This window comes from Anguilla anguilla, chromosome 14 (genome assembly GCF_013347855.1).
Source record: "Anguilla anguilla isolate fAngAng1 chromosome 14, fAngAng1.pri, whole genome shotgun sequence".
Taxonomy (NCBI): domain Eukaryota; kingdom Metazoa; phylum Chordata; class Actinopteri; order Anguilliformes; family Anguillidae; genus Anguilla; species Anguilla anguilla.
In genome coordinates this window covers 31,658,049-31,788,249 of record NC_049214.1, presented here as the reverse complement: position 1 = coordinate 31,788,249, position 130,201 = coordinate 31,658,049, and the positions used below count along the sequence as shown (strand labels likewise).

Here is a 130,201-nt window from a genome sequence, read left to right as displayed (position 1 = left end):
TTATTGTGACTTAAATGAAGGCCAGACCACATTTGATGAGTAATTACTGCATAAATCCAGGTAAATCCAAAGGGTTCACAAACTTTTTCTTACAACTGTAGTTACAACTGAAGATGAGAATAAATGTTTTTAAAAAATAATTAGGTAAAATACACACAACCTCTGGAGTCACAATGTCACTGTACAAGCTGCTTTGGAGTTACCTGATTAATTTGCATACAAAAAACATCTGGACTTGCTGAAAACTCACTAAACTGCATTAACTATCCCAAACTGTTTAGGGTCACATACAAAAATGCTTGGTGGGCCTGGTTGCCTATAATTATGCCTAGCATCGTTAGAAGACGAGACCTCAGAGAGTTTGAAAGAGGGGTGATTTGTTGGGGCACATCTGGCAGGAGCTTCAGTGATGAAGACAACTTGATTTGCTGATGTTTCATGAGGAACAGTATAAGGCGGTGTTGGCATGGAACTGTGAGGGAAAGACAAGGAAAAAGTCAAGGAAGTCAAAACAGTTGACTGAAAATTTGGATAGAGGATTTGAGCAGGCAGGCCATCATCAAGGTAATAGTTGATTGACTTTTTATAGAATAAAGGAGCTGGAAGATTCTGTGCCACATTGGATACCTACTGTTCTGGTAGCATGTGATGCCCAACTCCCTAATAAGTGACTTCACATCAGTGTTTTGGCCTTATTGGCCACAAACTGCATATGTCTGCTTTGTGTAATGGTCATTAAGATGCATACAAGATAAGATCCAGACAACACAACAAACTGAAGGCATACAGAGAGATAGGTGATGAAGTAGAATTAGAAACTGTGGCACAGAACATCTCACAATACAGACAGGAACTGTACAGGATCACACATAATAGGATAGAACAAAATACAATCATCTACTTACATTGAACTTAGCATACAACAGTATAGACCTCACCACTCTCTGTTAAGGGCTGTAAGGCTTCTTTTTTTGTGCAGCATGTAGAGATCTCTACACTTAGGAGTGCAAAGGGTGGCATTGTACTATAATGGGTAAGTAACTGGTCTTGTAACCTAAAGGTCACAGGTTTGATTCCCGGGTAGGACACTGCCGTTGTACCTTTGAGCAAGGTACTTAACCTGCATTGGTTCAGTATATATCCAGCGGTATATATTGATGCAATGTAAATGCGTTGTGTATAAGAATATCTGGTAAATGCCTGTAATGTAATGTAATGCAAAGGAAATACAAGCCCTTTATGTAGTGCTTCTTAAGGCTGTCAAAAGTGCCATGAAACTGAGTTTGAATATTAGCTTTTGTACTTAGTTAGCGTTCGAATATATTCGAATATCATTTGCCTATAATTCACAAAAATAAGCTGCTTATTATCGGGCGCAATATGCACATGACGCTCCCTCTAAACTGGCCTGCGCGTTATTTTCCACAAGTGGGCAGTAGAATAGAGGACATGGGTGAACTTTCATACTAGGTTACTACATCTGGGGCCTCATTTATAAAACGTATTTTAGATCAACTGTGTGACGCGTACGTAGAAATGCACGTCAAAGTAGTGATTTATAAAATTTCAACATGACTCGATTTGACCGTGGGAACGGTTGTGGCTCCACGTCAGGTCTTCACTTGACGTATGCACCCAAGTTCATTTTATAAATGAGCCCCCGCAGTTTCCATAGCCTAATGCGCAAATGAATAAAGCATTTTCTCGTGGATGTAATTTGCCACAACTCGGCATTTATTAATCGCAATAATAGGGAAATGATTGTTTATAGGAAATCCCTGTTTATTTATTAAATAAACAGGAATTATTGAACTTATCATACAACAGTATAGACATCATCACTCTCTGTTAAGGGCTGTAAGGCTTCTTTATTTGTGCAGCATGGAGAGATCTCTACACTTAGGAGTGCAAAGGGTGGCATTGCACCCTTAGGGGAACGCCCCTATAATAGGGAAGGTCCCTATTATAGGGGCGACATAGCTCAGGAGGTAAGAGCGATTGTCGGGCAGTCGGAGGGTTGCCGGTTCAAACCCTGCCCTGGGCATGTCGAAGTGTCCTTGAGCAAGATACCTAACCCCCAACTGCTCTGGCGAATGAGAGGCATCAATTGTAAAGCGCTTTGGATAAAAGCGCTATATAAATGCAGTCCATTTACCATTTATTCAAACGGATACATCAGACTTGCTCTGCAAAGCTTGCACGAAACTCCTTTCTTGTCCTTGACCTCGCCATTTATGGCCAAGAAGCCGAAAAATTCCCAAACAGGGCTTCTACTACCAGCTAGTGGGACCAACTCCTCCGATGCTGCTCTGCTGCCATTTTCACCGTTAGTTTTCAATATTTTTGATGTGACAGAGGAAGTAACGTTAGCACAGGAAATTAACTTTGCGTGCATGAACATGATTCGCCGCATGAAGTTAAAGCCTGTATATTTATGTGAATTACAAAACGCGGAATCAAAAACGCGGGATCCAAAACTAATATTCGAATGCTCAAGTTTAGGTTCGAACTTAAAATAAGAAAAAGATTTCCGAATGGTTTTCGAACTTAAAATATTTTTTGACAGCCCTAGTGCTTCTGCATGTGAAAAAAAAAAATCCTCATGAGTGGAGAGAGTAGAATGGTGACAAAAAAAGGTTCAAAAGGGCACTTGCGGTTAGTGCATTCAGATAAACCACAGTTGTTCCGTTTCTCAGCAAAAACACAACTTGTACACAGATGTCTTTTGTCACGTACGCTCTAGTTCATCTAAGGACAGTGCCTTTTCTCTTCCTCTTTCTCTTTTCACTAAGTTATGCGATCAGGAAAAGCATATATTTTATATTAAACTTCCACACAGTATAGACAGTATAGACAAAGACCAGACGTAGTGTAAACAATATATTAAAAACTGCAGTGTATGCAAAATTGAAGTAAAGAATGTCAAAGTGCCTTGGTTTTCCAGCAGTGCAGCTGGAAAACAATAATTTATGGGGCTATATCTCAGTTGTTGTGAGGGGATGTGTTTCTGAAAGACCCGATGTAGTGTGGCATTGATGGAATGTACTCTGTCCAAAACCTGCTTGTTCAGCAGCTGTTTCAATCCTGTTTGCTGTACCCCAGTGGCTGTGCTGCAGATATTGATCATGCTGTTGATCCGAGGATACATTTCCATGCCATGGGCGGTATGTCAAAGCACCTGATTTCTCAGAATTACTCCAGGCAGGACTAATCTTATACAAGTGAGCAGGAACATTCAAATTGAATGGAACTCTAAAATGAATCGTAAAATGGAATTGCAAACAACTATTAAAGACAAGTGGGGAGAATCTGGTCTTAAAAGACTGTCCTTGTTAAGACAGCAAAGGATCTTTCCCACCCCACTGGAGACCATCATCTGTTCCCTGTAAAACCACAGAGATAGAAATAAGAATTAATAGCACAAAACCTTAGATGATGAAAATATATGATGTATATAAGCAGGATGACAGCATGCGAGTGTGACTTAATATTATTCAAACTGCAGTGAGTTTAGAGTTCAGTCTGATGTGAACCAGACCTATTGAGCTATAGTTTACTGGACAGTCAAATGTTCAATGTCAATTCAACATGGTTCATTTCATTCTACACAATAAAAAATTTTTTTTTTAAACTCTCAGAGTTGGTTTAACAGTGTCAATTTTTGTGTGTGTATATAATAAGGCTTTATTTGGGATGAAATGATAATATTCCCTCACAGTAATTCTGCTGTTTATGAATATGTGTGTGGTATACAGTGCACTACAAAATAATTCACAACCTCAATAAAGATGAACAAAAAAGTATATATAAAATACAAGTACTGAGACTTAAAAAAATGATTTCTCAAACATGGAAAATATTCAGCTTTTAGTGGTTCAGTAGAATCCGCTGACACTTCCGTCAAATTATACATTTATTTCCCAAAAGATAAGTGCTGCAAATATTAACACCTTTGTTCTCAGTACTTTGTGCACCATGGCTTTGACATAATAACACTACTGAGTCTTCCACATTTTATGCAAAATTTTAATTAATGTGAATACAGTGTTGTGAAAAAGTATTTGCCCCCTTCATGATTTCTTCTGTTATTACATATTTGTCACACTGAAGGGTTTCAGATCTTTCGACAAAATGTAATATTATACAAAGGGAACACAAGACACTTAAAAAAATGTTTTAACAGAACATGACGAGGACAGGCCATTCAGCCCAACAAAGCTTGCCATTTTCCTGAGTAAATTAGTGCTCTGATTACTTACAGACTAGACAGTATCTAACACTGCATGAAGCCTAGTCTTGAAAATCCTGAGTTTATGCCTCTACTATGTGACCTGGCAGGCTATTCCACACATTGACTACTCTCTGCGTGAAAAAAATGTCTATGGAAATGTCTGTACGGAATTTACCTTTTGCTAATTTCCATTTATGTTCCCTCGTTTTACTAACAGAACTTGTAGTTCTCTTTGTTGATCCCCTTTTTGAATTTAAAAGCCTCAATCAAATCACCATTGCCTCAATCGAATCTCCTTATAATGAGCTTGAAGAAATTAAGCATCTTAAGTCTTTCCTCATAGCTTCTATCTCTCATACCAGGAATTAATTTGGTTGCTCTTCTTTGAAACTTTTCCACTGCCTCTATATCTTTCTTGTAGTATGGTCCCCATAACTGTGCACAATACTCCAAGTGTGGTCTAACAAATGTATTATGTAAGAAAAGTATAACTTCCTTGGATTTATACTCAATACTTCTGTCTATATATCCCAGCATCCTATTACTGCTACAGTACAGCGCCTAGAACCTGAAAGGCTTTGATCAACTATTACTCCCGAATGTATTTCACACTGAGCACATTCCAGTTGTGTTCCTCCCATAGAGTAATCCTGCCTAATGTGTTTATTTCCCACATGCAGAACTTTACATTTGGCTATATTAAATTTCATTTGCCAGGTTTCCGCCAACTTCTGTATTTTATTGAAGAGCATTGAGTTTACAATACTGTCTGAATCTGGCTGCTGGTGACACATACCTACTGTAGGGCCCTTTTCATGTTCCCTTACTACAACTTTGCTTTAAAAAGACTTCATTAGTTTTCACAGTTCACACTATTATTGGAAGCCCTGACAGCTTCCATCCAGGCGGTCTGTACTTCCCTACCCTTTTCGCTTTCTGACCTCCCTGCCCCCCAAGTCCCTAGTTTAAATAATCCTGTGATACCTGAAGCACATGCTAGCCCAGTGCAGCTGTACCCCTCCAGTTCAGGTGCAGCCCGTCGCACTTGTACTGGTCACCTCTGTCCCAGAAGTAGTCCCAGTGCCCCATAAACCTGTAATCCTCTTTCCTACACCAGGTTTGTAGTCATGTGTTAAACCTCCAAATAAAACTTTGCTTCCCTCTGCTAGCACGTGGTACAGGCAATATTCCAGAAAAAACTACCGTGGAGTTAATTTCACAAAAAAAGTTACCAAACACCCATGTCACCTATGTGAAAAAGTAATTTCTCCCTTAAAACTAATAACTGGTTGCACCACCAGTTAGTAGCAATAACTGCAACCAAATGCTTCCTATATTTTGATATCAGTCTTTCACATTGCTGTCGAGGAATTTTAGCCCACTCTTCTTTCCAGAACTGCTTTAATTAGTAGGTTTTCAAGCATGAACTGCTTGTTTCAGGTCCTGCCACAGAATCTCTATTCGGTTCAAGTCAGGACTTTGACTAGGCCGCTCCACTGTTGTTTTATGTCAGCCATTCAGTCATAGAATTGCTTTTGTGTTTTGGATCATTGTTTTACTGCATAACCCAATTACGCTTCAGCTTACAGACAGATTACCAGACATTCCCCTTAAGAATTTTCTGGTATAGAAAATAATTAATAGTTCCTTCAATAATAGCATGTCATCCAGGTCCCGAGGCAGCTAAGCATCTCTTCACAGTCACCCTACCTGGGTCATCCAAAAAGTTCCCCTTTTGACTCATCTGCCCATAGAACATTATCCCAACAGATATGTGAGATGAGCATTGGTGTTTCTCTTGGTTAGCAGTGGTTTCTGCCTCTCTACCCCCCACCCCCCATGAATCCTGTTTATTCCCAGTCTCTTTCTTATTGTGGATTCATGGACACTGATCTTAGCTGAGGCCACAGAAGTCTGCAGTTCTTTGGATGTTCTTCTGGGATCTTTTGTGACTTCCCGGTTGAGTTGTTGCTGCGTGCTTGGAGAAAATTTGGCAGACCGGGGAAGATTCACCACTGTTCCAGTGTTCTCCATTTGGAGGTAATGACTCTCACTGTGGATCAGTGATCCCAGGGCCTTAGAAATTGTTTTGTAAGCATTTTGAGACTGACATATTTCAACAAGTCCATGTTTTTCTTTTTTAATTGAAGTTTTCTTAAATGCAAGCAGTGGTAAAGTTTTGCAAACAATGCAAACAATGAATGAAACAAACATGGTATCCTCCCCTATGTTTTTTTTATAACCACCCGACCACCCCCTCTTGTCCCCTCTCCCACCACCACCATCCCCCTCCCCCACCAACCCATCACCCCCTCCTCCCACCCCCCACACCTACCCCGTGTGTGGCCCATACCTCAACAGACAGGACAAGACAGGACATTATAATTAGCCTATGGTTTTACGACTCGTAAAGGTAACTTGTGGATTTTAGGTGATAACAGTGGAAAATTCAAACTATGGGTTAAAGGAGGCTGTGGTGTGGGGATGGCTGGTTTAAGCAGCCACATCTGTCCTGAGTCAAGCTAATTAGACCTGGCTAATTAGATAATTGGCTAGGAATTAGATAATTGGCCAGGCTAATTGGGTCCAGGAACAGGGGTGGCTGCACCTGTGTGTAGTGAGGCAATCAGTGCGCACAGGTTAAATCTGCCATCCGCACTTACACAAAGGAAGAGCCTCTCGGTCATGACAGGGTTAACATCTGCTCTTTGGCTGTACCATCTTGCCACCCTTGTAAATAAACGTGGACTGTTTGAACATCATCTCCCTGTGTCTCTGTGCTGGAGGACCCCTTGGAAAGCCACTTCGGTGGTCTGTGGCAGGCTTGTTTGCCACAGTAGTTGCCCGTGCGGGGGGAGAGCAACAGGTATTGGAAGCCTCTCGTAGCGCTGGCGCGGATGCTGGAGGGGATGGCTCAAATGCAGGAAAGGCAGGCGGCGGTGCACGCTGAGCAGATGGAGGCGCTGCGACAGCTGGCCGCCGCCGGCGAAGCCAGCTCCCGGGACCACCAGTCCCGTCCTCAACTCCGGATCCATCTCCCAAAAATGACCACCGAGAATGATGTCCAGATGTTCGTGGAGAGCTTTGAGGTGGCAGCGGAGGCTTGCCAGTGGCCCTTGGAGGAGTGGGTGGTACGTCTCCTGCCCCTCTTAATGGGCAAAGCTCAACTGGCAGTGCATGGGCTGCCGCTTGGCGCCCGGGCTGATTACAACTCGGTGAAGAGGGCGGTTCTGGACCGGCTGGGCTGCAGCCGGAGAACCGGTCTGCAGGGGGTGTCATCGAGCAGGTGGTCCTGGAGCGGTTCGTGGATGGGCTGCCGGAGGGGACGGCCGACTGGGTTCGGTGCCATCGACGGACTAATTTAGATGGGGCCGTCACTCTGGCGGAGGACCACCTGGTGCTCTACCCAGGCCCCCAGCAGCAAGAGCGGCCGGAACCGGCGCCCAGGAGTAGACCCCCTCCTCGTGCTGGCCCTAATCCTTTTCTCCGTGCCACGCCCCCTCTCCTCCCTCGACCTAATCTCCCCTCTACTTTTCCCTCTCCAGACCCAGGCTCAGTGGCGGGGGGTGTTAGCGGTGCGGACAGCCGGGTCATCTGCGCCGCGACTGTCCTATCATGGAAGTGGGGCAGCTGGTCCGGGTGGTCGGGCCGCCCACTTCTGCTCCCGATCCGGGAGCGTACTGCATCCCGGTAAGGGTGCAAGGGAGTTAACACCGGGCGCTGTTGGACTCAGGGGCTATGCAGTCCATGATACAGCAAAGCCTGGTTCGAACCGAGGCATTGGTAAAGGCATCCTGGGTTTCCGTTGGGTGTGTGCATGGGGATGTGCTTGAGTATCCTGTGGTGGCCGTGGAAATTCATTACCAGGGAAAAACGCATATTCTGAAGGCTGCGGTTAGCTCCCGGCTCTCGCATCCCCTAATTTTGGGCACTGATTGGGCGCGGGTTTCGACAGATTTCTAGGGACCTGTTTGGGGTGCGATCATGACCGATAGGGACGTGTGACGTCTGTGCTGGTGACGGAGGACGTGCTGCACGGAGGAAGTGCGGCATAAGAAAAAACCATGTTGTGAAATACATTGTCGAAAAAGCCGGGTGCGGCTAAAAATACAAAGACGTGCACCATACGAACTCGTCTCTCTCTCTCTTTATATCCCGAGCGGTGGCACTCACATTGCCACAAAGGTGTTTCTTGTGAAGAAGAAGAAATGTAGAATCAGAAACAGAAGTCTGTCATTGCAAAACATCTTATTTTACAGTGTTTATTTTCAGTCAATTTGAATGATACATCATACTGTATATGCAAACTAACATTAAATGAACAAATTTAAAGTAGATAACAATAAAGGAATATGTAAAATTAGCCAAAAAAATAATATGCATGAATTACATAAAATATAATACTAACAATAATAAGAATGTAGTCATAGGGTATGTAATGTATATGGGAGTGTGTAGACTGTGTAGGCATGTGTGCTTATGAACTAATTGGGGTGCGTGCATTGTGTGTTTTTGAACTAACCAGTGTTTGTGTGTTGTGTATATGAATGTGTGTTTGAGGAGTAATCATTGTGAGAGTGTGTGTTGGTATGTGTGTTTCTGAGCTACCGTGTGTGTGTGTATGTGTTGTGTATGTGAATTCATGTGTTAACAAGTGTGTTTGTGTGTACTGGGAGTGTGTGTGTGTGCGTGAAGGCACTGGTTAAAAGGCAAGTTTTGGTGGTGTTTCAAAATGTTGATAGATTTAGTCTTCATATATGGTTCCCGTGGGTAGCACTGTCGCCTCACAGCAAGAAGGTCGTGGGTTCGGCTTGGGGCCATTCTGTGTGGAGTTTGCATGTTCTCCCCATGTCCAGGTGGGTTTCCTGCGGGTACTCCGGTTTCCTCCCACAGTACAAAGACACTGAGAACATAGGTATGAGTGTGTGAGTGAATGGTGTGTGTGCCCTGCAATAGATTGGTGGCCTGTCCAGGGTGTATTCCTGCCTCTCGCCCAATGCACACTGGGATAGGCTCCAGCACCCCCTGCGACCCTGCTCAGGATAAGCGGGTATACATATTGGATGGATATATGGTTCCCAGTTTTCTTTGAATTGTAGTATTGCATTGTCGAGAGAGGCAGTTATTTTTTCAACAATATGTGTTCTATGAAAAGGTTGATGCAATGTGACATATTTAATCAGTTTCTAGTTTTCCAGATGAGTATAAGATGAAAAAATTCCACCCCAAAACCATGATAAAAAAATAAAATAAATCTACACTAATAATCATTGCTGAGAATTAGCTACATTTTTGTTATAAATACTGTCATATAAACATATTTCCAACATGAATGAATAGCTAGACTTTTCCCCTATTTACTTTGACCCAGTAGTGCAATTTCACCTAGTTTTTACAAGTCTATATTTTTTGGCAATATCTTAAAAACTATGCACATCCATGGTTGATAATTTTAATTAAGGCGGCTGTAGGCAACTTGCTCAATGGTCACAATGTTGTCAAAACATTTTAAAAATCTGGCTCCGTGTCTGCTCAACCCCACTCGCTCCCGAAGCTCTCACCACCTTCTGAATTGTGCTCTTCGGTTTATTTCAGTTTTAGAGCAAGTTCTATTCAATTTTCTGTTTTGTCATTAGATAGTGCTGGTGATGCAGAAGCAGGTTGTTTTCTCCGCCATTGCTGAAACTCTCTCAACATTTGCACTGAATTACGTTATTGAGCTATGTGCACTGTTATATCAACACGCAAGATCAATCTCATTGTTGGTCAGTTCAGGATGTGAACCGACCGATCTCTTTGATTCGTTCATGTTGTGAACCACTTTGTTTTGAAAACAAGAACCTGGGCTGAATCTCAGGTTTTAGAACGCAAAATTTGAGGGTATAAACACAGTGTAAAAAAGTTACCGAGTGCAGCTTTAAAGAAATGCCTTGTGCCACTCAGAAATTTGCAACAGAATAAATTTATGGCATAATGATCACAAAAGGTTTACATAACAGACATAAAAATCCAAAAAAGTACAGGTGTCAGGTGAGGGCGAGGTGTCTTCAATGTCATTCCTGAAAAAGACAAATTCAAGTGCATGACTTAGTAGAATCACTAAAAATAACACCAATTATCTCAAAGGAATATAGGGCAAGTACATATTACAATTAAATGTAATACTATGTATATGTATAAGTACATATAAGAATTTATATAAAAATAAAAAACTTCTAAATATTACATCCACAGTTGTGTGTCTGATATTAGCTACACCATAACAGGCTAGCATTTTCAGTTGCAATGTTAGCTAACTAGGATTTATGGCTTTGTTTTAGATAGCCAGCGGGCACTAACTATATTACATCATTATAATACTATAATGTATTGACTTGGAACAGTGAAATAAAGAACTTAAAGTGGAAATAATTCAATGGTGTTATGCATAAATTTAACAGCTAGCCCATGAGTTGGTTGCAACGCAAAAAATGGACTGAAAATAAATGCTGTAAAAAAAGACTTTTTGCAATGACAGACTTTTGTTTCTGCTTCTACATTTCTTCCTTTCGTCAATAAACCCCTCCTCTACCCCATAGCAGGTCATGTGCTCCTCTCTCCCATTTGTTACAATATAGAAGCTAAATAGCGAACTTCTGTGACAATTCATTGATCATGAAGCTACAAATACTCTCGATAACAGTGCTCCATAGCTGTGGCAAGGGGGAGGTTGTAAACAATGGTTTGGTCTGTTAGCACTCTGCTGTTATTTCCCTGCAGTGCAACTGAGAGGCTAAGGATGTAAACTAATGTTTTTGCAAGCGGTGAGACTTTTTAATGCTTTTTAACAATGCTGCATCAGAATTTTTGGGTTTGTCTGTAACTCTTCCTGCTGCCCCCTGTCTGTACCCCTCTCTGCTGCCCCCTGTCTGTACCCCTCTCTGCTGCCCCCTGTATGTAACCCTCTCTGCTGCCCCTTGTATGTACCCCTCTCTACTGCCCCCTGTCTATACCCCTCTCCGCTGCCCCCTGTCTATAATCCTCTCTGCTGCCCCCTGTCTGTACCCCTCTCTACTGCCCCCTGTCTGTAACCCTCTCTGCTGCCCCCTGTCTGTACTCCTCTCTACTGCCCCCTGTCTGTACCCACTCTGCTGCCCCCTGTCTGTAACCCTCTCTGCTGCCCCCTGTCTGTACCCCTCTCTGCTGCCCCCTGTCTGTAACCCTCTCTGTTGCCCCCTGTCTCAATAGACTGAAGAAAAAGGAGGGTGGACTGACCTCAATCCTTAAAAATTTTTTTTGAACAGTGTTATTTATCCTGTTTGGCAGGGCCAATTGGCTGGTTAGAAAATTAAACCATGTTCACAAAAGTACAGATGTACTGCACTACAAGCAGTACTGGTCAGTCAGAAGCTTTGTTGTGCTTTGTTCACAGCTACAGGCAGGAATAGCTGGTAGCACTTAAGTACAGCGCAATGGCAGCCTCAACATTAGGAGATTGCACAGCCATTTTGAGAAAGAAAAACACTCTCTAACTGGCTCAGCAATTCTCTCATCACTACACACCTGATTTTGCTGAGATGATGTTGAAGATTGGGCTTGTGTTTTGCAGCTCCGGAACATGAGCTCCAGTTGTTCTTTCATTCTAAGTAAAAATGAAATGACAGTGTTGAATAAACAGGGAAATGAATTTAGAGATTGAGACACAATACCACTAATTTAGGAAGTTTTACATTATACTGTAATTTTATACATCTAGGCTTAAAAATAAACTAAGTGCGCTTAACAAAAACACTTCCAATCTTCAAGCACAGTATATTCTGAAATATTGTAATAACCAAAAATAAAAAAGGGGAAAAATCTAAGAATATGCTTAAACAAATTTACTCATAATTCATGCAAATGCATTTACTACAGGTAGGTTGTACTTACTTTTTATTCTGTGTACCTGCATTTCAGAAAGTAACAAAGGTCAACATTTATCTAATATGACAATATTCCATTTACACATGCATAATGTTCTTGTCAATTTGAAGGAATTAGAGTAATATACAGTATATTAGCCATATTTGAAATGTACCAAAAGTAATATTTCCAAAGGATACTTACAGTATGCATACACCTGTAAGCCTAGCCAACAGGCCAAAAAGAAAGATTCAAGGGGGAAGACAATCACCCGAAGATCTTCCACAGTTCTCTCCCCTTTTCCTGAAAATAAATATATATTTACAGAAATCCTTACAGAGAATCCCACAGTTTGGCCTTGCGATTTCCAGAGTTAAAACAAGTGCAATCACATTTCTCAGAGATGGCCGCATTTATAATAGGTATTTAAGACATATGAACGCACTGGTAGTACAAAATATGACATAAAAAGCAGTAGGCTTAAATTTTAGATCAGAATACTTGACTTCTCACATAAAGGGAACAATCACCAGAGATTTTTTCATTGAGATGTACAACTTTGTTTACGATTACAATTACTGTACTCACTTGCTTTCAGAAAGAGTTCTGTTGCTAGAGCAACTGAATTGAGGACACTTAGGACAGTAGAACCAAACACATATACTAGGATATGAAGTACACCTGAAAAACAATGATGGCTGTTTTAGTAAATACATAAGAATTAGGCAAAAAATACTCACTATGCTTGATTTTCAGAGGAAAATTGATTTTTAAAAGTAATTTTTTTCTTGCATGAAAACAGCACACATTGAATTATAAAATTTAGATATAATTTTGATTAATTTGTCATTTACCAGTCTTCCCCTTTTATAATTCTGGTCCAACAGTTACTCTAGTCCTGATACATATTTTTTTTTCTTAAGTCATATTTCTTAATGTAAGTTAAATTATAAAAACAAGGGGAAAGACTGTTAAATGACAAATAACAAAACCAGTTCATAGTGTATGTGGCCCCATAATTACTAGGTGAAATAATAAGTGATACTGTACCAGGTAAATTACTCCTGTGGTCAAAAGTCAGTATTGCAGTCAGGATGCAGAGGAATACAAAGAAGCACATCAGTGCAGGGTGTTCTGCAGAAACACACATATCAGTTCACTGAAGCTGTGAGCAAAATATTTTATCAGTAACAAAAGAAAAAATGTATAACAAAATGATTCCATAATTCTAATTTAGAAAAATGTGAGAAAATGTATTGAATTACAATGATTCTCCCAGGATGTCAGTTTGGGCTGTGCAGTCTGTGCAGTGATTAGTAATGCAATAATGGGGGCGATACGTGTGGTGAAGTCTGTAGGACAGTCTGGTCTTGAGCCATGTACGAATCCCCCTGTGTGGGCGGGGCTTAATCCCCTGTCATGACACCTACTGATGTTCACCCCCAGCCCCCCCAAACCCCCCCCCCCCCCTCTACTTTCTCCCTGCCTGAATCATGAAAAATATATGAAAAAAACAATTAATGGGACTGTTCTCATGTGTGGATGGGTCCCACAGTCTGGTATCTGTTAAGACACTGTGCTAGTGCATGGATGGGCTTTGATGTGCATTGATGGATACCAAACACACAGTTTGGTATCCTTTAAGGCTCTGTTCTAGTGCATGGATGGGCCTCACAGTCTGGTGTCTGTTAAGCCTCTGTTCTATTGCATTGATGGGCTTTGATGTGCATTGATGGATTCCAAACACACAGTTTGGTATCCTTTAAGGCTCTGTTCTAGTGCATGGATGGGCCTCACAGTCTGGTATCTGGTAAGGCATTATATTTAATCGCCTTGTCATTTATTTATTCCCTAGCAGTTTAATCAATCTGATGCACTGCAATTCTAACCACCACCGCTTTTATGAGTTTATTGCTGCTTTCACTACCATGTTTATCAATTCAAGGGCAGTTACACAGTTTCACCAATTACAAAAAAATTATCCCACCCACACTGTAGTCTATATCTATACACTCGACTATTGACAGCTGTGTTTGGACTATCCAGCCATGGGATGTTGCTCTTATGGAAAATATGTTTTGTGTGTCATTTCAGTGTGTCTGCCATTTAGCTCAAAGAGGCTTTACATTTCATTATTATCATATCATTATTCTTATTCATATAAAAACAACTAGAACAGGTAAGTTTGCTGCATCAACATATAGATCGATTGTTGTTCTGGTTAGCTAATTAATCGCAAATAGCAGTTAGGTAGCCCCAATATGTGACAGTAATTGACAGAGTTGCTGTAGCCTATTATGTCAATTGCAGTCATATAATGGGACTAAACGGTTAGGGTACTGCCTGTTAGGTAACATTAGTGCTACGGGTGCAGAAGTAGCTAACTAGTGTCAACTGCAGCTGGGAATGTTAGGTAGTTTGTGATTTTCACTTGCATAAGGACCCCTTTTAACCAGGGCTTGGCAGAAAATTGGAACAGGGGGAATCACCTAGCAGCACAGCCAATATTGACATAGTTGCACCTGCATATTCAAGGTTGACCAGAACCAGGGTGGTTACTTCCCTGTATTTTGAACAGTGACTAAATTAATTGTAAAGAAAAAAAAAAAAGATTCACAACTAGGTGTGGGAGTTTTAGCCAAGATAAATGGTTGGGCCAGCCCTGGATGCTATTAAGTGCAACAGTGACTGACTGAGATGCAAATCTGACTGAGACTAAAATTGCAAGCTAGCTAACATCACAGCTAGGCTTGAAACTAGCTACTACTGTAAGCGTAGGCTGGAAACATACTTGCATTTTCTTGCGTTACGTGCACATAAAATGGTTGAGTCCCAGGCAATATTCATCTGCTTACTTTTTGTCTGACTGGAGCTTTAAAAGGTATATCCACTAGGGAGAAGATTGGGGCTTCTCTTTAAATGATTCTTCCATCCTTTCTGGCTTCCTGGCATTTTTCATGTCCCTAGATTTAAAATGTATACTGCCCCCGCGGTTTACATGGGTAATGCATCTTGCATACGCATAGTGTTAATTTTTGAGGATGTGCACAAAGAATGCTCTGAATGACTGAATCAATCTTACTTATGCGTTCATGTAATTTAAATCAAGCAGATTTCCAGCCTTAGGCTACCTATATGGTGCTAACATAAGCTAACATATGGTACTCCAACTGCTTAGTCCCATTTGTGACAGCAAGGGACATCCAGCAATTCTGTCAATTGTTGTCACATATGGGGCAGCCTAACTGCAAACTGAGTTAGCTAACCAGCACAACAATATCAATAATAGTAATAATAATGATAAGGAAATGTAAAGCCTCTTAGAGCAAAATGTCAGACACACTGAAATCACACACCAAACATCTTCCCCATAATGGACACTATTCATTAAGGAAACAAGTTAAGTAAATAAATTAAGCAAATACCACATTCCATACCTTTATCCTTTTCTGAGAAGATGTCCAGAAATAGAAGATAGCATGTTCTGTATAAAATGTAATGAAGCACAAGACGGACGCCCTCACCTAAATCTGAAAGAAATGTGTTGTCATTAAATCTGCTTTGTTACATGCACAGTTATCGCCACACACCTGCAATCCCTAAAGGAGAGGTTTGAGCGCTACTTTCCCATGACAAATGTCAAAGATCACGACTGGATCCGTGACCCGTTCAATCCACTGTCTTCCACACACAGAAGAGAGAGAAAGAGGAGTGCACCGAGCACATGGAAGCAGAGGTTTGGAGAGGTACCCCTTGATGAATTCTGGCTATCTGCAGCACCGGCGTACCCCATCATCTCCGGGCATGCTATTACAGAACTTTTACATTATCCCGCCACCCATCTGTGGGAACTTGCATTCTCCGCTCTTGCCTTCATAAAAAACAACAGAGGACTTGCCTTTCAGTGGAGGAAGACTTGCGACTGGCCCTCTCTTCAATATCACCAAGGATAAAAAAAGAATTTGTGCATGTATCCAGGTACATGTCCCATTAACCCGGTAAGTCAACATTTCTAAGACTAACAATTTACAGTAATATGTTTTCTTGTAACATTTTTGTTGGCAAATTGTTTTCTCTTTTATTTAGAAATGATGGATTTATTTCTTGGGAATTGTTGAGGGTACAGAAGTGCGAGATTCTTAGGCTATGTTTATAATTATAATATTTATTATTTATATTTCATTGAGCTATTTGAGTCGTTCACTATTAAATCCCTCATAGTTTACCCTTTGGAGGTACTCCCCTGGTGGAGTGTTGACATGCGGAATTGATGGATCTGACCGAGTCATTTAGACTTTCTGAGGTTATCATTTTTTTGGCTGTTGATTTTTTTTAACCTGATCCAGGTTATGTTTAGTTGCACATATTTTAACACTGATGCTGATTGTATGTTGTGCAATTTCATGCTACAATCCATTTCAGTATATCATAAATGACGTGTTTGTGTGTGAGTGTGTATATACCTGTTCCCTGTGAAAAGACTGTTGTGTTATTGTGCTATTAATGAAGTAATGTTTTGTTTTAGCATCAAATATGTTAACACTGATGCTGGTTCCATGTTGAGTTCTTGCTCCAATACATTTCAATGCATATTTTTGATAAATAATGAGATTGTCTGTGATTTAAATGAGCCTATACCTGTTTTATAATCATTTGACAGTCTTGTGATTTGGCCCATTAAAACATAATGTGTGTGACATTACTATGGCTTTAAGTTGGTGTACCTTGAGGTTGTGGTTTTATCTTGTTGTGGTAAACGCCTAGCGCCCATGACGCCGGCGTCCTGAGATTGCTCAACTCAGACATTCTGCACTCCTGCAACCAAATTATGAGTTGAAAACACAAACTCTGTGTTCTAGCTTTATTAGTAGATGATTCAGGACAACTATGCCAAATACAGAGTTTCGCGGCACCACCATTGTCGTGCTGGTTGTCCATTTACCAAGAACCCCCACCCTGCAGTCTCATCTATAACTACACCCCCCACGCATGACACACTGGACAATAGTGTCTATCTATCTGGGCATACATGAAGACATTCTTTTACTACTAAAAATTTGTATTCCGTCGTAGCAACAAGATAAAGCCAACAATAGCTGAAGGTATGCCAGTAAAGCTGTGAAAAACGCTGCTCACTGAACACTGAAATAAACAAGAGGAATTTTTAAAAAAATTATGTCATTCTACTGTCAATATCTGGAACTAAATATTGAATAAATATACACCCCTACCATTGGTTTTACGCATAAAGATGTCCCTTTCGAGACTGAGTGGTCATATATTGTCTTGGACAATCTGTTTGTGAAATATACGCTCATTTGTGACACCTGGATACCTTCCAAAATAGCTGTGCGTAATACCACACATGTTACACATGTTGATAACTGTGTTGTTGTCCTTTGTGGTACAATCTGGCTTGATCGACAATGAATCTATCCAACAGGTGACAGAATAACATTTCTAACGATGCATAATATGTCTAATTTTACTTTTGGAATAGCATTTTATAGCTCAGCGTAACCGAAAGTTCTGTCTCATTATCTCATCATTACGCATTCAGTCTGTGGTAGGAGTAAAAGACCCTGCACCTGGTGAAATTTTATCAATGACTTTCACCATTTCTTGGAAAATATTATTATTCTTGAGAACTTCTGAGCATGGCTAAGGCATATGTTTGCTGACAGACCTAGCTGATATACTGTTTTTTGGACTACGTCAGAACAGGGAACGACTCCATTGATTCTGTCTCTGTCTCTCTGAACAGATAAGATTTCATCACCCAAATGTAAGTGTTACTGCTGAAAATATTTCAGTTCTATACATTATTTTTGAAACTGAGTGTATTTAAATAGGTTAGTGGTATTTTATAATGAGGATATTTCACACTGTAAAGTAAGTGTTCGTTGGTAGCTAAGTAGCGTTTTCTTAATGCACCAGATGTGGCATGAAGCTGGAACATTGCCAAAATGTGGTGGACGGTTGAATATTGTTTTAATGTCGTCCGATCCCCATACAAGAAAACATTACATACTGTATAGCACAGAAAAACATATAAGAGTTAATGAGTACACATTTGGGTACTGTACCACATTGTGTGATTATGTTTTTGCATTATTTTTAAATCTGATATCAAGGTTTCATCTTAAACCTTCATAAGAGGCACATTTATGTGCTTTATAATAGACAAAAAGCATTTTATTCATTTTTGGAGAGATTTTGGATATGTTTCTGGACCCCAAGATATTTTAGACCACTGTACTGATGGAAAGCCTGTAACTCCCACTTGAAAATGATGCAAAAGTGAGTTTCTTGAGTCAAAACAGTTGATTTGTACTGAAAGACATGATTGTTGTGCTTTACAGACATTTTGGATAGATTTGGAGACACTGGGTACACTGCTTACTTTTTTGCTGCATAGATGTTTAATAGTTCTGCATATCCACCATTTTACGCACTTGTGGTCAAGGAGTTTTTGATCCAGAACATGTATAGTTTAACCTGTTTTATAATTGGGATCTCTCAGTATTTCACTGCAAACTAATCCATTTTTGATTTTTTGCCACAACAGTTGCATTTGTGGCACTTTATTTTTTTTCCAAAAATATGAATATAAACTAATCTAATGGTACAAATCTAATGGTCCTGCTTCATTTAAGCCACATTTCAAGTCTCTGTGATGCTCACATCTGGAGTTTGTTACGACCCAAGCTATAGTCATGACAAAAGCTTTAAATAAGGTACCCCCTAAATGGGCAAAGATTGGGCAGATTTGGCATGTGTGCAAAGGGCTTAAAGTGTGCTCTTTTTCCAGTAAGGGGCTGTGACAGGGGAACTCCCAAGTCGAGAAGGAGCTGCACCGACTGTAAGGAGCTGGAAAGCTGCTGTGGGGCTATTTGGCTGTTTTGATTATTTTTTCTTTGATATTTTAGTTTGTTGTGTTAATTTATTAATTAATTTTTTGTACCTCGATCCCATGAGGGTGAATGGCGAAGACGTTTTGTTTAATTTCTGTAGAATCATGCACTCTCTCTCTCTAGACATTTAAATAAAGACCGGTAAATTCCGGAATTCAAGTATCTACCGGTGTATAACTCTTCTGTTCACCAAAGTAGTGTGTCGCGGCGTGTGACACTGCTTTACAGAATCTGCTTTATATGCATTGGTGAATATCTGCGTTCTTCTAATGAAATATTTAATTCAAAATAGGAGTAAACTTCCATTTGGTTTCTAATGAGATATTCAAAAGCTGATCTAGTTTACCTCCTAATATATTCATTTTTGGTCTCTTTGGAAAGACTGTAAGACAATGAATCTTTTCATAATAATATCATAGAGCTTTGCCCTGCCTCCAGTAACACAAGGCAACTTTAATATGCAAATTTGTCAGTTTTCAGATCAAGTTCCTTCCCGCAACCACACCCCAACACCAAATCAGTGCAGCCAGACAGAGCCCCTCTCTCTGAACCATGCCCCCTCCCTCATAGAACCACTTAAAATTGTAGACATTTCTTTTGCTAGTTAGTCAGAGAAAGGAGAAAGAAAGTGGTTCTGCGATGCTTGTTTGTTGCAGTGGACATTCTGGATTGAATATCTGCTGTTGCCATCTTTGTATCTGGGCCTGGTTTTGTGTGGTGTTTGGTGTGCGCAGGATCTGACATTTTTGTCGTACAGCTCACCTGGCATTTTTACATTTTCATCCCTGGCCTTTTGGTTTTTGGACTTTGGATTTTGGGAGAAAGCTGCGGTTTGGAATTTTCTTTCATTCATTTCTTGTGTTACTGCATCCATGTCAATAACATTTATTTTTTTAAGGTCGTTGAACCTTGTCTTTAGATTAGATGTGAATATTTCTTGTAATTTAATAAAGTTCTTAATTTTAATCTGGTTGTGAGTAGTATATTTGATAAAGCCGATCCAACAGGTTGCTCTGCCTATCAATGAATTTGGCGATTTAATTAATAATTAATATCTTTGATACATGTTGGATAACCTTTTTCCAGAACTCTGCAGGCACTTTTAGGTACTTCTTACTAAACTGTAACAGTGGCTGTATATTGCAGTGTAGCCTCTGCACTTCTGTTCTGTGGACAGTAGTCACTGGCACATCCAAGCCTGCCTCCTGAAGTGTGTTTCTGATTTGTCAGACAGGTCTTTGTCAGCTTTTCTTCATTATAGTGGAGAAAGTCTTTGGTCATCAATTATAGAGGTCTTTTTGGCCTACCAGGCCCTTTGTGATTACTGAGATCACCAGAGCTCTCTTTCTTCTTATTGATGTTCCAAACTGTTTTTGGTATGCCTAAGGTTTTGCCTATGTCTCTGGCTCTTTTTCCTCTTATTTCTCAGCCTCATAATGGCTACCTTGACTTTCGTTGGCACAACTCTGTTCCTCATGTTGACAAATGCCAATAACAGACCCCAAAGGCAATCAAAAGCCTGGAATCAAAACAGCCCTTTATCAATCACAATATAAGAAGCAAGTTATACTTACATGCGTATCTTTCACTGCACCAGTCTGATTCCCAATTTTCCAACAAATTCTTCAAACAAGGCATAACAAACCACAATAAAAACACTGAAAAACAGAAAGATAGATAATAAAGATGTTTTGTTCTAAACAGACACTTGTGAATCCCTTTGATATAAAAGATACATATATTTTAAATATATGTAATATAGTAAAACACCTTAATGATTAGTAGTGTTTCAAATGAAAAATCCCAAAATACACAAATAATTAATTCCCATATACCAAACTTAATGTTTATTTTAAAAGGCTAAAATTTCAGGCATGGAATATAGCTGAAATATTTTGAATAGACAATGGTATTGATATTAATGGAAACCACAACTAACAATGCACCACCAATCACAAATATTTAAAAATAATTTGTGTTTAGATTCTCAGCAGAACAGAGTGCTTTTAATGAATGTACAGCTCGCATGCAATGAAGGCAGCTTATGTTCTCAGACTTGTTTGTGTAAAAAATGTAAGCCAATTCATAAGGTATTGGGCCACAGCTTGTGGCCAGTATGTCCTATCTGCTCCAGAAAGTTTCTTCCATGAAAGCCAATCAGCTGGTGCCCGCTTCTTAAGTGGACAATGTTGTCTCTAGCCTTCTTCCAGAATATGCCATAAATACTCAATTGGATTTAAATCTGTTGCCTGAGAAGGCCAGGACATGTGGATAATGCCAGTGCCATGCTCCTCAATCGTCTGACTATGGTGGATTGTCTTCCTATGATAATTTAATTGCACATAACCCTGAGGACATATGACATAAAACTACTCATGATCTGTTTTCAGGGGTATTTGTCAGCTTCAGAGACAGCTGTGATGTAGCATGGAAGTAGTTTGCCCATTGGGAAAATGTCACGGCTATGTTGTTTACCGTGAAATGAAATTTGTGCCAAAAGTATCAAAGAAAAAAATCATACGCTTGACACAGATTTGTGTCAAAATCATCAAACAAAGAAATAAAAAAAGAAAAATATTGGTTTCAAGAGTAAAACTTAAGGCTTTTGAGTTTGGAACAACTATGCCTGTGCAAACTATCAGTTTTGCTTGATACTTGATACTTGATACAACGTTTTGTTTGATCATTTTGACACAAATCTGATTCCGTAGCAAAGCAGTGGTATGCAACATGGCCACATCTTTCCAATGGGCAAACTACCTCCACGCGATGTAGCGACTAGCCTCCACAGATGGAAAGTGACAGATCGCCAATGTTAGCCCCATGTACTGTAGCAGTTCTCTGTGTGCTGTCTGGGTAGCGATGTCTTTCCCTCAGAAATCCATCACAGTAGACCTGGGGGTGGACTATGAGGTGAGATTACAGGTTTAGCAAGGTAACTTAAGCTTTATCTCTGGGTTTTCTGTATCACAAAGCTGGCTCTTTTAATCAGCGTATATTGCCATGGTAACTTGTGCTGCACAGCTGGTCTTGGTCTGGGACAGGTTATGTTCGGGCTATTGGATTGAAACACACAAAAGCACCACTCTTTGACCAATCAGCTCCTTTGAAAAAGGTCTCTCCATTCCTGCAGGATCCCATAGAGCTCGCTGGTCTCTTCGCAGGGCAAAAATTTGCTGGCTTTCTCTGAAAGATCTCTTTGAAAGATATACAGAACTGGCACAAATTATGGAAACACTATGCTTAAAGAAGATGTTTAGTACTGTTAACTTTTATCTGTGCCCTTGCTTCCATTGTTGTTTCTCAAGAGACATTTTCATCTGTAAAAATGTATTTGATATAGCTATCTTCTTGATCACAAGTGGTAAGGACATAAGGTGACCATCAGTAATTTGAAATGAAGTATACAAGCCAAAAAAGGAAAAAAATTGTTTTCTTCACATGAATATAAAAATTTTCTGCAAAAACGTGCAGGACAAAAAAGTACTGTACATGTTCAAACTGATGATAAACTTTCCAACAGTAAGATAGCTTAGACTGCCGAGTTATGTAGGTATGAACTGATACATGAAGATGTAATGATTATTGATTGTCTAACACAAATGTTAATAATTTCATTTTTGATTTATGTTGATATTACATTTATTACATATTACATTTATTATGCCAAAAAGCGAAACTGTTGCAATATATTGCATTAATCATCAAGCCGTGTTCATAAATGCAGTGTTTCCTATTATTTGTGCCAGTACTGTAAATTTGCAGTGGAGGTAATACAGCACATGTGCAAGCTTCTTCAACCCTAAACATCATATCTGCTTCCCTCAGATATAGGCCAATGGTGTTGAGTTTATGAATAAACTTTGGTGTGATTGCTTCAGGCAATATTTAAAATATTCTGTATCAAGTTTAAGGTTTAGAAGCTCTAGAATGTGCAGTTGGCACTTTAGAAATAAACTGTAGGACAACTGGTGAGTGTGAAGAATTTATTTGTTATCAGTGGTAAGGTAAATAAGGTATTAACAAATTTACACTATGAGCTATTTTTTGCCAACCCTCATCCCTGGCTTTTTTGGCAGCAACGGTGTTACTTTTTGCCATCATGACTATTTTATGCTCTTCATATCCGTCCATTATATCAGTCCATATCAGTCTTTTTTCCTCAGGTGAATAACGGGCTGCTCGAGTACGGCCCATGCTGTAACACTATAGGCTCATTTTTACCGACACCGCTACTTTTTTTAAATTAAAAAAGCCCATGTTTACTTTGAAAGTTAATAACCACCTTTGCAATACCTGTTATGCCAGAGTGCAGTTGTTAGGTCAGCTGAACAAAAGAAACCCTGGGTATGTTAACCTGCCCAGGGGTGTCAAACTCAAGTTGTGGAGGGCCGCAGTGTCTGCAGGTATTTGTGGTTTCCTTTCAGTCAATAGTCAAAGCAGGCCTTGAGAACAAGGCGTATAGATGATGTAGATTTATAAATGAAAATGACAGCACTTCTAGTGTTAATTAATTGATTAGCATGCATGGAGGCATTTCAGCAGTCAAGGCGTCTTCAGCATGTGTCTGGCATCTTAAATCACACGTGGGTAATTAATTCATTAACAATGTACAGGTTGTTTCAATCTTGGTACAATAAACCTCAATAACCACAAGGGCAAGTTACCAAGACAATGGGGGTTGACATGGTTGAACAAAATGAAGACCAGAAAACTAAAAAAGCTGAATCAGATATAGCCACATTTTGTTGTTTCCATTTCATACTTTAAAATGATCTCATGTAGCCAACAAACAACTTAAAAGAATTACTGGTGGAGAAACACACTGAAGAAAAGCAGACACTGCAGCCCTTCGGGACTGCATTTTGACACTAACACTATGAATACTGGGATGTTATTTGCTTGATTTTATTAGCCACATGGGTGCGACTTACATTTCCGTGCACTAGCCTACCTGTATATGTTTGGTATTGTTCAGTATGAATTGTTTTAAAGGCCAACTTACCTGCTGTAAAACCATATGCAGAACGTGTGAAAATAATAAAAAATACTTCCAAAGAAAACACATAACTTAGGTATTCATAGGAATATCCTGAGGAAAACTTTAACCCTGTAAGCACAGAAAATGACACTGTTTCAGACATTTGGTTACCAATGCATGAAGACACACATTTCAGTCTTGCCTTTTTACAGTATGACAAAGCCACTAGTGTCAGATGTCCATTTTGACATGCTGTACGAGGACACCAGTAAGGTTAAATGGTTATGTGCAGGAGCTTAAACATGAGAAACAGATGGACATCAATGAGAAACACAGGAATGCACTAATAAGCAGGCAGAGAGAAATCTTAGATCTAGAAAACTGGATCTCTACCTATCAATCAATCAAGTTAATCACCTGCCAAACTAAAAAAATGCATATGAAAAACTATAGGAACTGAATTCATTAAGCAGAAAACTGACTGACTGACTGACATTTTCAATTTAAACAAAATTTACCTAATAACAAATACCATTTTTTGCATTACCTATTCTATTGCCATACCATGCTTACCATAATTACATTACATTACAGGCATTTAGCAGACGCTCTTATCCAGAGCGACTTACACAACTTTTACTTAGCACTTTACATTGTATCCATTTATACAGCTGGATATATACTGAAGCAATGCAGGTTAAGTACCTTGCTCAAGGGTACAACGGCAGTGTCCTTACGCGGGATTCGAACCGGCGACCTTTCGGTTACAAGCGCAGTTCCTTACCCACTGTGCCACACTCCGTCCCGCATAATAATGCTTGAATCACCATGCCTGCACTATAAACCTTCACCTTACCTATCCTGTTTACCCATGCCATAGCAAGTCGGCTGTATTGCTAAATAATTCTGCACTAGGTATGCTATTTATTAAAATAACTTATAAGGCTACATAATAATAGCATGAGACATTACCTGTGCATTGACATTTCAGTGAAACTTTCATTTTTAAATGTTTTTTTTTTTCTGAAAGAGAGGCAGGCTACACTTATATTTATAAATCAAAAATTATTTAAGGTACGTTCTCCACAGTTACATAATGCTGCAATATATCTCACTGGACATCTGCAGCCAAGCACTGATTATGTGTATGTGCAATGTTTATTTTACTATATTGTAAAATATAGTCTTACCTGAAAAAACTGCCGATAAACTGAACAATATCACAACAGCGAACATGAATCCAGAAAATAGTTTTTGTGCTGCATCTGGGGCTTGGTATGTCAAAAGATTATGGAGGACAGCTGATTTGAAGAGAAATGAAAGACAATTAAATTGTGCACAGGACACTGATGGAAAATTAAAACAAAGAAGGAAAATGTTGAAATGGTTTAAATCAAGTACATTACTGACAAATAATGGAAATACTGTGCTTAGAAAAATAAGTTTATCATAACAATGTCCAGTATTTATAAATTCACAATGTTTATTGAAACAATATGCATATTTGATAACTTGTGTTATGCAAAGTAGCAATCAGCATGACTGATTTTATCGAAAAAATATCAACAATATATTAAGCATTATATGCACCATATGTATGGATCATGCTATTAACGTGTATGAAGAGATTAATGTACAGTACGTGATTCATTGCAAAGCATTAATTATGTTATAAATGTGGGCCTGCTGGGGTGCACAGTGAGTAAATGCATTCTCCATAAGCACATTCTGCACTAATTCATTAGCCAGTCTAGGTGGGTCTAAAGAGGTCACAGGGGGTCGACATAGCTCAGGAGGTAAGAGTGGTTGTCTGGCAGTCGGAGGGTTGCCGGTCGATCCCCGCCCTGGGCATGTCAAAGTGTCCCTGAGCAAGACACCTAACCCCTAACTGCTCTGGTGAATGACAGGCATTGTAAAGCGCTTTGGATAAAAGCACTATATAAATGCAGTCCATTTACCATTTACCAAGGGCAGTGCAGGATTCTACTGCAACCTCAAATTACATCTCTAAACCTTTACTGTCAAAATGCACATCTGGCCTACTTCAGCAGATCCTTATACAACTACACAAATAATAAATCACAATTCTGCCTCAGAACCACCAGAGGCTCATAATATCTGTTCATAATGTTGTCCTGCAGTGCTGGGGGTCGGCCACTTCAGGGTTAACAAGACCCTGCACCGGCTCCACCAACACTTATACTGGGGCCGGTACAGGAGGGACGTTGGGAGCCACTGCTGGAACTTATACTGGGGCCGGTACAGGAGGGACGTTGGGGGCCACTGCTGGAACTTATACTGGGGCCGGTGCAGGAGGTACGTTGGGAGCCACTGCTGGAACTTATACTGGGGCCGGTACAGGAGGGACGTTGGGAGCCACTGCTGGCACTTATACTAGGGCCGGTACAGGAGGGACGTTGGGAGCCACTGCTGGCACTTATACTGGGGCCGGTGCAGGAGGTACGTTGGGAGCCACTGCTGGCACTTATACTGGGGCCAGTGCAGGAGGGACGTTGGGAGCCACTGCTGGCACTTATACTGGGGCCGATGCAGGAGGGACGTTGGGAGCCACTGCCACCGCTGTGGGGCCTGCTCAGCAAAGAAAGGGCCAGGGGGCCAGGAGAGGGCGCTGCTCCCGCAGTCGTGAAGCGGGGTTCTGATGGAGAGGGTGGCGGTGGACATCCTGGGGCCGTTTCCTGTTACCGACGGGGGGAATCGATACATGTTGGTGGCCATGGACTACTTTACTAAGTGGCCAGCGGCGCACGTGATTCCTTCATAGGAAGCCTCAGTGGTGGCGGAGTGCCTGGTTGCTGGCATGTTCTTGAGGGTTCGGGACGTCCCAAGAGCTATACTCTGACCAGGGGAGGGTCTTCGAGAGCCAGCTCTTTCATGAAGTGTGCCGCCTCCTCTCTATAAGGAAGACCCGAACCACCTTGTCACACCCCCAGAGCGACCGGCTGGTGGAGCGGATTAACCGCATGCTAGCCACCCAGTTAGCGCTGGTCACCTCACGCCACCACCGCGACTGGGAACTGCACCTGCCCCCAGTCCTCCAGTCTTACGGCTGTGTAGGAGGCTGCTGTCTACTGGCTGCACCCCAGTATGTTTGGGAGGGAGCTGTGGACACCTGTGGGATTAGTGTTTGGCCGGCCCCCTGGCTACGACCTTCCCACCTGCCTGGGGTGCAGAGTACGAGCACCAGCTGCAGGACCACCTGGACCTTGTCCACCAGCTGACCAGGGATCATTTGAGCAGTGCTGGCACTGCGCAGAAGCACAATTAAGACCTGTACTGATCAGGATGCGTGTAACTTCACAAAAGGCAACCACCCACATTGCCATCCCTGCATGGCAGCAGGATTTTGAAAGGGCATGGACTGCTGTGAAGAGGGCTTTCATCAGGGTTGTAGCCCATTTCTTTACGAGGGAGGGGGGGAATGTGTTTTAGTGACTAGTTAGTTATCTGGCTGCCGCAGTCTGTTCATAGTGTTCTGCATCATAATGTTAACCTCTGGGTGTGTTTTCCATTGCAGTATCTAACTAGCTACTGAGAGTCTGTAGCTAGTTGCCGATTGGTTTGTTTGAAAGCGTACATGTATTTGCATAACAGCCACAAGCGACCTATAAAAACAGTGTGCAGCCTAAATTTGTGGCCAGTCTTACAAATGTGTTGTTTATTTGCCTTCTCCGCTGTTTAATAAATCGCCATGGATCTGCAGAGATCAGCCTGGTCTCATAACAAAAGTGCCACAATAATATCAATACCCTGTTTACCTTTTAAGCCATATGATATAATAAGAAAAATGCAAGCAATGGTGTTAAGCCACCAAGAATTTTAACAAAGCGTATATTGCTCTGTTTGAATGGTGTAGAGCTGGTCTCCCACACTCATTGTGTCTCTCATGCAAGTAGCTCACATTGACTAACTCCATATAGGTGCAATGCCTAAATAGACAACATTGCACTGCATAACCGAACATAGCTTGCATATCAGATAGTCAAATTGAAATTGAACAATTTCTTGCATCTGTGTTATGTGTACATGCATTAATATTTGTGGCACATTCATAACACCACCAAAATGGCACAATGCAGCAGTGTTAAACCTGGTTTAGTTTGGACTAAAACACATTCTTGAACACCTAATTTGCACAGCGTCGAATGTTTCTATTAATATGCCCTTAATTAGCAGTGCCAAACCCATGTTTACACAAACAGGTTGACTGCAGACCACAAAACTACCAAGCCTGGTGCTAGCAAAAAAAATATTCAGTTTGCGGGAGACTAAACTAGCAACTCCGCTTACGCCCAGACACGTTGGTGCTTACGTTGTCATGAAACAGGGCCATTGTCTACTTCAGCAAAGCCATACACAGCCAAACTATTAATAATATCTAAAATGCTAAAAGCATAGCAACAAATTGATTGTTTTTAAACCATGTGATATAGAAAGGAAATGCAACCTAATGTATGTTAAGCCACTAAAACTACTGTATGCTGTTCGTACACTTACCAGAATTTACCCCTGTTGTAATGACAAAACTTTCCAAAGGCAGAGCCACGCTTTTCAATCTCTCGTAACATGTACCTGTAAAAAGAAACCAGTTATTTTAACATTTTTACTGCAGCAATACTCATGATGTCCTAATATTTCTGTTAGGAGACATCCAGTGCCTGTATTATTTTTCTGTTTCTAGTTCGGATAATTTTCATGGCCACACCACTACATCTCCGTCTCTGTCTCTGGATACAGCCTGTGGCTTATGCTCCGCCTCCAGGAAGGGTTTAGCCACAGAAAACTGGCCAGTCACCCAACTGGACAAACTCAAATCACAGCATCAATCTGGATGACAAGTGAGGCTCCTGTTTGACTAACTATTGTGCTTCAAAAACAGATAGTGAAGTCTTACTTCCCCAGCAGTAACCACTACAATTTATAATTTATTCATTTGCCACACACTTGTAGCCAGAGACGTTCCATGGCCCATGGGGGCCTGTTTCAAAATTCTATCATAAGACCCTCTCCTCTTCATTTAGAGGGAAAAAGAGCATAACCCAGCCTAACCCCTGACCCCCACCCCACCTCACCTCATCCCACCCCTGCTGAGTCTCTTGACCTCTGTACTTTTAGGTCCTGGTTACACCCCTGCTTTTACCCCCAGATGAATGCCCTGCTGAAATTACCCGCATAATGAGTAAAAATATAATAAATAAATTCCATATCACACTACATACAATGATTTTATTTGGGCAGCCCACCCAAACAGATTTGCCCCTGCCCAAAAAGATTTTTCAGCAACACACTATACTGTACTTTGTATTTATTATTTTTTCCTTCAAATGTCAAAGTGACATACAACTGACTCATTTTGCTGTGCACACTTCCCCTCCCCACTTCCTCTCATAGCTCATAGCTGATGCAAGTAGAGTTAAGCAGCCACACATCAGTGTGTGAATGTGAAGGTAATGTGGAATGCACCCATATCTGTGCCAGATAACAAAGTGCCAATTCTGTGACTAGGTCGTAACATAACTCTGTGAAAAGAAACCAGTCATTTTGACAGCAGTATGCAGCGCTCATGATGTTCTTGCATTTCCCTGTTCGGAGACATCCAGTGCCAGATACAGTGATACCACCAGAGAGCTTACTAAAGTTATTTTTTCTGTTGCTAGTTATGATCATTGTCATAACCATGACGCTACGGTTCCATCTGTCTCTGGATACAGCCTCTGGCTTATGCTCCGCCTCCAGGAAGGGTTTAGCCACAGAAAAATGGCCTGTCACCCAACCCTGAACATTCAAGGTTACTGCTTCTTTGACTCTTGACAACTAAGCCTTATGACTGTTTCTTAACCAAATCATCAGCAAAACACTATGCCATTATAGTATGAATTCAATAGGCCTATTCATTTTTTTCATGAAATGACCAGATTTATTTGCAAAGCACATCACTGAGACCTAGACAAACTTGTCTCAAATCAGAGTATAAATCAAGTAGACAAGCGAGGCTACTGTTTGGCTAACTACTGTGTTCTTGAAAGCTTCAAAACAACAGTTAATGAAGTGTTAATTCTCCAGCAGTAACCACTTATAGCAACAGTTGTAATGTTAACAGTTACTACTTTAATTGAAATTGATGAAAACCACTGTGTTCTCTTTAGGGCATTTTGGATATCAGGCACCAATGACTTTAAAGCCTTTTAACAAATGTTTGGAATTTTTATGAGATTATATTATCATCCTAAGCATTCTGATAGCATAATGGCTTATCTTTAACCAAGACCATTACTGCAAAAAAAATGATTTAGTCTGTTGGTTGCGTTTTTATTCTGTTCATTCTCTGTGTCCCTGGTACAATTTTAAATGTGCCATACAGATTTCATTTTCATCTGGCCACATGGCCAAAGTGAAATGAATAACAATTCTGGGCAGCAAAATTGAATTAACCTGTCAGTGGTTACAGTACAATTTAATAAACAGTGCATTTTTTATAAATAACCCCCCCCCCCCCCCAACACACAGAGTCGAACACTATAAATACATTTTTAACCTGTGGGAAACACTGTTTCAACATAAAAGCTTGTAATATTGGAGGCAATAAATAATGTATTATGTACATATGTTCACAATATACTGCATTATAAAATGAAAACATACCAGGAAGTACATATGGAGCCACCTTAAATATCACCAGGATCCTCATGAGATTTATAGTACTGCAAACATAAGCCTCTCCAACAGAGCCTAAAAAACAAAAAGAACATCAAAAAATACGCAGTGAGAAATGTGTAACTATTTTTTTTTGCTTTTCTCCCCAATTTAGAATGGCAAATAAACAATGTTAATAAACTTTTTTAAAACTGAGTTAAATAATAATCCATCCAAAGGAACACGATAAAATGATTTATTACTTGATTTATTAATTTATGATTTTTAAAATACTATCAAGTATATCAAAGGTCATCTAACAATGGCATGACACACCTAGAGAGATGCTATGTGTGCCAATGTACAATAAAGAAAAAAAATATATATATAATGTAAGGGCTGCTGGGTGGCTCAACATGTTAAGGCACCATTCTAGAGCATGGCTGAGCTCCATGGTCAAGGAAGGCATCTGCAGTGCGAGACAAAATTGCCGATTATGTTGGTTAAGGGTATCTGTTCCCTGTTCATTGCTTTCTGTAGGGTTAGATATTGACACCCGTTTCCGAATTGGAACCAGTTCCAAATCTCCAAGAACCAGAAATTCATTAAGAAAAGTTAGTTTCAGATTTGCTTATCGAATTCTGCTAATTTATTTTCAGTCGCATTCTCGCTGAATGAGTGAAATGCATTTAGCATCAAAAAAGTCTATAAAAATGTTCAACTGCCAGGACCAGTTACTCTAGCATCCACCTTTCTGATTAAGGCATGCATCATCACAGAATGTAGATGGCTGACCACAGTTCACAGGGCAGTATCACTTCCTCCAGTTTATCCCCAGCAAGCACCAGTTCTTATTTTTTCTTTATTTTGCTCTGTTTTACCAAAATGTAGGAAAAGACACTTTATCTTCATTACTGACAATTTACAATTTTTGTAGCACCCGCAATCTGCTAAGATTTAAGGGTAGTTTTTGCTTTAGAAACATTTTGGTTTCTTCCTCAAAAAATATGATATAAATCGGAATGAGGATTCAATAAGAACTGTATTCAAGAAGTAGAATCAGAATCGATAAAATCCAAATGATACCCAACCCTACTCAGCCCTAACCCTATTATGACCCCTAGTTAATTGGGTGATGACACCACATGTTGCGGAGGAAACCGTTTAAGTCTACACTCTCTAAAATCAGCCACAGGAATTGCAACATGAACATGACTGAAAATAGCTAATGGGACATTCAAAATTAGGGAGGGAATTAGGCACAGAAAACTTAAATAAATAAAAAACAAAGTAAAACAAAGCAGGCAGACTTACTTTCAATATAACCCCATATGGCGAATGCAATGGACATCAGGATGCATGGAACGGAGACTTGAAGGCAATATAGCAACACAGCTCTGTTGTTTTTACCTAAGCAAATAAAAATGCAGTATTCACAAACATATTGTCATGTTTTGGGCGTTTGTATAATTTGCTACATTATGTGTACTCCTGGTTGCTGTAGTTTGAATGGGAATGACCTCAGCGAGCATCAGTCATGTAGTTCAGTTAGACTGCTGTGTGAAAAAATATCCTGTAATGGCAGCCTGGTTTTTATGACTATTTGATTTACTTCCATAATAAAGGTAAGTAACAATATATGTATTTAGATGGACCCTAGGTCCCTGGGCTGGGTTTAGGTTTTTGGTGGCCCTAAACAAGACTTTGCATGTAGTCCCTAAAAGTTCTCATCACAACCACTAAATTACTATGGAGGTATTTTTTAGCAAAAGTCACAAATCTGTAGAATGGTTTCACATTTGTAAATGGAGTTTCACAAATCTGTATAACTGATTCATAACTTTGTAAATTAATGTGAGAATACACGCAACAACAGTTTCACAACTTCAGTAAAGACAACTTGGTAATTACATCCTCTCAACATTTTCACCAAATTTTGCAGTGTGCCTTGATTTGAAAACTTGTAAAATGGGATTTGTAGTTGTGCTAATACTAACGCTCTGAAGGAGAGTGACAATGTCTGTTCTTCCAACCAATTCGATGAGTGGATTTGGGATGACGCTATACTGCCATCATTTTCCATCACTGACAAGACTTTGTGGGTATAATGATTCGACCTGCACAAACATGAAGGATACTATCCGTACCTCCAGCCGTACTGACAGTCTGAGAGGTAAGAAGTAGAACTGACTGCAACACCTGGTGCTTCATGCATTATTTTCCTATCTCTTCGTTGAGAATGCTCTGAATGGTAAACTACATGCTTTGTTACATGTTTATACTATCAAATTGCACCATAAGCCAATGAATGCTAGGCTACTGGCTATCTTGTCTAGCTAACTCAATGCAAGGCATGGTGCTTCATGCATTATTTTCCTATTGCTCTGTTGAGAATAGTATCAGTTGGTGAAGGCAATTGTGGTTAATCCAGGTTAATGGGACCCAATTCTCTTTTAACTTGTGTAAATGAATTACATTTAATGTACATAATTTCAAGTTAATGTGTTTTGGGAGAATATAGTATATTGCAGAATTGGTATTTCTTATTGGAACACAGTCCATTGAAAACAATACACAGTGTAATACTGGCAGTTCATTAATGATTCTGCACATTCTGTGTAGCCTGGTTTTCTGAGCCCACTCTTCAGACTGAACTGTTACTGCTCAGGTCATCATCCTCCCATTGCTCATGTGATTCTCACCCGCTGCATCATCTTCATTAGCGACGGGGTCACTGGGTGGAGAACTCTCTTGGAAAAAAGAGAAAAAGAGAAGGGTTCGTATGAACTTGAGTGCACTCATATAAATCCAAAAGAGAAACTAACACTTATGGAGGCCTGCATTCATTCTGACTGCATCTGTTTTCTGGACCCTTAAATTATGATACATTTTTCCAAGTATTTTTGAGATCTCAGATTTGTTTTTGTTTTGTTTTGTTTTGTTTGGAAATTTAGTTCCTGTTGGACCCAACAACAAAGGAGAAAGTGGAACGCAGGGCTGGAACTGATAGTCACCACACCCTGTTAAAAATTCCAGCTTAAACCAGCCTAAGCTGATCAAGCTGGTTTAAGCTGTGTTCTCATCTCTTTTAGCTGGTTGGCCAGCTGTTGACCAGCTGACCAGCCTATATAGTCAACTAGTCCACCAGTTTGACCGCCAGCTTACTCTACCAGCTAAACCAGCTTTGTCCAGCGAGAACCAGCTTTAACCAGCCACAGATCAGCTATGACCAGATAGAAATGTCGAACACACATCTTAAACCATCTTAAACCAGTTTACAATCCCAGCTGGTCTTAGCTGGAATTTTCAGCAGGGCAGCTCTTCATATGGCATATTTGTGGGGTTTCTCCAGCTACATCGGGCATATAATGACCTAATGCCTGCTTCCTTATCATTCAGCTGGTATGACATAACTTGTCCAGCTTACTTATTGTTCACCAGTTGTGGATGGCAATTTCGTTCCGTGCCCTGGAACGGTGTATTGCTGAAATTTTGATTGAAGTGTGGTAAACTAGACGTTACAGTATGCATACAAAACACAAGACAGAAAAATGTAATCATCTTTCTGTCAGAATCGTGTTCTGATACATTTGAAAAGAAAGTGCAGGCTAATGCGGCTAGAGCAGGTGGGCGCTCACAGGGTTTAGGCGCGTAACTGATAACAGCGAGCTAGCTAAGCCACAGGGTTGCTGAGAGCCGAGAAACAGCTGGTGAAATCCTGTGACAGGTAGAGCACTGCTAGGGAATCCGAGCAGTCACCATGGCCAGAACACGGAACGCCATTCGGAACATTTAGCTAGACGAAGGATAAACAGAAAAACTTGCTGTCTCCAAAATGACTTAGCAGCAGACTCTCCAGAGCAGCAGCACATTGTCTTTTAAATATTTTTACAGGATGTGAAATATTAAATTTAAAGCATATTAGTTTATTTACAGTAGTTTTGTGTCAGCTGGAGACAAAGATGAAAAAAAATTGCTCTCCAGAAGTAGTGGCTCTAAAGGACCTCATAGACCATTTATGCTAGCAGCTGGCTATGCTAGGTGTTGTCTATTTTTCCATGGAATCCCCTTCCAAGTCAATTTGTGCATATTTAAAAAAAAAACTATTCATGAATAAATTTATGCAAAATACAGCAACAGCTGTATTTTATCATACATTCAGTGTCCAACTGTGTGCAGTGTGTTATCATTCCTGTATAAGGAAAAGACCCAAGAAATGGTGTGAAATACAGTGTTAAATAGTTGTACAGTAAATTGAAAAAATGTAAACACTCCTACCTTTTTTGATTTTTTCTTTCTTGATTTTTTCTTGTCTTTCTTTGTTTATATACCAAAGAGCAGGAATGCAGCTTGTAACTGCAAAAGCCGCTGCAGCAATGGTTAAGCCCAGGACACATAGATGTAAGGTGCTAAAACCTATAACAGAGATTTCAATGAATCAAAAGCTGAACATAAGAACTTGTGGTAGCACCGCTGGAACAAGCATGATGTTTCTTCCTCCTCTGTAAGGGAAAGGTGTCTTTTTTACAACGTATTTATTGCTAAACCTGCAATACAAGATCCAAACCAACAACAGCAAAACAGGCCCTGTCACACTTATACTGGGGGGCATCTCTATCCCTGTTCCCCAAGCATTAGGACACTGTTAAAAATAAATACTATTATTAAGCATTAACTAATTACTAATTGATAATAAATAATGGTTACGGTGCATAAAAGATACAATAATTTAGAAGAGGTTCGTTCATTTAGCAGATTCTCTTGTCCAGAGTGACTTCCAGTGTAGGAGAAACAGACCTGCGTTTACCTGATTAATATGAACAAAAGCGTCAGACAAGGCCAAAAACATAAGTGAGTAAAAATATAACAGTGAGTAACAATACACCACCGCGTAAAGATACAACAGCGAGTAAAGACAGAACAGTGAGTAAAGACACAACAGTAAGTAAAGATACACCACCAAGTAAAAATACACCAGTGAATAAAGATACAAAAAAAACTAAAGTAGCAGTGCAAGTTAACAATACTAACCAAGAGCCAAAATACAAATCCTGAATACAAGCAGATTACATCCATAACAAGTCCTAAAAAGAAACACAAAACCATAAAATACTGTAAATTAAATTATTGTAAAAGGTTAGCACTGAGCTGGAACTAATTTTCTGAGTAATATTAAACTGTAAGGTGGTAAATTAACATTTTGGAGTGCATTTGTGAGTAAGAGTCAAACCATTTACTGTGAGAAAAGTACATACAGTATGTGGTCATGTTCATACTTACCCTGTTCTTGTAACCATGCCGTTGCATTGACTGAATCCCTGTCTGTATGGACTTTGCACATGAATTCCCCTCTGTCTTCACTTTTTACATCCCTCAGTTTCAGAGAGAAGTTTCCTTTGGGAATCTCCTCACTGAAGAACTCAGCACGCCCCCTGAATCTCTCTTGTTGTGACTCTGGTCTGTCCTCCCCCTCAGAAAACAGCAGCACCAGGATTTCCCCGTTTGTCTTTATCCACTCTACTTCTAACTCGTTGAGAGGAACATGGGTGTCCACTGAGCAGTTCAGAATCACATCCTCACCAGCATATGCAAATGCAGGCACGTCTGCACCTGTCACAACCAGCCGTTCTGAAAAATCAAGTTACATTTTTCATTTGTATTTCATTTTTACAGGGTGTGGCATATTCTACCTTCACGCTCCTCTGTGCATGTAAGCAAATACTTTCTGTTCATTTTATCATAACAACTATTTTTCATAGAAATTGAAAATTCAGCTGGTTTTCCAACAAATTTCATGCAATAAAGACGCTTACTTTTCAAATATGTAACCACAACAAACAACAAAGCTGTCTAAACCTGCATCGGGACAAGTGGGCTGGGGGTACTTACCAATATCTATTGTCACCTCTGTTTCATGGGACTCGTGTTCAGTGTGAACTACACACTTGTACAGCCCTTTGTCTTCAGTAGTGACATTCCTAAGCAGCAGAGAGAAGTTTCCTTTGGAGATTTCTTCAGAGAAAAAATCGGCCCTGCCACTGTAAGCTGGGCTCTGTGATTCTGGCCTACTCTCTTCTTCCTGGAACAGATGCACCAGGGTCCCAGAATCCCCTCTCGTCCACTCCACCTCCAGCTCGTGCAGAGGTAGTGGGGTATCCACAGAGCAGGGTAACGTTACAGACGCCCCCAACTGGACAACTAGGGGCATAGCAGGACCCAGAACTGCAAATCCTGGAACGGAAGACACGTTTGAAAGTCCTCCACAATACGTGCAAAACGTATAAAAATTCCGTGGCATCCGTTTTATTTAATGAATAAATTATCATACCAAATCTAAACTAGAATGCAAATGGAGTCAAAATCATACAGCAATAAAATCAGTATATTGGTAAACACAAACATAATTAAAAACGAAACTGAGTTATTACGGTAATAATTATATAGCAATCAAAATGATTTTAATTCTATAGGCTAATATTGAAACTATACGCACAGATGGTTCATGCGGAAATCCGAAAAATTGCTTTTAAATGTCATATATGACTTTTTCCGTTTAAACACCAGCTGTTGGCGTAGGCTACTACTGAGAAAAGTCAATTTACCTTCAGTCCTGGTAGCGCAGAACAACGACAGAAACCAACAGAAAACTCTCATCTTGCTTTTCATCATGAGGTCTACGAAAGTCTGTACAAACTTTGTGTGACTATGCTAATACTCGAAAAACGTAAAGTGGGCTACTGAAAAGGAATTATGAAACGCTGCTTACTCATACACGTTCTAACAACGCACGATAAAAAATATGTTCTTACTTTTACTTTCACTTCCATGGCTACCGCGCCTTTACCACATTTATCGAAACAGCGCCCTCTAAAAGTGCATAAAAATACTTGCATGTAAAATTATTAACTGTCTCAAGACGTTTTAATGCATGATGTAAATAGATGCGTCCTCCTGTGGTTGAGAACGAGGCGGACACTTCGTACAACATCACGCGACGAAGCCACGAATTAAGTACATGACGTGACTCAGGTCTATTGAACCTGTGACACACAACAGCAGCTGAGCTTTTGTTATTTGATCATGACACAACGCCTCACTGCTATATGTGTATATGGGTTACATCTTAATCTGATTAACTTCATTAAGTAATGATTAATTCATTTCTTGTTACCACAAAAAAGCCAGCTGATAGAATGTGATCCTCTAGTTACACAAAAGTTACTCTAGTTTGACAAAAAAGATCTGATGCATCAGCAAAACCATGCATGCATAATATTACCATTACACTATCAGGGTACTGCAAGTTGGGTACTGCAAGTTACTGAGGTGCTGAGTTTTTCAACTGTTTTCTGACTTAAAATGTTTTGAATGACATAAATAAAAACAGTACTTATCCTTTCCCCATTTCACCCATTACATTACATTACATTACAGGCATTTAGCAGACGCTCTTATCCAGAGCGACTTACACAACTTTTACATAGCATTTTTACATTGTATCCATTTATACAGCTGGATATATACTGAAGCAATGCAGGTTAAGTACCTTGCTCAAGGGTACAACGGCAGTGTCCTTACCCGGGAATCGAACCTGCGACCTTTCGGTTACAAGTCTAGTTCCTTAGCCACTGTGCTACACTCCGTCCATGCCGTCACCCCAGTTCAGAATCCCTAAATGCATCTGTAAGCATGCCCCATTACTGCTAAATCCCAATTCTGGTCACTTTAAAAAATAAAATAAAAAATGTAAAAAAAAGGAAAAAGTTAAATCAAAATATATTCTGCTTGACCCCGCAACCCTGCTCAGGATAAGCAGGTAAAGATAATGGTTGGATGGATCTTCTGCTTGAAGTTATGTTTTAATCCTTTTGAAGAGTAGATTTTTTGGTCTACTTTTGGTCTAGTCAGTGTTCTAGAACTCCATTGCTTTCAAATAATAGTAGTCATTGCTACATCAGCATTTGAATGTTCAGTTAAGAATCACATATTTGTCATCTCACACCTCAAAGGGTTAAAGGAGAGCCTGAAACCGGGGGAGTGCCGTGAGGGTTACAGATGGAGATGGGGTCACAGTACAGAGGGTGCCACAGGGGGAGTCGAACCCCCAGCTGCATGATCGGTAAAGGGGTTAAATTAGGTTCACTAGTACAAGAAAGATATAGAGGCTCTGGAAAAATTTCAAAGAAAAGCAACACAATTAATTCTTGGTATGAAAGATAAAATCTATGAGGAAAGACATAAGATGCTTCACCTCTTCAAGAGAATTATTTCACACAGAGAGTAGTCAATATGTGGAATAGCCTGCCAGGTCATGTAGTAGAGGCAGAAACTCTGGGGATTTTCAAGACTAGAATACAGTGTGATCATCTTGCCCCTTGAGCCTTATTTTTTGGCCTGTTGGCTAGGTTTACAGGTGTATGCATACTGTAAGTATCCTTTGGAATTGTTGCTAACATTTGGTACACTTCCTACACGCCTGATACTTTCATATTACTCAATATTATTCAAATTCCTTCAAATCCAAGAGAATGTTATGCATGCGTTAATGCAATGTTGTCATATTTAGCTAAATGTTGAACATCTTTGTTAATTTCTGTAACATAGGTGTGCGGAAAAAAGAAAAGTAAGTACAAACTACCTGTAGTAAATACATTAGCCTAAATGATGAGTACATTTATCTGTTATAAATACTTTTTAACATATTCTATGATTTTTTCCACAATTTTTATTTATTTATTTATTTATTTTGTTATTGCAGTATTTCAGATTATACTATGTGAAAACGTTCATGTTTAAAAATGGGAACAATGTTCTGCTCTTTATGGAGTTGGCTGCCAAAATGTTTTGTGATTGTAAATTGAGATTTGCAAATAGAAGTCAAACTGAAAATATAAAATGTAAATTTGTGACTAGAATGTATTGAGGTGTAAATGTAAAACTTGACTTGTGTATGTAATTATTTAATCTGTACATGTTTCATGCACTTTTTGTGCATGTGGAACTAATTTCACGAGTGTGCGCTCTATTCTTACACTTTGGCAGTGTGGTTGCACTTACACTGAACCCTAACTATAATTTGGAATTTGGAATCACAATGATGCAAATCTAAGTCAGGAAGTCGGACGGAGTGTAGCACAGTGGGTAAGGAACTGGGCTTGTAACTGAAAGGTCGCAGGTTCGATTCCCGGGTAGGACACTGCCGTTGTACCCTTGAGCAAGGTACTTAACCGAAATTGCTTCAGTATATATCCAGCTGTATAAATGGATACAATGTAAAATGCTATGTAAAAGTTGTGTAAGTCGATCTGGATAAGAGCGTCTGCTAAATGCCTATAATGTAATGTAATGTAATGGAAGTAACAATTAAATCTGGAATTCTCAGAGACAATGTTTTCAAATTAAAAGTTCACATGTGCTTCCAATCAACGGCAAGCATACATTGGTGTTCTTTAGCAGCATCCATCTGTGGGTGTTACCTTTGATTAAACAGAAACACCAAACTAATTAATTTATTACATTTTGAACATGTTACATTGTTCATATGAACGCAAAGTTAATGTTTTTGGCGAAAATGGAAATCTGTATTTCAAAAAATAAATTACCTTCTCTGAAATTATCCAAAACATTTTATGAAATATGTGCAGATCAAAAAATGACATATACAATCCAGCTTTTACATTAACGTCTCTCCAAATATATGTGCAAACTGCAGTAATGACAAAATGTTTTGGCAGTTATCTAACTCCATAGCTCCCCATAGTGTATTTTTAAGCTGAGCTGAATAAAATTAAGTGATAATGTAAAACCTTCTAAATTAGTGGTATTAATTGTGACCCAATCTCTAAATTCCTTTCACTGTTTGTTGTAACATTGACATATGATTTTTACTTACAAGGGGAGAGTTGATGTGCGTTGGCCAGAGGTGCCAAACACAAGGCCAATCTCCAACATCATCTCAGCAAAAGCAGGTGTGTTAAAGTGTGCTGAGGCACTTAAAAGAGGATTTTTCTTTCTTAAAATGACCATGCAAACTCCTAATGTTGTTTTAGCTGCTACCAGATATTCTTGTTTGAAGCTTTGAAAGAAGAGCAATGAAGATTCTGACTGACCAGGACTGCTTGTAGTGCAGTACTTCTGTAGGTTTGTGAATATGGTTTAGCCACTAGCCTCTTGGCGCTGCCAAAAAGAATAAATGACAGTATTTTTTACATTTATTTTTAAGGAGAGCAGTCAGTTCACCCTCTTTTGTCACTTTATTCAGACAGTGTGGCAGCAGAGTGGGGTACAGACAGATATCAAATTTCAATTGATTTATGGATTCACATGAAAACAAATCCTGTGACACTGACTCGAATCAAAGTGTACATGCGTGCATCTCTTTCAGTATTTCAACTCTTCTATAAAGTTCTTGTGTAGGTTTCCAACATTCCAACAGTTATCACATGTAATTGATGTATTTCACGTATAATTTCACTGTTGTTTCTTTTTGTACACGACACAGGATGCTGAAGAGATGGTACCTCTCTCTCCACCTGAGCAGAATACAGCACACAGACAGGAGGTATTTTCTGTGAGTCAGTCTGTCCACGAGGGAAGATTTCTGCAGTCCTCAAGATGACAAATTGCACAGCATCTAGTGTAGAAACATACAGAAGAAGTTAAATTTGTAAAGCATTCTGGGAGATATGGTACATAGACCAGATGTTATTTTTTCCATACAGCAGTGTCGGCCATTTTAGGTCATTTAGTATTTTTAGAATGGGACAGAGGGGTGAAAAAACAAGAAGCTCAATGTGGACCATGAATAGGTCTCTCAAACGAGAGAATGATCCCAAGCAAACTTCAAAATCAACCAAGAAGCAATTAACAGACTGAAAAATGTAACTAACTGCCTAACTGAACAAACTGAAATTTAACTAACAGACTAAATGTCTCCAGGCTTGAACTCGATTGAAAAATTCAAATCAGTTTGAATTGAAGAAGGCAGTCCATAGGAGCAGAAGAAAGGTGTGAATGTTTTTTTTTTGGAAATAAATTAGAGATGTGAGAAAGGTGTTGGTGGATACTATTGTATCCACTACAGTTGGGATTTGAGTTAGCACCAGACTTTCATACTGTCATCCTGTTTATCCACATCACAGTTTCATCATCTGAGTTCTTGTGTAATGATACTCATTTTTATCTCTGTGGTTTTACAGGAAACAGATGACGGTCTCAGTGAGGTGTAGAGGATCCTTGTTGTCTACATAAGTCTTTCAAGGCCAGATTCTGCTGTCTGGTTTAGCAGTGCTCTTTTTGGAACTCAATTTTGGAATGTTCCTGCTCACTTATATGAGATTCGTCCAGAATCTTTGAAAGAATGTCGGAGAGAAGCCAGCAAACAGGACCAAGACAGCTGCTCGACAAGCAGGTTTCGGACAAAGTACATTTTGTCATGGATAACCATCGACACTGTCCCACATCGGGAGTTACATCGGGAGTAACAGTGTTGACAAAGACCAGACATAATGAAAACTTTATATTAAAAAGTATATTCAAAATTTTAATTGTGTATATCAAAGGGGTGCTGAAGGTAATTTTAGGATATACTGGAGGATTGTGCAAATAAAATGCATCTTAATGGCAACTGCACAAACATCTGTACAGAACGTTCAGCAGAATAGCTGAAACTCTTCTGTTTCACAGTCAGACATAATCATAGCTGCAATTTCAATTTGTAAGCAGCTTGGCTAACATTAGGCCTGCAGGAACAGGCAGTGTGGTAACAGTCAGACTTGCGCCTGAATGACAGCAGCTCCCAGAATGCACCGAGGCCTGTCAGACTCGCACCTAGAAGACTGCAGCTCCCAGCATGTACCAAGGCCTGTCAGACTTGCACCTGAAGAACTGCAGCTCCCAGCATGCACTGAGGCTCAGTCCATTCTCATATCCCTTCAGTTCTAATCCATGAACATAAAGGAGTGGCCTTTACATGAAAGGGGAAATGATATAGACAACTGTATCCGTCAGCCTACCCCACCCTATTCCCTCTCTCTCACCATCTCTCTCTTCTCTTTCCCTTCCTCCATTCTCCCTCCCTTCCTCTCTTTCTCTCTCTGTCTCCCTCTATCTTTCTCCTGCTCTCCTTCTCTCTGTCCTGAACTGTAGCCTTCATTAAAAAGGTGAGTGGAGGTTATTGAGGGGAATATGCTGCACGTGAGAGACATTATTCCTCCTTATCTCACAAATACAATCACAGTACCAGCACAGGATGCAGGCTGCCTCTGTGCCCAGCATGTTAAAAGCTTAAAACTAATAATACTTCTTTAGCCATCAGGCTCCAAGCATGAAATGTCTCTCCCAATTCACACAAACAGCAGAAACGTTTGGTCCGTAAAGCCGAATTGCGTCAAAAAGCACTCCCTTTGCTCTCCTTTGAGTAACTCTATTTCTGAACGTAGGATTCTTTTCTTTTCTTTTCTTTTTTTTCATGCAGGGGAGACTTGTGACTCTCAAATATATCGAATCTACGAACATTAAAGCCAGAGCTGGGTTTGAAAACCACGCCTACCTTTCGTTATGTTTACAGTGTTTCATTACCAAGAGTAATAGTTCATACCTTAATTTATATGCTTGGCTAGCTAACACTATCTAACCATCCCCCGTTTGTTTGTAGAACACAAGGCTCATCATCATTGATGTTTTAAAATAAATGCTGACAAAAAATTTTTAGTTGCACATAATATAAATGAAAGATGCTAAATATTTAATTGATGAGTAGTTAATACAGTACATAACTTAAGGCATGATCTTACCCAAAAATCCAACATACCTGACACAAAATGACAACCGCAAATTCACGTTTTGGTGCCTGGATTCCAGTTGTTTCTGCGAATTGCAGCGATCCATTTGCTCCTCTTTTCTTTAGCTTTCGGCAGTCTGTAAAAAGACAGCTCCAATTTATTGTTGAATCTATTTGTACAGTCAGTTGCACAACAGTTCTTTCCCATTTTAGATGTGTTTTTTGTGTTTTTGCAGCATTCATGCTGAACGATAACGCTGCCACTCAGTAGTCTTTCTGCCTCTCGATGGGTATAACCGCAGTGACTTCCACTTGCTGTGACGTCATGTGCATACCCTCTATAATGGCCACTCCCACAATATACAGGAAGACTGCAGGCTCCTGACCCACCAGAGGGGTCTCTCTAGAGCAGTGATCTTCATCTCTGGTCTTGGTGGGCCGCAGGGTCTGCTGCCTTCTGTTTTCACCAATACCAGAAACTGATTCAGACCCAAGAAACCAGGACCATGCTCAAATCAGTTTACTTGCCTACTACTGAACATATACGTTGCATACAATTTGTATGCAACTTATATATTCAATAGTAGGCAAGTGAGCTGATTCGACTGACAGCACAGCGAGTTAACTGTTATCGACTGCTTTATCAATCAATTAACTGCTGAGTAAGAACAAAAACCAGCGAATCCTGCGGCACTCCAGGATGAGGAATGAAGATCACCGCCCTGGAGAGATTGATCCCCGTTGACTTACGCCAAAGTCATTTATAACGCACTGAACTTGAACCAGATATCACCCCTGACTGAGCCATTGGGAATGAATGGACCTTGTCTGCCTTGGATCATTTTCAAACCTTTGAAGCATAAAAACCAGTTCTTCCTTTTACAAATTCATTTCTTATTCAAATGATTTTGCTCGAAGGTACCACTGGTTTCCACTGGTTGTACCAACCGTTATGAGATATGGTTTGAATAAGAAATTAACACTTGTCAAAGGCAGAACTTTGTGTTCTAAACTATGTTGTACTTGCTGTGTTTTGTTGAAAATCAGCAACACTCTCATCCATTTTAATGGAGAATCTGTTTTAATGGTTTAAATACATGAATACTAGTCTGATGAGCTCCATCCATTCCCAGTGGCTCAGTCAGACAATGGTACAGTTTGGATTTGACTGGAACATATCTGGAGACCCCTTTGGTCTGGGGCTGTTATACATGGTTTGAACAAGGCCCCTTAGTTCCAGTGAAGGCAAATATTGATGCTACAGCATACGATCACATTCTAGATGATTCTGTGCTTCCCCAACAGTTTGTTTCAGCATGACAATGGCCCCTGGGCACACAGCGAGGTCAATGCAGAAATGGTTTTATTGAGAAAGGTGTCGAAAAACTTGACTGGCCTGCACAGAGCACTGACCTCAACCCCATCCAACACCTTTGGGATCAACTGGCAAGCCAACTGCAAGCCAGGCCTAATCACCCAATCAGTGCTCGACTGCACTAATGATCTTCTGGTTGAACGGAAGCAAATCCCTGCAGCAATGCTCCAACATCTAGCATAAAGCTAGAAGAGTGGAGGTTGTTATAGCAGCAAAGGGTGAACCAAATCCATATTAATGCTCATAACTTTGGATCACATGTTGGATGTCAAATGTTGGAATGTGACATGGACAGAATTTCAAACACAAAAAAGTATTTGAGCTAGAGGTGCACGGGTGTGCCTGAAATGTGCACTGTATAGGTGTGTCCGAGGCTGTTTTAGGTGGCTAGAAGTACAGGGCAATCCTGGCTGCAATCACAGTAAATGTTTGCATCTCTCGTTCTTGGATTCTGAATAATCACATTTTTATAATATAAAATTAGCTTTTTTTTTTTTAATAAGTGTTTGCCCTGAATTGTTCCCAATATTCAGATAATAAAATTAACACTTCACTATACGTTTATAAAATTATGGTTTTTAATACACTAGGTTTGCTCAGACTCATTAAAACAAACACGAAATGTCTAGTTTGTCATTTAATTATGAATTCTACATTGGGGTAGGCCAGTTATTGATTGTGCAAAGTTTAAAACTTGGGTGCTTGTGAGTTTCATGAAAAAGCTGAATTCCTGAAAAATAGGCAACTACATCTACGATTAGTTCCCGAACTGCATTTTTGCGTCCCGTCTGTGTACTTTAACGTATCACACCAAAGTTTCAGTGGGTAGACAATACAACTTTGAAGCCTTTGTCGTGCCGTCTGTACCGTATTGTAGCTCAGTACGTGACGAAGCCGCGGCTTCGCCGTGCTGTGCAGCTGTGCTTGGCGCAGGCGCGCTCCCTCCTCTCGCAGCTCCACATTGAGTGTTTGCATTGTGTCTGAACTGCCGGCGAGCTTTAAAGAAATATTATACCAACAGCAGCAATGTCGGGCAGGTCGGTCCGCGCGGAGACCCGGAGCAGAGCGAAAGATGACATCAAGCGGGTTATGGCCGCTATTGAGAAAGTACGGAAATGGTAAGAGAGTAGAAAAAGGCGTGAATCGTTACCTAATAGCAGAAAGACCCGCTTGTGGGGGAGGAGAGACGGAGCGAGAGAGAACGAGAAGAAAGAATCAAACGAAAGAAGGGTCATCTTGAATTGAATTTGGTCGGATTGTACCGTCTGCACAGGTGTGCTGAAGCGCTCGCGCGTCGTGTACCGCGCATCCTGAACGATTCCAAACCGAACGGTTTCCGTAGTTTTATTATGGATTTTTCCATTAAGATTTAATGTGGGTTGAACCCCAGAAGCCATTTCGTTGCAGTCGCACGAAGCCTTTGCTGTCTTCAGCCTGGTGAAATGCCGGGTGGACTGCCGAGTCTTTCCGGATACTAGCAGGGCAAAAATCGCAATATAATCTACACTTCGTAACTATATGACGAACGCGCTCTTGAGTCGTTGAGCTCTTATAGTTTTATACAGTCTCGGGGTTTTAAATTTAGCGCTTAGAGTCGCTCTTTAGTTCACATAGATGTAGTGTGCGGAGGGGGCTGGGAGAGGGAAGTAGGCTCGTGCATGGCTGAGCATGCAATACGACTCGGACTGAAAAATATACGCTATTGCATTGGTTTAGTTACGAAGCAGCGCCGAAAATGATTGGTATTTTCGGTGGTTATTTTAATTGGAATCTCAACTATTGCTCGTGTAGGCTAGCTACTAGGCGTTTGTGAATATTAGTGTTTTTTTTTTTTGTGTGTACTTGAAAAATAAGCCATGCATCAAATCCGGGGTTGCCGTATGAATTCACTAAGCTTTACTGTGCGTGTATGCATTTTAAACATTTATTTTAATGTATGATAATATTCCTATATTATATTTAATGTGTTATTGACGTTTCTGAATTTGGTCGATCAGCACCGTATAATCTAGCCAGAAAGGCGAAACTATCTACACCTTTAAATAACCTTCGAAATTAAAAAAACCCCTGCACTTTGTTACGCTGGGTTTATTTCTGTTTTTGAAACAATACAATAACATGGAACACCCATAAAGCTATAACCTCGGAGAAGTTCTGTTGCACGTGTTTGAGAGACCCATGCTGAAAGTTTGCCGAAGCAAATAGAACTTTGTCCTCGTTCATCCATTTTTGTTGCTTTTTCAAACGTATTCCTTCCTAGTAGAGTTTTCATCGGCGTAGCTTACAGTTATACCGCCCCTACAAACGGGAATGCACATCTAGTGTTTATGTACAGTAAACCTACTCCCAAGTGTTTCTATCGAAGTCACTTAAACATGTATCCTTTGATGTAATCGTTTGGACACAATTCCAACCAATTTTATAGGAGTTGCCATCAAAGCTGATTAGCATATTTCCTGCAATCGAGTGTCCCCATTGGTCGCAGCATAATGACACTTACCTGTGCACGGAAAACATTTACGTATTACACGCAATAAACACCACGTCAAGGCCCTTCAAGTAACACTGCCAGTGTGCTCTGCATCGCATGACAGGACATATTTTTTTCCAAAATCCAATTTGGGGTCACATCGTGTAATTGAGAATATAAATAGAATGACAGTTTTGAAATACATAATGAGGTTGATGGGAAACTATGTAAGGTTACACAGATAATTGGGGTGACAGAAATGGATTTGGTTTGGAGTTCAGGTGAGGGGGTGGTGTGGAATAGTCACAGTCAATAGCACGTATGTACTTATGTGCATGAGCAGCTGTGCTTATTGGTTAAAAACACCGTTATTGAGGCCTTCGGACGCGGTTCGTCTATGACCGCTGTCAGCGGGAAGGCTGGAGGGATATTTGTCAAATGGTTACAGATTCTCGCTGCTTGTGTGGCTGATTTGTCTTTCTTTTATCCCTTAAGCTTTTTAGTACTGTATGCTGTATTTCAGGAGTTCCCAAACTGGGCCGCGAGTACAATGGCAGAGCGTTATTATATTACATTTATTTGGCAGACGCTTTTATCCAAAGCGAAGTACAATAATTGCATACCGAATGTCACTGGAACAACTACTGTGTGGTCGAGAGGGTTGGTGGGTGCTTACATACACAACTGGTCCTGGAAACCCCTATTGTAAACGGCATAAATTACCTGCTGGTGATTACTTAGCAACTTAATAATAATAATAATAATAATAATAATGATATAATGCCATGGGAGACCTCTGTAGCACGTAGGTTATATCTAATAAAAGCTACATATTTGTGGGTAACTCCCTACTTTTTATACTTGCTATTCAAATGCATTAATTAGGGGGAAAGAAATTAAGAGTAATGTGAACCGCGCACGCGGCACGCGCTCGGCTGCACTTGCCGTTAATTCAGGAGCGGACACGAATTGTCCGGTAACGCCTGCTGAGTTCATCGTGTGAACATGGCAGCCGCGGCTTTTTGTAATAACCAAATTTTTTAGAAAACAATGCGTCTATATTTTGCTTTCGTAATTGCAATAGATAAAATTAAATCCCATTTTTGGCAGGGTCTAGTGTCGATCCAACAAGCGATAGATTAATTTCGGTGACATATTTTGTTGTTAGGCTTTTGAATCAAAACACTTTAACCCCTGATCATTTGTCATTGCTATTTACAGTTGTTTCTCTTAGAATTTCCCTCTGGGACAATGATTTTATTGATATAGCTGGGTGAAAACAGGTTAGCTGTGTAGTGGTATTAATTGTTTGTGATACTAATTGTTATTAACTCTTTTTTAATTTTAAATGGGTCTTCTGTACCTTATTGGTGATTCCTGGTTTTACTCAATTTAATTGCTGTCCACTCTGCTGAGTGGCTCTGGATAAGAGCATCCAAGTAATTGTGTAATATAATGAAGCCAAAAACTTGCAATATTTCACTACTAAATGGATGAGATCAGCCTTGCTACTTGGTTAAACACTGTGATATTTGTGCCAAAACTGTTAAGCCGTTCTACTTTAAATGTAATTGTATTTTGAGGTAATTGCTGAACAACATGTTGTAATGTGTTTATGGGCTTTGCGAATATACTTGGGCCTGTGGGACTGAACATAGTTGGAATTGGTCATGTCCTGGTAATACCCTGTGTAGCTGGGTGTACTGTATCTATGTTTGTATAGCTGGCTTTATTGTAAACGGTGCATAATAAAGGCAGAGTAACTCTCCAATGTATTACATTACAGGCATTTAGCTCTTATCCAGACCAACTTACACTACATTTTTTGTAGCATCCATTTATACAGCTGGATATATACTGAAGCAATGCAAGTTAAACTCAAGGGTACAACGGCAGTGTCCAACCCCCGGGGTCGAACGTATGAACTTTAGATTACAAGAGCAGTTTTTTACCCATTATACTACACTGCCACCACTATACCACAATGTAGGTCAGTAGCCAGGACCATGATGGTGGCTGCAAGTCTTATGTGCTGGCTGTATTTAAAATGTAGGCCCATGCATTTGAGACTTAATGCACATGTAAATATAAAATACATTGGGGGCATGTTCAGGATTCATAAAGTGGTTTGATTGACACACTTTGTTCGGGATGGAACTAATTTCTCAGTGGTGTTCATGGTTCTGGAAACTCATGGAAAAAAATGCAATATATGTACATGTAATATAAAATGAAGTCAACAGTTATTTACGCAACATGTCGCAGTACTTGACAGACACAAAACTGCAACCGATAAGTTTGTTTTTAATCTTCGGGAAGACGTTCTGTATTGGACGCTAATATTGGAAGCCGTAGGCTGTGTTAGCTGAGCTGACCGTTTAATATGAGTTTTAATATAATATTTAGTATAAGCGCCCGTCTGCCCCACTGTACTCCAGTGATGCCATGCGCCAGGGTCGGTTTTGTCACGGGCATCTGCTTTGGCACGGCTCGGGCACCACCGGGGTGCATGCAGTGCCAGGCTGAACCGCTGTGCCAGGCTGGATTGTTGCCCGGCACAAACAATAGAATGCACCCTCTGTGTCTAGACTGCCCGGCCGGGCTGCCCGATGCCCTCTCTGCCCCGTGGGTTGATTTTGGCTGGGCGGGTGAGGTGTGGGGCGTGGAGTGGGTTGGGTTGGTGGGGGTTGATGTCTGTCGAAAAAAGCTTTTGTGCTTCTCCAGAATTAGTGTGACCTGCTGGTTTATAGTTGGAGAAATGGAGCACTTTTGACTTTGAGTTTTTGGATTTTTGGATTGTAGTTTGTGCCACTGTACAAGTATAACAACATGGGCTGTGTGTGCATGTGCATGCAATGAAACAATTTTACTAGAGAAATTTCTTACATATTTCTTTGCTCTTTGGCTGTTAATTAAATTCAAAGGGAAGTAATTAATGCTATTTGCATCTCTGAAGACAGGTATTTAAAAACAGGTCAAATCCAAACGATAAATAACATCAAGTTTTGTGTTATAATATTTAGGTGTTGTAATATACATAAATAATTACTTTGAGATCCTGAGATGATGATGACTAAATAAATTCAGTCTATTATTATTTATGTCTATTTCTGCTGTTTATTGTGCAGTTGCCTGTTGTAAAATGTGTGGCAATATGCAAATAAAAATAATGATGAATACGTACATTGTATATAAGAAAATATTTTTCGTGGGAAGGGCTTCAGAGTGAGAGGGTAAGAAAAAGATGCTGTTTTTTAAAGTTTATGTAGATTCAAAAAAATGTGGAAGCTTTCCTGCAGTACGTACAAACTGAAACAGTTTGGTAACGGAAAAGGGCTATTATTGCCGTCTTGCAGCAAAAATCTGACTGCTTCTCAAAGTAACTGTGTGAATTATGGTTTACATTTACACTTAGACATTTTGCAGATACTTTTATCCAGAGCGTCCTGCTCTCTGGAATATAAAGATATTCTAATGTGCATTTACACTCTTCCTCTTGGTGTTTTTTGGGTACGTTTTCACAGGGAGAAAAAATGGGTGACAGTGGGGGACACGTCCCTACGGATTTACAAGTGGGTCCCCATGACCGAGCCCAAGTCCGATGATGTGAGTTTCCCTAAGTTTTCCCTCCTTTTTCCTCAGTTATGCTTTTTGCATTATTTATTATGATATTTCCAAATCATTTTGAGGTGATGTTACCTTCTTGGCATTCTTCTGGCTGTGGGTTTAGATAATGGTGGTGTTCTTTAGCTCTCTCTCTCTTTCTCTCTCTATGTCTGTGGGTTGACTTGATGTTGCTGTTCTTTGTCTCTCTCCGTGGGTTGAGTTAAGGTGTTCCTTATCTATTGCAGAAGAACAAGAACAAGAAAAAAGGAAAGGATGAGAAGTATGGGTCAGAGGTCACGACCCCAGAGAACAGCTCCTCCCCCGGAATGATGGACATGCATGGTGAGCCCATTTGATTGGCTCCTTTGTTTCTATGCCAACTCTCAAGCTCATGGAAATGGCCTCATTTGTAACCGTTCATATGTGATGTTTATTAGTAAGTTCATTCATTCAGGGAGGTGGTTATTGTCAGTTGTACTGAACCTTTCTTGGGGAAAAGTTTCAGTTTCACTAGCTCCGTTTTTTGTCCGCTGTTTTATCTGGCCTGCGTCTCCCCGTCTCTCTCAGATGACAACAGCAACCAGAGCTCCATCGCCGACTCCTCGCCGGTCAAACAGGAGACCAGCCGCAGCACCAGCCCCGCCCCCGAGCCCATGGCCGTCTCCCAGAGCGACAGTAGCGAGGCCAAGAGTGACCACAGCCAGTCCCCTAGTAAGGATCAGCAGGGCACAGACAGCAAGGGAGGTCAGTCGAAATTCAGCCAGGCTGAAAATGACGTCATCCACGGGTGGCATCGTTCGCTACAGGGGGCCGGAGTTACGACCCCGGTTTCAGAGACCTGTGGCCGGTGTAGAGTGAGTTTCGGTCCAGGTGTGGCCCAGCGACCCTCAGGGTAGCCTACTGTGGCCTACTGACTTCCATTCCTCACAGTACTATGGTTTTCTTACGCCTAGGCCAGTGTTAACCAACTCTGTTCTTGGAGATCTACCATCCTGTGTTTTCATTTCAACCCTAATTTGGCACAACTGACTCTACTGAATTTGCTTTGTTAGTGTTAATGTGAAAATCTGCAGGACAGTAGTTCTCCAGGAACAGGGTTGGTTACTACTGATCTAGGCCTTTTTCTTTGTCTGTTGCATTTCCTATCTGTACCACAATGTGGTGCTAAAGGGGATCCACTTAAGTTGCTGTGAAATACTGCAGTTGATATTTGTGGTGTGCTAGTGTTCCTATATTTTTTAAGATAATTGACAAATTTCGCAGGTTAAATTAAATTTCACATGACTCGGATGTGTCTCTTTAAAAATGTAAACCTTTCTACCCTATCTGTGTACCAGGGTCCTAAAAATGTATTGATCAATTGATTCATTTATGATGCAACAGGAAATGAAACTGTTATCTCACATAGGCTACATATTTTATGTGTAGGGAAATTACAACCAGCTGAATTTTAAAAAAATATGCTATACCAATATGGACACAACTGACTGGCTTTCTAGAAAACCACTACCAAGCATAGTAAATTAATTCAAGACACAACCTTTTCTTGGAATGTTAAACTAATTCTGTAATATCTGTGGGGTTTTTCCGATGTTGAATTTCACAAAGTTCAAGATGTGTTTCTGTGAGAGAATTTTTTGACAGCTGTGCAATTTACTATTTCTTTAGGCAAGAGTCACCCATCTTCAGAGTCCTCCGTATCCAGCATAAGCAAGAAAGACCAATCTTCGGGGGAGAAAGAACTGTCCTCAGAAACTGCTATAACCACTCAGGTGCGGCCTGCTACCCCCTTCACACAGACCACCTGAAGAGTCATACACCCACCTGCTAGCCCCTTCACACAGACCACCTGAAGAGTCATACACCCACATGCTAGCCCCTTCACACAGACCACCTGAAGAGTCATACACCCACATGCTAGCCCCTTCACACAGACCACCTGAAGAGTCATACACCCACCTGCTAGCCTCTTCACACAGACCACCTGAAGAGTCATACACCCACCTGCTAGCCCCTTCACACAGACCACCTTAAGAGTCACAGTTTCTACCCTGTGCCCTTTAAACATGTTGTCAGACACAATAGCCTCACTGGACTTGTGCTCCTTTGTCAGCCAGGCTTGCTATAATCCATATTGAAAAGGCTAATTGGGCTGATGTAATAAAGGTGGCCGTGAAAGCTGGTACTGGTAGATTTGTCCACATGGTAAGGAAAAAAAAGGATGTGGTTGGCATGGCACTGACCATAGTGTGGCCTTTTAGACCTCAAGGGATCCCATGTTATTTTCACTTCTTATTAAAACATACATATACTTCCTTGGACCTTCCGATGATTAATGATGTTTACATTACATTACAATGTAATGTAATTAATGATGTTTAGCTACAAACTCTCAGAGCTTTCCTAAAAACATCCTAAGAACACTTTCAGCATGGAGAAATGAGTGTCGTATTTACTTGCTTGAGATTCTTGGATATTCCAGCCATATGTTTTTTTCTGTTGGGGTTAAAGGACAAGCATCTCAGTGCTTGTTTTTTTTTCTTCTTCTTTCTTTTTAAGCAGGAACTAGAAGGTGGGGCCCCTCCCTGTAAGAAGGGCAAACTGGATTCCCCCTCCCAAGACTTTGAGGAGAGTTAAATTTCACCGCATCCAGTTTAAATCTCTCTTACACCTCTATCGATCTCATCACCTACGCCCCAATACCTCTGCACTGACTCCCCATTCGGGGGGGATGGGGCGGACAGCTTCACTTTCAACTGAGCCTGGCTCATGCCCACCACCACCACCATCCCCACCCCCCCGCCCCACATCCCCGGTAGCCCAGCAAAGTTCTGCCTAACCCCGGCCTTTTCCCAGCCTATCAGAGGAGGATGGGGGAGGGGCTTTGGCGCCACGGCTATCTGCGACACCGAAAAAAACAACACTGAAGAACTGCACCTGTGAAACACACCTGTGAAGGTTCCCGCTACCCTTTCCTTTTTTTAGGTTTTCTCCCCCCCCCCTCCCCCTTCAGTTCCTGTTTAAAAGCGGTTTAGTTTTTTTCTCAGGAGGGTCATCGCACTGTTGTAGTAATGTCCAAATGGTTACTGATGGTTCTGCTGCTGTAAAGATATTGTTATAATAGTCTTGAAAATCTTTTTGAAATCCCTCTTTATTTAACAAATAGGAACAGTGATGAGTATTTTAATGAATGGTACAGGTCACATTGTTTCTTTTCTTTTTTCCTTTCTATTACTGTAAAGAACGTAGCCCGTAAGATAGGTCCTGCTTGGTCATGTGACTTGTTACCAAATCAATAAGCTCTCATTCGTTTTTACTTTTGTCATCATTTTAAAGTGCCCTATCTTCATTTGCTGTATTTTGTTTGACAAGTTCAGCCAAGCAGTAACTGTTCAGTAATCAACTTTAGGTCGTTCAACTTTTCAAAAGTTAATAAATTTAAAAATACAGGTTACAGTTGCAGCAGCAACAGAAAATAAGAGGAAAGAAATCATTTTTTGTTCTTTTGGATGTAATTTTAATTTGTTACAATGTAATTATTGTCTGCCTCAAGGTGTGGAGCATTATGTAAAGCATAGAAAGCATTATATAAAACTGACTGCGTCTGAGCAAAGAGAAACTCTGCATTCTGACTGAAAATCACTTCCGTCAATGTACATAACGATGGCCAAAACCGGCACTTAGAACAATAGTTTATATGTTACGATATATATACATATAGACCAGTGCAGAGCCTTGTGCTGCGATGGGCTCAGTATCAGTAGGTTTCAATGTTCTAAGTGTCAGAGCCAAGGCAGATTGCTTTTCTGAGTATATGCACTGTGTACTGGTTTTGTTACCACAATACAGGACATGTACTTGAGAATTTCAGCCCAGACCTGGGTCAGATACATATTTGTTTTGGATTCAAATACTTTTCTGTGCTCTATTGACCTTGCCCGGTATAATTGAGCCTGCCAATATGACCAGAAGGTGGGGTTTGCAGTTTTTGAGAGTATTTAATTGGTTCCAATACACCAAACAAGATCAGTAAAGCATAGTAAAGTATTTGAATCCAAAACAAATATGTATTTGACCCAGTTCTGTTTCAGCCGTATGAATCTGTGCAGATTGGGCTCTTTGCTGAAACACGGCTGAGGGGACATTCATCACACGTGGCCCGAGTTTCGTTTAAACTGAAAGCCTGCGTGTGCTTCCCTTTCAGAAGCATCGTATGCTCATCTTACTTAGGGTGTTGTGTTTGTGTTCTGTTGTTTAACAGTGTTTTTGCATTGGGTTGTCCCTTACAGTGGGGGACCCCAGTGCCCCCAGTGCCCCCAGACCCCCCCCCCCCCCCCCCCCCCCCCCCCCCCGCCTTGAGAAGCCGAGAGGCCTGTTCCAATTTGTCACAAAACTGTGCTATGCAAAATGGCACACGCTGATTTGCTTTTTAAGTAAATCTTAATGTCCTAGTAAGCAAAATATTTTTAAATGTTTTTTTTTTTTTAATAAATTTTGTTATGAATCATAAAACACTATTGCCAATTATAAAGCTAAGCTTGCATTATTAGTACAACCATCTTTGTCTTAACGGCTACTTGGTGGTGAGAGATTCAGATTTGGTACTGTTGTGTAGGCCTGAGAGATTCTGACTTTTTGAATGATTGTTTTTGTTGAATTTTTTTTTTTCTTTTGAAGGAACAGAAATACTGAATGGAATGCCATTATCCAGTGTCACAGATTGCATAGCACTACACAGGTTTGCACAGGTGTTTAGCAGGAGAAGAGTCATGTGATGCTCTGCTGGTGGCTAGGCCAGATCTGGGACAGAGTAGTCTGCACGTCCATCAGCCACTTTTTTCAGTGGAGCCCTGATGACAAAAGGAAAAAAACTGTCTACCGGACAAAAGCTAAAGGTTCCAAGAGATAAAATTACATATCGAATTAACTTTTAAAAAAATGTAAAATAAATAAATAATAAAATAAAAATTAATAATATAATCTCATGCTGGAATACACTGCAAGTTGCACAGCTTCAGCAGCGACCAGCTGAAAAATGATGCAAGTCCCTGTGTAGTGGGTCTCTGTGACACTCCTGGATGTATTTTAATGGGGGGGGGGGGGGGGGCATCAAAACTAGAACGTCTCATTTCATTATATTGGGTTATAATTTGGACCTGGTAAGATGGCTCTGCAAATACCTCATCCATAGTCCAGCGGTGCTAGCACCTGTACACCACGTATCGATTTATAAACCATGATATTCTCTCAGCTTGAAATAAAATATAGGATATTTTGATTTCCATTCCACCGTTGTAGCAAAGTAGGCTATTGCCTTTATCTGTTTACCTTCGATAATTTGAGACTATTGCAAGATGAAAAAAAAACAAGGACTATAAAATATATTTTTGGGACCATATTTTTCTTTTTCTTTTTTTCCAGCATTCAATAGTGTTGTCTTGTACAGAAGTTTGTTTTACTTATTTATTCCATCAGTAGTGTTTGGTTTTATCATGTCCAATGGATTTTTTAAAATAATAAAAGTCTACAAAGTACTTATAAAGAATCTTTTTTTTCACTATATCACTAAACCAGATGTATTTTGAGCGACCTATTGACAAATTCACCATTCAGAAGTGTTCTGTTTATACCAAAAAAAATTACAGGCTTCTCCAAAAGCAGTCAAATATATGCAGCTTAAAAGATGTGTTCTCACATGATCCATAACGGTAAACTGTGTGACAAGTGAAGCTATAAATTCATGAAAGACAGAAAATCTTTCAAAATGATCGTATTTGTGATTTTCTAACCACCGAATCTCATCAAATGCCTGAAAAAATACTAGCCTCTTAGTTAAAAATGAATAGCATATTTTGCATACAATTCATTACAGTTTTAGTAGCAGTGCATACTTATAATGTTAAATGTGGTTTTTTTTTAAGTGCATAAGTACTAATTATACACTACATGGCCAAAAGTATGTGGACAACTGACATCCAAAATTATGGACATTTATTTGGAGTTGGTTCACTCTCTGCTGCTATAACAACCAGGGATTTTGGTGGCCATAAGCAAATCTGTCTGTCTGGGGGTGGGGGGGGGGTGGCGTTGTGTTAGATTCTGTCGAGCGGGGGGGGGGTGGGGGGGTCGCCAGGTAAATGCTTCTTACGTTACATTGTTATGAAATGTTCAGTTGCCATTCCATTTTAAATTTATTACCGCTAGTTCCACGATGGGGGATGAATAACATAAGTGGAAAAAAGCATTATTTACCTTGGATAAATATTGGATCGTGTGGCCCCCCCTCGTGGTCGTGTGCCCCCCCCCCCCCTCCCCACCAGCGGTTGTGGCCCTAAACAACCGCATAGACCGTTTATGCCATGGGCCGGCCCTGATAACAACCTCCATTCTTCTGGGAAGGCTTTTTACTAGATGTTGGAGGGATTTGCTTCCATTCAGCCAGAACAGCATTAGTGAGGCACTGATTGAGCAATTAGGCCTGGCTTGCAGTTGTCTTTTTCCAATTGATCCCAAAGGTGTTGGATGGGGTTGAGGTAAGGGCTCTATGCAGGCCAGTCAAGTCATTCCAAACCATTCTTGACAAAACCATTTCTATATGGACCTTGCTGTGTGCCTAGGGGCATTGTCATGCTGAAACAGGAAAGGGCCTTCCCCAAACTGTTGGGGAAGTACAGAATCATCCAGTGGTTGTATGTTGTAGCATTAAGATTTGCCTTCACTGAAACTAAGGGTCCTAGCCCAAACCATGAAAAACAGTCACAGACCATAGTGCGTCCAGATACTTTTGATCATATAGTATATTTTGGCACCAAAATATATATATGTGGCAACAGGTAATGATGGCAATACTTGCACTGACTGTGGATGTACACCATTTGAACCCTTAGGAGAAATGGTACAAATCTGCTTTGGACCCGCTGGGTTCTGTACCATAGTATATGTTTGGGTGCTTGCCTTTTTATACAGTAGTTTTAACCTCTCTCCCACATTCATTTAGGTGTTTTATATTTTGTAATGGATATATTTTACTGTATTTTTGCCCACCCCGGGTGCGCACGGAGAACTCTCGTCTTTGCGGGCTCTCCAGTACTGACAGACATCTGTCTGAAGAACGCACTGCCGCGTCTCCTGTGATCGATCCTCCTATGATGGACCATAATCTGGCTCCCTAGTTTTCAGAGCCCTAACAGACTCCTCCCTCGATGTCCCTAAGATTAGGTGACAGACGCAATATTTATTTACTTTTTTTTTTTTTGCTGTGCACATGACCAGTCCCTTAATCACTTTTTTTGAAAAAAGATTAAGATTAAAACTAATCATCAAAAACACAAGAGATGGCAACAAATATTGAGGAATATTATTTATATCCAACGATGTTTATAATTTCATCCAGCCATGGTGAAAATAGTAGCCTACCCGCATTTAATGAACTCCCTAAATTTGCTTAAACCACCGCATAAAATGGCTTTATTCATCATAAGCGTTCAGTGTTGCAAGCACACACTTATTACCGTCTGGTGGTAACCATTCAAGGGAGTATAGTTACAGGGGCGTTCATCTTGCCTTTGACTGAGACGAACCAGTCTCTCTCTGAAGGGGTTAATGGGCGTTGCTCTGTCCGGCACCAGCCAATAATTAGCAACACCGTTGACATAGATGAGCTGTCTGTCTCAATCAGGTTCGCTTTCACAACGCCTGAGCCAACGTGCGTTACAGAAGAGAACCCGAGAAAAAAAGGCACAGTATGTTACAGCCTACTTTAGTTTTCCCATCTTCGGTTTCACATCTGCTACACTTTTTTTAAACGAGTAGCGACAACAGCGACATGACGACCAAGGGGCAGCGACCTTGCCGGTGTAAGGCTGTAACTTTTAAAGAAGATGACGATTCTGATACCGAGGTGGAGGAATTTAACCTGGAGCCGAGGAAATCGGATGGACGTGAGCTTCAGATTATACATAGCGGCCACTTTATGGTGTCTTCCCTGCATATGGAACACACACCGAAAAAGGGCTACGATTTCGACACGGTCAACAAGCAGACCTGTCGGACATACCACTTTGGAAAGACCAGTAGATCACACCTGTCCATCGATGCGTCTCTCACAAAACTATTCGAGTGCATGACCCTTGCGTACAGGTAAGGTAGCATTGGATAAATTATTTCGCAAGCACCGCGCTGTAAAAACAGGAACTAACGTTACTGCAAAGACGCCAGTATTCTCAGGGGCTGGTTGCTAGGGTACAACTGTCGCTTGCAGTGATGGTCAGCAAGCTGGTTAACTATCTGCATGATGTAACTTAATATTACCTTCCTGGTATGGTTTTGGGTTGCCGCCTGTTTACGTATGCTTTTATCATCTGCTCATTTGCGTAATGTGGGCGTCAGTCTTGTATTTATGACTGGTTTTATTTTTTTTTAATGTAAGTATATTTAACATTAGTTGCCCATCGTTGACTGCGTTAACCTGATGGTCGACGGAGTTAACCGGACGGTTTAGCCGTCAAGCTTGTACGAAGATCCTTGTTAGCGAGATGCTAAACATCACGTGTATAGCCTGAAACGGAAGTTGCTGAAAATGAAACGAACTTAAAAACGAGGAAATGAGAAATGCCAGGAAGCGACGCTCGTTTATGTCTAAATTTAGGCTGTGGACATTCGTGCTAAACCAGGACGACATCACAAAAAAGTGTATTGCGTCGTGTCTCAATATAAATTGTAGACACTGCTTGTATAAAGTGAAATGTTTGCTTAATGTAACAGTTTGTTTTCTTTGTTTTGTTTGTTTATCCTCACTGTGCCCTTAAGAGAATGAAGTAGAACTAAGAGAACAAGGAGTTCTTTCAGGCTTTATAAGCTCCAGTGTATATATAAACATATAAATTGACTATTAGGCATCAGATTTAAATGGCTAAATTTTGAGGAACGGAAGAGTTAAAACTTTTGCCTCATTTGATGTCATACTGTAGGAATATACATACCAGTAAAAAAAAAAAAAAAAAAAAAGGAAATGTTAATAGGAATGTTTAATGCAGACTCAGCCCTCTCTCCAGCCCTCCAAAGTGAAGAGGCTGGAGTTTTTAAACGAAGCACGCCCAGCTGACCCCACTCAACTCTGTGGTTTTGTGAACGATGGCCTTGAGTTCCCGTTGAAGTGAAAGTCCAATCATTGTTGCGTCTTCCGCACCAACATATTGGCCGCTGCGGTAGTGTGTTCAGCTGGTTAGGTTTCCGCAGGGTAAGCCAGGCCACAGACCGTGGGAGATATGACAAGATGGATGTGTTAGAATGAATGTCGGCAGAGAGTGTTTTCTGCAAGTTGGCGCAAGAATCCTTTGCAATACCACCTCTGCATAGTTTTTCCCCAAGATGGCAAGTGACTCCGTATGGGGAGAAAGCTCTATAGCCTGCAGGGTCTTCAGACATTTGGCTGATCTCACCATTGGCTTCAAGTGTGTGAAAGATTCCGCAGCTCTTGTGAATGGAAACTGGACTTAAAGTTGGCGCATGCTCAATGCTGCCAATCATGAGAGAGAGAGAGAGACAGAGAGACAGAGACAGAGAGACGGACAGACAGACAGACAGACACCAGATTGATGCACTAGAGCAGTGCCTTAACAGATACCAGGCCATGGGGCCCATTCATGCAGTAGAACAGCCTTAACAGATACCAGTCTGTGGGGCCCATCCATGCACTAGAACAGTGCCTTAGCAGATACCAGGCCGCGGGGCCCATCCATGCACTAGAACAGTGCCTTAACAGATACCAGGCCGTGGGGCCCATCATGCACTAGAACAGTGCCTGAACAGATACCAGGCCGTGGGGCCCATCCATGCACTAGAACAGTGCCTGAACAGATACCAGGCCGTGGGGCCCATCCATGCACTAGAACAGTGCCTGAACAGATACCAGGCCGTGGGGCCCATCCATGCACTAGAACAGTGCCTTAGCAGATACCAGGCCGCGGGGCCCATCCATGCACTAGAACAGTGCCTTAACAGACTGAGACGGAGCCTGTCCAGGATAAGCCGCTCAGCTACACATTTTTTATTTTCAAATTTTCGAATATCAAAGATGTCTTCTTCATAACTGTGTTTTTATTTTTTTGTGTTTGATAGCTGAAGTCTGTGTGAGATTGGAGGTTCAGTGCATTGAACTGATGAAACTGTGTGGCCAGATGTGTGGAAATTCTTTGGGGAAATTGCACTTCCTGTGTTTGGTGGTCAGATGAGACTGCTCTGAGCCTGCTTCCTAATTTTCATTGTTACTCAGTATTTTATTTCATCCCACAGAACAGTAATAACTATGGCTGCAGTACTGCTGTTAGATAAGAGTAAGGGGATAGTCAGGTTGTAGTAATGCGATATTCTGGTCAGAGTAAGGGGATAGTCAGGTTGTAGTAATGCGATATTCTGGTCAGAGTAAGGGGATAGTCAGGTCGTAGTAATGGGATATTCTGGTAAGAGTAAGGGGATAGCCAGGTCGTAGTAATGGGATATTCTGGTAAGAGTAAGGGGATAGTCAGGTTGTAGTAATGGGATATTCTGGTCAGAGTAAGGGGATAGTCAGGTTGTAGTAATGGGATGTTCTGGTAAGAGTAAGGGGATAGTCAGGTGTAGTGAAAGTGGTGCTGACTGTACCAGGAGTGTGTTCATTTCAGCAGCTTCAGAGCAGCCCAATCCTGTCTTACTTCCATAACCGAACCCCTTTCAGCCTCTAAAGTGTTTGTGGTGGTATGCTAGTTCGTACATAGTCAGTTCATTACTGTTAGAAGCATAGTCTGTGGACAGAAACAGTTCTTTCAGCATTAGTCAGTTATGTGCACACAGATTGGTTGCCTGAGTTGTGGTCGTTTACCCACAAGCCCCTTGTGCCTTGTGTACATATTGAGTGATGCTCCTGCTAGGACAAAATATTAATTTGTTTCTTCCAGTGGGAAGTTGGTGTCGCCAAAATGGAAGAACTTCAAAGGGCTGAAGCTGTTGTGGAGGGACAAAATCCGACTGAACAACGCAATCTGGAGGGCCTGGTACATGCAATGTAAGGGCCTTTTCTCTCTACTGCTACTGCACTACAAATCCCACAATCCTTTTCACTGCTGCGTTTTGAGAATGAGAGTAACACCACAGATCTTTTATTCTTTACATTGAAGGAGAGAATCAAGGCAGCTGTTGACTGTCTGGTGAGTCTGAACTTCAAGGACAGATCAAAGTACTGAAAAGAACGTGCTTCATCAAATTTAAGAAAAAATAGCTATTTAAAAAAATTTTTTAGTCTTTGAAATATTTGGTTTTTGTTCTTGATGTATTTGCATCTTTGATGGAGGTATAGTAATATAGTCTGGCTTGTACATGTAAGTCGTGGATGCCCATTATGCTGTTTACTACTACTACTTGTTTTGAACCCCAATGTTATATTGCAACTTATTGAAATAGCATTTCCTCCACATACTCATTGAATAACACTGTTCAGATGCTGTTATTGCGACAGTTGTACCTGCAGTCTATTCATACAGCTGTATAGTTTCCTGAATGCAATTCAGGTTAAGTACCTCGCTGAAGGTTACAACGGCAGCGCCCTAGCTGGGAATCAAAGCTGGGAGTCCAGTTCCCTAACCATTATACTGCACGGTCATCCATATACTCAAATAACTAGTGAAATATGTGATTTGATTAATTTACCACCATTATTACACCTCAGCAGGGGGAACGTGAGCCGTGCCTGTAGTCCTGTAATACATATTAAAATCCAGTCGTGCTGGAGTCTTTGTAGCCATTAATTTGGACCATGGAGACTCGCAGGCTCTTGTGGTGCTGAGCTGAACCTGTCCGTCACTCCGAATGTGGCCCGTATACAAATCACTTTTCCTCCTCTGTCAGATGTGGAGAGGAGGAAGAATCCCATCTGTCACTTTGTCACTCCTTTGGACGGATCCATAGAGACCGAGGACCAACGCCGCCCAGAGGTAAGGCCCCGCCTTCTATTGCCCCCCACCCCATACGGCCCCACCCCCTCCAAAAAAATGTAACGACTCATAATTTTGTATTGTCCCTAACCTCTTACCCCTCTTTCCTTTCCTTCCAGGCCATTTCCACAGAGACAAAGTGCTGGAAAAGAGGAGTTGATATCGCCAGAGAATACCACAAATGGAGAACGTATTTCAAAAAAAGGGTAGAGTGATTTTTGATTAATTCTTTTTCCCCCCAGAATGCATCAGATTTTTGTATCTGTATCATCTGTATATATAAAAATGGAGAGTTATCCAGACCGAGCAAATGGAAAAACACACTAAAAATAATATTTTATTGAACTGATTTAAGGAAGCAAATGATAGAATGTAAACATTTTTTTCAACATTAGTTGATCAAGGGATTGGTCCTAATAAAAACCAGGACTGAGTTTGCAAGACCCTGCTCTGATTGGTTACTAATTCACTTTTGGGGAACAGCCTTCTATATCCTATAGTAATGATGTCACATGATGTTTAATGATGTCATCAGCGCTGTCATGATCACAGATTCATTGTTGCCATAGTTACAGAAGCACAAGGATGAAGACCTCTCCAGCCTTCTCAAGGTATGCGCTATTTTACAATGAAAAATATTGTATTATAATAATTGTATTGTAATAATTTTGTATTATTCAACAGAATAGTTTATTAAACTACACAGCCTGGCTCCTCTGGAATCAATTTCCTTTGATTTTACACATGATTTAATGCTGATCTAGCATCAGCAGTGTATCAGTGAGAGAACATTTTGAAATTCACCTGGATCTACCATCCTGATTAATCACATTGCCAGAACAAGAACCCGTATTTTAGAATGTTTTTGTTGGCAAGTGACCACAGACATTCTCATTTGATCCTCTTTGCGTTTGAAATGTAACTGCCGGTTAAAAACAGAAGTGAGGGTGTGGGGGTTGGTTGATGGTAGGGGGAGTCATAACCCTTATCTGTGAGAGTTATTAATATATTTGGGGGTTGGTGGGCGGTAGGGGGGAAGCATAGCCCTTAGTTAACTGTGAGTGTTATTGATATTTCTGGCACTGTTGTGTGCACCCAGGGGACAGATGAGCCGTTCTCGCTGTTTGGGGAGGTCTCTGCGGACATCCTGCAGCACCACGAGACGGGGGTGTGGCGCGCCGGCGGTGGCGGGCGGCAGCAGCCTGATTCACCGGTTCCCATGGAGATGGACCCGCTCTTCGACATGGAGATGTGGATGTCGGAGAGCTCGGACACGCTCTTCTCCACGCTGGCCTCCCATCAGCCCGCGGGCTGGCCCAACCCCAGGGATATAGGTGTGTTTCCTGACGGTCCACCCGGGTGCCCCCCTCAAACGCGTTACAGGGGCTGGTGGCTCCTCCATTTTGGCTCAGTCCGTACAGGAAGTCAGATGAGACTTAATTCATCACTTGACAAATGGCCGTCGTATACAATCCAGCATCTTTTTGTTAATGAGTTAAACTGATCGCACTGAAAGCCGACTCACCCTGACCCTGCCTGGAAAACAAGGCCAAGGTCAACACACCATATTTACAGAATGATCTTGTTAAAATGGTGTACATTAACACTTGGCGCATAGCTATAATAACAGTGTTAACATGTTTTAAAAATGCTAACTTGTTAGCACTGTGCATTGCTATAATGACAAACAGTATTAGCATTTAGCAATATTGAAGTGGTTTTCCAGTCATCCTTGTGCAAGGTTAAGTGTTAATGAATTTGCGGTGGGGGGGGCCCTCAGTCCAGCCCTAATCTCATCCTCTTGTCCCTCACACAGGTCACAATGGGAACGCAGATATGATCCAGCCAGGCCTCGGAAACCTGCAGCCTAACGTGGACTTCACCGTTGACCCCTTTGAATTTTTACAAGGTAAACCCAGACTACCCCTTACACAAATTGTGCTACACACATAATACTACATGCGATATTTACTACGCACATTGTACTACACACACTACACATACGTACTGCAGAAATGTATATACAATGATGTATATGTATGTATGTACTTGCATTCAATGCATCGAGTTGCGGTGTCAGAAGATGTCAGAAGGTGTCAGTAAAAGTTCTGACCGTGCTTCTGCTCTGGCCCTTTTCAGATTTGTTCCACAGCCTCCGTCAGCCCGGTCCCACCCCCTCCTCATCCGTTCCCCCCACACCAAGTTCCAGCTCCCAAGCTCAGGTGCAGCAACTGTTTGTATCATTTGAAAAAAAGCAGGTTGATCCATAGCTATACCTTTCACCTGACTATATTCTTGGCATTGTGTTTCCCATCTGTTGAATGTGTAATTGGAGCTTTAGACCAGGGGCCCATATTAATGAAGGGTCTCAGAGTAAAGATCAGGTTATCTAGGATCAGGTTTCCCCCTGTCTGTGTCCTAGTTCTGTCCATTGTGAGCTAAAAGGTGAAACTGATCCTGGATCAGCACTCCTGCTCCGGGATGCCGTATGTATGCAGGTCGCTTGCTGTCGTGCGGTGTTTCATTGTGATGTCATTTCAGCCCTCCCTGCTGCCCTCGGTGACTACATCTCCCAAGATCCCATCCGTCAGCGCGACCAATCGCGTTGGTGATATGTGTACCGAACCCTTCTGCTCTGAGAGCTACACACCTCTGTTCCCCGGACCCCCCGCGCCCGTTCCTGAGTCTGCAACCGCTGTCCCGTTGGCACCCCCACCCTCAATTTCTGCACCCCACCCCTCTGTAGTTCAGTGCTCCAACATGGCAACATGGAATCCCACTCTGGGCAACCCTTTGCCTCCCTCCACTGCCACCGTCAGATCCCGCTCCCCCAGAGTCACCCCAAAACCTGCCCCGCCGTCTGCCCTCACCCCTCCCAGAGCGCAGCCCCAGCCCCTCCCTGTGGAACCAGTGGCTCGCCCAGCCTTCAAACTGCCCAAACCCCGCGAGCCGCCGGACCCCGGCCAGAGGACCAGACGCGTCCAGAACATCGTTCCCGCCAAGCCACGCCCTCCGCCCCCTCTCTTCGTAGCAGGTGAGGAGTCCTGTCTTTCCCTCCAGTTATTCCTCCATTAATTAAATTATTCCTCCTTTTAATTCCCTGCTGAGTTTTGTCGCCTAACACCGCTTAAATTTTCCATGAGTGACACCGGGCCCAGATGGATGTAGTTGCTGGAAGAAGACTTTCAAGAAATGTTAATATTTAGCCGCGCTTCCCTGTCAAAAGGATGACTGCAGTTGAATGTTGAGTGAGCTGTTTTTAAGTTAGATTGTCAGCTTAACACTGAATTACTTCCTTGTGTGCTGACTGAATTATTGCCCTACGGGAGTGCTGTACCAAGCTCTTCCCCTTTAGCGTGTTTTTCCCCTCTGCTCCACCAGAGGGCAGTATTGCCACACGCTTTGGTGGTGCATAACAGCGGTTAGCCTTCAGTCTTCCTCTGTGTCTGAGGTGCCCAGCCGCTAAGTGTACTGAATCTGCTGGCGCATGCTTTTAACTAATGCGACTCTGCGCATGGCGTACTGCGTGCAGCGCATGGCGTACTGCGTGCGGTGCATGGCGTACTGCGTGCAGCGCATGGCGTCTCAGAAATGTACATCGCTGTGATGCGTCTTCCCCTCTTTGATCTCTCCAGGTCCCTTCCCCGCCCACCACAGTGCCGTCCTCATCACACCCGGCCCTCTGCAAGCAGAAGCCCCGCCCCCTAGCAACGTAATCTGCACCGCTGGCGACATCACTCAAGTAAGGACATTCAAGCTCTTTTCACTCCCCAGATGTGACTGCAGGTTTTAGCTCCAGGTGTACCAAATAATTACCTTTATATCATTATGTTTTCAGTCTTGCATCTGGCAAGGTGTTCATGGCAGAGTCTTACCCTTAATTAAGGGGTAGCTCTCAGAGGTTGCCATGTCGCTGTCAGGGGTTGTCGTATCAGTCAATCCAGTTCTCCAGCTCCCATTGGCCCCTCTACAACTCCATGGGCGTGGCTAAGAATGAGCTGCATTAAGTGTGTCGCTCTCTGGCTGTCTGTCTTTAGTCCTTATGGATCCCTTATATAATTTAAATTATTAACAACAAATCATATATTTTATTAAATGTATTTACTTTTAGGTCTCTCAGGCGGTGTGTAGTGTTAATTCCACCAAGCTCTGTAGGGCTGTGTGTAGTGTTAACTCCACAGAGCTCTGTGTGGCTGTGTGTAGTGTTAACTCCGCAGAGCTCTGTAGGGCTGTGTGTAGTGTTAACTCCACAGAGCTCTGTGGGGCTGTGTGTAGTGTTAACTCCACAGAGCTCTGTAGCGCTGTGTGTAGTGTTAACTCCACAGAGCTCTGTAGGGCTGTGTGTAGTGTTAACTCCGCAGAGCTCTGTGGGGCTGTGTGTAGTGTTAACTCCACAGAGCTCTGTGGGGCTGTGTGTAGTGTTAACTCCACAGAGCTGTGTGTGGCTGTGTGTAGTGTTAACTCCACAGAGCTCTGTGGGGCTGTGTGTAGTGTTAACTCCACAGAGCTCTGTAGCGCTGTGTGTAGTGTTAACTCCACAGAGCTCTGGAAGGCTGTGTGTAGTGTTAACTCCACAGAGCTGTGTGTGGCTGTGTGTAGTGTTAACTCCACAGAGCTCTGTGGGGCTGTGTGTAGTGTTAACTCCACAGAGCTCTGTGGGGCTGTGTGTAGTGTTAACTCCACAGAGCTCTGTAGGGCTGTGTGTAGTGTTAACTCCACAGAGCTCTGTATGGCTGTGTGTAGTGTTAACTCCACAGAGCTCTGTGGGGCTGTGTGTAGTGTTAACTCCACAGAGCTCTGTGGGGCTGTGTGTAGTGTTAACTCCACAGAGCTCTGGAAGGCTGTGTGTAGTGTTAACTCCACAGAGCTCTGGAAGGCTGTGTGTAGTGTTAACTCCACAGAGCTGTGTGTGGCTGTGTGTAGTGTTAACTCCACAGAGCTCTGTGGGGCTGTGTGTAGTGTTAACTCCACAGAGCTCTGGAAGGCTGTGTGTAGTGTTAACTCCACAGAGCTCTGTGGGGCTGTGTGTAGTGTTAAATCTCTCTGTTTATTTGTCTCTTGCAGTGTTGTCGTCAAAGTCACATTTCTGCCGAGCAGAAGAGACGCTTCAGCATCAACCTGGGGTTCAGGACCCTGTGCTCCCTGGTTCCAACGCTGAAGACCAAGTCCTCCTCTAGACCCGTATGAATAGAACATCTTATTTTTAAACCTTTTTTTCCCTCTGAAAATGGTTGGGATTCACTTTAAAAGAATTGCCTCCTTTTGTTTAATATTTTTACTAGTAACTACGTAGTCTCTTTTATCCTCTCTCTCTCCCACACACATACACACGCTCAGTCACACTCGCACAGTGCACCCGCACAAATACACGCACGCGCACACGGTTGGTTTGAGACTGAAGAGGGACTAAGCAGGCAGTAACTTCTGTAATCTCAACTGGTTTTTGTTTCTAGACCTGTAGCAGTTTGGGTTGTGTTAAATCAGGCTGTAAGTTCTAGACCTGTAGCAGTTTGGGTTGTGTTAAATCAGGCTGTAAGTTCTAGACCTGTAGCAGTTTGGGTTATGTTAAATCAGGCAGGAAGTTCTAGAACCATAGCAGTTTGGATTGGGTTACATCAGGGAGTAAGTTCTAGAACCATAGCTGTTTGGGTTGTGTTAAGTTGGGCAGTAACGTCTATAAGCATAGCTGTTTGAGTTGTGTTTGGTCAGCAATAAGCTCTATAACTGTTGCTGTTGGGGTTGTGTTAAGTTGGGCAGTAAACTCTATAACTGTAGCTGTTTGGGTTGTGTCAAGTTGGGCAGTAAACTCTATGACTAGCTGTTTGGGTTGTGTTAAGTTGGGCAGTAAACTCTATAACTGTAGCTGTTTGGGCTCTTTTTAAGCAGGTTACGAATGCAGCCACTCTGCAGAAGACCGTGGAGTACATCGGCAAACTCCAGCAGGAGAGGCACCAGATGCAAGAGGAGGTCAGGTGTCTCCGCGAGGAGATCGAGGAGCTCAACGCCTCCATCAGGTAGGGGGAAGGAATGTGCATGTGACATCTGGGAAAGGAGGTGCATATGACATCATCATTCAGCGCCTGTTCTTTTGAAAGTCATAGGATTTCTTCAACCTCAGTAAGGACGCAATGGCAGGTGTGTCCGGTGAATAATATCATATAGATCAATAAAAATGTTTGAGACAATAAAACATGACAAAATTCAAATTTACTGTGGGATTATCATAATGTATCTGCCTGAAGAAGGAATAATAAGGACACAGTCAAACATTAATTTATTTTTATGTTTTTTACGCTGTGCTTTCCCCGGATATTTTTCATGTACTGGAAAGTGTTTGACGGCATCTGCAGTATACGGGCTCTTCACATAGTTGGTCATACACTTATCTGAGGTTATGAGATGTTGTGTGTGTGTGTGTATGTGAGTGAGTGAGTGAATGTGTGTGTGTGTATGTGCACGGCAGTATGATGTCATCATTACGCGCCTCTGTTCTTTCCAGTTCCTGTCACCAGAAGCTCCCAGCCACAGGTGTCCCTGTTAAACGACATCGCCATGACTACATGTGGGACAGATTTAACGAGTATGTGCGGAGCAGGACTCTTCACAACTGGAAGTTTTGGATTGTATCTTTTTAACTGAGTGTCTACATAACCTTAATAATTAAGAAGGGTAGATGGGTTTATGACGATGTTTTGGGTAAACGTGAATAAAAATGTTTTTATTGTGCATGTATTCGTATGGGCAGTGTTACAGTTTAGAATTTCAGGGCAACAGTTTTAACCAAGGTTCCTCAGGATTTAAATTTGTACTGATTTCAGTATGTTTCAGGTACAGTGTAGCGTAGCGCAGAGGTAGCTAACCCTGGTCCTGAGGAATCGTAGGGTCTGCTGGTGTTTGTTTTCACCTCAAATACAACAACCACTTTAGACCCAAGAAACTCGTGAGGTGAGTTAACTGTGTAATCGACTGCTTTAACTGATCAATTAAGTGCCGAGTAACAACAAACCAGGAGACCCTGCGGCTCTCTAGGATTGGCCACTTCTGGCATAAAGGTTGAACTGTATGGCAAGACAGCTAAATTAAGGAAATGCATGAAATTGAATTTTAAAAAATGCTGTGAAACAGGAAGGGAAAATAAACATTGATGCTTAACTTACTAAAACTTGAGGTCGGTTCAGTCGACCCTAATATCACTTCATTAGTTTCCATAGTTACTGAACAGCTAGAAGTCCCTAACCTTCCATACATCTCATAGAATATTATACATACATCAGATTTTTTAAAATGTATACATTATGTCAGTGCATTAGTCCAGCTAGATGTGAATACCATTTACTTTGCAGTTTGACCCTTGACCCTCATCCTCCACAGTTCAGCATCATCATCAAACCTCTGTTTGAGTCGTTCAACAGCATGGTGTCGACCGCCAGCGTGTTGGAGCTGCGCCAGACCACACTGCGATGGCTGGAGCAGCACTGCAGCCTGCCGGCTCTGAGGCCAAGTGAGTGCACTACACTGCGCTATACTAAACTGCATTATACTGCATTACACTGCATTAAACCGCATAACACTGCACTATACTGCATTACACTGCACTACACTGCATTACACTGCACTACACTGCATTGAACCACATAACACTGCACTATAATGCATTACACTGTACTATACTGCATTACATAGCATTACACTGCACTTTACTGCACTACATTGTACTATACTGCATTACACTGTGCTATATTGCATTACTCTGCATTACACTGCACTATGCTACATTATACTGCATTACATTGACTACACTGCACTACACTGCATTACACTGCACTATACTGCATTGCACTGCACTACACTGCATTGCACTGCACTATACTGCCTTATACTGCATTAAACCACATAACACTGCACTATACTGCATTACACAGTGTTATACTGCATTACACTGCACTATATTACATTACAAAGTATTACACTGCACTATACTGCATTACATAGCATTACACTGCACTTTACTACACTACACTGTACTATACTGCATTACATTGCACTACACTGCATTATACTGTATTACACTGCACTACACTGCATTAAACGGCACTATACTGCATTACACTGCTCTACACTGCATTGCACTGCACTACACTGAGTGGTTTTGGATCCAACAAAGTATTCTGCCTCAGTTTTTGTAAACGGCTGTATAGCACAATGCTGGTTCACTCCTTTAAGAAACCAAAGTGTAACAGTGTTGCTGGACCTTGTGTTGCAGATCATCATTCTCTCCACATGGTGGCAGTCAGCACTCTGCTCACGTTGTTTGTCTCTTTTGTCCCCCCCCTCTCCCCCCAGTGGTGCGGGACACCCTGCTTCAGCTCAGCACCTCCACCTCTATCTTGACCGACCCCACCCGACTCCCGGAGGAGGCCTGCCAAGCCGTGGGACGCACCCCTGTCGGGAAGACGGGCGAGTCGTAGGACCGCAGAGGAGGGTGATAAGAAGACGGGGTGGCGAGGAGGGGGGACAGGGGCTGCCTTAATATTTCTGTGGCCTTTAACATCTCTGTTCCCTCCCTAACTCCTCCTCTGAAGCTTATCTTGTGATATACCTCCAGGCCTACAGAGGGCGCTGTTTACACTTCCTACTGCTCTCTCTGCATGCGCCTTCTCTTTGCTTCCAGGAGGGGCCCATCGGAGGCTGGCTTTCTCAGGTGAACTTGGGTCTTCCTGTTTGTCTACGCATCGATGCGTATGGTACATTTTTTGTGGTTTTGTTTTTTGTTTTGTTTTTAAGAAGAGGGCCTGGAGGAAGCCGTTCCAGACATGAACTGTCATTTGTTGACTGTTGACTGTTTTATTCACACAAAGGAGTCCTTCGTTCTGCTTGAAGGGTCAGAAAGGGAATGAAGTCACTGGTGCAGCTCTGTTGCCCGGTTTAACCCTTCGTAAGCACAAAGACGCCTGTCTTATTTGGAAGCGGAGCACCTCTCTCGGGGCTGTAAAGTACACACACTGTTACAGGAACTTTTCACTTTGTCCCTCCGGAAGCACAAATCTGCTCCAAGCTGTCCCGACTGCAGACCACCACCCCCATCCCCTCCCCCCAATCCATTTTGTCAGCAGGTTCAAGCGCTTCACTCATGGATGTAACTCCAGTTATGCAGTTACATCCCTACATTTAATTAATTTAGCAATCTGTCTCTTACCTTGTTCTGTGGTAAACGGATCAGAAAGGGATAAATCTCCTCTAGTGCCTGTACATTAGTGTCTAGGTTTGAGGCCTAATCTGTGCATTGCAGCAGTTTGAAAAGCAGCATTTTTTTATCAATCCACTGTTGCTTTGCATGCTGACATGCCCACAGACACATTGCCGCATCTCTTCAGTTATTCTTGTAGTTATCATTTTACATGTTTAATGGATAATGTATTCAGATTAATAGTACTGTAAAAAAAATTTTTTTTTAAAGTATAGTTTTTAAAAATGAAACCCAGGGACACAGCAGAGCTAGATAAAAACCAAGAACAGACCAAGCTTACGGTTCAGCTGTACAGCGGTGACCATTCAGAAGTTTACACACTTGGTGTGCTTTTCCAGGGCTGTGTTACCGCATTGAAGCACCTTAGAGTGCCATTGTGGTTCTGCGGATATTGTTACAAGAATAAAAGGCATTCCGTGTTTAGAATTCAAAAGCCAGCAACTTTATTTGTTTGTGCTTGTGTGAACACAGCGATGCCTATTATAAATGTAAATGTGTACTTCGAAAAAAATACGTTTTTTAAATGAACTGCAACAAAACCTCTGAATGCTTACCTTCAATAATAATTGACGTGCAAATGGGAATACAGCAATATGTATATGGGTGAGTTTGCACTTTGCCTGTGGAGCATGAAGATTGCAATCATAATCAAGCATGTACTTTATATTTTTTTATTTTGGATACATGTACAATGTCTGATATAATGACTGTTAAATGCCCGTGAGGCGAGCTTGCACTTTCATAGTTTTTTGAGGATTGATGATGTAGCGCTGCAGAATCATTCGTGGCTGAAGGAACTCTCTCTGGGGCGGCACTCGCAGCAAGAAGGTCGTGGGTTCGAATCTCGGCTTGGGGCCTTTCTGTGTGGAGTCTGCACGTTCTCCCCATGTCCGCGTGGATTTTCTCCAGATACGCCGGTTTCCTCCCACAGTTCAAAGACATGCAGGTGGGCTAATTGGAGACTCTAAATTGCCCCTTGCTATGAGTGTGTGAGTGAATGGTGTATGTGCCCTACGATAGATTGGCCTGTCCAGGGTGTATTCCTGCCTCTCGCTCAATGCACGCTGGGATACGCTCCAGCACCCCCCACAGAGGTGTCGTAGTGGGGGGAAAAGTGGGACCGACTACCCAGGGCCCGAATGGGGGGAGGGCCCTCAAAAAGCCTGGAATGATTCGTGAGAGACATGGATCAAGAGAGGAAGGGGGCCCACAGGCACTGCTTATGTATAGGGCCCAGAATTTTGTGCTACACCCCTGACCCCCCGCGACCCTGACCAGAATAAGCAGGTATGGATAATGGATGGATGGAAGGAACTCTATCTGTGGACTCTCTTTCGGTCCTGATGGACTGGACTCTCAGGGTGGGAGGTGACGGCATGGCAGACGAAGCGTCGCGTAAAACTACACCACCGTTAGGTTCCTGTACGGCTGCAAGTGCCTTTTTAGAGTGGGCCTGGATTCGATTTCAGACTGCGAGGACACCGCAGTTTCACTATGCAATTAATCAGCGCGGAACAAAGGGCGGTGTGGAATGCTTTGCTGTTCGTGAATAGTTCATTTTTTTCGCTATAAGATTTCTGCTCTGAGGAGATGGCGTGACTGTCCGCTGTGCCTGTCCGGAACATCCATCAACATTGTCCTTAAAGAGGAGCTGCGCTCCGAATTCCAGACTTGTGCTTATTGATCCCTCTGCTGTTGTAAAGGTAAAAAAAATCAAAATGTTACAAAGCTGTGGCTGTTCCTCACTGTGTCTTCCACTTGCTCTTTCACTCACGACTACATTGCCCACAATTCCTTGCAAGCTTTGTTAGTTTTGTTACACATTACATTACATTACATTATACATTGGATTGGATTATACAGGGTGGTGCATGTGGGATGTAAGGGCATGTAAATAATCAGCCTTTCTGTCAATAATATGAATACTAATATCCCTTTCCTTTCCCATAATGATTCTTTTATTTCAGGGTTTTTTGTTTTTTTTCAGGAGCCCCCCACTCAAGCTCAAAGTCAACCAGGGGACCCCCATCATAAGTTAAAAGGGTTGTATTAACAAAAGGTTTTTATAAAGGGGGAGAAGGGGTGATAAATTTTAATTAATATTTCTGTTGACTGTCCTTTAAAAGATTGTACCATTACAGAGATTGATCATTCCATAGTTCCATGACACATTCAAAAAGGTTCCAATTTGAATGTTATCCATGTCAAAATCAAGACATTAAATCTCACTCTTTGAAAGTCATTAAATGAACTGCTTGCACGTGTCTTGTTTCGCTGCCAATAGTATCTTGTGTTTTCATTATCCTGCGCTGCATGGGTCTGTCGGAAGACAAAAATGTTCATTCCCTGCCTCCATTTTGTGTTGGAATAACCCTTGTGAGGAGGCTCCGCCCCCTTCTGCACCCAAGACACTGCACAGCTACCTGTACAAGCCCCTGTAATCTCTTACCTGCAGTACTGCAACGCCTTACTGGCCAGTTTACTGGTCTGTGCCATCGGACCACTGCACCTGGCCCGGAGTGCTACTGCCTGACAGGATGTACATGACTCATCTACAGGAATAAGGAAATGACATATTTCACATGAATGTATGTTCAAACCACACTGCTGACGTTCAAGCAGACTGGATGCGCCTAATCAATCACAGTTGATATTTTCAGTAGTGGACAGTAGTCAACCAGCCCACAATGTCTCGTTAAGCAGATTCCTGTACCATATTAAGCAGAAATAAACATGCTTAATGGGCATTAAGAAAGAAAAAATTATTTACATTACATATCCATCCTTCTCCCAGAATAGATGGTTAATTAAAGCTTTATTTATTTTTTGTATATTGAGCTAAGTGTAGTAGTTTCCTAGTATGTAGCCTACCTCTTTAACTGCAGACATAGGCAATATGGCTCTCAACAGTCTATACAGCATGAAGCAAAATTCAATATTTGATCACCCTAATTCTCAGATAATATGCATCTAAAACAGTTCAGTAATAACTAGACCTACTTAGAAGTACACTGTGAAATATTTAAAATTTACAGGATTTCACTGTTTTTCAAATTACTGTCAAAGCCACGAGGGAATAACAAAATACGTGCTTATAAACTATTTTCGTTTAATTATAGCCAATACAAAACTAAGGGTCTGAACTCTTCAGCTCTGGCGCATATAGAACAAATTATTAATTAGCTGCGCGTTCAGGTTATCCGCGTGTTTCAACGTCAGCGGATCTGCACCCCACCTGCCCAGAAAGTAGCGTGAATTCTGCATTTCTCATTTTACGTCAAGGGGAAAAAAACGAAAACCTTCGTTTTGTTCTTACAACGCCGTACATTACCTGCAGATTTATAATTGTCTCTCAATTCCTGTTTTATATATGCTGTGTAAAACAAAAACGTCACAAAACCTGTCATAAAATTGGAAGTAATCCTGAATGTTATTAAATGCAGGCTACGTCGTAACATGATTGCCACACGATGGCAGTATAACCACTAAGATCAAATGAATCCCAAACGAAAGCGGTTGGGTTGCACGTTTTAGTAACCGGTTGGTTTTGGTTTGGTTCTTAATAATAGCACGGAAACATGTGAACATACTTGTTTTATTACACACAGGAATTCAACACTAGTCTATTGAACGGACATGGTCGAAAGACCTTATGTATTAGACGTGTATAAATGTATGAGTTCGGGCTCTGATTTTCTGGTTTCATCCGCTGGGTGGTGATATAGTTACACTGTTCCCATCAGATACCCCTCCCTTCGCAAAGATAAAATATCCCCGTATATTTAAAAAATTTAAATAAATAATGAAGAGCTGAGAAGCATACAGTTCATGTATTGTTTTATGTATTTACCATCAACACAACGCACGTTGAATATGCATCGCCCCATATGTAAAGGATCTGTATTTTCTTCGAAAACTGATAGGCTTAGTTGTTGCCTAGCTCCTAGAAATAGTTAAATAAGCATACAACAACGTACTGGCTTTACGACATAGCTAGTTTAAATCCAACTCCTGGTGCAATTGCAAAAAATATTTCAGTCCTAAACTTCGACAACAAGCCGTCCTCTTAAAAAAAAAAAGGCAAAAACATTTTTATGTCTCAAGCCAGTAACCTAGCTGTTTGTACATGAATGGGAGTAATTAACACGCGTCTCCTTTCTTTGAAATCCAGAAGAGCACAGCAGCGCCTCAGTGGAGAATCCAATCCAGTGACGTTTCACCAGCAGCAGCACCAAAGGGGCGGCCGCTCCACTATAAAGAACCCGGAGTTCAGTCTCTGCGCGCAGTGTTCTCGAGTCTGTCGAACTGAGAGGAGATACGGAATGGAAATACTCAGGACTATCACTTATCAGCCGGCGAATAACAAAATGTGCGACCACGCACTCAACAAATCCTGTGAGATTAAAAGAAAGAAATCCGAAGAGAGTGGTCTCGTGCCTCCTGAAATGTCGCGGATCGTTACAGACTCTACAACTGGGAAATGTTATTGCCGTGGAAAAGTTCTTGGAAAGGTAAATCGGCACGGAAATTAACTAGCAATCGTCACAGGGAGACACGTTGGGCTCAATGAGATCTTGTTTTGACAGTAATACAATTGTTTGTTTGATGTGAACCTTCGCTTATATGTTCTTTTTTTACCATTATATATTGTTGCCTTCATCAATTGGAGTTTATTTACTTATTTAGTTTTTCAGAGCGCAACTAAAATGGCTGTATTTTCTTTTTTCACAGGGTGGGTTTGCCAAATGTTATGAATTTACAGATTTGACGACGAATAAGTTGTATGCCGCAAAAATCATTCCTCACACGCGCGTTTCCAAGCCGCACCAAAGGGAAAAGGTAAAGAACCATCCACCATCTGCCCCCCGTTTAGAAATGGCACCGTTTTGAGGGAACGAAAATGTAGGCTATAACTAAAATATAACTTGTGTTTTCTTTCTCCCGACAGATTGACAGAGAAATCGAACTGCACAGAGTCCTTCACCACAAGCACATCGTTCACTTTTTCCACCACTTTGAGGATAAAGACAATATTTACATCCTATTGGAATACTGCAGCAGACGGGTACGCTAAATCTGTGAATGCTTACTTGGCGCCTGCTTGTATGCCCTGTCAAGATATTACTCTCCTTGTGTATTTCGGCTGCACATTGGAACCGTCTCATGTGCAGATGTTCCAGGTCCGTAATAACGCAGTTTCCTTTTTGTTTTTTGTCTCGTGCAGTCTTTGGCACACATTCTGAAGGCGCGCAAAGTGTTGACGGAGCCCGAGGTCAGGTACTACCTCAGACAGATCGTGTCTGGAATGAAGTACCTCCACGAACAGGAGATCCTACACAGGGACCTGAAACTAGGTACACATCTGGCACACAATACAAACGGAAAAATTAACCATCCCTCTTGCTCATTGTCTCAAGACAGCACAGTGTGCTAACAGTCTTTATTTCACTGTCTTACCAGGCAACTTTTTCATCAACGAGTCCATGGAGCTGAAAGTGGGGGACTTTGGTCTGGCTGCCAAGCTGGAACCGCTCGAGAACAGGAGAAGGACAATCTGCGGGACCCCAAACTATCTGTCCCCCGAGGTCCTGAACAAGCAAGGGCACGGGTGCGAATCGGACATCTGGGCCCTGGGCTGCGTCATGTAAGTGGCTTTCACTTGCGCTCGTACTGCACCGAGCGCGCGTTCTTATGAAAGGACAGAGAACTGGAGAGGTGAAGTTTTTTGTGCTTCGGGCAAACGTTTAACCCAGGCCGTTTCCGCCTTGGCTCTCCCCCCTGCAGGTACACCATGCTCCTGGGTCGGCCCCCGTTTGAGACCACCAACCTGAAGGAGACGTACAGGTGCATCCGGGAAGCTCGGTACTCCATGCCCACCTCCCTGTCCCCCGCGGCCAAGCTGCTGATCTCCAGCATGCTCTCCAAGAGCCCGGAGGACCGGCCCAATCTGGACGACATCCTCAGGCACGATTTCTTCAGTCAGGTGAGCACTCTCAGAGCCCCCCCTCCCCAGCCTGACTTGCGCCTCCACACTCACTCAGTGTATCCATAGCTGTGTCAGTTTTCAGATTTGTAATGCCCCCCCCCCCCCCCCCCCCCCACAGGGCTTCACGCCGGACCGTCTCTCTGTGTCCTGTTGTCACTCTGCGCCGGACTTCCACCTCTCCAGCCCCGCCAAGAACTTCTTCAAGAAGGCGGCTGCCGCCCTTTTCGGAACAAAGAAGGACAAGGCCAAGTACTACGAAAGCCTGAGTAAGTACTGTTCAGCCCCGGCTTCATTGCGTCCTGCAGCTCTCTGTCAGTGGGTAAAAACGACAAACTGCACAGGGCGATCAGAGATCCGTCCTCGCCCTGCGATATTGGGTCTATGCGCGTGATGTGTTCGTAGCAGTTTTCATATCCGCTCGTGTTGTTGCTTGTTAACGTTGCCGTGTGGGTGGATTTCACCTCTGACGGTTGTAGTGAACCAGGACGCTGACGTTTTTTCCTTTCTCTCGTTGCCTCCGTAGATAAACTCACCAAAGAGGAAGAGGAACTGTACAAGCTGCGTCACGACCTGAGGAAGACGTCCATTAGTCAGCAGCCCGGCAAGCAGGCCTCAGAGGTGAGCGTGAGCATGGTCGCCGTTTCTTTCTCCACCATAGCAACGGCGAGACTTTTCCTTTTCGCTCGCGGTCGGTTACATTGTAACGGGACACTCACCCAACCCTCTCCCCACCCCCCACCTTTCTTTCCCCGCAGGACGCTAAGCCTCTGGGTGCCCCCGCCGGAAAGCCGGTCGTTCTGGTGAAGGAGAACAACAACAACAGCAACAAGCAGCAGATCCGCGACACCATCCGGATGATCGTCCGCGGGACGCTGGGCAGCTCCAGCAGCAGCAGCAGCAGCGAATGTAAGCAGGGCTTCCGGAATATTCCTCACCCATCCCTACCCCCCCGTCGCAGACCCAAACGGTGCCCGCAGAGGCCTGGGCCTTTTTTTAAGGCACAGAGTGTGGAACGGTGGAAAAGAGGGCAGGGGTCCTTAACGGCGCCTTGGTGCCTCCGTTGCAGGTCTTGAAGACAGCACCATGGGGAGTGTGGCCGACACGGTCACCAGAGTGCTGAGAGGCTGCCTGGAGAACATGCCGGAAGGTAAGCGCGTCTCTTTAAAAAAATCACCGAAGGCGTGCTGTATTTTTTATTTTTTTTAAAAGAACACTTACCCAGTTTTAAATAAGTGCCGGTTTTGTCGCTAACGTCGGTCTTTCTTTTGGCGGTTTCCAGCCGACGACATTCCCAAGGAGAACCTGGGCACCGGCTTCCAGTGGGTGACCAAATGGGTGGACTACTCCAACAAGTACGGCTTCGGCTACCAGCTGTCGGACCACATCGTGGGCGTGCTCTTCAACAACGGCACGCACATGAGCCTGCTCTCCGACAAGAAGTAAGGGCCCCTTCGTCTGTGCCTCTCGTGTGCTGGGCCCGAGCTATAATCTGCAAGAGTCCGGGGGTCCTGGACCATAATGCAGTACATCGTGGAAAATATAGTGACGATACTTCACAGCAGTTCAGTGTCTGAAATTGACAACAATTTATATATTTTCCCATGTGCTGTGAAATGTTGCAGTATCTTGACGATGTGTTTAATTTCGGTTCGTTTTGAGTGGATTCAATTTGTAGAGAATGGGGATGGGGGAAGGGGGGTGCTGTTGGTCATTTCACTGTGGTTTTGCTAACGTTTTGTGTGTCCCCCTCTCTCTCCAGGACAGTCCATTACTACGCAGAGCTGGGACAGTGCTCCGTCTTCTCCACAGCGGACGCCCCTGAGCAGTTCATCAACCAGGTCACCGTCCTCAAATACTTTGCCCACTACATGGAGGAAAACCTGATGGATGTAAGTTTTCCCCCCCACCCAGACCACACTCTGCCCTGCCCGTCAGTGACTTTTTGGTGCATTGAATCTTTCATAGAATTTTTAAAGAATCTCTTTAACTCAAGTGCTTTTTCTCCTCCTTCTCTAACAGGGTGGGGATCTGCCGAGCGTAGCCGACACCCACAAGCCGACGCTCTACCTCCTGCAGTGGCTGAAGTCCGATCGCGCACTGATGATGCTCTTCAACGACGGCACGTTCCAGGTAAACGGAGTTCTCTCGCCCGCACTTCCTGTTTGAGATATAAATATCTTACAGCGAACTCGCCAGTCGCCCTGCAGTCGTTACCCGCGGTGTAACCCTCTGTGTTCCCCCCCCCCCCCCCCCTCCCTCTAACCAGGTGAACTTTTACCACGACCACACCAAGATCATCCTGTGCAACCAGAACGAGGAGTACCTGCTGACGTACATCAACGAGGACCGCGTGTCGACCACCTTCCGGCTGAGCACCATGCTGATGTCGGGCTGTTCGGCCGACCTGCGCTGCAGGATGGAGTACGCCCTCAACATGCTTCTGCAGCGGTGCGGCTGAGCCCCCTACCGGCCTAGGGGTGACGGGGGACCCATTTCAGGGACGGACCTGCAGGTGGGGGCTGATGGGGGGGGGGGGGCCCATTTCCTGGATGTACCTGAGGATGGAATTGATGATGGACCCATTTCTGGGAGGGACCTGAAGATGAGGCTGATTGGGGACCCATTTCTGGGACGGACCTGAAGATGAGGCTGATTGGGGACCCATTTCTGGGACGGACATGATCCACTATGAAAGAACATTGGACTTGGCGAGGAAGGAGAAGAGAGTGGAAGACTGAAAGTGTGTAGAGATCAGCCGGGGAAAGCGGAACCAAAGGTTTAACCCGGACCTTTCCGAGAGGAAGAGTATAGAGGAAGAGGAGGACAAGTAAAAAAGGGAGGAAGAATGCTGGGCTGGAACCAGATGGACTTTTAAACGAACTATAATAGGATCATTATGAAAATTATTATTACTATTATTATTATTTTGACATCTTGCTTTGTTGAAGCAGGGCTGGACCAGTGGACATTGCTCTGTCCTTTTGACTGTCTTAGGGGGGGCTTCAGCAGGGTGGGGTGATACGGTGTAGCTCTCTGTGGAGCAGAGTCGACTGTGAATACATTCCACTGGGGGGGATCGGGGGGGTCGGAGGGGTGGGGGGGTAAGACCAGGGCCCGACTCGGAGACATCTGTGTCTGATGCCATTCCGATGTAGGCACTAGTTTCTTAAAACGTGATGGAAATAACTTATTATGGACAAAGTGCAGTATTTATTTATTTAATAAAAACCATTTGGAAAATAAATTGTGATTTTTGTGACTGAACCTGTTTGGAAAACATAGCCATGTTGCCATTAAAGTCAATGATGTTGTCATTATAGTTCTGTCTCTTCTGTTTCTCTGTCCACCATTACATTTAGTTGGCAGACGCTTTTATCCAAAGCGACCTCTTGTTAAGAATCTTTTTATTTATTTATTTTTTTTAATCTTTATTTACTGAGCACACATTCTCTCTCACAGCAACACCCTGCTTCACACTCACACACGTAACCAAATCACACAAATAAATTAGATGAAATGTTATTATATTTTATAATATAATAAAATATTGTAATAAAATATTGATAATGAAAACCTTTCGGTGAGTGTGCAGTCTGTGGCTGCTTTATTTGGTACATCTATTGAGCACTAGGACCTCATTTTGCCTCCAGATTAGCCTGAATTCTTCACAGCATGAATTCAACAAGGTGCTGGAAACTTTCCTTAGGGGCTTCGGTCCATGCCGACTGGATCGCAGCAGGCAGTTCTGGCAAATTTTTCAGCTAAACATTCATGCTGCAAACTCTAGAGACGGTAGTGTGGGAAAATCCCAGGGGAACAGCTGATTCTGAGATACTGGAACCACCAGGTCTGGCACCAAAAATCATACCATGGTCAAAGTCACTTAGATCACATGGCTTGTCCATTCTAATGTTTGGTCGAACAGCAAGTAACCCTCTTTGCAATGTCTTCAAGCTTCATACATTGAGTTGCAGTCCACATGATTGGCTGTTAGGAGGAGCAGGTTGTTTGCGTTAACGAGCAGGTGCACCCAATAAAGTAGCCACTGCAGCTGTTTGTTTAAACTCGCAGGTATGCAACAGCTAAAATTCAAGGTTGCCAAAATGGTGGAATTTCCTCAAAGATGTTGGGAGACTGAAAACAATGAACAAAGTAAGAAAAGGTAAGAGGGGAAAATGTGAGTGTTGAAGGTGGTGGATTGTAATGAGCACTTTTTGGGGGGGAAGCTGCGTGACAACATTTCTAAAAGTAATTTGTAATCGTAGTCTATGATGCAGCACACCAGCCTAGAACAAACTGCCTGCTAGGCTGACATTTACCAGAAGAAATCATTCATCTTTGAGGAGATCAAATTCTTTATTTAGCTACAATTTGAAACCCATAACCCTGCATTTAGTTAAGTTTATTTCTTTGTATTGCGCGCAGGAAGCATAGTTGGTAAATGAACCATCATTTTCTCATTTCCTCCTGAAGCAGATCCTTAAGGGCATCAGATTCTCCTCTTTACCCGATATCCTGGCATTACTTCAGCTGATGCTATAGTTAGCCTACAGCTGCATTTGTACTGGAGCAATTGATGCAAAGTATTTAACTCGCAGGGGTCCGAATTCAGTACAGGAGGGCCGCAGTAAGCGCCTGTCAGTTTCAACACGGTGGATTCTGGCCTCTAGTACTGGTCCAGTGCAGTGTGTGAGAGAATGAATTGAATTGAGAGAGAGAGAGAGAGACAAAGAGAGAGAGAGAGAAAGAGACAAAGAGCCCCCTCAGCCTTACCCCCATTACTGAGGGTCCAAGCAGCCTATCATTATGATTGTTATACATAACTACTGTTCATATATGTACTTAATATTGTTGTTTTATGTCAAAAAAATCGCTTTGGCAGTATTATGCTGACATGTGGTCATGCCAATAAAGCTTATTTGAACTTGAACTTGAATGAGTAAACTGCTTCAGTGCCTTCTGAAAGACTTAACATGCCAATGCGGAGTAGTTTGATTCATACCCACCCATCCCAGCCCTGCTGATAATTCAGGCCTTTTGCCACACAGTCATCCTCAGCTCCAGGCAGCCAATCAGACAGCCAGTGCGGCTCACACGGACATTCACATTCACGCTTACGCTCATGTTCACATATTACCTTAGAGTTGAGGACAGGTTTCCTGTGTTCAGTACCCAAACAAGTGCTCAATGTGCAGGGAGGCTGAAGGGCTTTTTTTGTTCTTTATGAGAGATGACAGTACAATGTGTGCCTTTGTAATCGTGACAGTCCATCTCTCCTTGGGAAAAAATGGCTGTGAGTCTCGTAGAAGGTTACAGGGCGGATGAGAGGAATTCCTTGGAAACCCATCACAGTTTTCCTTACAGAAAAGTGATATTTGCACATGTGATACTTGGCAGTCTCGCCATTTTTTTTGTATTTCCCCACCAGCTCAGCAATTATTTCCACACAACCCAAAAGAGTACGAGCCTAAGTGGTCTATTTGGCTATTTTTATTCATCAAATTTTGCAGCCGTGGTCACCACGACACATTCTTCTCCAATCACATCGTTTCAGGAGAAAACCAGGCCAATCCTGCGAAGGCAGGGGACTCTATCTCTGCAGAACATGGCCGCCTGACACAGGAAGTCCTGTTTTCTCAACCTCCTGCAGGGACACCATTTTGAGAAATGCCCAGGGCAAGGGGTGGATGGGGAGCTTGACGATCCCTCCGCATGGGGCAAGGAAAGAAGGACAATGCTGCCAACTCCCAAAATGGCCACAGCGTTGACGTGACGTTGCTGTGGCGTTGTGAGAACATTACGGGCCCGTAGGGGGAAGGGAGGGCAATGCTGCTGACACAGAGGAGGAAGACTGAGGAAAGTAGGTCCAAACATTTGGACCTTTACAAACACAATGGACACCATGGACACCATGGCCACCGCCAATTTGCAAATGGTTTACGTAACTTCTGAAAGTAAACCAGGACAAGAAGATAAACTGGTCTTGCTGCGGCAAAAAAGGAAAATTATGTCAGTCGGCTTCTGTGATTCATTTTCATCCTTGCAGCCAAATGGTACTTTTCTCATTTTCCATCTGGCCCATCGACAATTGGCTTGAACAGAAGCAGAAGCAGAGCATGCTGGTCTAGGAGGCGTCCTCCCACAGATCGGCCACAGATCGTTCGAGCAGGAGTTCCTGCTCTGTCATCTGCCTCGTTCACGAAAACTAGGCCACTTTGTCTTCCATGAGTCAGCAACCGGGTTACTTAATAGGCTGAGCAGATCGAAATGCGAAAATGAACAATGTTACGTATTGCCGTTCCTCATTTCCTTATGCAAGTGCTTGGATTGAATCATTCGCTGTTCATCGGTGCGAAGTGGCACGGCCATTTCACGACAATCTATTCGGTTTTATTAAAAAAAAAAAAACAAAATGCCAAAAATAAACCCAAAAATTGCTTTTAATTCACTCTGTCAATCATCACTTGCTTATTAATTTCTAAATACCGAATTGTTGCAGAAACAGTCCTACTTTTTTCAACACAAAACACCTACTGGATGATGTAAGAACAGCGGTTGAGGTCAAGCTGCCATTAAGGGCTTTATTTCTGTCTGAGCAGGCCTCGTGTTCTTTGCCGACGGTGGTCATTTTTCTCTCAAACGCGCACAAAATTATTAATCCCCCAGACCAAATGGTGCACAGTTGATGATGTCCGAGCAATGGACGTCGAACCAATCAGTGTCGCAAGCGGCCTCTCTATTTCCCTCTTGCCAGCCGGTTACCTTGGAGACTAGCTTACCATGACACGAGTGTGCACAAACTAACTTTGGTGGTACGAAGGTGATAGGAACTGTGAAGGACCCTGACAAAATAAATCACTGACACAGGGCTACCATTTCTCTTTATGTTGCAACAAACGGTAAACATTTCAACAGGCTTTAAAGGAAAAAATTCTATTAAAGGGGACTTGCAAAGTATAGCCTTTGTGTTTGTGGCCTCTTTGATCTTTTTTATTACTTGAGATTGACTGTTCCGCATGTTAAGTCTCATTGTTCTGCTTACAGTTTTGGTTTTTTAATGTATAATTTCTTTTTACTGATTTGGCACATGGAGGAAAGCCCAAATAGGTCCTACCAAAACATGCGGACAGAAATTAGGAAATGGCAAGGATGCAGGAAAGATGGCTACCGGTCGATGTTTGCAAAAGCCTGAAGGGCTTGCAAAAAAGCCTGTCTAAATTTTACAGGTGGCCTTTCTAATTGACAGGTTTATGGACAACGACAGATTTATGGACAACAAATCAACGATTTTTTTTTTTTTTGTTCTTTCTACAAACTTGTCCTTAAGTTTTCCGACAACTGCTAACCCTGGTCTGACATGCTACCCTATTCAAAATGACTGACTTTCAGACCCAAACTTGCTCACTGTGGACTATCGATTGGGCAAAACCTGTCAGGTGACAGCCTGGAAGAAGCAAACAATAACGAGAAGAATAATTCAAAGTAAAAATCGGAAAATATCAGGAAAATATGACAAAAATACACTGTCCCCAAAGCACAAATTTAGTTTCAATAAACTGTGAGCAATCCAAAAAAAAAAAAAAATTGTGAACTTCAGATGTTGGAGGGCTCAGATGCTTCATGGTTGGCACTTTTAATGTGAGCCATTTCAGAGCTTTTGTGGCATGAGGTGCTCTTTGTGTGAAAAGAAACGCCAGTCAGAGGGAAAGTATGGGTGCATTTCATGAATAATCTTTGGCGCAGTACTTTAGGTTGTGAATTATGTATGCCCGGAAGGATAAGGCTGCTGTTGTAAAAGTTTTAGAGTTCCTCCCAGAACAGATTCTATTAACTCTTCTGTCACAATAGAATAAATGTCGTTTGGATGCCTAATGTACTCAGTGGAGTTATGCATTTTTTTAGAAGAAGGTCTTCTAGGCCTTTTCGTGTCCAATGCAGCGCTGTTGGAATATAAACTGAATATACTGAGCCATCTGACTTCAGTCATGATTTCAGGCATAGGATAACAGCTGAACTTGTTTGCTTATCCGAAGATGAATCATCCAGTTCTTTGGGAGATAATCTGGCAGCAATGAAGAATTCCTAAGACACACCTGACCTTCTCAAATTAAAGACAGGCAGAGCCTCTAACCACATCAAAGGAGTGAGGATTTCGTTTTTGGTTCACCAGAATTGTTGCTCAGTGTAGAAATATGTATGCAAGTATGACATGTTTTGTAGGAACATTTAGTATGTGTGGGTGTGTTTGTTTGTTTGTGTGTGTATGTGCGTGTGTGTGTGTGTGTACGCGCATGTGTTTGCCTGTGTGTGTGTGTGAGTGCATGTGTAAATGTTCAGTGTAACCTACTCTTTCAAATGAATATGAAACTCCCCGTACTGTGGCAATGCAAAAGGTTAGTGTGCACTGGACTGAACAAAAAATGACCTTTTAATCCAGACTTCAGATGTATGAAGGAGTCTGGCACTTATGCTCCAAGTTGCATTACTATGTGCTTATTTACCTTCCGGTAGTAGTTCGGTAATCCTTTTGTAGTACAACAGAGGACAGAAAAATAAGTTTGTTTGTTCCCCTCGCTAACCCCTCCGCCTCCCCCCCCCCCCCCCCCCCCCGCCACCCCGCCAAAAACCCCGCACCAGCAACCCGACTATTCATTAGCTACTTATCAGTGACATCACTCGGATGGAACAGGAGCGGTGTCTTTGGTCTGCCTGCGAGGGGTCGATCGACCACCAGCCCTGACGGGAGCTCCAAGTGGCTCTGCCGACACGGCGGGCGCCTTCGCCCTGTCCCTCTAATCCGGTTCAGACCGCCCCGTGCCGGTTCTGACCGCCCCCGTGCTCCGACGACCGTTCAGGGTTTCTGCAGCGTCACCCCAAAACACGGGGCAGATCCATGCACATCGAGCACTGCTCTGACATTCGGGAGATAGAGGCAGGAGCACCTTTACAACGTGCCCTTTTTAATCCTGTGTTATATATGGCCTTTTCCTTCTTTCTGACAAGCTCTTTTATAATCTGAGAGCCACTGCCAACTGAAGGCAACGGTATTAGAGGGTATGTTTTGAAGCGACTCCCGCGAGCCAAATAGCTTAATGCTTTAGTTAAATTCCAGACAATTATTTCCCAACAGGAGGGTTACGCTGCGTTGTATTTCACTGTGTGGGAAATGCAAGACGCTCATTGAAATTCACTGGAGCCTGTAATACTCTTGAGTGCAGTATGTATGGGTTGGAAGGTGTGACTGCTGGTTGGTGTATATCAGCATGGCTAATCTGTGGTGAGCAAAAGCCGGTATCTATACGTCTAGAGGGGTGTAAATCTGGGGAGGGAGAAGTTTAGACGTAAATGGACTAAGTAACCTCAATATGACATGGCCTGGCAACATACAAGTAGGCCTCAAAACTTTCACTTTTCAACCAAAAGTAGCCAGATTTTCACCTGAACACCTAGGTGGCGTTTCACCAAATTTTCACCACAAAAATGTCCACTGGGGCTCATTTGCCCTCCCTCTCCCCCCCTTCCTCGCTGCGGAAGAGGTGAGCAGGCCTCTCGTGTGATCCTGAGGATGCCGAACGACGCTTTCTGTTCTCTGAACAAAGGAAAGAGCCCTTCAAAGCACCGGGTCATGTGTGTGTGTTTTTCCACCATCAAACGCACAGACGAGGTGTGTGTGGGTGTGTGTGTTTCCACCGTCAAACACAGAGGCGAGGTGTGTGTGTGTTTCCACTGTAAAACACAGAGGTGAGGTGTGTGTGTGTGTGTGTGTGTGTGTGTGTGTGTGCTTGCATGTGTATGTTTGTGTGTCTGCAGACAAAAGAAATTCCCGGAAAACCAATTCTATGATTCTGTAGCTGTTCTAGTTTATTAACAAGCACTTATTCCAAGGGCGTGTCATACTGTAAAAGTGAGGCTGTAGGTGCCAATTTGCCTTTGCCACCTTTCATAAGTGAACAACGCAGCACTGCTGAAGATTCATTAACACTCATCTCCATTGCATAACTGTCCTAATTATCATGCTTGCAGATTTGTGTTATTTAAATTTGTGTCTCCTTATTCTTCTCTATTGAAGTTTTTCAGTTTTACACAACAGGGTCATGTTTTGGTGATGTGGACACACAGAGCAACCACACAAAAGCATTATAGCGTATTATTTTGCGGAACCTTACATTTATTGCCATAAACTGCAGAAGCATATAAATATTAGAAAAAATATTTTGCAATGCCAGTCTATTCAGGTTTTATTCAGTCAGGAAGAAGGTTTGTCTGGAATCCAGTGTTTGAGCTAATAATTAATTATAAGAGTTTATGTGAATACACACTCCTGCAGCCTAGAGAGAGAGACAAAAAAAACAGAAAGAGAGAGACAGAAAGAGACAGAGAGAGAGAGAGAGCAAGGAAGGGATGGGATTGGCCAGGGCTGCGGCTATTGGTCAAGGGGAAAGATTGTTTCCTTGAGACAACAACAACATCTGAAGCCAATGAGTCGTTCCTTGCATAACTACCCGTCTGTCAGGAGTCAGGATATTGAGCGTCCTTCCACTTGTCCTACATACCCCATCCGTGTGTCCGTGTATTCGTGTGTCCATCCGTGCGTCTTGTGTCTTGCCCTACTTCTCTACATTTGCTGGTGCCTGCTGCCAGTTATCTTTGTGCATCAATCCAAGAATGTGAGTCACTAGATCAGATGAACGGACACATAGTGCTCTTACATCAGAAGCGGTTCTCTTTCTAATTAAGTAACGGGGGGGGGGGGACAACCCAGCAGGCAATCATGCACTATTCTTGCACCAGAAATTGCTCCTGTTGTACTTGGGCACAATTCAAAAGATGATTGTGAATCCTGCCAATGCTAACACATCTTGGGTTCAAATACACCACTCCTGAAATTGTGTGATTATAGATCTGATTATCAAAGGGTGTTTAGCATTAACAGTGCATTTTGACACAGCCATGACAGCTGCCTGAAAAAGCAACATGAGTTTGTTGCACCATGACCAGTATGTTAATCGACTTCAACCCATGTGCTGTTAGATGTTGGCACTTCTTGCTATGTAAACCCAAATTGGACAATCGTGAAACCCTGTGGTAATAGAGGGGTGATTTGAAAGAGAATCTCATGGGCACACAACCTGATGGGTACTGTGAGGTTATAAGAAGTAGCAGAAGGCTGGTAAAGGTGAAAAGCTGCCGGTACTCATATTAGCAAAACACAGAAGTGCCAGGAGAGCACTGTCACCTCACCGCAAGAAGGTCCTGGGTTCGAACCCTTTCTGTGTGGAGTTTGCATGTTCTCCCCGTGTCCGCGTGGGTTTCCTCTGGGTACTCCGATTTCCTCCCAGAGTACAAAGACATGCAGGTAGGCTGATTGGTAGTCATACTGCAGGCTTTCATTTCTCCCCTCCAATCAGAGACTGATTTAAACCTGATGCATCAAATTTAAAACATTGGTCCTAGCATACCAGGCAGTCAAGGGATCAGCCCCAGCATACCTCCACAAGATATTCAAACCCTACATGCCAGCCAGATCCCTCCGTTCTGCTACCTCAGGACGCCTGGCACCTCCCCCTCTTCGCACCTGCACTTCCAGAACACGTCTCCTGTCTGTTCTGGCCCCACGATGGTGGAATGACCTCCCCCTGGAGGTCAGAACAGCTGAGACACTGACCCATTTCAAGCGATGACTGAAGACTCACCTCTTCAGGCTGCACCTCTCCCCATCCCTCCCTACCCCCCTGTAAATGACTGGAAGCTTAGGGTTGTAACTAGGTAGCTGTTTTGTAGGTGACTTAGTTAATGCACCTGTCTTAACTACTGCTTGTATTTTTGCATAGACTGCGTTGTTGCTGTTCTCATTTGTGTTAGTGCTAAACAGTTTAACCTTCAGGGCCCAAGTTGAACTATGCGGTTGTTCCCTGTACTTGGACCGGTACTTCTCTCTAGGGTTTTCGTCATACTTGTTCCTGGTTATGGTTATACACTTTGTTGTGTGTCGCTCTGGATAAGAGTGTCTGCCAAATGCCTGTAATGTAATGTAATGTAATGATGCGTCAGCTGGGTGTAATCTGTCTAATCAGTGACATATTTGGACTATAGACTACCAGGGAGAGGAGAGAACCAGTATTGCTGCTGACCTTGAGGGCCTGATTTGGGTTGTGCTCCTTTGAAACATTAGCCTACGGTAGGTTTTTCTGTCTTGTTTTGTTGTTGCAAATTTAACTCAATGGAAATGCCTCAAAATGGGCTGCTGAAAACCAAAATGAGGTTATAATTTATTACTGCTAAAGGGTTAGTCGCAATGGGAGTGCAGTGACTCTCTGACCTTTTCTTATTCTTTCTTTTGAGCCTAATTAGCAGTCAGATGATGTCCTATTCAGAGAGTGAGAGAAGAAATATGAACAATAAGGAAAATGGAAGGGAATTAAGAATTTTGAAAACGAGAAGCGACACAATGCTTGTGCTGTCGGTGAAGTTCTTTATCACGTATATCTGGCTTCCTATGTCTTCATTAACATGAGCCATGTTATGGAAGCTAGCTTGCTAGCTCACTATAGCACAAGCATAGTCTTATGGTAATTGGCTTTATGACTAATGACAACTAAGCCTTTCCATTGGCTCATACAAGTCTGACAGCGAAGAAATGGGTGGTTTAACCGTCCAATCAAGTCCTTTAATTGATCAATTAAGCCCTAAATTGCGATAAAGCTCAGATCCTCCTGTGGCCTTCCAAGAACAGGTGTGGTGATCTGTTACCTGTGGCCTGTTCCATATGTACTTTCCCATCATGAGCACATGTCTCACAATCATGTCTGAACACAAAGGACACCTCATTTAAAGAGATTTTAAATGGTGGTTCATATCCCTCTCAGTTAGAAGAGATAAAAACACCACTAGATTCCGTGAAATATGGGTGTTTCTTTGTGGGAAGTTTTGTGTTCCAGAACTTGAATAGTTTACAGGGCATGTTTCGTCAGGCCTGTGTCAGTTTCATTTTCTATTTTCGAAGAAAATGTATTTAAATGTGTGAAAATATGATTCCGTTAAACCTCAGCAGATGCACTTTTCTGACCACAGGACCAGGCTCTACTTTAGGAAAACTTGGCTATTTGGAAGACTGATTTGGTTATTTTTGCTTATTTGTGAAGTAGATACCCTTTTTCAAGATGACAAACTATTGCTTAGAGTACAGCAGTAGCAGATCCATGTGGTCTGAGATCTTTTAGTTTTTGCTCTTTAAATGCTGGTAAATGTGGAAACAATTCTGTATCTCACTGAAAATTTGGGATTCAATCCTGAACCATGGGGCCCATCCATGCAATAGAACAGTACCTTTTATAGATACCAGACTGTGGGGCCCATCCATGCACTAGAACCGTGCCTTAACAGATATCAGACTGTGGGGCCCATCCATGCACTAGAACCGTGCCTTAACAGATACCAGACTGTGGGGCCCATCCATGCACTAGAGCAGTGCCTTAACAGATACCAAACCATGGAGCCCATCCATGCAGTAGGACAGAGCCTTAACAGATACCAGACCATGTAGCCCATCCATGCAGTAGAACAGGGCCTTAACAGATACCAGACCATGTAGCCCATCCATGCAGTAGAACAGGGCCTTAACAGATACCAGACCATGTAGCCCATCCATGCAGTAGAACAGGGCCTTAACAGATACCAAACCATGGAGCCCATCCATGCAGTAGAACAGGGCCTTAACAGATACCAAACCATGGAGCCCATCCATGCAGTAGAACAGGGCCTTAACAGATACCAAACCATGGAGCCCATCCATGCAGTAGAACAGGGCCTTAACAGATACCAAACCATGGAGCCCATCCATGCAGTAGAACAGGGCCTTAACAGATACCAAACCATGGAGCCCATCCATGCAGTAGAACAGGGCCTTAACAGATACCAAACCATGGAGCCCATCCATGCAGTAGAACAGGGCCTTAACAGATACCAAACCATGGAGCCCATCCATGCAGTAGAACAGGGCCTTAACAGATACCAAACCATGGAGCCCATCCATGCAGTAGAACAGGGCCTTAACAGATACCAGACCATGGAGCCCATCCATGCACTAGAACAGGGCCTTAACAGATACCAGACCATGGAGCCCATCCATGCAGTAGAACAGGGCCTTAACAGATACCAAACCATGGAGCCCACCCATGCAGTAGAACAGGGCCTTAACAGATACCAGACCATGTAGCCCATCCATGCAGTAGAACAGGGCCTTAACAGGTACCAAACCATGGAGCCCATCCATGCAGCAGAACAGGGCCTTAACAGATACCAAACCATGTAGCCCATCCATGCAGTAGAACAGGGCCTTAACAGGTACCAAACCATGGAGCCCATCCATGCAGCAGAACAGGGCCTTAACAGATACCAAACCATGTAGCCCATCCATGCAGTAGAACAGGGCCTTAACAGGTACCAAACCATGGAGCCCATCCATGCAGTAGAACAGGGCCTTAACAGGTACCAAACCATGGAGCCCATCCATGCAGCAGAACAGGGCCTTAACAGATACCAAACCATGGAGCCCATCCATGCAGTAGAACAGGGCCTTAACAGATACCAAACCATGGAGCCCATCCATGCAGTAGAACAGGGCCTTAACAGATACCAAACCATGGAGCCCATCCATGCAGTAGAACAGGGCCTTAACAGGTACCAAACCATGGAGCCCATCCATGCAGTAGAACAGAGCCTTAACAGATACCAGACTGTGGGGCCCATCCATGCAGTAGAACAGGGCCTTAACAGGTACCAAACCATGGAGCCCATCCATGCAGCAGAACAGGGCCTTAACAGATACCAAACCATGTAGCCCATCCATGCAGTAGAACAGGGCCTTAACAGGTACCAAACCATGGAGCCCATCCATGCAGTAGAACAGGGCCTTAACAGGTACCAAACCATGGAGCCCATCCATGCAGCAGAACAGGGCCTTAACAGATACCAAACCATGGAGCCCATCCATGCAGTAGAACAGGGCCTTAACAGATACCAAACCATGGAGCCCATCCATGCAGTAGAACAGGGCCTTAACAGATACCAAACCATGGAGCCCATCCATGCAGTAGAACAGGGCCTTAACAGGACGAGCCACCCAGCATCCCTCCAAACAGACGATTATTTTTCAAATGTAATTAAGACCCGGACTAGTAATGGCACGACATTCCTGGTTCGAACCCTCCCAGTTTCACGGAAATTCCTCGGCTGCTCTGTCAGGAGACGGGATTTGCCAGGACTCAACACTCTGTTGAATGCTCTGACTCAACGAGCAAACAGGAGGAGAATATTCTCTCCTTCTGCGCTGGCCGCGGGAGACGGCAGGAGTGAACGGTTAGTCAGAGGTAAGTGGTGAGTGGGCGTAGTGGCGCGCTGTGCAGGTACAGGGCGGCTCAAACGCAGACGCACGCTCTGAGCCTCCCCCCCCCCCCCCCCCCCCCCCCCACTGCTTTCCCAAATCAGTTCATTCATTGAAATTATAAATCTGGATGAGCTGAATGGCCTGTTCTCCTCATTATGTATTCTTACGTTCTTACATTCTACATGGGCAGAACGGCTTGTCCTCCTCATTATGTATTCTTACGTTCTTACATTCTACATGGGCAGAATGGCTTGTCCTCCTCATTATCCATCCATCCATCCATCCATCCATTATCTATACCCGCTTATCCTAGCGTGCATTGGGTGAGAGGCAGGAATACACCCTGGACAGGCCGCCAATCTATCGCAGGGCACTCTCCTCATTATGTATTCTTACGTTCTTACATTCTACATGGGCAGAATGGCTTGTCCTCCTCATTATCCATCCATCCCTCCATTATCTATATCCGCTTATCCTAGCGTGCATTGGGTGAGAGGCAGGAATACACCCTGGACAGGCCGCCAATCTATCCCAGGGCACTCTCCTCATTATGTGTTCTTATATTTATGTGTCCTAGATGGCCTGTTCTCTGCATAAGCATTCTAACGTCCTTCCGGGAATGCATAATTGAGCAATTAAAGCAGTTAATTACACGGTTAAATATGCTGCTGCACGATTCACCATGCCACGAGGCCTGGTTTTCTTGGGTCCACGCTGATTGTGAATTCAGTGGCTGTGCAGAATCTAGGTTGGGGGTTCTTGCTTTACAGGGCCAGACAGGAAGGCTCTTGTACACATACTTGGGTGCGAACCATCTAACTCAGCTGATAAAACAATTATGAGGAAATGACTAATAACAAAAACCTTTTGAAATATGCTAGCCTAAGTAAACAGCACATGAATTGAACGACCTGTGTAAAAATGCTACATGCTACAGCGGGCTGTGTTAAATATTTATTAACCATGGATTCCTGGAAAGCAGTTTCTGCTGATTGCCAGCTATAGATTATTAACAGACTCTTGTCCACAAGTTTGTTGTACCAATATGCATAATCCTGGTGCCTGCTAAAAACGAATGATGTTAAAATTGGAAATGTAATATGCAGTCAAAATGATGAAATACAAATTATTAGAATATAATATTGTACGCAAAATGGGTGGCAGTGTAGTATAATAGGTAAGGAGTTGGTCTTCGATTCCCCACTAGAACACTGCTGTTGTGCCCTTGAGCAAGGTACTTAACCTGCATGGCTTCAGTATATATCCAGCTGTACAAATGGATGCAATGTAAATGCTGTTTAAAAAGTTGTGTAAGTCGCTCTGGATATGAGCCTCTACTTAAATGCCTTGTAATGTAATGTAATGAAAATAGCTCTCGTAATTATTATATTTGGATGGATTCATTTTGTCTTGTATTTGCATGTTTTTTTCTCATACATTTACATGCATTACTTCTCAAATATGGGCTTCCTGGAGGTGCCAGGGCTGGCTCGGGGCTGGCTCGGGGCTGGCTCGGGGCTGGCTCGGGGCTGGCTCGGGGCTGGCTCAGTGCTGGCTCGGGGCTGGTTTGGGGCTGGCTCGGGGCTGGCTCAGTGCTGGCTCAGTGCTGGCTCGGGGCTGGCTCAGTGCTGGCTCGGGGCTGGCTAGGGGCTGGCTCGGGGCTGGCTCGGGGCTGGCTCGGGGCTGGCTCAGTGCTGGCTCGGGGCTGGCTCGGGGCTGGCTCGCCGTTGCGCGTGGCATTGCACATTCTCCCTGTTCTCACACACCTATGCGAGGAATGCCACGAAGGTGGGAAATATGCTCTGCCAAGACTCGCGCTTGTGGGTGTGACTGGAGGAGGGGAAACAGGAAGTTGGAGCTTTCCCCACCCTCCTTGGCTCTCGCATTTACTCGCATTCCACTCGTCCAGGAAGCGACCGGAAAAAAAGAGAGTGGGGGCTGGGCGTCCATTTCTGAAAGTGAAAAACAAACCCAAAGAAAAGACAGTGGTCCTCAGTGTGGAGATCTGTTGCCCCAGACTGCAAAGGCAGGGAAGAAAGGGTATCAGAGCAGAAGGGGAGCAGAGCAGAGGGGCATTAGGGCAGCAGAGGGGCAGAGCAGCAGGGTATTAGGGAAGAAGGGGGGCAGAGTAGAGGGGTATTAAGGCAGAAGGGCATTAGGGCAGTAGAGGGGCATTGGGGCAGAAGGCTATTGGGGTAGAAGGGTATTAGGGCAGGGCAGGGGGGCATTGGGGCAGCAGGGGGGCAGGACAAGGGGGCAGCAGGGGGGTAGGATGGGGCCATACACACGCAGAGAGGGGTTTCTCAGTTTACAGGCCTGGGGTGGTGTGCATAATTCTGGCCGCTGTCACGCATTTCTCAGCCTCTGACTAGCCTGGGCATGTCAGGAGGTATGGAGGCAGGGAGAGGGAGGAGAAACCAGGAATCAGCATCTTGCCCCACCCCCCTCCACCTTCTCCCCCCTTTCTCCCTTTCTCTCTGTCTCTATCTCTCCCCCTCTTCCTCCCACCCTCCCTCTATCTCTCAGTCTCTCTCTCTGAACCTCCCTTAAATACACTCTGAACTACAAGAAATACAGTCAACTAAATTGTCTGCAAAATACAGTCAACATTGTGGAAGCATAGATTGCATTACAGATGCAGAATAAGTCCTACAAATGTCTGGCTCTGGGAACGTATTAGCAGGGAACACATGATGGGCTTCACTGGGAACATATTAGCAGGGAACACATGATGGGCTTCACTGGGGACATATTAGCAGGGAACACATGATGGGGTTCACTGGGGACATATTAGCAGTGAACACATGATGGGGTTTACTGGGGACATATTAGCAGTGAACACATGATGGGGTTCCCTGGGGATGTATTAGCATGGAACACACGATGGGTTTCACAGGGGACGTATTAGCAGTGAGCACATGATGGGGTTCACTGGGGAACTGGGGACATATTAGCAGGGAACACATGATGAGGTTCCCTGGGGACGTATTAGCAGTGAACACTTGATGAGGTTCACAGGGGACATATTAGCAGGGAACACATGATGGAGTTGCTGGAATGCAGTGGTATGGTGCTAAAGCACTCTGCACCAGTGCTGGTCTGGCTGAGACAAACGGTTCTGACTGGACACCGGCCTTGCTGACATGAGCCACCTTCAGGATTCTTTTGAACAACATGATGCGATTAAGCGACGATCACCTCATTTAGCTGCTGCCCTGAACTTTGCGTTTAATGGACTCCTAGCAGATTAACTTCCCTGGAATCGGGATGGGCAGCCATCTTGGAGACCCAAGTTGGACCCTGATTCACTCAGTCGACATAAATGATGTCTACAAAGATCTCCCAGTTTTGTTTTTTTTGGTTTTTTTTGTTCGTTTGTCAGTACAGGTCATCAAGTACGAGAACCCCATCTTCACATTTAGCCCTCTCCCCAAACCCCGCATAAAAACACACCGAACTACGCGGGCCAGAGTTGTTTTGCCGAGGACAACGACGGCAGCCTCACGTGCGAGGATGAATTGTGTGAATCTCACATGTCAGCCCCGTCACCGCCTCTCAAATCTCGGTTGTGATTAACAGAGCAAGAACAGAAGTGGGGCCCGCTGACTGGCATCCAAAAAAGCCTCTCTTCCCCGCGGTAGCACCAGCAGCTGCCGGGTAGCAAACCCCAACCCTGTAATGGGTTCATTACGAACCCCCCCCCCCCCCCCCCCCCCCCCCCCGTCTCCTCTCTTTTGGTCCCGGGGGATTCTTCTGGAACAATAAACTCCCCAGGACTGAGTTTCCAGTGGAGATAAAGCCCCTTAGAAACAGAGGCCTGAGGCCTATCGATGCTGACAGCACAGATTTAAAAAAAAAGAGTCTGTTCATCAGCTCAACGGCAAACAAGAAAATAGGCTATTAAAGTCAATAACTGGGTCATCGTTAAACTCGTTAAAGATGTTTTTTTTCCCCCGACCGTTCATAAACACCGTGTGACACGTGTTTTTGGCTCTGTGTTCCTGAGGCCCGAAACAGTCTCTTCTAATAAAAAAATAAAGAAAGCGCTGTAATCACCATCAGCGTAAACACCTGCACCAGCTTGCCAAATCTGCTTAGTATGTTTTTTTGTTTTTTTCCCCCCGCTCTTCTCTCTGTGTTATATAGCGCAGCCCTTAAAACCTTTTAGTATCTTGCAAACGTTTTTTTTTTTTCCCCCACCTGACCCCAGCTTTAAGTTCTCTCACGATTTAAGTTTATTTTTCAGCCTCTCTTGACAGTCCTATCCTCAGATAAACCCCTGGAGCAGTTTAAATGCCGACTCTATCATGGCTATCATCACCTGCTGCATTCAGAGCGGCAGACCTGAATGTAGGACCAGCGTCACACTGACAGCAGTTTATTCAGGCGGAGGGTGAGCGGAATAGAAAGCATGAGGTTCACTGAAGGCTAAAAAAATAAATAAATAAATCACCTGACGCCATATTGAGGGATATCATTGGTAGCTCGTAGTTATGCATGTGATATCAACGTAACGGTTCCTCTGATGCCTTTGCCCTGTTCTTTCCAGATTGGTTGCCGTCGAATAGTTAACTCCAACTTAATTTAATAGAACTAAGGCAATGAGACATACTTTAATTTCTCATTTCTATTACTACTCCTGCTACTACTAAAATGACCCCTAGTTCTTCCACTACTACGCACTAACTACTGCTGCTAGTACGCATTCCTGCTACTGCAACTTGCTGCTTATAGTAACTACTACTGCTGGAGTAGTCTTAGTCCTGGCAGTGTGGAGTCTAGTGTTGTGTGGTGCTGGAGAAGTCTCAGTCTTAGCAGTGTGGAGTCTAGTGTTGTGTAGTGCTGGAGTAGTCTCAGTCTTAGCAGTGTGGAGTCTAGTGTTGTGTGGTGCTGGAGTAATCTCAGTCTTAGCAGTGTGGAGTCTAGTGTTGTGTGGTGCTGGAGTAGTCTCAGTCTTAGCAGTGTGGAGTCTAGTGTTGTGTGGTGCTGGAGTAATCTCAGTCTTAGCAGTGTGGAGTCTAGTGTTGTGTGGTGCTGGAGTAGTCTTAGTCTTAGCAGTGTGGAGTCTAGTGTTGTGTGGTGCTGGAGTAGTCTTAGTCCTGGCAGTGTGGAGTCTAGTGTTGTGTAGTGCTGGAGTAGTCTTAGTCTTAGCAGTGTGGAGTCTAGTGTTGTGTAGTGCTGGAGTAGTCTTAGTCTTAGCAGTGTGGAGTCTAGTGTTGTGTAGTGCTGGAGTAGTCTTAGTCTTAGCAGTGTGGAGTCTAGTGTTGTGTAGTGCTGGAGTAGTCTTAGTCTTAGCAGTGTGGAGTCTAGCCACCTCCCTCTCTGTGGAGCTATGCGGAAACCCAAAATATTTACTTGATATTGATCACATATCATTCGGCTCTTTTGTTGGTATGAGGCACCTTGTCACTGTCTTTGCCCACTGCAAATACAATTAGCTCCTGGAGCCGCTGAGTATTGATTGTGGCTCCAGAATATGGTTGAAAGCTATAGGGATAAGAAAAAAACAAACCCGACCATCGCTAACTTCATTACCTCTCCACGGGTCTGCCGGGGCAGCCTTGAAAGCTCAAATTGTGGTTTATATGGCTCATAGCTCGTTCTTGTTTGGGTTCACAAGGGGAACATCGACCCACCGTTGCTACTTTAGCTTTGTCTGGCTGTAATGAAAGGCCCTTCAAACGGTGGTTTCTGTGCCTGGAATCCACTAGTACGGACCCTGACTCTTTTTAGTGCTCCTTTGAGAACACTTGCAGGGTCAATTTATTTCAGTGTACCGTAAATATATGCCCTGCCGAGGTTGGGGGGCGTCGGTCAGTGGTTCCTGGCGTATGGGTGTAGCGTTAGCATGCGGCCCACGTCCTCTCCGTAAGCTCCCCGTCTGTTTCCCCGGCGGGACTGTGGCGGGCCGGAGTCTGGTGCCCTCACCGCCGCCCGCTGATGAAAGAGACCCCAGGGGGCGGAGTCTGGTGGTCGTGATCTTGATCCGCAAACGGCACCCGGCGAGGCTCTGGCATGATCCCGAGCCCATCGAGCGGGTAGAGGCGCCTGTTAAAAACACACGGCGGGAGGGCATCTTCTGTCCTGTGTCATTAGGCCTGTAGGGCGGGGGCGGGGGGGAGTTGCAGCTGTGGATCTCCCCTCCTCAAAGGCTGGTTTGTCCCGCCATTCCGCGGTTGCCCCTGGTTCCCACCATTCCCGCGTACGACACAGCCGCCGAGATCACGTTTTGAATGAGCCATCCTCTGCCCCCCCACTCCCACCCCCCATGCCCCCCAGGCCTGTTTGTGTGCGGTGATACAGATAACATACCTCACCACACTGTACACCCCAGATAAGCACCACATAGAGTCACCGCGCAGAAATGACCTTGAAAACAGTATCTCCCCAGTTCAGTTTTTATGAGAAACAAAGAGAGCTCCCACCCATTTAAAGGGACCTTTTTGTTTTTTGTTTTTTGTTATAGTGCCAGATTGCAGTACCTCAGAGCACCCGTAATTCCAGGGAGGGGCCTCATGCTCGATGTGAAAATTTTCACGTCGCACCAAACATCTCATCACCCACGCAAACCGCCCTTTGTTTTTCCAGCTTTTTCTCATTTATTTAACGCCTGAGACAGGACGCTGTTGTTGTAGTCCCTGTGGCTTCCAGGTGAACCCACCTGGGCACGCCCGTGTCTAAGCTGAAATGGCGGGGATGCGTCGCAATGCTCGCCGGGGGTGGGATTTCTGCGGCTTGCCGTGAGAACATCCCCGGCGGAATTCCGCTGGCGGGGAAGCCAGCGGTGGCGTTCGGTGTCTTAATCGCTGGACGTAAAACCGCATCCAACAAACACGGGAGGCAAAGCAATCCTCCCGCGGGCTCAGGGAGGGGTTTATAGGACGGGCAGCCTCTGCATACAAAACAATATCAATAGCAAGGCCGGTGGGGACTGACTTGGATCTCTCGCGTTGCTGTTTCAGAACGAGCGAACGTCGCCACTCGGCATCACGTGTGTTCTCCCCACTGTGCTTCACATGCGTAAGGTTCATCTTTCCTTCTTTCTTTTCTTTTTTTTCAGAATAAAAGTCACGCCTGCAAAGAAAACACAGAAGCACGTTGATCTAATAGGAGAGAATTATAGTGGTTTGTTTTGAAATACCATGGTGACTAAAAACACCTTCCTCTGTCAAAATGATTTTGAAATAATTATATGGACGCACAGTACAAGTCTATGATAGCTGAGTCACTGACGACAATTTGGTAAATCCTGTATTTTGGAAAAACCTCATTTTGAACCTCTCAACAATGTTAATAAAGACATGGGTCCAAAAGATGTTTACTGTTCCCATTTTGTGCACTCACTTTTATCCTGCTATCAGCCATCGACCACAGAAACAGAAATGTAGCCGTGGATTCATTACAGTGCACACATACACACACACACACACATACACATGCTCAGATACACGACTGATCATACACTCATGTACGCATGCACGCACGGGTGTGCACACACGCACATGCATACAGACACACACACACACACACACACACAAATATGGAGCTTTCATAAGAAGCATAACACTAACACGAATATGTGAAATCACTTATTTCCCACGTTCAGTATTAGCAAGTGGAACTGACATTGTGTGTGCTTTATACTGTGGGACTTTCAGAAAACTCTGAGCTGCATTAATAGGAATAAATCAGAATCCTGTCAAACAGAAATGTGAAATAGAACATAAGCAAAGGCTCCAGCCACCAGATAAAGGATAAATAGGATTTGTTTCCATTAGGATGCATGTTCTGGCCTCGTCCAATGAAAATCCAAGTTTCAGTCTCATACCCACATGCGGCGTGTATGCTTAATAGACATTGTCACCTCTAATATATTTTTATTTATATTTGTGTCAGGATGTCTTACAAGTTTGATCCATATATTGGATCCCCAAATAGAAAAATACAGTTAATTTCGGATGACACTGACATGGAGCAAGTCGGGCTGAGAAACGTTGGCATGACGATGCTGTGACATTTCTGCAGCGTCATGTTGACCTGACCAATCCCTGGAGCAGTTGGGTTGCGGAAATGGTCGCGATCGCGCCTGTGGTCACGATTTTAAGCTACCTCTGGTCAGACTTGTCCTTGTGAATAATAGCCAATCAGGTGACAGCCTTTAAATAGCACATATGGAGTTTGTCACAGTCTGGCTTTGCCTTGTTGCTGTTTGTGTGTCTAACACCACACACCGCGCCCCCCCCCCCCCCCCCCAAAACCCCCCAGAGGAGTGTTGGTGTCACTTCCTGAACATCAGTTACTGGAGCTGGAAGGCAGTGACAAGGCTTTCGTTATGAATTTATTCAAATCAAATATTGTAGTATATTTTATATAATATAACATTTTCAAACTCCCTTGAGAGATTTGTAATTCTGCCCGAGATAAGGGGGAGAAAGGACTGAAAAATGTGTATACAGCCTAAACTAGTATATACGGTAACAGTACATACACCATAGCATGTCGTGCTGACTTAAACATATAGAATTTCGCCTTTATTGCAATGTCTCATTTGTGTAATGCTCAGTATCTTGCTTTATTTTTCTTCAAATACTAAACAAGCAGTGCATGTTATAGGCTATTATACATTTATATATTTATTTATATTTTATTTATAATTTACTGGCTACATGTGGAATGTGATATTCATGTTATTATTAGTGGTAGTGTTTCTTCTGAATTAGGTTATACGATGGGTGTCATTGTACATGTATTCATTTACTGACAGGAGTCCTGGTGACATGAGATAAAATGAATGTTTCCACATACACCCAGTTAGTAGCAGGTGGCAGTTGTTTATTTAAATAGTCTGTTTCTCTGTTGTTGGCCACACCCCGAAGAAGGCACAAGCCACAGCGCACACCTTGTGGAATTAGTCTGCCAATTTAAATAAAGGTTTTGACTAGTACATGTCTCGCAGGTGTCTAGGGATGGATTTTTATCCCTTTACACCCATTTGTGGACACATATTTCCTTTTTCTTTGGTACACAGGATGGTTATGTATTTCTAGGAAGGACTGGTAGGGTGTGTGTGTGTGAGTGTGTTCTTTGGGAGTGGCATTGATAAGGAGCTTTGTTTATATCCATGGAAACGATGGTTAAAAAAGGAGGGGAAAAAAGGGAGGGGTTATGGGAAGATGGCCGCTGTACTCACTCAGCCACGGTGCTTCACAGATGCTAGGAAATCTGTGGCTAATTGCTGCTGTTTCACCAAGAAAAGAGCTTCCAGAGCAATGTTTCAGATCAAGGTCCTGTTGATTCGTGCAATATTAATACTTTAGGGCAGACATCACTTTACTCCATAACCTCCAAGGAATCGGCAATTCATATTTGTCCTCTCTAGGGGACATGAGGCTCTGGTCTTCATCTCAAGAACAATACGTATTACCATGCCTTTAACTACAATGGACATTCAATAAAAATTAAATAATATTAAAAAAAATATTTTCACGGTATGTTTTTATCCTCCAGGGCACTTTAAATTTAAATATTTAAACTATTGTTGGGCTTCAGGAGATAAGGCTGGACCCAGAACTGATATAATGCATAGTAATTTGTTGCCAGTTAAAATACAAAAGTAACAGGAAGAAAGCACAGCCATTTTGGCTCTCGGCTTCCCTCAGTGCGCATTCACCAGTGTCTGTGGAGGTGGATATAAAGAAAATGAGACAAGTGCCGCAGGAGACTAAATAGGCGAGCAATCGCAGATGAGATGACCGGACATTCCCAACCTTGAGAGACAGCAGCCAATTTCACTAAAGACGATGGCGGCCCAAAACTATTTTCCTTTTTTTTTTAGCTCACTACCTGTAGTCCCTGGCTCGCTGTCGAGTGCAAAATAGTTTCTAAAAATACTGATTTATTGTGTCCCACATATGGACAACATAGTTTTGGATAGAATGATGGTTCCAAACACTCGCAGCAGTTGAATATGAACTTACCCCGTTCCTGAGAAGCACTGAATATACAGCATGCATTAGGTTTCAATGTGGTCAACAAATAGATAGTTATGCTTACCAGCGAGCCCTGCAATATTAATGTCCCAGAGAGGAAAAGACTGTTAAGAGGCAAACACTGACACAAAGGCTGCTAAAGCATTCTAATGTCTATTTACTTTAAAATTTGCAGATTTGAATTCATTCTAAAAAATAAATAAAAAATAGTGAATGATTAATAATATCTCGGTAGGGCTCGAATTGAATCACATCCTTGTTGAAACAAAGTGGCCTCTCGTAAATTCGCAGAGTGGGAAGTGCATTGTTTGAACAGCAGCACTTAGCCGGGGAGAGAGAGGAAGTGAGGTCATAATTGCAGCCGCTGCTGATCCTGGCTGCCAATCCAGAATTCTGGGGCCCATGGCAACAGCACCTGGAGCCGGCAGTTAGGGATCCCAAGTTCAGAACACATTCTGATTGGCTAGTCCCTTTGAGGCAGAGCTTCTTAATGTATGTGATTAAACTCCTGACTGTGCCTTGGGGCCCCCTGGGGCAACTGTGATTGTGGCAACTTCCTACTTGCCCTAGTAAGTGGACCCCCAAGATACTGAAATTGCTTTCACTCTGAATTTAGTCCAATGTGCCGCACTCAAATATGCCAGTTTTATGAAACATATTCTGCACTATATGCATAATATTGTAAATATGAATGTGGGTTTTTTTGTACGCAGGATAAACAATTAAGTCATAAAGGTCTGCTCATTAAGAGAGTGTCAATAATTTACCTTGTAATTATCATTATCAAGATATTTTTGTCCCTGCAACATGAAATCAATTTGATGCATTCTGGGAAGAAGTCAGTAAGTATTAACAGTGAATGAATTACAGTAACTTGAAAAGATCGCTTGGCAAGGGTAATGCATCTGAAAGACAGATTTATGGAGGCTATGTGCCTGTGTTTAATGACTGAAATTGCAAACGTCCTGTCAGTTGTAAGATATTACTCCAGTACATATTTTCAAGTTTACACGTTTAGGTTTTGGTCGAACACCAAAAACAGAGTTAAGACTAACAGACCCCTCCTCCCCCCAACATTAAAACAGAATTTCTAGTCACAAGTTATAGCTCATATTTACAGATGTGCAAAAAAATAACATAACAGTAGCATACAACTAAGATAAATGTAACATGTCTTATTGGTCTTTAATGTGAGACACCAACGCTTCACTTCGCTAATCATTACCAGTCCAATATGCCTGTGATTTTACTATATTCTGACGTTGTTATATGGCTGGTATCTTTAGTGTCTTTATTAGCTTCATTATCTAATAAGCATTAGCTTCATTTATCTCTTTTTCAGCCATTTTGGACTACTGCCCTTTCAACAGAGATCTATTTATGCTTGGCAGGTCCAACCAAACACTTTCACCAGGTTTTGCTTTCTCTGCCTTAAGAACTGCCATAAAAGTGCTTTTTCAGCTGTTTTAATGGACCGAAATATAATCCAGGTAACGAGGGGAGGCAGATGTCCAGGTAACAGAAGCAGCAAAAAGCAGACATATTTCCTGGAGAGAAATAAAAATGAGAGATGCAGATTGCGGGGATGGGATTGAAATAGAAGGATAATACCCAAAACAGATGGGCTGTCTAAACAGGAACAAGAACATATGGCATAAGGACGCATTCAAAGGCATGGATTCTGAAGAAAAAACAATAAAGGGGACTCCTCCTCCTCCTCCTCCTCCAATCAGAATGCACCTGAGCATCTGCCTAAGAACGGCTAACAGCTGCAAATTCACTAATGGGCAGTATGAGCGTTTGATTACCAGAACAAGCCGCCTAGACTTATAATTCCGTCGCCGGCTCACTCAACGCTGTAGTATAGAGCATGTTCCGTTGTTCTGTGTAAAGAATGATCTGTGTAAAACATGGTCTGTATTTGTCATCATGGTCTAGAACGTCTCATTGGTTTGAGCTTCTATGACCTCACAAAGCCATTCCATGCATTAACAGCTCTCTGCGTGGGAAAGTGCATCCTTTTATTGGCGGAAAATTGATCTTCGATGCACATTGACAGGCAGAGAAGGCCGTACATAAACCATGTTTTTCACCCCAATCAACCCAGCAATGAATGAGTACACAACCTCGGTCGATACGCATTTGAAACACTCCCCAGATAGCAACAGTGCTGGCCCACGCTTGCCGATTCAGTTGGCCCACATACTGCCATGAAATGATGGTGATGAAAGAATCTGGCTTCCAGAACACAGCCTCAACTCAACCTCGATTAGGACATGTCTCAGGTGTGATACACATTTGGGCCACGATTTGGCCCAGAATCCAAATGGCCGTGATCAAAGTTAAATGCGGATAGTTATAGTTGGGCTACTTTTGGCCCAAACTTGGAATGCATCACAAACCTTACATGTGGTTGGTCACATTTGGGCCACTTCTGGCCCACAATGCACTTGCCATTGCCATTGCCATAAGTGCCAAAACTTAACCACGTTTGGCCCAGGTATCATCTGCTTTCTGGGCTTTAACTCTTATACAGTTACTGATAATAATTGTCAGTGATGACTTATCCAGCAGACGCCCCATATGTGATTTAATGTGCACATATTCACAAGACTCCTCTCATTCCCATGGCGTGTGAACTGCTGCTTCTTGCACAACAGCAGTATATATTTAGCCCAGTTCATATTCGTCAATGGCTCTGGGCAACAGAAGAAAGTCATAAACATTGCAGGGCCATGTTACAAAGGTGGCAGAACTAGGTTGACTTGGCAAAAGGCCTTGTTTGAAATACCAAGAGGTTTATCTCAGTGAAAGAGAGCTCTCCCTCGAAACTAAACCCCATATCGCAGGAAACCAGGCTAGCTGCTATGCATATCATTTTTATTAATGTATTAGGAAGTGAAAATGACACTAGCTTTAAGCTTTATGCGAGTGAGCATGCATAGTGCAAGCGTGAGGCAGAATCTCCTTGTTACGTTTTTCTCAGGCGTTGGAAGTTCTCTTCCAGTTCCATGCGATGTAAATGTTTTGAGGCTCAACAACTAATAAAGTTTTTTCAAAACTCCATGTGACTGAATCATAATGATCGCTGTTTATCTGTTATTCTAGTCTAGCAGACGAGTCCTCCAGAGTGTGCAGTCATAATGCTGGAGGAGCAGAATTCACACTTAGCCGCAGGTACCCAACCAACCAGAGGAGGCGCTGTTGTGTGATGGGACGAGGGAAACTACACCCAACTAAAAATGTAGGTGTGTGCCGTTACTTTTCACTCCTCACCTCCTCTCCTCGACTCCCCCACTACCACTCCTTTCCTGCCCGGAAGTATGAGAAGGAACGGAGAGGAGGAGTTTAGTTCTAAAGCCACTTCGCCAATACAGTTCTGTGCATTTTGCTCGTCTCCTTCAGTATTGGGACACTGGAGGGAGGGAGGGAGGGAGGGAAGGAGGACACAAAGATCGGTTTCCGGGGCACGGAGGAGACGAGGTGGTAGTGGAGGAAAAGAGGACGCGTTTTTCGAGCATTGGGACGCACCCCCTCTTTGTCCCTGGTGCATTGGTGGTGTATTGTCATGTCTTGCACCTCTCCAATTCAATACTCCAGTCCAGGGCAGAGGGTTGACAGGCCCAGACGTGCCTAACTGGACCCCATCGGGGCTCTTCAGTCAGTGTGCTGTAGGCTAGCGCTTTAGCCGCTCACACTGCCAGGGAGCACAGCTAAGGCTCAGCTAAGCAAACACAGTGGCATCAGATAAGCTAATCGGTGAAAACTCAAAACAGCGGTGACAAAGAAGCCTTGGAACAATGCGCGGAGTAAATGTTTGTCAGTGTGTTTGCGCCGCGAGCTGCCTGTAGCAAAACATCCATCTCTCTGGCGGATATCCTACGATTTTTTAATGTTTTCTTCGGCCAGCGCGAACAGATGCGAGGCCCACAATCGAGCGAGAGAGCTTGAGGGATTGTTTAAAAATTTACAGGACGAAACGGCAAACCCAGAAAATACCTGGAAATGCTGCACTGGCAAGGAAACGCGCGGTATTATTTCACACCAAGTCAATATGCTTCAGCTGCTGGGTGGCATGAGGGTACCCAGAATGCCTTGCGCCAAACTGTGGCAAAGGTCGAAGCACAGCTTATTCAATTTGACTGCAATATTAATGAAATGTGACCACATTATTCATTAAATATGACTACAACATGAATTAAATATTACAGCGATATTAATGAAATGTGGCTACAGAGTTATTCATTTCAGTTCAGTTTAATTTCTATAGCACTTTTTGCAGAGACACTGCCAGAAATGGGTTTTTACAAGAAAACTGGAATTTGGGAAAATCCTGGCCTGAACCCCCCAAAAACTTCCCAGTGGGAAGAAATCTTGAGAGTAATGTGGTTATAAATGGGGAGCCCATTTTCTTCTGGCCGACTTGGTGAAAGTAGTTACAGTCAGCTAAAATTACAATGAGTAGATAATTATGATTACTATGATTATAGTATAGTATATTATTATAGTATATATAATTTTAAAAAAACATGAAAACTGTCTTTTTGAATGTGCTAGTAGTAGTACTGGTAATAATTTGAAACACACACCTTTGTTTTTTGCCATATATGAGATGATGAATGCTGGCTGTTTGTAAATTTTATGCACAATCCTTTTCATGTGATTTGCATAAAGAAACAGCCATGAACAAATACAGATAATAAAAAAATGATGAATGCCAAAATGTTCTTGAAAACATTCTCACACACAGTTTACAATCAAATGTGATCGTACGCATGTTTTGTGAATGAGGCCTTCACCCTGAGCTGTGTCCTAGGAAAAGTGCCTGAGATAGGCATCAGTTACTACAGTACCAAAACCTTAAGGCAATGTTATTCAGTTACAGTATGTCATATAGCAGGGAAGGTTTCTGGGGATAATCACGCCACCATTGCCTCGTCATCGCTCGTGAAACGTGTCCTTGAATGGGAAGGCAATGGGAAGCATGCTCTTGAATACCAGAAAAGCTGTAAATGTAAGGGGTGTTTTATTTAACCGGAGGGGGCTGTCTGTGCGAGTTTAAACAAAGTGGGTGAGCTGTCCTGTTTTTTTATGCTCACGTGTGACACAGAAAGTCTGGAAGCGTAGCCCCTTCACACCTGGCTCAGTCAGCGCACCTCGTCAAAATACCTCAAGGTCACACCTCGAGGTCAGACTTTACACCAGCAGATTAGCAGCAAGCAGATGCTCAGCTCTATCACCTGTGTCTGGCCCACCTGGGCAGATGATGTCATGCAGAGTTAAAAGGGAGCAGTGGTCATGTGACTCACAGTCTGAAGCGAGGCGATGTTTACGATGGTGGTCTGTTGTCTGATGTCAGTCAGTGTCTCAGCTGGTCCTCAGCGCTTGACAGCCTGGTCTTTATCTTCTGCCAGGGGTCTGATGATGTAAACAAGCAAAAGTCCTTTTAAACCAGGGGTGTATAACTACATTCCTGGAGGGCTGCAGTGTCTGCAGGTTTAACTCCGGTCCTGGAGGGCCACAGTGTCTGCAGGTTTAACTCCGGTCCTGGAGGGCCGCAGTGTCTGCGGGTTTAACTCCGGTCCTGGAGGGCCGCAGAGTCTGCAGGTTTAACTCCAGTCCCAGAGGGCTGCAGTTTTTTCGGGTTTTTGTTGGTTCCCTTCAGTCAGTAACCAACTTAGGCCCTGAAACAAGGTGTTCAGACAATTAAGCCAATCAATGACTTAAATAAAGCACTTAAATGTGGGAGCGTACTGAAAACCAACAGAGATTGAGTGTGACATCTCTGTTTTAAACCCATCTGAACGTAGAATAAAAAAGCTAAAATAATAAACTAAATACACTTTCACACCAAAGGCCATTAGTATTTAAGATATCACACAATTTATTGAAATACTTTAATCCAGGGGTGTACAAATAATTAAGAGATGAAATGGTCACAAAATCCAGAAACGGCCTTGCTGTGCAACCCTGCTTTAACTCTATAAACCGATGTATAGTTCCTGTAGATTTCTGACAGTTTTAAAAGAACACCGATTTAAAAGGAACACCTTTCTGCATTGTGTACCAGATTTATGAAAGGGAAACCGCAGTTGAAATCATGGGTGGGGCATTGTTTTTGTACCCTTAAGCCAAATACCTAACATGAAATGCTCCATTCAACATTCAACTGTATTAATGGAGTATGTGTAAAAAAATGTTGACCTTTGTAATAGTATCAGTCAGGTAAATAAATAAAAAAACCTTTGTAATAAATGCTAAGAATTGTAAATTGTAAAAATAGATTGCTAGTCATTTTTGGATCAAAGGTTTCTGGAATTTAAGTACTTTATAATCTGAAATCCAATTAAATCACCATCTCCCAGAAGTAGGAGCTATCTGCAGTGATTTATTTTAGTTTAGAATGAGTGCAAAGCAGTATACAGGATAAGAAGATGTAGATATGATATATAAAATGAGTTTGCAGTTTGGACGTGTGTCCTTGGTTGGCTTGTCTGTACAGTATTGTAGTAAACAGAATGCTGGTAGTGCTTTAGTAGTATAGCTTCTGGTCTTTTCACGTGACCTTGACCCCTCACCCCTACATACACACACACACACACACACACACTGACAGACAGACAACACACACACACACGTATACACACACACATACACACGGACCCCCACACACACACACACACACACAGACAGACAGACAACACACACACACAGGTGTAACTGTGTCCTCATGACCATGTCCTCCCTCTGGCACGCACGCGAGCATCCGGAGTGCGCGTGCCGAAACCGAAAAGGGAAAAGGGAAACGGGACCCGCTCCGCGTTTCTGAAACGCATGGAAGCGCCGCGGCGTGAGATCACCACAGCGCCCAGCCAACAGACACCGACCGGGGCAAAGGCCGCCGCTCGGCGGGACGGCCAATGAACAGCCAGCCGGAAAGCACCTTCTCCCCGGGCGCGTCCGGGCATGCCCGCCCTGGCGCTCGCACGACGGGTCCCGAGTCTCCGCCCGCCACATTCCGCTGTCAGAGGAGAGAGAGCCCGCCGACGGGGGGGGGTGGACGGGGCGGGGGGGGGGCAACCTTTAATCATCCTCACACCTGCCAAGAAAAGGGACTGTTGAAACTTGAATGGTTCTCCGAGTGTGAAAACAATGGTTTCATTCAGCGGTGGAATGCGCCGCGCCGGCCCAGCCCCGCTGATCGAGGAGCCGATTCGCGCGCGGCGGGGGCTGGCCCTCCGACCAGCTCGTCATGCCCGTTGCTTGGCGATCCGGTCTGCCGAAAGAACATGAGTTTAAAACGTGTTAAAAATGCCAATCTGTGCCCTGTGCATGTACGCTTTGGGCCGGTGCGAGAGAGGCGGGGCTGTGGCTTTGTCCAATCGAATGGCAGCAGTGAGCTACCCCCCCGTCTCGGCTTCTGAACACGGGGGGTACGAGATCGTCATCGCCATTTGCTTAGCGCCACCCTCCCAAACACGGTTGTACCAGAACAGGGGCTCACCCTTCTCCAGGGTGACCCTACTGGATGCCCTGTGGACTGGGGAAAGGATGGTTAAAAGCGCTGTAGGCTGGGAAAGGATGGTTAAAAGCACACGAATGAGCTTCGATGTGAGCCGTAGGACATGATGCAATGTGAGTGAAACTCGGCAGGTTCTTCTGTAAACTGCACATTGTAAAGAGAGGAAAGAGTGTGTCGCAATTTCAGCCTTGCCGTTTACTGCTCTTTTATTCCGGAGAGATCTTATCAATATTTAACTGAACAGCATCGACGGTGGCTTTTTTCTTTTCTTTTTCTTTTTTCCTTTTTGTTTGTACCTTCAAGAAGTTTCCAGATGACATTTAAATGGCTTTTTGAGGGACTTGCCAGTGAGGTCACTGTGTTATTGTGATCATCAAGACTGATGGTGAGGTATGGGAGGTCTCTCGGAAGTCACGTGACATGGGGCCTTTATGAGTGTCATAACAAGGGAGGTGTAAATCCCCCTCCTTTTTCATTCTTCCCAGTTTGGAATTACTGAAGTGTGTGAATCCGTCACATGACCAGAGGCAATCCGTCACATGATCTGAAACACGTGGTTAAAGCACATGAGCTCCTCTGGTTCACCAGCCCTGCCTGTGTGACAGTGACTATTCCACTCCTGAATTTACCTGGGACGGCCTAATATAGCCGTACCCTGGGAAACCCTGCCTGATCGAACCCCAGACAGGAGAAGGTCTCCTTTTAGGTTCTGACTCAGCAGAAGCTTGCTTGGCCTGGCCTGTGCTCAAGGTGAGAAACTTGGACTGAGTCAGACCTGGACTGAACTGGGCTTGGACTGAGCCAGGCCTAAAGTGAGCCAGGCTTAAGTTATAAAATTAAGCACACCAAAGGCTTTGGCATTTCCTGACAAAATGATAACATTAACAGTAAAATTAGATATTTTGTATGCAAACCAAAAAAAAAACTGCAGCCCTATAGGACATGAGTTTGACATTCCTGTTTTAGACTGATTAAAATTTTAACTTTTAATTTTAATTTTGACTTCTGGCTGTTGGTAAAGCCGCTATTAGAGAGCTAAGCAAGCATTGACTTGCAGGCACTTTGATGATTGGCCTTTACATTGTTTGGAATAGAGTGTAAGGGCAGCAACTAGATACAGCAGCGTTTGGGTGTCCTGGGGTTCTGGGAGATGCACAGCAGACCTGAGGACTTTACAGCAGAGGTGGAGCGGGGCGGGTAACACTCAGTACTGTGGGAATACAGAGCGATGTGTGCGGGTCCTCGAGGGGTAAAATATCAAATATCCACATAAACTCTGAAGACGTGTAATCAAAGTGTCAGAGAAAAATGCAGCCCGGGCTTTATGTGAAGGCGAGGTGTCGTTAAAAAAAAAAAAAAAAAAGACGAAGAAACCAAAGTCGAGGGCTCCATTATACTGGGAGCGCAGAGGGAACGTTCCCAGATGACTCGAAGAAAGCCGTTTTGCCTCAGTGGATAAGCACTCTACTGTATATAGCTGATCATTTTAAATATCAATTATAGCTGATATATGTTGTGTTTAGCTGATAATTCTATATTTACCTGATTGTTCTATTTAGCCTCAGGAACCTCTCGAGCTGTGTTGTCAGAGTCATTTATCGTCAAACCGCATAAATTCAACTATATGCTCTTGAAAGCCATATAATTTCACCATCCAAACAGTACTTAAGTCAAGACCAGTGAAAATCCTGAGACAAATCAGACTGTCTCTGCTCAGAATGCGAATTTGGGCGAATGAAGCCAAGTCCATTTGATCTAAAAAGCACAGTGCATGCCACCATACGACGGTGTAAACAATTCTGCTGTGCTGCGTATGATATTATTTATGGTGTGTATGAGTTAGTTCATATCTGTGTTTATCATTTGTGCAGTTTGTGGTAAATTAGGCTGTTGTCTGGACCGCATTATGTATTTACTAATGCAGTTTATTTCCTATTAGGCTTCAATAGTAATGATGTACTTTTTCAATTGAATTATGTATTTTAGACTTGAAGGTGAATACATAAAAAATAGTAAACTTCTATTGAAACTAAAAGTGGTGAACGTGAAAGTTTTCTGTGCCATGATATATATTTATCTCAATAAAATGAACTTGCAGATAATAATGCTAAGAACAGCTTTTGAAATCTTTTATTTGAACAAATGCTTGTCAATTAAATTCATGCATTTTGAAATTTTTTGATCAAAAAATTTCAAAAATAAATAAATAAAATACTGGAGGAACATTCAGTTTTATTATTTTCCATCATTTATATTCAGGGAAGTGAGTGAAAGAACCCAGTGCGGAATAAGAGCATTTGCTGATATTCACTTTTGTGTGTGAAAGCAGGAGTGAGAGACTTCGCACTGAGTCATTGTTTACACAAAAAGAGTTTCCTGCTGTCATGGTCGCCTGGGGGACGAGAACATTTTGGATCTTCGTACTGCAGAGCATTTGAAAGCTGGGTTATTAGAAATACACGACTCTAGATGACATTGGAATGTTGGGTTATTAGAAATGTACATCTCTAGATAACATGTGAATGCTGGCTTATTAGAAATACACGGCTCTAGGTGACATTGGAATGTTTGGTTATTAGAAATGAACAGCTCTAGATAACATTTGAACACTGGGTTATTAGAAATACGAAGTTCTAGATGACATTTTAAAGCTGGGTTATTATAAATGCACAGTTCTAGAGGACAGTTGATTGCTGGGTTATTAGAAATGCTCAGTTCAAGAAGATATTTGAACACTGGGTTATTAGAAATGCACAGCTCTGTATGACTATGACAAACATCCCCTTTGCCAGCTTCTCACCACTGGGTTTCTGGTTTCTGTGGTGGTGGTGGGGGGGGGGGGGGGGGGGGTGGAGTGAGGGGGTTCAAACCCACCACAGAGGCACACTGATGAAGGTCTGTGGGCTGTGAACCTCCCCTCCCCCTTCAAAAAAAGGCTAATTGCTATGTGCTGATTATTTCTCTGTGCTGTTAATTAAGCCAGCTGTACAATAGATCCTCCACCAGCCTGCAAAAAATGGTAGACAGAGCCTTTTGATTCGTAGTATAATGGGTAAGGAACTGGCCTCGTAACCTGAAGGTCACAGGTTTGATCGGTATATATCCAGCTGTATGAACAGACGCAATGTAAACGTTATGCACAAGTTGCGTACGTTGTAAAAGTAAGTAAAAGGGTTATGTAATGTAAAAGGGTTTTTTGGCTGAAAGTGGAGTTGCAACAAAAACAAACCTTTTTAAAAGCTTTTATTTCTTTGTGTGGTGGTCTTAGCACAAATGCATTGTTCCTCGGTTTTATGTGATTTGGTACTCATGTCTGGGTATTATGATGAAGATTTGTTTATATCATTGAACATAATGACCCTCTCATATTAGTCTTATGAAGCATTATGATGTGATAGATGGAGGAGTGTGCTTGAAAAGTCACATGGGTAACACATATTATATTTATGATTATGATTATCATTGCGACTGTTGTTGTCTAGAGCGGGAAACAAGTTCACATGGTTAGTCTGACCCTCACGGTTAGACTATAAAGAAAATTGATATTGATTAAAAATACTGTATTCCAATAAATGGTATATTATTGTTTAATCTGGTATGTATGTGTGAAACCCTATACCCACAGAATGCTATGTGGTGTATATCAGGAAATATTCCTTCTTTCTTAGCCCTGAACAATACAGATGATCTCATCAATCAAACGAGTATAGTGTGCTTCTGAAAAAAACAGTAGCCTCTGCCAATGAGTGACAGTGAATGACAGACACGTTTCTGGAACACAGATGAGCTTCTCTCTGTCCCTCCCAGGCTGAGTGTGGGCTTTAGCATGGGACTGAAATACCTGCGAAATCAGGAGCATGGTTTCCAAGCACAATGACACTCAAAGCACGCACGTGCCTGTGAGTGTGTGAACTTATGTGTGTGTGTGTGTGTGTGTGTGTGTCTGTGTCTGTGTGTGTGTATGCGAGTCTGTGTGTCTGTGAGTGTGTTTTTTCAGTCTCGTGTGGATCGATTTGCACCAGCCGAGGAGATGTTCTTAAGGTGTTGCCATGGTAACCGGTAGGCCTGCCTTGGGTCATGTGACCACTCTAAGCTCTAATACAAACAATTCGCACACCAGGGCGAATTTCTGCCTAATCAAAATGTGTTTTGAAAATCTGATATTTATTTATATGTTTTTATGCATATGCTTGTGCACACTAATTATTACAAACACAGGTCACAACCTATGTTAAACTATGTTATTATGCCTTGTTCTTCATACAGTAGCTCAAGTGACAAAGGTATTTTTAACTGTTAATACCTTAATATTTATGATTATTAAAAATGGCCATAACTCCAAAAGGCAAGGTGGCCTGGAGGTGCTGTGAGTCGCGCTCTCCCGTCACAGCAAGAGGGAACGCGGTTTGAATATCAGCCGAGGCCTTTGTTTGTATCAGACCTGAGTCGAATACGTATTTGTTTCGGATTCAAATACTTGTCTGGTGTGTTGGAACCAATGAAATACTCTCAAAAAGTGCATACCCCGCCTTCTGGTCGCATTGGCAGGCCCAGTGACACCAGGCAAGATCAACAGAGCACAGAAAAGTATTTGAATCCAAAACAAATGCTTATTTGACCCAGGTCTGGTTTGGATGTTCTCCCTGTGTCCATGAGGGTGTCCTCCACATGCTCCGGTCTCCTCCCACAGTCCGAAGACACAAGAGTTACATTAATTGAAATGTAAATTGTCCTTGGGGTATGAATGAGTGAGTACATGGTGTGTTGGCCAAACAATGGACTGACGACCTGTCCAGGGTGTATTCCTGCCTCTCTCGCCCCAATGCATGCTGGGATAGGCTCCGGCCCTCCCACGACCCAAAGTAATCAATTAACACTCAATATACAGACATGCAAATTAATAAAACTGTTAAAGACACTAAATGAATCAAAAAAAACTATTCACATGAGACACCATTCATTAGAAGTTTCTTTCTTATCATGAAAACAAAGGAAAATGTAGTCATAAGACTGAAGAACGATGTTTCTGGCTTTCAGACAAGCATTGTGACAAATGACTGCCAGATTTTCTTCTTTTTGTGCCTGTGAAAGCAGACTGGGCGTGTGGTTTTTGTTATGTAAGGGGTGACCTGGGGGAGGACAAGCCTGAGTCATGGTGGCAGACAGAAAACATAAAAAATATTTCTCCCCCCAGCACCCAAACACCATCTCTAATACAGTGCTTCCCAACCTCGGTCCTGGGGTGCCCCAGTGTAAGCTGGTTTTCATTCCAACCACGTTTGCAACTGCAGAATTTTAGCAAGCTGTTAATTTCTCTTCATTAGGCACATTTCATGTTCAGAAGGATTATTTAACCTCTTAAACCACAGTATGTCAGAAGTAGGTATGCATGCCATGAAGAACAAATATCCCATGCTCCCATTGCGCTTATTGTGCTGTATTGCAAACAATTCCATAAAAAGAGGAAAACCGATCAAATTATAGACTCAGGTGAATCAACAGGCTCCTAATTAGGTTGTTGAATGCATGTGTGTGTGTTCTTTTGTAATTGTTTCTTTTAACTTATTAACACAATGCAGGTTTGGCTCATTATCACATTATCTACCAAACAGTTAGTTTTAGTCGCCATGTGCATCAATTAGAAGCTTTGACATCAAGATCATGAGTCCTTAATTTGTTGAATTATGTCTCACTGCATTGGGCTAAAACTAAAACCTGTACCCAAACCGCCCCTTTTTGGATAACAGTGGACACCCCCTGATCTATGTGTTGTGGCAAGACAAACTGTGGATAGGAGGCTCCGCCTCCCTGATTGGCAAATCAGCAGGCAGCTGCCATGACAATGAGGCACACCTGCAATCAGTTAACTAATTGGAACTGGTTAAGTGCAGTCTGCAATCATGTGACTGACAGGTGAATGTTTGCCAGTGGCACATGGAAGCAGGGGAACTTGTATGTGGGGGAAGCGTGTGCTTGAAGTGAGTTACTCTTCGCTGTGGGAAGTTTAAACTGCTATTGGACTGACGAAAGAATATGATCCTTGAGTGCGTTTACGTTTTTCACTGGGAATTCCGAGGCCCTTCCTTCACATCTTTCACTGGGAATTCTGAGGGTGAGCTGAAACACACTCCACACTCCCCTTTCTACGAGCTTTAATTGGTGCTTTACTGTCTTTGGGGTGTTGTTGGGATGAAAGGATACTCTGTTTGATTAATCTGAGGTGGAGACTCAGTTTTCATGGGCACTGGCAGAATGTTAATTCTGCAGAACTCCTCTGGAATGGATGATCAGCCTTTTAAGGCTAGTTTCCTAATTAATATGTGAGTTGTGAACTTGATTACATTTTTTTTTTTTTTAAAGAAGAAGAGAAACTTGCCTGAGTCAGTTACTCCTGTTTTAATGTCATCTGGTTTGACACCCCAGACATTGGTCTGATGAAATTATAGTATCTAAATATGTAAAGTCTTTAGTCTGGGACTCAATGCTTATCTCGATGCAAGACGATGCTTTGTTTGCTCAGCAGTCATGGGTATTACCCCTGGACACGTTATGCACTTGATGCAATATTTCATGAGTTAAATAACGAAAATAAACAAATTTGCTGTCGGATATTTCTAGAGCGTAAAATTACGTAAAGAGTTGACCAGCTGCCAGGCGGGGCCATTTAGCCGTATTGTGGTCCGAAGGCCGAGCGCTGGTTTGCCATCACACTACATTAGCTTTTAAAGCGCGGCTCAAAGGCACATTTTGTATACAATGGAGCCCGCTGGTTTGTTAGCAGAGGCAGGTAAGTACAGGAGCTGACGTAATCATAATAGAGGTTCTCGGGGGGAATGGCAGTAGGCTTGAGTGGCCTTTTAGACTCGGACCAGCATTCCGTAGGGTCTAGAATCTAGAATGTTTTTTTTTTTAACTTAGCAATACTGTGGATACCCTACTGGGACCAGTACGGCTCTGTAAACGATTCCTCTCAGACAAAATGCATTTTTATCTGCCCTGAAACAAAAGCAGTGCCTCCTGACCTTAGAGAGTTTGGACTGAATCAATGCGATTTACTTCCAAATGGATGCTTGAATGTTTGTACATTTATCTGAAGGGCATCATAATGCACGGAAATCCAGGAAACATAGAAAATAAGCCTGGGTTATCTTGGGGTAAGCCCCCCCCCCCCCAACATGTTTTGATGTTTTGTGCCATTTTGCTGCAGGTGTTTGAGGGGGGGAGTTACTGAGAGCTAAAGGCTTTCTGCTCTAAAGTGTTGATCGGACTGTAGCAGCGAAGGATTGCCTTCACACCGCTGTCTGAAGCCTAGATGAAACGTCCACCATTGGTCACAAATAGCGATTAGCATATCTATCAATGGCATTTTCCCCCATTTCTCCATGAAGCTTTCATCAGCCCACTGACCCAGATCAAAATGCCAGCTTCAATCAGTGTCCATTAATAGAGCGGTAAGGGAAAACACCGCATGGAAATGGAAGCAAACAACTTCTTTATTCATTAATACATTGTGCCACCACCCTGCAACATTCAGGAAAGGCACAAACCTCAAACCCGTGCATTTCAGTCTGCCAACATCTTGCGTCTAATTCATGTGTTTGTGTAGCATTGCTTTAACTCTGGTAATTTACTTTTCTATTTTCTTTAATATTCATTCATTCTACTCTTTCGCAGTCCTATTAAGTTTTCCCTTTTGTTCAATTGTATGGAGATCTGCTAATCAAGAAAATGTATTATTGTATGTCACTCCATTGGTTTGTTTGCCATGGAACCTTGAGATCCCCCGTCCCCCCCCACACACACACATGCACACACACAAACAGTCAAGTACCAAGAGCAAATGAATTAAAAAAATATATCCAGGATTAATAACCATGGACCCAGAAATATTCTGCATATTTTTTAAAAATATGTTGCCTGACCCTGTGGTTGAAAGGGTTTCTGTTTCCGCCATTGAAGAGACGGGCTCCATTGAAGCCAACCCCACTGTGTGAAAGCAGGGTTCAGAACGAGATCCAGTGAAGCCCATGTTTACCTCAGCTCTGTGGGCGGGGCAGCAGGAGATGAGGTCGCTGCGTTTCCGCGCAAACAGGAAGTGAAGCGAAGGGAAGGGGCGCAGCTGTTTGCCAGGGGAGCCATTGTTTCCACTTCCTGCCCAGGTGCGTTGTGGTCCGGCAGCTCCCACACCTCAGATCATTAAAGCCTGCACTTTGGTAATTTCACTAAAAATGACTCCTGTTACACCCCTGTTGGACCCCCCCTACCTCCCAAACATGTGACCCATGCACGATGGCCCAGGATTAATGTGCAGCGATAGGCCTGAATATTCAAGTGACTCATTGTGAGAGTGCTGGTTGTACTGTAAGGTCATGAACCTGTACTCATGGGTACTGTCAGGGCTGGCAGTGCACAAACATGTATTGTCATGCTGTTGAACTGCATGTTGATCATGAGCCTTCTGTAACGGGGAAGCAGTGCAGTATAATGGGTAAGGAGCTGGTCTTGTAACCTAAAGGTTGTTGGTTCGATTCCCGGGTAGGACACTGCTGTTGTACTTTTGAGCACGCTACTTGGCCTGCATTGCTTCAGTGTATATCCAGCTGTATAAATGGATGCAATATAAATGCTATGTAAGAGTTGTGTAAATTGCTCTGTTTAAGAGCGTCCGCTAAATGCTTGGAATGCAATGTAATGTCTCTGAACGCACTGAAGCTGATCAAACGCAGACGACGGCGCAAGCCTTCTTCACGTACGCCGCTCAGCCACAGCAGCTCTCTTGTCTTTGTCCTCGGCGGATTGTTTTGTTGGCATTCTTCAGTGCGTTTATGGCTTGTTATGATGCAGGCGTATGGAGAGATGGGAGGTTTACTTGGAAAACGAGATCCGTGTGATCGCCGTTGGTTCTTCGTTTGCGCAAGATCTTGTCAGTCACAACAAGGTGAACGGCACGTCCGAAACCTTCCGGAACATTCCATGTGGCAGCTATTTTTCTGCACAGTCCTGGTGAAAACTGCTTCCCGATTGGCTTGGCCTACCTGGCATTTATGTGAGTTCAGATGCGTTTTAAACATTGTTAGGCCAGACTGCAGCAGATAGGCTCACATGGCTAATTCAGTTAGTGTCCAAACTTCCTCTATCTAGGGTTGCCAGATTTTAGAACTTGTCAAAACCAGACGGCATCCACCACCCGCACACGCTGTCGGAACCAATCGTGGAGGAGGAGAGGGGGAGCTGGGTACGATGTTGCCGTAGACCTTGGGCCAAAATGATTGGGGACCGTTGAGAGGGGGGGATGGCTCCTGTAACAGTAGAGACAGTAGAAAGTGATTACAAACTAGCAGTCTAATTGCTAATTTTACAATTGCTATATAGTCCAATTCTTTTATTCAAAAATCTTACAAAAAGTGCATTTGACTTGGTGGGGAAACCCCACGAGAGACCGCGAGGAAAAAGTGAAATTAATTTTCAGTGACCCCACTGCGGTGCAGCATGCCTCAAGACCAGAAAAATAAAGTCCAGCTCAGGGGATGTTTTTATAGCAGAGAGAAACAGCCTACAACGGTCATCCTAATACTGGCCTTTCTGCCCAATTAGTGGTGGTTGGTTCATTTCAGGACCAATCGGGTAATGTTTACAGGGTTGTGATCATTTTTAAACACCACAGCTGTGAATGTCAACGTGCTTCTGCTGGCCTTTCAAAGCAGTGTTTTTGCAGGAAACAGGAAGTGACCGGTGGGGAGACATCTGGCCAATGGTGTTAAAGGTGGTCGGGGAGAGGGGTGTAAACAAAAATGAGAGAGACGGGTGCCAGGAAAAATAGTGTACACTCTTTCAGTAACATGAGACATGGATGCACAAACTAAAAACATAGATAAAGTATATTTTAAGATGTGTCCCGTTACTGCTATGAACTTCAGAGAAGGCATAAATTGAGAATATGTACTGAAGTACAGTAAGATTACATTTAGACTCTTGGCCATTTCTAATTTGATTTCCAAGAATTATGGAAGTCAGTCAAACATTACTCTGCAGCTTGCATAAGAACGTAAGTAAATTATAGTGCAGCTTAATGAGCAGAATACTGAGAAGGATTTGTGTAACATTATACTTTTGCTTGCAAGCTGGTAAGGTACTTTGTTATTTAGGTTATCGATGTAAAATCAGAAGGATTTCTGCATTATTCAATTCCTAGGAAAACCTAATGCAAAGTCTGTAAGATGTTGAGAGAGAGAGAGAGACAAAGAGACCTCACAGCAGATGCCACAGAATGAGACTGCATCAAAATATATATATTTTTTTTAAAAGAAAAAAGTTTGAGTCAGAAAGGAATTCACTGCTGTCACAACTTGTCTCCACCCATGGGCCGGTGCACAAAAAGGTTTCTACGGATTTTTCAATTTGTCAGATAAGGAGAAAGTAATTTGTTGTGGTGTTGTCTAAAATCTAAAGCTACATCTGTACCGATTTCGGTGCCTGCAGGTGTCGCGGCACGGCTGAACGTCCACAACTCCTGTCTTGCTCTTTTATCATGTTGACAACGATCAGATCGATTATCGACGTCCTGTTTGGGAAATAGCCCTGCATGACTCAGACCCATCAGCAGAACTCCAGCACTCTCTGGAGAACTTCCCACAGGAGAGAGCTGTTAGCCGTTAGCCCTTTCTAATGGCTGTGCTGACACTGATATCCATAATGAATTTATCACAGAAACAACCAGATTTTGTTCTTTCAAAGGGTGCTACATATTTTCTTCATTGCCGGTGATTGTGGAAGAACTAAAGCCTGAAAAATAATAAAAAATGTGATATAACAATCGATCATGAAGGCACCATGTATTTTATATTTAATACAAAGAAGAGTGGGGAAGCATTCCAGAAGCTAGAACAGAAAGATTTAGCTGGCCACAGAAAGTGTGAAAAGAGGTGAAATATTTAGCTGGCTACACAAAGCGTTCAGCAGTGGTTATGGCTCTGCCAAAGGAAGTGTTGCTAGGCCTTAGCTGACTGGGTGCCAGGTTCACTCTAGTTCATTATTTGCATATGCCAATAAATAAGAAGTGGTGATCATGCATGATATTTGCAGGAAGCCATTATGTTTAACTTTATAGCACGTTGGTTCTTTTCACGTTGAACAGATTGAATCGCTGTGTTCAGAACATACACTTTGGCCCAACTTTTGCTTACAACTACAGTATATATCAGCACATCACTACTCCCCTGATTGTCCTGCTTCATTTTAATTGAGACAATGGTCATTTTTTTCTTTTCTTTTCTTCAAAATGGCTAATGCTTTTTGTTTCCATTGCTAATCCCATTTGTTCTTCCTCCTCCGTGTGGATTATCATAATTAACATCTGTGCTGAGTATCCTTTTTAAAAACTTGCACTGCAACTCACTTTTTAAACGTATAAGATAAGTATAATTACACCGTCATGTTGATCTGCAATGGGGGACAAATTCACAGTCTTTGTAATGGTCTTTGTGTGTGATTCTGAACATAAAATGTACTTGGACAGATTCAAACCTATTTGCTAGCATGGGAACAAAATATTTAACAATTGATTTTAGGTGGAGCAGTTCTCCCTGCGTATGTATTTACACAGGCTCTTCTCATGTTATTCTTGCTGCTTCAACCGCATTCAATAAAATAGAACACAATAGAGTAAAATACAGCACAATAGAACCCATTCTATATAGTGGGTGAGGGACATGACATCAGAACATCTCTACGCAAATATTTGCAGAAACGGTGTGTTCTAGTCCAGGTGTACGTATATAACCACTACAATCAACAGTAATGCTCGCAAGCTATTTGTATTAAACAAAGTAAAACACAGTTTTAAACCAACTCTGTTAGAGTACATTTTACACTGATGGGGTGCATCTGATTCTTTCCAGTCTCATATATATATATATATATATATATATATATATAATTCTGTTAGGTTTACATTAACACAGATCATTGTACATTGTCTTGTGTACGATGACATCACTTCCTCTCACTGGATCTGACTTCCTGTCTAGCAAAGACGGCGTATATAATGGCGAATGCACATGTCTGCCTTTCCCTCTGCCTCCTTCATCTTGTGGAATTAGTTAAACGCTGCCTGTCCGTCGCGCAACATGCCAGCTGCCTTAGCAGCTACATGCCACATTTTTTAAATAAACCGCCATAGTGTTGCAGTTGTTTTTATTTATAGATATTATTATGCATAAATTTATGTATGTGCAATAATAATACGTTGCGCAAAGCAGCTTATGACACTGTGTAATTATGAGCTCTGTTTGAGGTGGATTAAACGCTGCATTTCCCAGAGAATCAGACGTGGCCCCACTCACTAAACCTACTGGAGTCCTGAAGGGGAAGCAGCCATACCAGCTGCCTCCCATTTAATGTGGAGAATATCGTTTCCTCTCAGAGAGCAGAAGCAGGAATCTAATTAGAACCGGTCTAATGGGTGGGGGTGGGGGGGTGGGGGGGCTGCAATTTGCGTCCTACAAACAAACGGTTTGGGTTCGATAAGGAGAGGCAGAAGGGCTGAGGCAAAGTCCTGACCCACCCCCTACCACCCGAAGCCCCACCCCAGCCTGACACTCCCCCCCACCCTTGGGAACTGGGTCTGATAACCCGCCACTGCCACCAGGCTTCTGCTGTTTCCCTAACAACCCTCCGTAGATACCATCTTGTTTGAATGTCTGTGGATGATGCTGTACAAGCTGATTTTGGAGTGATTTGAAGTGGCTTTTCTTGCTTTAGACCACAAATCCCTGTGTGCCCCCAGAACCAGCCATTGTAAAGCTGGCAGACACTTCTCTGATTATCAGACATATCCTTCACTGCACAGAAAGACTGGCTGAAGCGATCCAACAAAAAAAAAAACCTAAACTGAAAGTGAACTGTCATTAAGCCCAGAAAGACAAACTATCACTAAGTTTAAGATGAAGTTCCGAAATGGATGCTAAGAAAAGCATGTGTAGTAGGACTAGTGAAATAAGTGTGTATACCGACCCTAATGAATGGTGGTCATTTTCTGAAATAATGTACAAAAATAAAATGACTTCACATTTCCTTTAGGAAAGTTAACAAGCCCTCATTGTAGTTGCACATGTAATGTGATGGTCTGCAGCAGGAGTATAAGGTAGACATGCTGAACTGACTCAGTGTTAATATTTTCCAGTAAATGTTTATGATTGAGGCATGTATCATAAAAAGAAAGTGTTGCGTGAATGCTCATAAACATACAAAATGCCAATATTAAATATCAATGTTACTTTTAATCCAGTTAAAAGTCCTAGAACTTCTCAACATTGTTGTTTTTGGAAATATCAACAAGATATACAGATAAACGTTGACAAATCACGCCTGTTGAGTATGATGGATTAGTGTTTTATCATGCAGCAACTCAAATTAAATTTCACATCACAGAATGCAGATTTTGACAAAATGGGTGTGTCTAAATATAGTGACAGTTGAGCCTGACATTTTAATGTTGTTGAGTAATGGAGCGAATTTCATTTTTCACCATGGCTATGTTTATTATAGCTGCGTCTGTGTCGGAAAAATGGCTATTCTTTGATCATTTAGGGGGGAAAAGCCGTTAGAATTGCAAACGGGCAGTTTGTGTTAGGACCAGCCAGGAGCTGAAAGTGAAGAGCAAGTCTGGGTTGCACGGCTGTTACCATGACAGCGATAATAACTGACATCAAAAACAAAACTGATGGCGAAGGTGGACACCTGGGTTAGGACAAGGACAACCCCCCCCCCCCCCCCCCAAACCATTCAGCTGGAAAACAGGGGTCACCAAACCAACAAAATCATTTGGAAGTATGAGTTTGGACTGAGTCACACACAGGGATCATTGGACCCTGGGGTCATGGTTCTGTTGGCCCGAGTTGCTTGCTCTGATCACTGAGTACTGAGATTACTATTCTGACCCAGTACGAGAAAAAAGGCATCATGTTTTTATTCTACAACATTGGTTACAGTGTGCAAGACACCTGCATACATTACCAAAAACCTATAATACAAAACACATGTTGGACAGGTGGACAGACTCTTTAAGCCAAACAGGGAATTAAACTATTCCATTAAGTGCTCAAAACCACCAGAAACCAGCATACATTGCTGCCATGCTGTACTAGAGTCTGGCACCCCAGGGATAACCAGCCTGGCCTGGAGCCACTGCAAATGTGGTGTCTGGAGAAAAAAAAAACATAATTTACTTCTAACGGGCATCCTAATTGCCACATTACCATTTATGATAAAAATCCAGCAAAAGTCTCGAAATGGACACACCACAGCCCATGTCTCCCTGACTTACAAAATCCATCCACTGCATTTAAGTCAGAAAGACAGAAAGAAACTGAAAAGGCTTCCACGATTTTTGACGTCAGCGAACGTTGTAGCCCCAGACATGGTGTGCGCTGGCCTCCTTTTCCAAATACAGTAAAAGGCCAACGGCATAATGCACAGGGCTAGTGACAATTAAAATGTATTTTTTTGTTCGTGGAGTACAGAGAGGGTGCGTTTTTCTAATCGCACTGGAGTTTAGTTTTCTTAAGGGCTGTATTACATAAGCTTACCAATGGAAACGCCACGGACTGACAGTTAGCCAGGCCAACTTGGCATTTTGGCACCCTTGAGCGGTGATATATTACATCTACCCATACCATCAGGACAGGTCCTCACATTAAGAGAGTGCGAGAGAGGGACGGAGTGACTGTTCTGGAACACTGGTATTATTTAATTGGCTAAACAATTCCCAGCACCCCAAGGGTAAGTACCATCTGGCTTGAGTTATTAGATCCCTAAATTAGATTTATGAATATTGGCAACAATTTAACAACTTGATATTCTTGCACAACATCATATTTGTCTATAATACCAATGTTTTATTTATTACTAATTTTCAGTTAATGCCCATAATTAACGATAATGATAATAAGTCCAATAAATTCATAATTCAGTGCGTTAATTGGCCAGGTGGCAAAGGCTGGCCTAGTCAAAAGGTTGCCTCCTGCCGTCTATGAATTTAACTGAGGGTAACGAACAGTGTGGGATATCTGTCCTTGAAAAGATCGACACGTTTTGCACAGATTACAACAGAATGCACCATACAGAATGTTTTAACAGGAGCCATTTGCATTTAATTTACATCCGTATGCTGGAAGCCACCATTGGTTGTGACCTCACAATGTCTCTGTCCTTCACCTGAACCTTCATGTTGCTCTTCTGTAAACCTCACACTGCATACCCATTTGCATTTATTGACAGAAGCGTTTATGAGTGTCTGTGCAGTGCTCATGAAGGTGGTATGTAGAGCTTACTTTTTTATATAAAAACAACACCATGGTTCCGCATGTGTTTCAGGCTAAACTCTTCTTTATCTTCATCAAAGGATATACTACTATACTACTAAACTACTGAAATATGATAAGGATTTAACTCTGAATAAGTTATTTACGACGGCTTATTACAAACCGATGCAACGGGACACCATTTCAGAGAGAACTCAGAGGCACTCCTATGCAATTCATTCTGTTTGTAGGCTTTCTTTCACAAGCTGATGGCATCAATGCTCGATGTGTTTTGGAGGACAATGCAAGGTTGTGTGCCCACGGGCAGCAATGGCAGCTTTAGAATCACGTGTGGGCATTCGACCGTAGAACCTCTCAGCCAGGCAGTTTGCACATCATTGTCTATGGAAATTAAAAAGTGCCAGAAATTCCTTACATCTGAAACACTTGATATGGCTAGATGTGCAGTAAAAAGCTTTGGTTTATATCTGACGTTGGGGGACCATAGCCCAACAAGCTTCCTTGTCTTCAGTTTCTTTCTTTACTCTTGAATTTGTCCTAATTTCAGCCCAAAGTATTTTGGAGATGATACTTTTGATCGGCTAATCATGCCTTGTGGATAGTGGACATTCAAAGCACAGCTTGCAATATTGTTAGCAAAAGTAATTTCATGCAAAGAAAGCCTGAATTTAAATGTGAGATTACTGCAGTGAGTGAGCAGGCTAGGTATGACTAACTTTAAATTTTCTTGAAAGCCAACTGACTAGAATAACTGTTTTGGTAAGAGTATATGTATATGCCCTTAAATGTTGAACAATATAGCTAATTACTGTCAAGCGTATGTTAAATGCAACACAGTGGATTCAAACAACATGACCATGCAGTCATCCATCGTTAATGTTATATGCTTAGGTAATAACCAGAGATTGCCACTTAAATACAATTACCAAAATCATAAAAACCCTTCAATACATTTAATAGCATGATTTCAAAATGCTTTGTCTTTATAAACAGTTGTGGTTCATATATGACCCAAGGTCACATTTCATATTTCATATTTGAGTCAGTGATAATGTGACTTTACAATTTTTTCCTTGTACACAGCTGAAGTTCGAGCAGGAACTATTTGGACTGCTGTTGCTGAGGTTTTCACAAATAATATAGAAATGTATGGCCCTGGTCCTCACCACTGGCTAACAGGAAATGATGTAATTTCCTCTTCCCCATCCCAATCATATGCAGGCTACAAAGGGTTGTTAGAGGGTAAACCACACCAGATGTGTTTACAGTTAATTTAATAAGATCAAAAAATGCAAACTGTGGGAGCAGTTCATTTCAAACTGTGAATTTTCCCTTGAATATATGCTGGCTGTCAACACAAATAGGGTATGTGTGTGAAATGGGTGTGTTTTAATTCACTACAGTTTTGCGGTTTGTGTTTTTTAAGAGTTAACCGGTTCAGGGACTTTGTGGCCAACCTCTCTGCTATGTCACTGCCCCCCTCTCTGCCCCCCTCCCCCCCCACCCCCCCGGGCTGTTTCTAAAAAATATTTGTTTCAAAAAATTGCTTGGCCCTGAGAAATACAGTGGCCGGCTTTGGCATGGCTTCTGTACAACAACAAAACCGAACGTGCACAGGAAAATATTCAGTGTTACATCAATTCACACAGAGTACACATATATGGTCCCTATTGGACTCATATGTACTCTGATCGAGTTGAATTAATGCTGGACATTGTACCGTGTATGCTTGAATTTTCTTTATGGTAGGAAATAACTGAATACCTGGTGAAAACGCCATTAAAGTTCTCTCCTGAGATAAAACTGCTTTTTCACCCTCCACTTTATGGCGCTTATCTGAAGTTTGGGATAAACAAGTTCCCTCCACACCGATACTCGCGGTGCCTGGGAGCGCGGCAGGTGTGAGATTAGATTGCGAGAAAAGGTGAGGGAAGTGAAAGAGGTGTTTACCTGCAGCCTCTCGCAGTTTCAGTCTCACTTTCCCATGACAGCGCTGCTGAATTCCAGGTTCAATGGGAACCAGAAAATGAAAGCAATGCAAACAAACTCTTTCATTATTTGTATTCTCTCCTTCCAAATGATGATGTAAAGTGTGAATTTCCCAGCTGGGAAATATCCAATGGGCCTGCTACACAGGGACTACTACAATGGGCCCAGACCACAGGTACTACTATAATGGGCCTAGAACACAGGTACTACTATAACAGACCTAGAAGACAGGTACTACTATAATGGGCCTACTACACAGGTACTACAATAATGGGCCTAGAACACAGGTGCTACTATAATGGTCCTAGAACACAGCCTACATATGCAGGTATTACTATGATGGGTCTACTGCTTCCTCTAGCATGCAGTTGGGGGGGGGGGGGGGGGGGGGGGGGGGGGGGGGGACTGTGGCTGTGAGCACGTGGCTCAAACACCCTGCACACACCTCCCTCAAGTTCAAGGATTTTCCCTTGTTTTTTTTCTTCTTTTTTCTTTCTTTTCAAAACAAGCGCTATCGTCTTCAAACGCTTCTCTCGGCCTCTCTGATTTTCCACACTGAAGGGTGGGGGAGGACAAAGGGGCCCAGTATCTCCTGTCTCCTTCTGGGCGGCGTTCGCTCTGAAGATACCGTGAGAAGCGCTCAGAGACAGCAGATGCCCCCGTCCAACCCCCCTGCCCCCCCCCCGCTCGATACCTCCACCCGAGCCCTGGCATTCCTTACGGCTTCGCCCCCCCCCCCCCATCTTGTAAAAAACACACTCCGTTCCAAGGCCATAACCTTTAACGCTGCTGCCTCCCAACGCCTTTGAGCCTGCCCTGCCAGCACCTCGTCTAACACATTCCACTGCCTGAACGCACCGGAGAATGTGTGCTATTCCAGACTCCGAATTAACCCAACATCACACAGGCTTGCTGTTCAGCCTGAGGGCACTGTGCTTTGGCCTTAACTTTGTGTAACTACAACTTTTTTGTGTACAAAATGCTGATGCTTTTCCCCCTTTAACTCAGAATACGCTAAGGTATGAGTTGAAATCAACGCTATAAGTTGGAATAGATTAAATCAGAATGGACGTACATTTGAGTTAGAATTTAAAATATTTAGCACGTCACAGTTAGACTCTAGCAAAGAACATGTACAGTATATCCTCTTAATTATGCTGATGTCACTCATGTACTTTTGCGGTGCAGGTAAGCCAGCAGACTTCTTTTTTTTTTTTTTTAAAGAAAGGTATTTCCACCAGAGCCTAATTACCCTTGTTGACCAATCCCACCTCAGTGCTTATTATTGCAGCGCCTGTGTCTGCATTCTTTCAGGTGAGTGGACCTGTCTGGTTTCGGAGGCCTGCCAATGCACGGGTCTGTTTAAGCCCGTAACGGCGATAATGGTTAGCCAGCTTCCATTAAGCCTGCGCGCGGGAGTCTACGGGCAGCGTTCAAAGGCTCGGATGAAATTAAAAACCCTCTGAGACTCTAAGCGGCTCTCCGGGCGAGGGGGGGGGGCTAGGATTACACGCTCTTCGCTTCTGTTCTGAGCGCCTTTGAGGTAACCGTTGAGTCGGGCGATCCTGGAAAGGACGGCCAAAGCTGCGTGATCAAAGCGAGGCGGCGTGGCCCTAAAGAGGAACCCGTAAAAACGTAGCTATCTTCGGCGAAAAAATGACTGGTGGTCAAACGAGCGGCCTGACGGGCGATTGCGTTTCCCCAGGTTCGCGACGGCCTTCGTTCGGGTTAAGTTGAAAACAAGCCTGCGGGGGCCACTTGGACCGAGATCTGAGTCCTGGGCTCTGAGTGGGGGCTCTTGTTGCCGTGCCGATCAAACGATAGGTCTGACGCTGTAGCTCTGGCGGTCTGCGGCTCGTCTGATCGCGACGGTGAATCAGCGCTCCGCAGAGAGCGGCGATGCGATG

General features: G+C 42.9%; 4 protein-coding genes and 2 long non-coding RNA genes across 11 annotated transcripts; 4 read left to right on the top strand and 2 right to left on the bottom strand.

Annotated features, from left to right (window-relative positions):
• Positions 1-10,174: 10,174 nt before the first annotated feature.
• LOC118213376 lies at positions 10,175-37,586 on the bottom strand. The gene is made up of 18 exons (XM_035392293.1): positions 37,261-37,586; positions 36,548-36,889; positions 35,939-36,286; positions 34,937-35,074; positions 33,361-33,408; positions 31,973-32,068; positions 30,668-30,754; positions 28,523-28,597; positions 25,198-25,308; positions 24,032-24,136; positions 20,601-20,684; positions 15,550-15,642; positions 13,163-13,246; positions 12,701-12,793; positions 12,317-12,415; positions 12,140-12,155; positions 11,774-11,852; positions 10,175-10,290 (listed from the first exon to the last, which is right to left on the bottom strand). The coding sequence occupies exons 1-18, from the start codon at positions 37,325-37,327 to the stop codon at positions 10,285-10,287; spliced, it is 1,971 nt and encodes a 656-aa protein (XP_035248184.1). The 5' UTR covers positions 37,328-37,586; the 3' UTR covers positions 10,175-10,284.
• A 1,326-nt stretch (positions 37,587-38,912) lies between these two features.
• LOC118213393 lies at positions 38,913-42,284 on the top strand. 4 transcript variants are annotated; one of them, XR_004762413.1, is made up of 5 exons: positions 38,913-39,084; positions 39,263-39,281; positions 40,554-40,626; positions 41,160-41,228; positions 41,857-42,284. It is a non-coding gene; the product is annotated as an uncharacterized LOC118213393 (long non-coding RNA). The 4 variants fall into 4 exon arrangements; XR_004762414.1 differs by having other exon boundaries at positions 39,009-39,073; XR_004762415.1 differs by lacking the exon at positions 39,263-39,281 and having other exon boundaries at positions 38,917-39,084; positions 41,160-41,219.
• Positions 40,869-43,521, bottom strand: LOC118213394. Its single transcript, XR_004762416.1, has 2 exons — positions 43,470-43,521; positions 40,869-41,291 (listed from the first exon to the last, which is right to left on the bottom strand). It is a non-coding gene; the product is annotated as an uncharacterized LOC118213394 (long non-coding RNA).
• Positions 43,522-45,710: 2,189 nt separating this feature from the next.
• LOC118213392 (B-cell CLL/lymphoma 7 protein family member A-like) lies at positions 45,711-54,509 on the top strand. Of its 2 annotated transcripts, none has more exons than XM_035392302.1 (6): positions 45,711-45,932; positions 50,809-50,890; positions 51,136-51,232; positions 51,458-51,601; positions 52,559-52,662; positions 53,453-54,509. In XM_035392302.1, exons 1-6 carry the CDS (start codon positions 45,841-45,843, stop codon positions 53,525-53,527), a joined length of 594 nt encoding a protein of 197 aa, XP_035248193.1. In that variant the 5' UTR covers positions 45,711-45,840; the 3' UTR covers positions 53,528-54,509. The 2 variants fall into 2 exon arrangements, with proteins under 2 accessions (XP_035248193.1, XP_035248192.1); XM_035392301.1 differs by having other exon boundaries at positions 45,713-45,932; positions 51,458-51,634.
• A 4,061-nt stretch (positions 54,510-58,570) lies between these two features.
• LOC118213306 (MLX-interacting protein-like) lies at positions 58,571-72,524 on the top strand. 2 transcript variants are annotated; one of them, XM_035392170.1, is made up of 15 exons: positions 58,571-59,029; positions 61,825-61,931; positions 62,771-62,856; positions 62,976-63,062; positions 63,432-63,467; positions 63,956-64,190; positions 64,673-64,765; positions 64,996-65,078; positions 65,398-65,890; positions 66,492-66,598; positions 67,921-68,037; positions 68,743-68,870; positions 69,356-69,479; positions 70,228-70,357; positions 71,200-72,524. In XM_035392170.1, the coding sequence occupies exons 1-15, from the start codon at positions 58,716-58,718 to the stop codon at positions 71,322-71,324; spliced, it is 2,265 nt and encodes a 754-aa protein (XP_035248061.1). In that variant the 5' UTR covers positions 58,571-58,715; the 3' UTR covers positions 71,325-72,524. The 2 variants fall into 2 exon arrangements, with proteins under 2 accessions (XP_035248061.1, XP_035248059.1); XM_035392168.1 differs by having other exon boundaries at positions 63,426-63,467.
• Positions 72,525-76,368: 3,844 nt separating this feature from the next.
• On the top strand, positions 76,369-81,163 carry LOC118212151 (serine/threonine-protein kinase PLK2-like). Its single transcript, XM_035389786.1, has 14 exons — positions 76,369-76,614; positions 76,835-76,942; positions 77,052-77,168; positions 77,328-77,457; positions 77,564-77,747; positions 77,888-78,086; positions 78,208-78,355; positions 78,613-78,707; positions 78,845-78,995; positions 79,156-79,236; positions 79,369-79,528; positions 79,849-79,978; positions 80,109-80,219; positions 80,356-81,163. Exons 1-14 carry the CDS (start codon positions 76,426-76,428, stop codon positions 80,545-80,547), a joined length of 1,995 nt encoding a protein of 664 aa, XP_035245677.1. The 5' UTR covers positions 76,369-76,425; the 3' UTR covers positions 80,548-81,163.
• The last annotated feature ends 49,038 nt before the right edge of the window (positions 81,164-130,201 follow it).

Coding starts and splice junctions, on each gene's coding strand:
- LOC118213376 (XM_035392293.1), bottom strand. CDS start 37,327: ATGATGAAAAGCAAGATGAGAGTTTTCTGTTGGTTTCTGTCGTTGTTC. Junction 36,890..37,260: donor CTGCGCTACCAGGACTGAAG/GTAAATTGACTT, acceptor CTTCCGTTCCAG/GATTTGCAGTTCTGGGTCCT. Junction 32,069..33,360: donor TAATGAAGATGATGCAGCGG/GTGAGAATCACA, acceptor TTATTTGCTTAG/GTAAAAACAACAGAGCTGTG.
- LOC118213392 (XM_035392301.1), top strand. CDS start 45,841: ATGTCGGGCAGGTCGGTCCGCGCGGAGACCCGGAGCAGAGCGAAAGAT. Junction 51,233..51,457: donor CGGAATGATGGACATGCATG/GTGAGCCCATTT, acceptor CGTCTCTCTCAG/ATGACAACAGCAACCAGAGC. Junction 51,635..52,558: donor GGGCACAGACAGCAAGGGAG/GTCAGTCGAAAT, acceptor CTATTTCTTTAG/GCAAGAGTCACCCATCTTCA.
- LOC118212151 (XM_035389786.1), top strand. CDS start 76,426: ATGGAAATACTCAGGACTATCACTTATCAGCCGGCGAATAACAAAATG. Junction 76,943..77,051: donor AGCCGCACCAAAGGGAAAAG/GTAAAGAACCAT, acceptor TTCTCCCGACAG/ATTGACAGAGAAATCGAACT. Junction 78,708..78,844: donor CCGGCAAGCAGGCCTCAGAG/GTGAGCGTGAGC, acceptor CTTTCCCCGCAG/GACGCTAAGCCTCTGGGTGC.
- LOC118213306 (XM_035392168.1), top strand. CDS start 58,716: ATGACGACCAAGGGGCAGCGACCTTGCCGGTGTAAGGCTGTAACTTTT. Junction 59,030..61,824: donor TGCATGACCCTTGCGTACAG/GTAAGGTAGCAT, acceptor TGTTTCTTCCAG/TGGGAAGTTGGTGTCGCCAA. Junction 63,468..63,955: donor ACCTCTCCAGCCTTCTCAAG/GTATGCGCTATT, acceptor GTGTGCACCCAG/GGGACAGATGAGCCGTTCTC.